Here is a 101,295-nt window from a genome sequence, read left to right as displayed (position 1 = left end):
ACAAACCGAAATTTGGAAAAGACAAAGAATCTTGTGAGTAGAAATAATGGACAGATTGGGATTTTGGTGGAAAGGAAAGAAAGAAGGGGGGAAAATGTGATTTAAATCGATAAACCCGAAGAGAACTGCTTGCTTTAAACAATTTAGAGATAGAAATGAGAATTGTCTAACCCATTGAAATATAAGCTTTGAATTAGGATCTGAAAAGATTGTGTCTTTAAAAGAGATTAACTGACAATTGGGACTCTCACGGGCAAAGAAGGAGCTTGGAACAGAAGTTAAACTAAGGAGACTTGCTTTATTCTAGCTTGTTCTAATTTACACATCTTAAGCAACCCTAATCAATGAGAGGTGGAAAATAACAAGAGGAAAAACCAAGAAAAAGTGGTCCTTGTCCTTAATTTTATCTTTCCTGGATTTAAAACTATTAAGCTGTATTGCTGAAAATCATCGAGTTGGAAGAATATGGATCCATTTGCCAGAGGGAAGAACAAAGAAAGCGAAGTGTTTAAAGAGAGTTTGAATTAGCACAGACTGATTGATCTGGCTGAGGAAGAAAAGAATAATGTTTCTCCCCCCCCCCTTTCCCCCCTTCATTTTAACTGAACTGGAATATTGGAGCTAGATCAGAATTGGGAAATAAGAAGAAACTGTGGAACTTAAATTATAATTAACTGTAACTTTTGAACTGGACACTATGGAAAGTTGGGAATCTGAAGAGATACATGAGATTATAAAAAATATGCATGAATCATTAAAATTAAATAGAATTTTGAAGTTAGAAATTAAGGAGAAACAAGAAATGAGGGAAGAAGGGAAAGGTAGTGAAACTACAGAAAAAGCAATAGAAAATAAAAAAAACCAGACAAAATATTTCACTGGGTTTGACAGTGGCGCAGGAAAATTTGAAAAGATGGGATATGTCCCAACAAAGAAAGGAAAGGAAACAGCCAGACAGGCATAGAGAAGAAAGAGAAGAAAGGAGTAATAAGAGAAAAGAGGAAGAGAAGACATGGAAAAGGATAAGTTGAATGATGCAGCAGTGGCAAAGCCAGGGAAGGAAGAAAAGCCAGAGAAGGAAGAATATATACTTAGTAGGAAGAAAAAACAGGAGCTTAGAGTTTGGGATAAAATGCTCATTAGGAAGAAATGGAAAGGATAAGGCAAAAAAAAAGTGAAGGTTGACAGGAGAGAGGAAGAAGGGAAGCATATGCATACATACATACATACATACATACATACATACATACATACATACATACCTGTTCTGACCCCCCTTCTCTGCTCGTTAACAGACGACAGTCAGACAGACTTAAAAGGAAAGAACTTTATCAGCCTCGGCTCACGCTGGCTGCGAGCCCAAAAATAAACATAAATAAAGTCTCTGGCAAGAAGATAACAGAATGCAAAAACAAAGATCTCTTACGGCCAAACCAGGTGTACAGAAAGAAAGCAGATCACTTCTCCAAGTGCCTCTCACAAACAAACCACGACCGATGAACAATGAACCATGAACGAACGACGAACGTTGACTTCTGCAACCAGGGCGTGGCACCATTAGTCCTTTTATCTCCAGAAGACCACACTAACGAGCCCCAGCTGCATTGTTATTCCTGCATCCCGACTCAACTCACAGCAAACTTCTGCTGAGTCACAACACATACCAGTGGTGGGTTTCTACTGGTCCGCACCAGTTCGTGCGAACCAGTTGGTCCGGTGGACCCGGAAGTAACTTCCGGGAACACCGGCACTGGCCCTGTCGCTCGATATCGCCCTTGCTGTCCCGTCGCAGCTCGCTCGCTCCCCCGCCCATCCGCACTAAACTAGGCTAGCCCAGCCCGACGCTCACTGATTGGCTGGAAACTGGAGTCCAGCCAATGAGTGAGCGGGCTGGAGGAGACCTGTTTAAAAGTGAGGCGCCAACAGCCAACATTCCTCTCTCTCATTCCCAAGCTGATCTGTCCTCCCTTCACTTTGCCTTCCAGGAACTTGCTGCTTTCCTCAGGTAAGCAACTAAGCGCAAGGGGGGCATCGGGACTCGGGAGGGAGGCTAGCTTACACCAGCTTGTATTGCTTTGCTTCTTTTCTCTAGGGCTGGTTTCAGATGGTGTTGTTATGGGAGTGGGAGGTTTAGCCCATAGCCCTTGCTTTGCTGAGGTAAAGTTATACAGTAGTGCAAGCTGAGGAATTATTAGTATGCTGATGATACTCAGGTTTATATCTCTTCCTAGCCAATCAAATAATGCTATGGAGGCTCTGTTTTAGTATTGTGTTTCCCATAAAATCAGACCTGGTCTTATAAGCACTAGAGCTTATTTTGGGGGAACACGATTTCAGAATTATCAGCCCAGCTAGGCACCCCACCCTCCCGGCATGGGTGCAAAAGGCAGTGAGCAGGGGTGGGCATTGTCCGGCAGGAGCTGCAGCCCTTGGTTGGTGCACGCTGGGGATCTGCAGCTCACACAGAGGTGGGTTGATTACCTGTTCAAGCAGCAGGCAGCGGCAGAGGCACACAGGGAGACACAAGATCTGGATATGCTGCATGGCTGTGGGAAAGGTAAGAGATGGTGGGATGGAGCAGGAGGCCAGCCATGGGAGGCTCATCTTCACATTTTTCAGCTTGCCTGTGGCCTGCACAGAGCATCAGGATCGCCTGACTTCCCTCGTGTCTCAGCACCTGTCTGCTGCCCTGTGCCACCGCATGAAGACCAGCCTCCCATGGCCGGCTGCCTGCTCCAGCCCACTGTCTCTCAGTTTTCCTGCGCCATATGCAGCGCATCTGGATTGTGTGCCTCCCCTCATCTCTGCCTGCTGCTTAGACAGGTAAACAACTCACCTGCACTGCACAGACTGTGGCTGCTGCCAGACATAGATGGCCCCCGCATGCTCATTGCCTCCTGTGCTGGTCACCACCCACCCTTCATTAGGGCTTATTTTATATTAGGTGCATAAGTAAAAAACTGGGCTAGGTCTTATTTTTGGGGTAGGTCTTATTTTCAGGGAAACACGGTATGTAGTGTCTTGGATATATTTGATGGGGAAAGAGGCTTTGGTTCAACCTTTGCAAACTAAGCAGCTTCCTGGTTCTAGGAACTTATAACTCTTGTTTGCCCTTGATTCTCTTATTCCAAACCAAACCAGGGCATAATATGGGTGTCTCCTGGGATTTACAGCTCCTGTATGAGGAATAAATAGCAGCAGTGGAGAGAGGGCTTTTGCACGACTTCATGTTGAGTGTCAATTGCATCCTTTCCTGAACTAGGCTTTTTTTCTTTTACAGTCATCCATGCCTTCATTACCTTCTGAGTAAACTGTCCTATTGTCCCCATAACAAACTCACAATCCCAAGCACACTGCCAACTAATAGATCCCAAGTCCACCAAGATAACCAGGCAAGACTGTCCCTCAGAGCAATGTTTTTCAACCTTGGCAACTTGAAGATGTCTGGACTTCAACTCCCAGAATTCCCCAGCCAGCGAATGCTGGCTGGGGAATTCTGGGAGTTGAAGTCCAGACATCTTCAAATTGCCAAGGTTGAAAAACACTGCCTCAGAGCCTCCATAGGATCTGTATAGTTAAAATCCAACTGAGTCACCCTGAACAAGCTACCAGCTGGCTAACTGTGAACTCAATGAGCCCTACCCCCACCTCACCCCACCTTTTACACTAAGTTTTGCTGTTCTTATCACCATAAGATAAGCTTAAGAAAGGCAACCTGTATTTGGTTGGATTCCTGCTTTGTTTTTGCTCCAGCAACACTCCAAGTATCTCTTTAGCTGCTCCTTCATCTGGAATTTCTCTGAATATCTAATTTTTCTGATTTAATCTAATAAATTATAGGTTTTTTTCCAACCACAATGTCTTTTATTCTTAATAAAATATTAAACTCAGTGTTGACAACCAAGGAAGAGAAAGTTTGTTTCTCCTATCTGAGGTTGCCTCATAAGATAAAAAAAGAAGGAAGAAGAGAAAAGCAGCATGTGTTAGCTTTTTCATTTGTTGAATAATTTTGTTGTTTAGCCTTAGTTATAAAATGGAAGTATAAAAGATCATATGTAAAGATAAATGCAGAAGAGAGAGAGAGAGAACAAGGTATGCATACATATTCAAAAATCCTTAGGCAGCTTACCTTTTCTTGCCAACTTGTGATCAATAGACAAAATTTAAAATATGAATTAGCTTGGCTTTTAATCTCTAGAACTTGTTATTTGATCAACAGTTGTAATTCATAAACCTTACAACTATATAGAAACAAAATCTATCATACAGGATGTAAGTTAAAATATTCGTCTACATTGTTCAATTACATTATTTATCTGGTTTACATACACATTCTTTGGATGATGTGAATTTTTACTGAAGATAATGAACTTTCCCAAATTCATTCCCAGAGAGAATTGCATTCGCCTCTGTACTGCTTAGTTGCAGAACAATTTTAGGATTACCATCACATTATTGAAACAATTGGAGCATCTTTAGGTCATTTTCATTGAAATTCTATTCTAAATAATTTCTTGGAAAATTTCCATGAAACTGATTTATGTTACTGCTTCAGTTGTAGTAAATATAATTTTAAAAACCCACATTTTTTCTCTTCTATTGCATAACATATTTTTCTAAACATCTTTGTATCTGAAATGTGGCTTACCCAGTTCTCCTAGAACAAATGTGTGTGTGTGTGTGTGTGTGTGTGTGTTTGTGTGTGTGTATACATATATATATATGAATAGGTGGACATATATTCAAGTTGCTACAAATTCATGACATTCATACTTATAATCACTATAATTTATCTTATACCAATATATACACTGAGAAGTACACATGTATATTTTTAATGTGAACACAGTTCCAGGATCAAGAAGACACCAGAAATTTTTAAGTTATTGAACAATGTTAACATTAGGCAGTCCATATGAGTGAACAATCAATGAAAAGCAAAATAAAAGCATGTAAGCTGGTACAATCTCTTCTTAGAGATGTAAACAGGCATTCATAATTATCTTATAAACTAAAGATGCCTCTATTCCAAAATTGTGCCAAATTCAATTATGTAACATAATGTGATGGGGCTATTCTCTTTATTCTTCCAAATAATGTTAGACAGCTCTTATTATTTCTGTTAGCTATATTGGCTGAGAATGATGGAGCTGAATCCAACAACATCTGGAAAATCAGTCTATTCATTTGATTTAGTTCACATCATTTGTGCAACTACACATACTTGTGGTTACTCATAGTATCTTAAAGTAAAATCCTTAGTTTTCTCTGAACCCTTTTTAAATTACACACTCTAAAATGGATAATTTAGAAGATGAAGTTTGATCAACCACAATGCTTTTTTTCTTTGTTCATGTTACAATGAATTTTTCAAAGTAGTTGTAATTACTCTATTACCTCTTTTTAAATTGTACATCTTGCCTAAATAAAAATACAAATGCAACCACAAATTCTGAACAGGTACATTGCCTTGCCATGTTTAATTCAGCACATTTCAGCCCCTAGGAGTTGCAGTTACAACTACTGGAGATAATGCTTTATATCCAGAAAAAAAACAAGGCATTTATTGAAAGCAGAGTATGTGGAGTAAAAATAGCGAGAAAATAAAATGTCTTGCCATGGTATGAAGATGAATAAATCACCAACAGAATAAAGTCTACGAAACCTTTCTACATAAGCTAAGAATAAAGGCATCAGTTATAACAATGGGAGTAAATGTTGACTGATGCAGCGGGTGTAGAAAGTGAATGTTTAATGTTCCTGTTGTAAGCAGGTACCTTTGAGTTTGCTGGCTTTCAATTCCAACGATTACTTATGGCTAGGAGTTAGGGTAGTCTCATATATGTTATAAAATTCTAGTTTAATATACAGAAGGACATTATAGAAAATGTTGCTTTTGCTTCAAACACACACACACACACAAACACAAAGATAAATTCAGCACCACTCCTCTGCAGTGAGGCAAGGGATTAAACAACATACCAACTAACAATAGGGGAGAATATTTGTAGTTCAGGTTGAAATGAGGGGTCCTTGGTGCTCTCTGAACTTGCTTGTTTTCTTGCAGACAATTCACTACCCAAATGTGCTGCACTGATGATTTTACCTAGCTTGGGTAATGAACCGTCTGCAAGAAAACAAGCAAGTTTAGAGAGCACCAAGGACTCCTCACGCCAACTAACAGCTGATCCTAGATGTAAATCAAAGAGAAGAAAAAAGCTCTGGGGAGAGAAAGCTCACGTGGCAGCGGCATCTCTCTGATTTCCAGCTACTCTTCCCTTATTGAAACTTTTTTGGGGAGGGATCTTTTTTTGTCCTAGCGCCAACTGAACCACTCTGCCCTTTCTGGCACCCCAGAGTTTGTTCTCATCCATGACCTTCCATGACAAACTAACGCGGGCAGAATCCAGGGCAAGTTAAGGCACGCACCTCCATCACTGGACGGTCTTTTTAAACAAATATATGCAGGAGTCTTGTGGTTTGGAGAAAGGATCGACAAGCAATAGTGATTATCCCGGCGATCAGTTGCCAGGCGGGAAAGTCTGGCTTGGCGAATGCCATTTTTCTCGCTGTTCTAATGTGGTTTATTCTGAAAGTGTACGCGATTAGATATTTTATTCGAAAACTGAAACGACCAACGCTCACGCCACGCCACTTCTAAGGAGTTTCCAGACATCTAGATTCCTCCTCCCGCCCGCAGTCCCTCCTCCTGGTGGTTGCCGCATCAAAGCGGTAGGCTGCCTTCCCCGCGCAGCCGACCCTGAGCGGGGGTGTCGCAGTTCGAGACAGAGAGGTCGGCCGGGTGTGTAGCCAAGGCTGGAAGGGATCGGGGCTGGGGAGCGGACCGTGGCCGCCCCCAGAAAAGAAGGGAGCGAAAGGGACAGAGAAGGAAGATCCTGGTCGCGAGTCTGGGCACTACATCGGGCTTCGCCGCCGGCCTGAGCGAGGTGAGCCGGGAAATGTTCGGTACCTGGGGTCCTTGGGGCGAAAGGGTAGGGGAAGCATGCCGGGCAAGCGGGAGAAAGTTGCTCCTGAGTTCCATTTTGCTGCTGTAGGGGAGGGACCGTTTATTCTTAAAAAGTTCTTGGGACTGCCTTTGAAGATCTCCGATTGGGTTGGAGCAGGACAGGTTCTTTCCGCCTTTCCAAGACGCCGGGACTCCTTAATGGGGTCCTTCCATCCACCAGATGTAGATCTCGAGCAAAGAGAGAGGAGAAAGGCGAGTGGAGAAAGTATTGACTTTTCACTTGAAAGCGACAGCAATAACTCTCGCTAGGGTTTCTCCCTCACTCGCTTTAAGTAATTAGAAGTAAATACCTTTCTTCTCCCACCCACACCCAGGAAACAGGATATACAACAGGTGTAAGGACTGTTCTGCACTATGGTGAAAAACGTCACAGCCACAACTCTGCAGACATGAAGAACAATTTGAAAGGAAGGGATAATCACTTTCAAAAACTACAAATTCAGCCTTTGCCTTTTTCAGGTAGAAGGGAGTTCATAAACTTGTTTGTTGTTTGGACATTGCTGAAAGTGTGGACTGGTCAGGAAAATCTGAGCAGTCTGCGAGCTATAACCCGAATGAAACTATTGATAATAGCCCTATAGTATGCTTGGGGAGAAAAAAGTCTCTTTAGCTCTGTAGAAGCCAACTTGATTGTATAAATATAAAGTGTGCTATAGTGTAACTGAAGCATTGTAGAAGTGTTTTCTTTGTGGACTTAATAAGTCACTTTTTGCCCATTATTTATACATATGGCCACAGTGAGTCCATTTTAGTGGAACAGAATTAAAAATGCTGAACTTGCGATCATAATACCTTTTATTAGAAAACCAGTTTTATGGAATCCATTACCGGAGTCTACTTTTTACATCATGATCATATTCAACAAGGGCTTAGCTTTGTCATGTATGAATCCTAAAAATGTTATCCAAACAAGCTGAACCATGTTCATGTCACCGCTTTTTCTTGGCAATTGAGACCAAACTAATCTCTACTGGATGTGACATATAGTCCATTCTGTAGCTGTTTTAGAGAAGAATATGACTCCATGTTGCATACAGGTTTTATGACCAGTCATGGTTGCTGTTGTACTGACATGAGTCAGCTGAAGGAGAGGGCAGAATGGGAGAAGCAATTCAGGTATAGCCTTAGAGTCATTCCTGAAACATGGACCTGAAGTCCAGAGGGACATACCTAAAACATATCCAGCTATGTAAAAGAATCCACAGTTACACTGTGAGATTCCTCATTCATTGATCTGGCTAGTTATTGGGGGAGGGTTGGGGGGAATGCAATAATATGTTAAACATTCAGGATCCATCCTGGAATAGTCAAGTGTGGCTTAATCATTTTCTGAAATCCAGAACTATCAACTCATTGCCTGATTTGGTATAATGGTTTCCCATAAGCTTATGCGATGGCAGTCTTTTGCATGTTTAACTTGAGATAGATATTTGTTTCTCATTCTCAATAAGATGAGTTTAGTACTAAAACTGGAAAATTGAAAAAGGAAGATATCTGATTTGAAAGGACTGAAATATATTTGTTTCCTTTGTAGTTTGAACATCTATTCCTATGTTGCTCTTTTTTTTAGTTATCTCACAATGGGTTGTTTCAGGTTTCCATGTGGGGGAAAGTAAAAAAGAAGAATCTAATGCTTTTTTCCCCTGAAGAAGATAACATATTTTTCGGTTTCCTTCTATCATTTTAGGTTAATGAATACAAATAAGTAGTGACTAATACAGATAGCATGTCTAGCTAAACAGGTTTTTCAGTATGTTTAAGGGTAAGATGAAAGGATGTATTGGTAATAAGATGTAATACAACTTCAATCCTTTATGAAAGAGAAAGAAATTATTCATTACCACAAAAAAGGTGAGTGAAATGTATTTTGAAGTCCGATTAATTTCAGATTAGTTGCCACTAAACTAGGTGGAATATAAAATCTGAAGTGAAATATAAAAACACTCAAGTGAAATACAAAACAATCAAGCAGTAAACAATGCCCTAATCAAGCAATTATCGAGGAGAAAGCCATGCCCTACAAACCAGAGTTGCTCTGGATAGTGAAATGAGTGGCATATAAATTTAATAAATAAAAAAATAAACACTGGCAGGAGAAGCAACTGTATATAATCAGGGAGCAAACCCCATACTCACTAGTACTGATAATGTTATCTAATTAGGCAAGGTCATCTCTTCAAGCGAACAACCAAGCTCAGAGAGCATCAAGGATTTCAAAAGTATAAAATTGCTTATCTTTGATTAGAGTATATGTTATACAGTATATGTATGTCTAATATATACATACAAATTGACTATACTAATTATTAAAAGGATATTTACCAATGAGCAAGAAGGTTTTATTAGAAGTCATGTAGTCTGTTGAAGCCAAGAGGAATTAGTGTTCATCGTTATCACATAGAAGGAGGTCTAAAATACTTCCTTGCATCTGAGCTTTTATAATCCCTTTTTGTAAGTAATTTCTCACATTGTTAAGAAATTTAGCCTGCAATTACCAAAACAATAAATAGATACAGACTGCCCCATTTCCACAAAATAGACAGCATGGTGTCATTTGCACCAAAAAGTATGAAAAACAGACTAAAATATTGTCGTTTTAGATTGCTTATGCATAGGTTTCTCATTTGTAATAATATTTTATTTTATTTAATATGTTATTACTTTTATGGTAAGGTTTGAATTACCATAGTTTTCATTGATGAGATATTTGCTTCATATATATAGAATATTATATATAGTTTAAAAAATAACACAAAAGGCCAATTGGTTCTATTCTTTATCAGCTTTAGGTGTGTCTTTGCATTCATTCATTGCTGAACATCAATGTCATGGAATGGTCTAAAATGAAAATATTATTGGTTTTTTTAATATAAAAGGGTGAACTGAAAGCATTTTTTATTTGCCCCTTTCCACCATAGCATTAATCCCCAAATGTAGACTTTGGAAATTTGGTTAAATGGGTAATGCTACTTTTCTCCTTATTTTAATTTGATATCTAGTATTTTATGTAGATTAGTAAGAGTACCATTAGGTTTTTTCTATCATTCTGTTAATATCTTCTGTAGTTTGAGCATTAATACTTAATATTAAAGTACATCTGTATTTTAGGGATTGATTGGAGAATCTGTTAGCTTTCAGATTCTTGACTTAAATTTCCACCAGCATAATTACTCCTTCCTGCATCAGGATAGAGGAATTACTGGACTTTTGCTAAACCATAATGGTAAAATTATTTGGAGGACAAATAAATTGGCATGATGCAGGTATCTTGGAAGACTAAGTAAAAGAAAAAGAATGGATTTGTTTGAGAAAACACAAACTAGACAACAAGGATGAAGCTGGACGAGCAAAGGTCTTTATCAAGGCTATATTACAATATGAGCATAGAGAGATAAGGACTTAGAAGTGTGCTGCATTTGAGAATTGGCAGAAAATCAGTGTAAATAATTAAGAATAACATTTTTTTCACAAGATACTTCTGAAAAGAAGTGTGGGTTGCTGAGCTGTGACAGAGGAAGAAAGGTTATAGTAATGTAGACTCAAGGAAGTAAGGTTGTAGTAATATAGATAGTAAAGCAACATTCATCAATTACTCCCCCCCCCCAATTTGAGACATACCGGTAATTTCCAGATTTCCCAGCCAAGTATTAAAGAAAAGAAGTTCTACTGAAAGCAACAGAAATATCATATGTATACAGTTAGAGCACAGAATTTAACTGTCATTGATATTTGTAAATGAGTAGAGAGGATTTGAAGAGATCAGAAGTAAGCAATATTTAGCAACCCAGACTTAAAAATAACTGAAAGGAAAATTGGACAATTAATGAAAAGGGGTGTGTCTAATGAATTATTTTTTCAGACTAGTGGATAGTATTGTGTATGATGATGATAATAAATTAAAGGAGAAGTGGAGAGAAAACAGATTCTATTTTTAAGATTTATTATTAAGAAAGGAAAAAAATCTTGAGAATAATAAAGAGTGAGAAGGATATTGGACATAAAATTATTTCATGAATTTCTTTAATAGTGCTGTTTAATCAAGTGGATGGCATGAATCTATAATAGGCAAAAGGAAACATCAATTTTGTCACCAGAAGATTTTAGATCAATAAATGAAAATAATTAAAAATAAAGAAACTTATTATTAGGGAATAAACATCTAAATTGTTCTGTATCATGTAAGAAGAGATATACTTACAGATCACCAAACAAAATCTAATATAAAAACTTAGCCCAGGAACTTTAATATCCACAACGATATTAATTTATTTAATATATTACAAGACTAAAGAGTTTTAGACTTTGGAAAAAGTTCAGAGAAGAGCAACTAAATGATTAAAGACCTGGAGATTAAAACACATGAAGAATGGCAGCAGGATTTGGGTTTGGCTAGTCTAAACAAAAGAAGAACTAGGGATGACATGATAGCAGTATTCCAGTATTTGAGGAACTGCCACAAAGTAGAAGGGGTCAACTTATTCTCCAAAACACCAGAGGGCAGGACAAAAAACAATGGCTGAAAACTAATCAAAGAGAGAAGCAACCTGGAATTAAGGAGAAACTTCCTAATAGTGTAGATAATTAACCAGTGGAACTGCTTGCCTTCAGATATCATGGGCGCTCCATCACTGGAGGTTTTCAAGGAACTAGATCAGTGATGGCTAACCTTTTTGTCCTCACATGCCAAAAGCATGTGCATGATAGCATGCGCACACTTGACCACACCCATAATACAATGTATGCGCAACCCTTCTGTGTGCCCCGCCCCTGCGCATATGCACATAAACACCCCCCGCAGCCCATTTTGGGCCTAGCAGGTCTCCCTGAAGACCAAAAACAGGGCGCAGGGAGGATGCACCCCGTGCTCCCCCCCATGCATGCCTACGCTCTTACAGGTGTTAGGTCAGCCTTGTATGCAGCTTTATTCCTCTCTAGAATTCATCTCCATTGTTCAGTGATGTATTTCCTGCCTCTCTAGGATTTGTCTTTATATGCTCTTGAGGGGCACTTCCTGTTCCTGTTGGATGTATATAGTTATATTCTCGATGGCTTTTATAGTGTTTTGCAGAGACCCCAAAATTAGCTGGCTGGCGAGAGGCACGTGAATGCTTGGTGGAGCTCAGCTAGGGTGATGGCTCGCATGCTGGCAGAGAGGCCTCGGTGTGCCACCTGTGCCACGCGTGCCATAGGTTCGCCATCACGGGACTAGACAGTCACTTATCTGAAATGGTATAAGTTCTCCTGCTTGAGCCGGCGGCTGGTACTAGAAGACCTCCAAAGTCTCTTCCAGCTCATTCTATTCTATTCTATTAAGACAAAAACCAACATAAATGGAAACAATAAATGTAATCAAAGAAGAGAGGACAAACAATAAAGACTAGGGGAAAAAATCCACTGGTTCGATGGACTGCAAAACACAGAAAGAGGATGAAAGAGGAAAGGGTTTGGAACATAGACTGGTGAGGGATCTGAACAATTGCCCACAAGAAGAATGACAGATAAATACTAGTTTAGGAGATTATCAAAGACAGTATATGACAATACTGTTCAAAGTGGGTAACTAATGGAGAACACGAGAGATGCATAAGAGGAGATATTAAAGTTGAAATTATTGGATGATTTCCTTTTATTTGACTCTTCCATTTGTACACATTTTTGTCACAGTTAATGTATTTTTGTATTCTATGCTTTATAGAATACATAAGAAAAGAAAAATAGCCTAATAGTAGCAGTGGTTGGATTCAAATAATTTAACAGCTGGTTCTCTGCCCTAATGATTTCTTCCAACAACCAGTTCACCAAACTGCTCAGAAACTTAACAACCAGTTTTCCCAAAGTGGTGCAAACTGGCTGAATCCCATCACTGAATAGTAGTCTAAGAGAATTTTTATATACAAAGGCCCAATTCATCACAGAAGCAATGTTTGCTACCATTGCTAACTATCATTGAATGTCTTAGAGCAGTGTTTCTCAACTTTGGCAACTGAAGATGGGGGACTTCAACTCCCAGAATTCCCCCATATTCCAGTTGCCAAGGTTGAGAAATCCTGTCTTTTAGGTATATATTGTTATAAAAGTGCAGGTAAAGATATCCTTCCATGAGCAATGTGACATGTTTTGAAGTCAAATTTCTCTCAGCTGCTCTAAGTTCTATACAATTAGCTCTACATCCATAATTTTAGGGATGAGTCTAAGCACCATATTTTGCTTTTACAGTTGATAGAAATCTATATAACCTTTTATTATGTGGATCTGGGAATAGTAAACTTACAGTCATTTCAGTAAGAAGTAGCTTCCTTTATTAGCATATCTTGGAAAAAACAAATCCTTGAACATTTTATAAAAGAAGTTGCTGCATTTTGAATGTGTTGTTGTTAGTTGTGAAGTCGTGTCTGACCCATCGCGACCCCATGGACAATGTTTCTCCAGGCCTTCCTGTCATCTACCATCCTCTGGAGTCCACTTAAGCTCACGCCTACTGCTTCGGTGACTCCATCCAGCCACCTCATTCTCTGTCGTCCCCTTCTTCTTTTGCATTTTAAATTAACAGTGCAAAATTTTAAAGTGACATAAACTTTTCCAGGGTTGTACTTTCCCATGATAACTTCTTTCTTTTAACAAACTTTAAAAAAATAAGTAGAAGCTGAGGCATTTGTCTGCCAGACTAGAAATATAGAAGCTCTTTCATGGCTAAGCATAGAAAGTATTGAGATCATAAGAGAAAGAATTGGCATGGAACCCAATCTTAAACTACACATAAAAACAGCAACTAAAGTGGTTTGCTTACCTGGAGAGGATGTCTTGGGATTTCATAGCATACAAGGCATGTATAAAAAGAGGAGAAAATCAAAGAACAAAAGGCAGACCCAGAAGAAGATGGAGAGACAATTACAAAGACACACAACAATATCATCAATTAACATTGTTTGAGAGTGCCAGAAGAGCAAGAGCGGGTCTATGACAAAGTTCTGGCTCTTGCCAGAATGGGACAACTCACCACAGCCAACTTGCCATGGCCAACTCGCTACAGCCAACTCACTGCAGCCAACTTGCTACAGGACAACTCACCATGGGAGAAGAGATACACTATTATTGAAGAAATAGTGGAATAGAATCAGTAAAGAAAGAATGCCAATGGATGGAAAAAATGAAAATGTGAATGACAATTACAATATTTTTAAAATTATTTTAAATGATTAAATTGAATTGTTCAATTGTGCAACAGCACGTTGTCCTGTGGTAAGTTGGCTGTGTGGGTTGTCCCATTCCAGCAAGAGCCAGAACTTTTGTATCTCCCACAACACTGAAAGCGGTAAAAGAGGAAGAAGAGAAGAGAAGAAGAAAATTTACTGCTAAGCATAGAAAGCATTGAGGACAACTAGGAGGATGCACATTAATTGTTGGGTGAAATTTTATGGATTCTGTTTGAATTTGAAAGAGAAATTAGCATACATTGTGGGTAAGGAGTATTGCTGTCCTCTGCGTGAAAAGAAGCTGATGTCAGCTTATTAGTTTAACCGTGAACAGGCCTCCTGCTATACAGTATCTGGAAAATATTTTGAATAATTTTTAGTTTAGTACTAGGCAAAGTGTCTGCTTTGTTTACGTAATTTAGATTATGGTACTGCCAGGTGGGTTTCAAAATTTTTGTACCACCTATTCTGTGGGTGTGGCATATTTTGTGGGTGTGGCTTGGTCATGTGACTGGGTGGGAGTAGCTTGGCAGTCATGTGACTGGGTGGGCGTGACTAGGTGGGTGGGGGTGGGCATGGCCAACTCGATGTCACTCACATGGAGGGGCACCTCGCCTGGCTTCTCCTTGCCCCTCCACTCCCAGCCAGTCCTTGCCTCGTCTTGCATGTTATGGTGGGAGACGAAGCATTTTCAAAATCATCTTCCCCTTGATATTAGCCAATAAGATGAGATTTTGCTGTCAGAAGACTGCCTGATGTTCATTTCCAAATATTATTTATCGCCATTCTCTTGGTAAGATCGAGTGGAGAGATTTATAAAGAATAACAGAGTTGGAAGGGATCTTGGAGGTTTTCTAGTTCAACCCCTGCTGAAGCATGAGACGAGACCTTATACTATTATGGATAAATTTCTTCTTAAAAACCTCCAGTAATGGTATACCCACAATTTCTGAAGGCATCCCATTTCTCTAATTGTTCTGTCAAGAAATTTCTCATTTTTAGGTTGGATATGTTTGATAAGTTTCCATCTCACAGATCCGTCTCACAGTTACTTCCAATTGAGCCAGGCACCATCTATTCCATACACTTTTTTCTTGCCTGTGTAAAATCTTACTTTACTCTCAATTAAATTGCATTTTTGGTGAGAAATGATGTTCTACAGTGGTATTCAGTTTATAATGATTTTTACAAACTGCATTAAAGCTTGAAGAATACACCTCTACTTATACTGATAAAGATTATTCTTTCTGAACATTAAAGGATACAGTCAATCAAATATTTCCAATCCTACAATTGAAAACACATTAGAAAGGCATTTTCAAAGCAGTTAGTAGATGTTTTACCATTCTTTCTCTTCTCCTTTAATTAAATCTTTCTGCTTTATTTTTTTTCCTCTTGGCCCTTATTGCAATATTTCAATATTCTCACAGATCCTTCACAAAGAACCAGTTCTAATTTAACTGGAATACAAAACAATCTTTCTGATCTGGAATTCCCTGACTCACACACAGACACCCCTCAGCTCCTCAACACTTCTCAATGTTTTCCTTTCCTTTCCTTTCTGTTATGTACAGAAATGTGCTTCTCTTTCATTGTTCATTTTCAAATTAACCCTCCCCTGATGCCTACATCTGAATTTCATTCAGGTGAACCCAAAAGACAATACTTCTTTCCTAAATTGTCAAAATGGAAAGTGCTCCAAAGGGCATTACTCAGGATGGCAAAATTAGTAATTCATAAACAATTATGAATTATGGGGACTTAACAAACGAATGAAGAATGAGTTTGAGACCAACAGTGACACAAGCCTTGTATTGTTGTGAGTCAGTCTTGTTAGGAAAGGCTGTGTAATAAAAGCGTACCCAGGTCTTCTCTTATTTTAAAATCAACCTGGACAGCGGCGGAACTACCTCCCTCTTTTGGTAAAGCCAAACCTTGCCCAACTTCCAGCCAGGTTTGCCCTGCAGCCTCACCCAACCCTACCGGCAGCTCTTGCCAGAGCAAAGTTTGGCTTTACCTTCCTCCCATGGCTGGTGGCGGAAGGGAAGGCCACCCCCTTCAGCTCCAGCAATGCCCTGTGTGCCAAGTCCCAATCCAGAGCTCTCCATACCTGTGGGTGGTGTCAGTGGTGGGGGGCACAGTCTAGTTGTTTTCATAGGTTAGAGGGGCTGTAGAGCTGGTGGTAGGGAGTTTTAGCGTGATGCTTGGGCATGCTGGTGGCGGTGGGGGAGGCACCCGGAATTCCCGCAGAATTTTAACGCACAGCTTGGGCATGTTGGCGGCAGTGGTGGGGCATCCATGAAGACCCCTCCAGCCTCAGCTCCTCTGATGAAGCCCCAAACCCACTTCCTTCTCTTTGAGAAGTGGCTTGCAAAGTCCCCATTTTGCAAGCCGCTTCTCAAAAAGAAGGAAGCTGGCACGGGGCTTTTTCAGAGGAGCCAAGGCCAGAGCAGCATTGAAGCCCGTTCCAACTCGGCTCCTTAGAAGGAGCCCTATGCCCGCTTCCTCTTGAAACAAGCGCTTCTAAAAGAGAAGGAAGTGGGCACTGGACTTCTTCAGGGGAGCCGAGGTCAGAGCTGCGTTGAGCATCCAATCTCAGACGCACCTGGCAGCAGCAGTGGTGGCAGTGGTGAGGGGTAGAGCTTGCCTGGGCTCTCTGCCATCCCGGAACTGTGCCATGCTAGGGAGTTCACCTGCGTGGACATGCCTGACTGCAGCAGCTGCAGCAGCAGAGCACACCCTGCCTTCGGGGGCCATTTCCCCAGCTGAATTAACTGTGGCAGCACCAACAGACAGCGGGATATTCTTTCTTTCGCAGGTGGGAGAAGGAACAAAGTGCTCCAGGAGAGGAGGGCAGGTGCCAGGCCGTGACCATACCAGTACGGGGTGTGGCCAGGCCGCCGCTGCTACCGGTATGCAAACATATGGCCGATTTCTGCTACCGGTACACCCATACGGGGGGCACCCCCCCCCCCCGGTTACTGTACATATTTTACTTATTAACATGATCCACTTGTCAGCTCTGAACCCATTCAGGGACTGACTGGCTAGCACAGATTAGGACAACATAGGTATATTATTGTTGAAACCTTCTTCTATTTTAAAATAATTTGTAGTGCAGTGTGGTTGATGGGTAGGACAAGCTAAAAATGCCTTTTGAGGAAGAAAAGCCCAAATGCTTTTGGGTATCCTGAACTAGATCTATGTTTGTTTAGATTACTCACTTATTTATCTATTTATATTTCATGTTTCTAAACCACTCATCTCCCTCAAAGAAGGGTTCTGGACAGTGTACAATATAATTAACACATTAAAATAATGTATAAAATTAATATTAAAATTAATTTAAGTTTTTTTAAAATTATGAGGCAATATTATTATGATAGTATATAATTTCGGAAAGACAAAAAAATAGTTAATACAAGTGGGGGAGGCTCTCAGCGAGCCCATGGTTGTATGGTCTTCTGTGCCCCCTCATGCAAGAGTTCAGAGCAAAATTTTGACCCCCTTTATGGAAAACCAGGAGGGTGGGGGCCCGCCTCACCTCTGTGTGCAGGATGTTCCATAATGCAGTGGCAGTGGCAGAGAAAGCTATATTTCTAGACCCCACTAGTGAAGCTTGTCAATATTCTTTGACTCATGGACCCTGCAACATACCTTCCCTGCCTGATCAAGTGGGGTGGGCTGATGTGATGGGTCAAGCTGGTATTGTAAGTAGCCTGGTGCCGTGCCAAGTAGGGCTCCATAGATGATAACCAACACCTTCAATTGAACCTGGAAGCAAACTGGCACCTGAGGCAGTCTGCAGAGCAAGGGTATTATTTGTGTTCTTCTTTGGGCACCCAATATGTCTTATGAGCTGCATTCTGAAACTAAAGCTTCTGTATACTTTTCAAGGGTAGCCCCATGTAGAGCCTATTGCAATTGACTAGTTGGGAGAGGATTAAAACATGGGTGACCAAGCAGAGAGCCTCCCTGTCCAGAAAGGGAAATAACTACCATGTAAAATCGAATTGGGCAAAAGTCTCTTGACTACAGCTGCTACCTGCTTTTTGAGCAGGAGCCATGAGTCCAAGAGGAACCCCAAGTTATTCACTGGGACCGTCTGGGGTAGTGCAATCCCATTCAAGCCTTAAGAACTCCTGGATACAGAGGGCCCCACCCACAGCCACTCCATCTTATGAGGGTTCAGTTGAAATCTGTTGATCCCCATGCAGACCTCCAGAGACTCCAAACACCATGAATGGACATCCACCATATCACTCATTTCACCTGGGATGGAGATATATAGCTGGCTATCATCGACGTATTGGTGACACATCATCCTATGGTAATGTATGATGTCATCCAACGGTTTCATGTAGATGTTAAAAAGGAGCAGAGAGAGAGTACTGAACCCTGTGGCACCTCACAAAGAAGGCTGGAGAGCTGGACTTCTTGCTCCTTATTAACACCAATTGAGATTGACCTCGGAGAAATGAAATGAACCAGCACAAAACTGTGCTGCCCATTCCCAGCTCCCTCAGTTGCCTCATAAGGATACCATAGGTGATGGTATTGAAGCCACTGAGAAGTCAAGGAAAGAAAGGATGGGTATACCACCTCTACCTCCACCATTGCCCCACTTGGTGGACTGCCATGAATTGAAGGTTTAAAACAATTTCCTACAAATGATCTATATGTGCATGCTTCTTCAGTAAAAATATTATTCTTTGGTAAGAAATCAATAATGCAAATTTTACTTAAAATAATTAGGTTAGAATCAATACTTTGTATAAAGGTCATGTTCTGTTCAAAAAAGATGCAGGCTGAAAAAAAGAAGAACTGACTCATAACTATAACACCATTTCCTACAATATCCTACTAGAACATAGAAATGAGCCATGCTGTCTGTGTTTTTAGACAGCAGCCTAAAGATGAAGAACTCTTATGGCTGCTGGAAAGTATTAACTTACTGGTTATGGAAAGGACTCACTTCGTTTCTCTTAAGAGTGATATGAAATGTACACTCCTCCGTTACCTCTTCTGCTACTCTCCACTATTGATCATACTGCATGATGTCCTGGCGCTGAAATTTAACAGCTTTTCCCTGATGCCTTAAGTGGCTCTGAGTTTTAGGAAATTCTAGAATGTTCTGTGCTATAAAGTGACCAGGTATCTGACAGATGTGGTTTTGAAGTGGAAATATGAACTGCTTTTATGTATAATATACTGAAATCAGTTACTTCTTGGAGAAAGAAAAAGCTCTCTGGTGCATTGATGAAGCTTTTATATACAGCATTAATTGTGAGCTAAAGATAAAATGGATGGATATTAAATATCAGGTTGCTTTAAGATTGATTAGGTAGTACTTCTATCTCCAAGTTTGAGGATTGAAATGAATTGTGCTGGTTGGGCAGAATAAATATAGAAATAAAAATTATCTAAGATAAGGGTGCATGAATTTTTTTCAGGCAAAGTTTGCTTTCTTTTGAATTAAATCACAAATGGTTTTTGTGAGTTTTATCCAAAAAAATGAAACGTGGTCTGAGGCCATGGGTAGTAGCCTCTGTTTAAGTGGGGATATTGGAAGAGTACTTATAAAGATCAGGCTCATACAAGCCCTGGAATTCCATGTGATACATAAGGGAAGCAAAAGTTAGACTTTGAAAAAGCAAGATAGGAACAGTATCAGGTGGGTTTCAGCCGGTACGCACCGGTACCTGTGTACCCGTCCGTCAAATTTAGTGTGCCTTTCAGTACCCGTTCGTCCAGTGGCACTGTACCGGAATGCTTCCTCCCCTGACCTGCCCCCCCTCGCTTGCTCCCCCCGCCTGCCTGCCCATCTGGTCACCGCTTGATCTCTCTCTCTCCCCCCCCTCCCGTCTGTCGACACCACGCTTGCAAAGCTTGACACGAGGGGCAGAAGCCCCCAAACACAGCAAGGAGCCTAAGCAAAGGAGGAGGTGGAGACCTGGGCAGAGGAAGGGGGAAACACTAGTGAGGGCTACCTGCCGCCAACTCGACTCCACACAGAGCGGGCTGCAGAGGGTGCCATAAGGTAGGTTGATCAGGGCAGCGTGCTGCTGCAAGAAGCCACACTGCTACTGCTGGAGTTGGGGGTGTCTGCCCCTCGTGCCGCACTTTGCAGCCACCAGAGCCCTGCACAGACCTCTTTGGGGTGCTGGGAAACCTGGTTATGGGGATTCCCCCTCCAAAAAATACCGACTGCCCATTTCTCCAAATCTTGTGGCTTTCTCGGGATTTTCTTTAAAAAAAAAAAACGCCTCTCCAGATGATCTTGAAAACCTGCGAGGTTGCTTTGGGAGGGGTCAGATGGGCAGCATTTCCCCCACATCCCTGGTCGCCTGCAGCCTCAGAGCCAGCGGGGAGTCTAAGCAAAGGAGGAGGCAGAGAGCTGGGAGGAGAAAGGGGGAAACCCTAGTGAGGGCTGCTGGAGCTGTGTTGTCCTGCTGGGTTCGGGGACTTCTGCCCCTCTTTGCCGTGCTTTGCAGCTGCTGGAGCCCTGCATGGACCTCTTTAGGGTGCTGGGCAACCTTCTGGGCAACCTGGTTCTGGGAATCCCTCCCACCAAGAACCAGATTGCCCAGCACCTCAAAGAGGTCCGTGCAGGGCTCCAGAAGCTGCAAAGCGCAGCACGAGAGGCAGAAATCCCTGAATCCAGCAGGGCAATGCAGCTCCAGCAGTAGCAATAGTTTCCCCCTTCCTCCGCCCTGCTCTTCGCCTCCTCCTTTGCTTAGGTTCCCCGCTTGGTTCAGGGGCTTCTGCTCCTCGTGCCACGCTTTGAGTCACAGGAGCCCCGCACAGATCTCTTCAGATTGCTGGGCAACCTGGTTCTGGGGATTCCCCCCCCCCCCCCCAAGAAAAGACCGGCCGGCCGTCTCTCCAGATCTTGCGGCTTTTGCGAGGTTTTCTTTTTATAAAACGCCTCTTCAGACGATATTGAAAACCGAGGTTGCTTTGGGAGGGGGCAGATGGGCAGCATCCCCCCCCCCCTATCCCTGGGCACCTGCAGCCTCTGAGCCTCCAGCCTTAAAGCAAGCCTTTGCACAATAAAGAAAATCTTCTCGTGAATGTGAGAAGTTCTTAGTTGCCTTTACTGTGCAAGTTGGTGCAGGGTCTGAGGCTGCAGGCGTCCAGGGACGGAGTGGAGGGAATGCTGCCCGTCTGCCCCCAGTTGTGTTTGCCCAACCCAGAACCCTTTTAAGAGAAAAGAATGAGTTGGGAATGACTAACACATACGTGCGGGGGGAACCTTTATGTCTCAAAGGTGCTTTTTCCAAAAGGCAACTGGATTGTTTTTTCCTTGAGGAAGAAGAACAACAAAATGTTTCACTTCTCATCCAAGAAGCTTCATTAGTTGTGATGGCAATGTGTGTGTGTGTGTGAGAGAGAGAGGGTGGTGGCTGGTTGAGGCTGGATGGTAGGGGAAAGATTCTGACCAGATTTTTTTGGGGGGGACGGGTAGTGGTGGAAGGATTGTATTTTTTTGCAGTTATCTGGTTGTTCACTATCTCTCTCTGACAGCTGTTGAAGCCACTTGGGGGTTGATTTGTGCCCTCAGGAACTCCTGAATCAAATTGTGGAATCTTCTTGGAACTGCTACAAGAGGTACATTGTAGACTAGACATAGGTGGTGTCTTATTCCTCCCCCTCTGTTGAGAGAGGGCTGGAGAGACCTGGTCCCGAACTTTTTAAGCTGGTGGGCGGGCTCTGGACAAACAGCTGAGTTTGATGCTGACCTAGAGGTTTTTATTAGAATCTTGGTTTAAGTTTTGGAGAAAGACTTAATTCACCCTAAACTTGTGACTGCTTTCATCAAACCTTGGAGTGATTTAGAAAGAGAGAGAGGGAGGGAGGGAGGGAGGGAAGGAAGGAAGGAAGGAGGGAAGGGAGAAAGAAAGTGGGAGAGATACACACCTTAAAGGAAGGAAGGAAGGAAGGAAGGAAGGAAGGAATGGAGGGAGAGAGAGAAAAAATAGAGTGAGACAAAGATAGAAAGAGAAAGAAAAAGAGAAAGAAAGAAAGAGAAAGAAAGAACTTATGACCACAATTGAGCCCAAAATTTTGGTTGCTAAGCAAGAGCGTCGTTAAGTGAGTTTCACCACATTTTCCAAGTTGACCACTCCCTGAGGCATAATTTCAGCCTCTGCTACATACTCTTGGAAACTATCACATGTATGTCTGGGGAAAGACTCCTGATGTCAAAATGTTTTTGGCTAATGTATAGAAGTTGGGGCATTTCCATCAATCTAACAAGACAATGCCAAAAATATACCATTTTCCATTCCATTTTAATAGTAGATAGAATTCTGGAACTAATGCTGTTCTCCTTATAATAAATGATCAAGGGGCACTAATTTCTCTCTTCAACATTTAGAAAGATTTGAATTTGAAGGCAGACTCAGAAAGTGATGTTTGAAGTCCCAATTGAGTGGCTACAGCGTTATCACAACAATGTACTAAAGATATTGCAGTTTACTGTAGAAACTTATCACCCATCCTTCCTAGAAGAATGAAATATTTTAGGAAATATTAAAAAGGCAGAATATTATATTTCCCCCCCAAAAAAGAAATAGAAATTTTAAGGGAGACAGAAACTCAGAGCTTCAGCTCCCTGCTCCCAGCAGATATTTGGTGCCAATTGAGAAGGACTGGGACAGCCTACCTACAAGGAAAAAGACCTTCAGGCTCAATGTGATGGGATTAGCCCTCACTCAAGATCCAAACCAAAGCAAAGCCATTAAGACACAATAGAAATTGCCCAACACCTTTTCAGAACACAAGCCTCTTCATTGCACCACCCAGTAAGCTTCAACCAAGCTTGACTCAGAAAACCTACAAGGTTAGCTATGATCCCTACAGCAGCCAATAGCTTGCACAGGAACAGGAAGCTCAAGGGCAAGGCCCAAGAAAGAGTATTAATAACCCTCACTCTCCACTCCATGTGTCCTGCACCAGGACTATGTGCTGGATGGTTCTGCTCCATTGAATCATCCTTCTAATCAGCCTCCATGTTTCCAGTGTTTTTCTCCCCACTTGGAACTGAACCAGATGGATATTTCTTCCAACAATTCTAATTTTCAAAACAAACTTCTCCATGAATCTAAACTTACCATGGAGGAAAGAATGAAATATATAATGAGTCTCTTGGAAGACATTGAATGATTCATTTCTGAATCTTTGCAAAGAAGTTAAATGTATTGCTGAAGTACTCATGAATGAATTCAAGAAAATGGTCAGAAGAATCCAAAGAAAGAAAAATTTTCACGACAAGTTGTCATGATATTTTATTCCCTTGAGGACAAATTTAGGAGTGACGTTTTTATCACAGATATAGGCTCATGGAGAAATTCTCAGATTTGTTCTTGCCTATCTGCTAGCAAAGGAAATAGTTGCAAAATTTATGAAGTCTTTACCCTTCCTATAGGTTTGTGTTGTGGCCCAGCAGGTTCCGTTGGGGCCCTCTGAGTCGGCTCTGGAGGATGTGGAGGACCCTGGACAGGGTTCCGACTCCGAGCATGGCGCAGAGAGGCTGGTGGCCACCAGGAGGCACCTGAGCCTTGGACCAGTGGGGAGGAGACAAGGGATAGTGAGCCGGAGGCCAGTAGTGAGTTATTCCTGGATGCACGCCATCGAAGAGCTACTAGGCGTCAGGAACAATTATGCAATTACAGGAGGTGATTGTACTCAGCTGGTGGTCATTAGGCTCCTCTCCAGACTATAAAAAGCTACTTGTGCACACAGCCCTCTTTGCAGAAGTCAACACAGGATTGAATGTCGGAGGACGGTACTGTGAGCTTGGCAGGCTGGATTGCTGCCAAGCCTTATCTGTGTTTATTGCTGCCTGAGTTTGTCTGAGTTGCTGCCAAGGTCCTTATCTGTTTGTTTTGCTTTCAGCCACCGAGGTTTTGGTGTCTTACTATTAAAGTACATTCCAGTTAAGCTTGTCTCGACATTTGTTACTGGACAGAGGAGGGTGTCAGAACAGATTGACTTCTGCCCAAGACGAAACTCCATTCAGGTACAATGGAGCAACTCCCTGCTGAGAATGCCCACTTGGCTCAACAGATTGCTTTGCTGGCTGGTCAAGTCTCTCAGCTTCAGGGGCCTGCTAACCCCCCCCCAAAGCCACAGAGGAAGTGCCCAGTGGCTACACCAGACAAGTTTGATGGCAAACAAGCTATGTTTGCAGCGTTCCTGGCACAATGCCAGCTGTTTATCAGCTTGAGAGGAGAGGACTTTCCCACCGACTGGACAAAGGTGGGATTTATCATCAGCTTGCTCTCAGGCACAGCTGCCCATTGGGCTACGCCGTTGCTATCTCAGCCTAGCCCTCTGCTGGATGATTTCCAGGGCTTTTGTAATCATCTCTGGCTGATGTTTGAGGATCCCATTAAGGGGGAAACAGCAACCAGACTACTCAAGTCGCTGCAGCAGGGTCATGGCTACTTGCAGGATTATGTCAGCGAATTCCGGCTGCTTCATCAGGACTCGGCTTGGAATGAGCCAGCCCTCATGGACACTTTTCAGGATGGGCTGTCTGATGCCTTACAGGATGAGGTGGTGAGGGTGGACAGGCCACCGACATTCAACGCATTGGTCCACTTGTGCCTCCGGATAGACGCCCGGCTGCAGAGCGTCCCAGGAGACCACTAGGGTGCCGGTCCCTCAGGAGACTGCAGTTGCACGGGAGGAGCCCATGGAGTTGGGTGCCGCCAAACCCCGAGTGTCATGCACGGAGCTGAACAGATGACGTGCAGGGGGGTTGTGTTTTTACTGTGGGGATCCTGGACACCTGGCTGAGGGTTGCCCCAAAAAGAATAGGGGGGCTGCGCGGCCTGTGGCCTCCCCTCAGTGACAGACCACTGTGTCGGGAAACGGGTGGGGCCCGATCTGAGGGAAACTTTAGGTTGGGTGCAGGCTGAAACTGAGGTGGACAGGCCTCCACGGCACATGGTTTTAGCAGCACACATCCTCTTGTCGGGTGTTCTGCAGGGAATTCCGGTCCATGCCTTGGTCGATTCTGGGGCTACCACGAACTTTATGGATGCGGCGTTTGCTACAGCGTATGATGTCCCTCTGTGTCCGGTGGACCCACCAATGCGGGTCGAGACTATTGACGGCCGGTTGCTTTTGTCTGGGCCTATCAAGGCCGCCACGCAACCTTTGCGCCTGATCCTTGGGGAGCACGAAGAGGCCATCTAATTTTACATGGCTTCTGGCCTGCGTTTTCCTGTGGTCTTGGGCTTGGCTTAGCTGCGGACACACGACCCTCAGATCTACTGGTCGCAAAATCTGATCACATTCCCGTCCCTGCAATGCGTCGACCACACCCGGCAGATTTGTGCGGCCCAGGTACCCAGCTCGCCCAAGGTGGACGTGCCACCAGGTTTAGCGGATTTCGCTGATGTCTTCAGCGAGCAGGAGACGGATCAACTGCCACCACATCGGCCTTATGACTGTCCCTCAACCTGGTACCTGATGCGAAGCTCCCTATGGGTCATCTGTATTCCATGTCTGAGCCAGAGTTGGCCGCATTGCAGGACTTTCTTGACAAGAACCTCGCCCAGGGGTTTATCCGGCCTTGGTCCTCGCCCTTGTCTGCCCTGGTTTTGTTCATAAAAAAGAAGACCGGGGATCTGAGACTTTGTTGCGATTACCGGCACCTGAATGCCATCACAGTATGTAACCGCTACCCACTGCCCCTGATTACTGAGTTGTTGGAGCGGCTCCGGGAGGCCACGGTGTTCACGAAATTGGACTTGAGTGGGGCCTACAACCTGGTTCGAGTCAGGGCAGGGGATGAATGGAAGGCAGCCTTTGGCACCTGGTATGGACATTTCGAGTACACGGTCATGCCGTTCAGGATGACCAATGTGCCGGCAGTCTTCCAACATTTTATGAATAATATCTTCCGGGACCTGTTGGATCAGTTTGTCGTCATTTACCTGGACGACATCTTGATCTACTCGAAGTCCTGGAAGGATCATCAACATCACTTGTGTCTGGTCTTGCAGCGACTTCGAGAGCATTGTTTGTTCGCAAAGCTGGAGAAGAGTCAGTTTTGGCAGACTACCATCGAGTTCCTGGGCCACCGTATCTCCCCTGAAGGAATTGCGATGGAGCCAGGCAAGGTGGAGGCGTTGCGTAGTTGGCAACCTCCTCGACATATGAAGGATGTGCAGAGACTCCTTGGGTTTGCCAACTACTACTGGACCTTTATCCCCAGCTTTGCTTTCTTGACCGCGCCCCTCGGCTCCTGCAAAAGAAAGTGCCGTTTTGCTGGGGGCCCATGGAGCAGCAGGCATTCGTGGCCCTGAAGCACGCTTTTACAAGAGAGCCGATCCTGAAGCACCCTGATCCCCATTGTCCATTTGTAGTGGAGGCGGACGCGTCTGACATTGTGGTGGGTGCGGTGTTACTGCAGGCTCACACCCCTTTTCCCTTGCACTTACTACTCTCGGAAACTCAATTCTTCTCAGTGCAATTACACCATATGAGAGAAGGAGTTGTTGGCTATCCAGGTGGCGTTCGAGGCCTGGAGGCATAACCTGGAGGGGGGCAGGCATCAGGTCAAGGTCCGGATGGACCATTGGAATTTAGAGTTTTTGACCACGGCACATAAGCTGAACCAACGCCAGATCCGGTGGTCTCTGTTCTTTGCCCGGTTCAATTTTAAAGTGACATACATCCCTAGTGCACTGAATCAAAGGGCGGATGCCCTGTCTAGGAAACTGGAGTATTCAGACCCTGCAGACTCGCTTCCACTCTGGACAGTTTTACCCGTCAAATCCTTCACTGCAGTTCATGAACCCGTGGACTTACGGTCTCTGATACAGGATGCGCAGTAGGGTGACGAGTGGGTGGAGCAATGGAAGGCAGAGGTAGGGCCGGCTTCCCCATGGACCTTTGACAATGACCTTTTGAGATATCGGGACTGACTCTATGTGCCCGCAGGGCCCCTCCGTGGACTGGTTCTCTCCCAGTGTCATGACACTCCAGCAGCGGGACATTTTGGCCTTTTCAAGACATTGCACCTGGTCTCCCATACTTTCTGGTGGCCCTGCTTACAAGATGACGTGCAGAAGTACATCACTTCGTGCGTACAGTGTCGACAGGCCAAGCCAGCGACGAGAGCTCCTCCAGGTTTATTGCAGCCTTTGCCGATCCTGGACAGACCCTGCGGAGCTGTGTCCATGGACTTCTTGACAGAACTGCCTCTGTCGGCAGGGTTTACCACGGTCCTCGTTGTGGTGGACATGCTCACCAAGATGACGCATTTCATCCCCTGTTGGAGATTGCCGACAGCTCGCACCACGGCCCGCATGTTCATCCAGCACGTGCACAGCCTACCTGATCGGATCGTCTCGGACCGTGGGACGCAATTCACAGCCCAGTTTTGGAAAGGGCTGATGGCAGCTCTAGATGTCCAGGTGTGTTTATCCTCGGCGCACCATCCCAAAACCAATGGGGGTACAGAGAAGGTGATTGGGATCCTAGAACAGTACCTATGCTGCTTTGTGAATCAGCAGCAGAAAAGTGGGCGGAGTACCTGGCCATGGTGGAGTTTGCATTTAACAACTCAGCACACCTCCACATGGGCGACGCCCTTCATGGCTAACATCAGGTACCACCCTCGTTTTTTCCCTCTCACCCCGGTGGACTCCCCCAGTCCCCGCGGCACAGGACTTCCTCTCCAAACTCCAGGCGGTCCACCAAGTGGTGTGCCGCTATCTGAATCAGGCGAAGGAAGACTACAAAAGGATGGCAGATAAGTCTTGGCGTGCGGTGCCAGAGTTGGCTGTGGGAGATCACGTGTGGCTGTCCATGCGGCATCTTCCGTCCCACCGGCCGACTAAGAAGTTGGACCACCGGTATCTTGGGCTGTTCCCTGTGGAGACCATCATCAACCCGGTGGCCTGTCGCCTGATCCTCCCACGCTCGATGCGAGTGCACCTGGTGTTCTATCGCTCACTCCTGATCCCTGAGCGATCGGCTTGTCCTCTCCGCCAACGCTCTTCCCCCCAGCCGTCATCGCGTGAGATGGACATGCAGCCACCGCACGAAGCAGCCCGGATCCATGACTCGAGATGGCTCAAAGGACGGTTCCAGTATTTGGTAGACTGGACAGACGAGGGGTCAGATGGGGGGACCTGGACCGATGCGACAGACGTGCATGTCCCTGCCCTGGTGCGAGCCTATCATGCGCAATATCCCTTGAGGCCACAACCCGAGCGTCAGACCCAGGGGAAGGGCCCTACGGTGAGGGATAGTGTTGTGGCCCAGCAGGTGCTGTTGGAGCTGCCACCAGACTCCGACAACGAGGAGCCCTCTGAGTCGCTTCTGGAGGATTTGGAGGACCCTGGACGGGCTTCCGACTCCGAGCAGGGCACAGAGAGGCTCGTTGGCCACCAGGAGGCACCTGAGCCTTGGACCAGTGGGGAGGAGACAAGGGAGAGTGAGCCGGAGGCCAGTAGTGAGTTGTTCCTGGATCCACACCATCGAAGAGCTACTAGGCGTCAGGAACAATTACGCAATTACAGGAGGAGATTGTATTCAGCTGGTGGTCATTAGGCTCCTCTCCAGCCTATAAATGCTACTTGTGTACATGCCCTCTTTGCAGAAGTCAACGCAAGATTGAATGTCGGAGGACAGTACTGTGAGCTTGGCAGGCTGGAGATTGAATGTCGGAGGACAGTACTGTGAGCTTGGCAGGCTGGATTGCTGCCAAGCCTTATCTGTGTTTATTGCTGCCTGAGTTTGTCTGAGTTGCTGCCAAGGTCCTTATCTGTTTGTTTTGCTTGGCTTTCAGCCACCGAGGTTTTGGTGTCTTACTATTAAAGTACATTCCACTTTTTTATAATAGCAATCATCAATCGATACCACTCACCTTATATTATTTCCCCTTCTATTGTATTCCATTTGGATTTCACCATTCTTAACCCTCTTATTTTACTCATAACTATTATTTTTGAGTTTTGTTATATTTTTTCATTGATTTTTGTTTCTTTTCTCCATCCACCTATACCATTTATCCCATATCTGGTAGAATTCTGATTCTTCCTTTCCCTGGATTTCTTTAGTTAGTTTACCCATTTCGGCACAGTCCATAATCTTTCTTATTATTTCATCTTCGCTTGGGATTAATTTATTTTTCCATTTCTGGGCAAAGGCAATCCTTGCCGCCATAATTATATGTAGTATTAAATACTGGATTTCCTTTTTGTATTTCATAGACATAATTCCTAATAAAAAAAAAACTTCAGATTTCCATTTTATTTTAACCTCTGTTATTGCCTCCAGCCAATTTTTGATCCTTTTCCAAAAAAATTTTGCCTTCTCACAGGTCCACCATAAATGATAATATGTTCCGTGTATTGATTTGCATTTCCAGCATTTTGGGGAAGTATTTGTTAAAATTTTAGCTAACCTTGTTGGTGCCAGGTGCCATCTGTAAAACATTTTGTACTGGTTTTCCTTGTATGCAACTAATAGTGTCATTTTTAAATTTATTCCCCCAAATTTTTCCCATTTGTCTAATTCAGTATTATAGCCAAAGTTCTGTGCCCATTTTATCATTTGTTCTTTCACAATTTCCTCTTCCATTTTATACTTCAGGAGGAATTTACATATTCTCCCTATCATCTTTCTATCTGGGCTTTGAATAATTTTATCCAATTCGTGTGGTTCTGTTTCGATGTCATGTAATTTGGTATCTTTATTGTATTTAGTTTTGATTTGGAGGTAAGCTAGCCAGTCAACTTTCATGTTCTGATCTGCCAATTCTTCAATTGTTTTTAAATTTCCCTGTCTATCAATTAAGTCTCTGTATTTTAGGATTTTGTTCCAATCTGTAAAATTTGGGTGAGTCGTCCTTTCTGTCGGTGATAGCCAATTTGGGATTTTCACATAGTGGATTTTTTTTTATTTTGAGCCATTTTTGCAATAACGCTCTTCTGATTAAATGATTTTGAAAGTATTTGTGCGTTTTATTTTTATCATCCCATAGGAATGTATCCCAGCCTGCCTGCAGGTCATGGCCTTCTAAGGTCAAGATTCTTTTATTCTTTAGCTCTATCCAGTCCTTCACCAATGTTATTGTTACTGCTGATTCATATAAATCCCAATTTGGTAATGCTAAGCCTCCCCTCTTCTTGCTATCTTGCATTGACTTTAGTTTAATCCTCGGTTTTCGTCCCTACCAAATGAACCTAGCAGTTATTTTATTTAATTCTTGAAAGAATTTTTTACCTGGATTAATAGGTGCGGCTTGCAACAGGAATAGGATTCTTGGTAAGATATTCATTTTAATTGTTGCTATACATCCCATGAGTGATAACTGAATATTTTTCCAATTTTCCAAATCTTTCTTTATTTGTATCACTAATTTATTATGATTATCATCTTTAATTGTGGAACATTTTGCTGACACCCAGATCCCCAAGTATTTCACTTTCTTAGTTATTTGCAATCTGGTTGCTACTTCCAGTTCCTCTTCTTGCTTTTTTGTCATGTTCTTGGTTATCATTTTTATCATTTTTGTTTTATCTTTATTGATCTTTAGTCCTGCCCCTTCGCCATGTTCTTCTAATTTTTGAATTAATTTCAAGCTGGATTCTAATAGGTCCTCTAGAACAAATACTAAGTCATCGGCATAGGCTTGGGCCTTATATTCTTCATTTTTGATTCTTAAACCTTTTATTCCCTGGTCTGTTCGAATTTCATTTAGTAAAAAGTCAATATAAACAGCAAAGGAGAGGGGGGGCATCCCTGTCTGACTCCTTTTTTTTATTTCAATCTTTTCTGTTAGATCTCCATTCATCAGAACTTTGGCTGTCTGAGTGTTATAAAATCCTTCTATCATTTTTATAAATTTTTCTCCGAATTTCATCTCATCCAATAGTGTTGTTATAAATTTCCAGATTACGTTGTCAAATGCTTTTTGTGCATCAAGGAAAACCAGTACCATTTGCTTTTCTGGATGCGCCTCGTAATACTCTACTATGTCTAGGATGACTCTCGTATTATTTTTAATGTGTCTGTGGGGTAAAAATTCGTTTTGGTCCGGATGTATTCGTTCATTTAAAACCTGTTTAATTCTTCCTGCCATAATTGCTGCAAATATTTTATAATTGGAGTTTAATAATGAAATTGGCCTGTAATTTTGAATTTCTTGTAGATTGGTTTCTTCTTTTGGGATTAGCGATATTATTGCTTTTGTCCATGATTCAGGTATATTGGCTTTTCCTAAAACTTCATTAAACATTTCCACTCCTAGCTCTTCCAATATTATTTTGTTATATTTGTATAGCTCCACCGGTATTCCGTCTGGTCCTGGGGTTTTATTATTTTTCTGATTTTTCAGGACTAATTCCACTTCGGCTAACGTTATTGGCCTGTTTATCACCTCCCTTTGTTCTTTTGAGATTGGTGTTATCTTTTCTGTGTTTAAATATTGTTTTATTTTGATTTCCTCCATACTATCTTGTGCGTATAGTTTTGTGAAGTATTTATGAATGATATGCTTCTTTTCTTCCGCTTTGTAGTGAATTCTTCCCTTATCATCTTTTAATTGATATATCATCCTTTTTTCTCTTTCGTTCTTCAGTCTGTATGCCAGCCATCGTCCTGGTTTGTTGGCTTGTTCAAAGTAATTCTGTCTGACTGCTTTAATTTTCTGTGCTTTCTTCTCCTTTTGAGTTATTGTTGATCTTATGTTTTATCACCTCTATTTTTTCCTTTTTAGTTCTATTCTTTGGATCTTTCTGTAGTTCTTCTTCGGCTTCCCTAAGTTCTTTTTGCATGCCTTCTTGTTGCTCTTTTTGTTTTCTAGTTTTTCTCACCATGTAGGCAATCGTAAGGCCTCTTGTATATGCTTTCATAGTATCCCAGAGATTTTGAATTGAGGTGTCTTCTTTTTTATTTATTCTAAAAAATAATTTTAATTCTTTCTCCAGCATTTGAGTGTATTCTATTTCATTTACAATATTTGAATTCATCATCCATCTTTTTCTTCTTCTTTGACCTTTCCATCTTAATTTTATTGGATTATGATCTGCCCACTCATTTGCTTCTATTTCAATTTCGTCTAATTGACTACATAGCCCAGATGAGATCCAAGCCATGTCAATTCTTGATAGAGACTGATGGGGGTTCGAATAAAAGGTATATTGCGTTCTTGTTTTGTGCCTTTCTCTCCAAATATCATGTAGTTTATATTCCATTGCCAACTCAAAAAAGGATTTGGGTAATGTATTTTTTTTGTTTTGTTTTTCTTTTTGCTTTCCTAGTCCATTTTTTAATCCACTATTGCATTATAATCCCCAATTAAGCAAATGTTTTCATATTCTAATTCATTTATTTTGTTGTGTAATTTCCTATAAAATTCCTCTTGTTTCTGATTTGGTGCATATATGACTATTAATAATATCGGTTTTTCTGTTGTCTCTAATTCAGTCATTAGCATTCTACCTTCTTCATCTGAGTAGACTTTTTGGAGTTTATTTTTTCCTTTATATAGGTTGTTATCCCTCTTTTTTTTAATCTGCCAATGCTGTATATAATTTCCCTGGTTTTTTGTTTTCCAGTAAGTTCCTATGTTCCCTTTTAATATGCACTTCCTGTATACAGGTTATACCTACCTTCAATTTCTTAAGTTTATTAAACATCTGCACTCTTTTTTTGGTGCATTCAGTCCATTCAAGTTTATCAAAATAATTGTTATTTCCTGGTCCATCTTTAGATGGGGTGTTTTTTTTTTACTTATAGTTTGTATCTGACTTTTCCCTCTCGCGCCTTCCTTTTCTGCTCTCTCTCTTTCTTGCCTCTGTTTTTCTCTCCTGTTTCTTTCCTTGTCTCCTAATGTTTCTTCCTCTTGACTTCTACTTTCTAGTTCCTCTTTACTTCCTTGTTTTTCTCCTTTGCAGTATTCTTCATAGAATTTCTGCGCTTCTTCTATATTCTCTATCTTATGTCTTTTTCCTTGCCAAGATACCAGTACCCCTTCTGGTACCAACCATCTGTACATTATTCTGTTTTTATTTAACTGATTTATTAAAAATTGGTATTGCCTATGTTGTTCCCGAATTCTCTGTGGAATCTGTTTAAGTGTGATCAACTCTTTTCCCTGTAATGTAATTGTCCCTTCTCTGGTTTTTTTGTACACTTCATCTCTCGTTGCTTTTTTTTAGCAAATCTTACGTGCACTTCTCTCGGGAGTCTGTGTCTTCTGGCATAATTAGTATGCACAGGGTAAGCTTCATCGATGTCTCCTCTCAACTCTTGTTCTTTTCTTTGTAAAATTTCAGTGAAGATTTCAATCATTTTTCCTTTCAGGTCTTCCTCCTCTTCCGGTATGTTTTGGAATCTTAGGTAGAATGCTCTTTCATTTTCAAGTCGGATTATTGATAGCTCTAATTCTTTATTAACTTGTTTATATTCGAGCTCCATTTTTTCCATCTTCTGATCTGTTTGTTCTATTTTTACTTCAAGACTCTGGATTTTCTGTTCGTTGATTGCTAAGGCATTCTGTATCCTTTCAATTTTGTCATCCACATTTTTGATAGTTCCTTTCAATTCTCCCATTTCATTTTTCATTTCTTCATGATTCCTCCTTGTCTCTTAATGATTTGTAGTTGTCACTTCTTGGCTTTTCGTCAATGTCTCTTGTACCATCTGGAGCATCAATTGCATACTCTGCATTGTTGGTGCTGGTCCCGTTGTTCCTGCCATCGTTCCACCTTTCTCCAGCCTCAATGCACTCTCATTTGATCTTTGATTTGAGGAGGGGGGGTGTTACTGAAATCACATTGGGTGTAGTTTTTTTCACTAATTTTACTGAAGTTTCCATTTTTATCCCCCTATTTATCCTTGCCCACAATTGCATATAAATTCTACTTTACTTCTACTTTATCAGTAATATCACTGGTATAAATAATTGTATATTTCAATATTTAACAATAATTAACCTTCCTTAATAAGTTTCAATATCTAAACATTCCTATGTAGTATTCTATTCTGTTTTTGATCCTTAATTAATATATATCATAGATTTATATATCACACTGTTATCTTATACAAATAGATGTCTCTCAATTTTATTAGTTTCTCTCTATGTATGTATTATGTATGTATGTGCATATATATATGTATATATATATGTATATATATATGTATATATATATATATATGCATGTATATGTATGTATGTATGTATGTGTATATATATGTATATATGTATATATGCATATATGCATATATGCATATATGCATATATGTATAAATATGTATATGTATATATATTTAAAGTCACAACCCCTGGTATGCCCCAATTATGGGAGGAAGCTAACTGCTTCCATTCTCTGTCAATCGGCTCGTCACAAGAGTCCATCACGACAGAAACCCAATATTTTTACTGTTGCCTTTTGTTACATTTGTGTTGTATTTGTGCTGATAAATAAATAAAGGGAGACTAGTATAGATCTATTTCAAGCTATTTAGCTCTCATCAGCTAGCCATACCCTTACTGGGATTCGAACCTGGGCTATATTACATATTAGGCAGACGTCTTAGCCATTAGGCCACAGGCTCTGATCCGTTATCAGCTGAGCCAGGGAGAAAGGTATATATTTAAAGTCACAACCCCTGGTATGCCCCAATTATGGGAGGAAGTTAACTGCTTCCATTCTCTGTCAATCGGCTCGTCACAAGAGTCCATCACGACAGAAACCCAATATTTTTACTGTTGCCTTTGTTATATTATATAACAAAGGCAACAAAGTTATATTAATATAAATTAATTGTGTTCCTTTCTTTCATCAAAGCAGTCAATTTAGCCATCTCTGCTAATTCCATGAACTTTTGCAGCCATTTGTCAATGGTGGGAATCAAAGGATGCTTCCAGTTTTGTGCATAAAGTAGTCTTGTTGCCATCAACATACATAACATCAAAGTTCCAAAATTTTTTTCAAATTCTTTAACCATTAAACCTAAAATGAATGTCTCCGGTTTTACCTTTATAGTCACTTTAACAATCTTCTGTATTAAGATGTGAATCCTACTCCAATAATTCTTTGCTTTGTCACATGTCCACCATAAATGATAAAAAAAATATTTTTTACATTTACATTTCCAATATTCATTTCAAAAGCCTTTATACATTCTTGTCAGCTGTGGTCGATCGCACTTGGGGTGGAGAGTAGGTCACACGTCTCTTCAAGCACCCAAGGTGCTTGCAACACCAAGCACCTGCAAGACCCAGCAAGAGATGAGGTGCCAGAGAATCAGCTCTGGCCACTTCTTTCTTCTGCAGTGCTTCCCAGATGCAGTTTATAGCTCTGAGACCGAAACATCAGGGGGCAAGGGGCTGCCTTGCGTGCAAATGTACCGCAATGAAGGCGGAATACTGTTGCCGTGCAAAGGAAAGTACAGAGGCACTTCTCTCCCACTCTGGAATATGGAACAAGTCTCCATCCCCCACCACAACCTTAACTTCTCAGGCCAGGGAAAGGGACAGCCAGTGGTGGGATCAGCTGACAGGGAGCTGCAGCAGAGGGTAGAAAGAGCTGCATGCTGTTCCAGAGTCACATGCTGCTCCAGAGCCACAGGCTGCCAATCCCTGTTCTAGCTGTTCATAACAGGGAGCAGGATAATGAAACATAGGCGGTTTTCCAGGGAACCATAATCACTATTAACGGATACAAACATAATCTGAAAAGATGGGTACAAGTAGTTCTTGACTTATATCCACAATTGAGCCCAACATTTCCATTGCTAAGCAAGATGTTAAGTGAGTTTTGCCCCATCTTATGACTTTTCTTGCCACAATTGTTAAGTGAATTCCTGCAGTTGTTAAGTTAGTATCACAGTTGTTAAGTGAATCTGGTTTCTCCATTGACTTTGTCAGAAAGTCACATAAGATCACATGACCCTGGGGCATTGCAACTGTCATAAATACACGCCAGTTGCCAAGCATCCAAATTTTAATCATATGACCTTGAGGATGCTGCAATGGTCTTAAATGTAGAAATGGTCGTAGTCACTTTTTTCAGTGCCATTGTAACTTTGAATAATCATTAAACAAATGGTTGTAAGTCAAGGATTGCCTGTATAACTGTTTCCTATTTGTAAACTGAATATAATTTATACGTGTACCTAATTGTTTTTCTTTTACTTTCTAGGATGGCAGCCTGTACAATGAACCATATATCCACAGAGAAAGTATGGGAATGCTTACTAAAATTAAAGATTTCTCTTGGTCTCCTGTTCCTTCATTTGATTTTGGCTTCTGGGAGAGGTAAGGTTTTTCTTTCTCTGCTCTTCTAATCATTGTCCCTTTAAATGTGTGGTTAGAGGATGTGGATAAGTTAAGTAACATAGCAGATAGAAAGGGAAATGGGTGCTGAGATAGGAACTATACAGAAGATAATAACAAGTATATTTGTGTATATTTTATAATGCATTTAAAAGTCTAATACTTGTTTATAGTTATTTTCATCAATTCTATGGAATAAGTCAGTTGGTATTGGATTTTGTTCAAGATCATGGTTCAGATTATGAACTTCATGGTTCATGTAATGAGGAAAACAGCCAAATTTATCTTAGATTTTAAAACTCACTTTAATTAAAATACGTGTTTGAAGACATGGAATTCTATGATTTCCAATTCATGGTAATCAGCATTTATAGAATTGAGAGATTTTTCTGAAGTTATTCTTAAAGGAATACAAGTGAGCAGACAGACATAAAACGGGTGAAATCAAATTGGACATTGGGCCTGGGTCGCCGAACTTGTAGGGACCACTGGCTGGCCATGCCCCAAACTGGTTTCCTGGTCACACCTCATTCATCCCGCCCTGTCTCTGCTTTCCACTGTCCCAGCCTGCCTCCCCTACTCCCCCTCAGGCTGCAGCCCTTCCACATGGCCTTCCTGGTGTCCCCATGGCCAGCTTACAAAGGCAGGCAAGCAGAAGACCGTGTGGGAGGCAGGCAAGCATGTCGGGGCCTAGCAGCCTACTCCCTTCCCCGCAGTCCTGTCATGCTTCTCTGCCTTCCACATGGCCTTCCTGGTGGTCCCCCATGCCCACTTGCCTTCTGAAGTCGGCATCCAGCCCAGCCCAGCCAGTGGGTGGTTGGGCGGCCCTTGGTGGAGACGCAGCCACTGCTCTGGGACTGAGAGGGGCAGCAGCGGTGGCAGGAGTGCTCCAGGAGGGCAGGTGCCAGGTGGATGTCCCGGGGCTGCTGCACATGTGCACCGCCTTCCAGAGTACCATTGCTGCCACTGCCCCTCTCAGCCCCGGAGCAACGGCTGTGTCTCCACCAAGGGCCGCCCGCCATCAGCCTTACCAATGTGCTGGGTCGTGCGGCTCTTTGACCCCTCTCTTGCGACTCCCTGCTGACCCATTCACGCAATCTGCTGTCTGCCACGAGAAGATATGAGCCTCTCTGCAGAGCTGCACAGCTGAAGCGCCCCTATCATTTTCTCTGCACTGCCTGGGACCGGCTGCTTTTTGCGATTCTGCATCCTTCGCAGGCAGCTCAGTGCCAGCCGCGGTCGCCTTCATGTTCAGGAAGGAGAGGCCCAGGAAGGAGGGGAACGGGGAGCAGGAACAGCTGCCATCACTGGATGCAGGGAGGAAAACTCCAGTTCTCCTGTGCTGCCAGGGCTCTCCTTGTGCAGAACTCTCCTGCACTGCACAGGAGAGCTGGAGCTCTCCTCCCTGCATCCGGTGATGGTGGCTACTGCTGCTGTTCCCCATTCCCCTCCTTCCTGAGCCAACATGAAGGGGATTGTGGCAGCCCTGCTCCTGTGCAGCAGGGCTCTTCCATGCTGCACAGCCAGCTACCCACCTCACTGCACAGTGGCGGCAGCGGGAGGAGGAGTCGCCATCCCCACCACCGGGATCCCAGCCCAGGAGGGTATTTTCCTGGCACGCAAACGCGAATGAGATGAGAGCAAGAAAGGGGGAGAAAAAGAGAGAAAGATAGAGAAATGAGAAAATGGAGAGAATGAGAGAGATAGAAAAGAGAGGGAAACATCAGAGAGAGAGAGAGAAGGGGGAGAGAAAGGGGGAAATGAAAGAGAGTTGGAAAGAATGAGAGAGAAGGGAAAAGAGGGGGAAACAAATCAGAGAGAGAGGGGCAGAGAGAGAGAAATGAAAGAGAGCTGGAGGGAGAGAATGAGAGAGAAAAAAGAGAGGGAAATAGATCAAAGAGAGAGAAGGACAGAGAAAGGAAGAGAAAGAAAGAAAGGGAGAGAGAGAAAAAAGATGAGACAAGAAAGAAAGGGAAAGAAAGAGAAAAAGAGAGAAAGAAGTAAAGAGAAAGAGAGAAAGAGAGAGAAAGAAAGAGAGAGAGAAAGAAAGAAGGAAAGAAAAGAGAAAGGGAAAGAAAGAGGGAAAGAAAGAGAAAGAAAGAGAGGAAGGCAGAGAGAGACAGAGAGAAAAGAAAAGAGAGAAAAAGAAAGAAAGAAAGAAAGAAAGAAAGAAAGAAAGAAAGAAAGAAGAAAGAAAATTTATGACCACAATTGAAACCCAAATTTTGGTTACTAAGCAAGAGTATTATTAAATGAGTTTCATCACATTTTACAAAGTTGGCCATGTCCACCCGGTCACATGACCACCAAGCCACAGAACCAGTAGGGAAATTCTTTGGATTTCACCACTGTATAACACTGATCTTTTATTCACTAGTAACTGAATCATTTGATCCTTTTCATATTCTTTATATTCATAAAATTAAAATAAATCCACCAAAAATAACAACAGGGGAATATTATAGCATGTTTTGTTGAAACAACAAAAAAATACAGTTGTCAACACCAAAGGGTCATATAAAAATCATGGAACTGGGGAAAAATTTAGTTAGAATTTAGATTAGACCCCATTCAAAGATCAATGAGTCCAATTCAGCTGGTTCTAAGGTAGCTTTGCAATCCCAATAAGCAGATTGTCAACTTGCAAAGCATCCCTAGCCTGCTGTCGTGTTGCCATAGGCAAGGGAGTTATGAAACTGACGAAGCAGCATGGCAGCCACAAACAGAAGCCTATCTTCTTCAAGGCTGTCTCCCAGGTTACCCACAGCAGACGGAGGAGAAATGATCTCTATAGCCCGTGAAAATGCTCCCTTGGAGAATGTGATTTATGACATATCTTGAGGGAGGGGGAAATGGTCATAATTGGGTCATAAACTATATGGGGTCAGAATTGGCTTCACTTACGTACGTGCCGACATGTCTCTCAAAACTAATCAAAATTAGTGGGACTCCTGAGCCTCGGGCTCTCCAGTTTCTCCCTGACCCCTGGGGTACATGGTGAGAAACTCAGGCGACCATGGCAGAGGGAGGAGTATCCAAAGAGAGCCTGCTCCAGGTGATCAAGAGAGAGGCAGAACTTGCCTCCAACTAGGGAGTTCCAGGATCCAGCAGCTTAATCACAACCGGAATGCAGCCCTCCCTGATCATCAAACACCCACCCTGGCAACCAAAGCAAAAGGAGATGAGTATTGGTGGTAAAGAATCCCTAAAGCAGCTGAAGTTGTCCCTCCACCCCAATGCCCAGAAGGAGGGGAGGGTCCCTGAGCAAGTTGGGAAGAGTGGATAGAGCAGATGGAGGAATTTGACCGGGCCACCCTTTGTGATGAGGGGCTGTCATGCCACCCAAAAGAGAGGGAAGTTGCAGTGAGCCTTTGAAGTGAGGAGATGCAGACGGGAACGCAGCTCTCCTTCTCCACCCACCAGAAGGAGAAAGAGCCCAAGGCTGCAGCCAATGCCTCTGCCACACAACAGGCAAGTCACCCAGGGTAGACAGCATCCCCCCTCTCAATGAACTAGAGTCAAGGAAGGCGGCCAGCCACATCAAGCGCAGGCTTACAGGGGCCGACATGAGGAGGGAGGAGCAGTGCTGAATGAACCGCCCTGCTTCAGGTGGAAATTTGATGGGGACTCAGATCAACTGGCTCTATTCCTTGACTCAGCTGAGATCCACCTAGAGCGCTATGGGGACCTCTACCCATCCCACAGAGCTATGGTGAATACCATTGCCAAGGGACTAGAGGGAGAATCAAGGGAATGGTTGGCAGCCCTCTACAAGAGGAGAGCCCCCCCAAATGCAAGACGTAGATAACTTCCTATGACAGCTAGAGGCCAGATTTGAGGAGGTGGAGGAGGATCTGTATGCGGAAGATGAGCTCAGAAACCTAAAGCAGAGGGGGCGACCCATTAAGGAACACATCTGTGAGTTCAGGAGAGTCATGGGGAACCTACCCCTTCTGCCAGAGCAACTGTTAGTTCATTTTTTCAGAACAAACCTGGACAAGCAAATTGCCCAGGTAACTGCCTATTGGGACATCCCAAATCGACTCTGTGCACCAATGACTTGAGAAAGTAACCAGACACCAAAGAGAGAGATCAACCAGACCAGAGACCAGCCAGCCAGTGGGGAGCCACAGCACCACAGCCAGCCCCAAAACCAACTCTCCCACGGAGTCAACTGAAATGCTATAGATGCGGGGGGATAAACCACATGGCATCAGCATGTGTGACCTCAGCTCTGAAACCAAAGCCAGAGCCACCACCCAGGCACGACTGGAATGAGGCCCCCGGCGTGCCACGAATACATCCTGAAAAGCTCTCCAGACTGCAGAAGGGGGGGGGAATCCATCCAACGATGACCAGTCACTGGATTCCTATGACAGTGAGTGAACGACCAATGGTGAGTGGTCCTCCATTTTGTTTTCCCAATAGGCCTCACAGCCCCCAAAACAGGGGACTTTGCAAGCCCTAGAAGACTCAGATTGTACCAGATGCTTGATCAACCTAACCACAGCCCTAAAAGTGGGGATTAGAGCGAAAAGGCTGGCCCACCCAATCAGGTTCGAACAGGTCGATGGGTACCTATTGGAGGGAGCCTATGCCACCCACCTGACCAAACCAGTGAAGATAGAGCTAGCGGATCACTGGGAAGCAATTCGATTTGTAATAGCTCCCATAATGACAGACTGAGTCATACTGGAACTCTCCTGGCTAGACAAGTGGGGCCTGACCATCAGGTGGCAAGGGGGCAGCTGAAGGCTGAGGATAGCAAGGGGACCCTAACCCCCTCCAAACCAGCAAATAGAAACACCATCCACGCAGGGAACCCTCCCAAAGGGCCCACAAGAACAACTGGCAACCACCACCGGCAAAAAACCAGAGGCCAAACATATACCAAGAGAATATCAGGACCTCATGGAAGTATTCAGCAAGGCCAAGTGCAATGTCCTATCTCCCCACCGGGAGACAGACTGTACCATCGAAATAATCCCTGGGGCAAAACTACCCAAATCCAACCTGTATGCCATGACGCCCCGAGAAATACAAGAAACGTGCAAATATATAGACAAAAACCTAGCAAGGTGGTTCATTGAGCCAGCCAAGCTATGGGTCACAGCCCCAGTCCTATTCAAAGGGGAAGAAAGATGTAACTATGAGATTGTGCCTGGATTTTAGAGGAATAAATTGTGTGTGTGTGTGTGTGTGTGTGTGTGTGTGTGTATGCAAACACACCCCCTCCCTCTCATGAAGGACATGCTATCTCATCTAGCCAAGGGAAAAGTCTTTACTAAATTAGACCTCAGAGAAGCATACTACTGAGTATGCATCAGGGAGGGAAATGAATGGAAAATATCATTCAACTGCAACCTAGGGAGTTTCCAATTCAAAGTGATGCCTTTCGGACTGCAGAGCCCCACAGCGGTGTTCATGCAGTTAATAAACAAGGTGCTGCACAAGCACCTCTATAAGGGGTCCTTGTCTACCTAAATGACATCCTCATCTACACTGAGACCATGAACAACTACATACCCCTAGTGTGCCAGGTACTGCAAAACTTCTGGCAGCAAACCTGTACATCAAGCTATCAAAATGCAAATTTCACCATGCATGGCTAGACTACCTGGGCTACCAAGTGTCAAATGAGGGCATAGAGATGGACCCAGCCAAAGTACTTGCTGTCCTAGACTGGCAACCCCCTTGCACCTGCAGACAGGTACAAAGCTTCCTAGGATTTGCAAACCTCTACAGGCAATTCATCCCCTCCTTTGCAAAGATCGCCAAACCCATGATGGACCTCCTATAGACAGGGGGCCCAAGGACGAAACCCCACCTGGAACAACCCCTACAGTGGGACCTAACCTGCCAAAAGGCATTTGAAATACTAAGGGAACTACATATTAGAATGCAACACAGAAAAGTTTTGGAACAGGCAAAATTAGGAAATTTATATATGACTCAGATCATAATCCAATAACAATGACTTGAAAGGAACAGAGGAAAAAGGGGAGATGGACTTTAAATTCAAGAAAATTGAAAAAAAAAGTTTCCAGCAATATATGGAAAAAGAATTGACATATTTCTTCCAGGAAAATAGAAAGGAAGACACATCATTACAGAATGTATGGGACACTTGTAAAGCATATACCAGAGGCCTTGCAATGACATACTTAGGGAAAAAGAATAGACAGAACAGACAAACTCAAGTACAAAAGTTTGGAGACGGAGCTGCAGAAAAACCCACAAAATAAAAAAGTAAAAAATCCATCATATGCAAAAACATAAATTGAATCTGATAGAAAATGAGGACTTGGCAAATAAAATAAAATTGGCAAAACAAAACTTTTTTGAAAATGCAAATAAACCAAGACATTGCCTGGCTTACAAGATGAAAAAGGGAAGAGAAAAAAAGGCTGATAAGTCAATTGGTGGATGGAGAAGGGAATATACAACATTTAAATGAAAAAAAGAGAAAAATAATTGAGAATTTCTACAATAAATTGTATCAACATGAGAGGGTTTCAGAAGGGAAAATAAGACAATATTTAGAGAAAACTAGAATAACCAAAATCCCAGAAAAATATAAGAAGGCACTAGAAGAAAGAATTACAACGATAGAGGTAACAGAAGGCATCAAATGGCAAAAGAAGGGGAAAACACCAGGACCAGGTGGATTACTGGCAGAACTGTACCAAACACTACAAGAAGTATTAAGCAAGGTAATGTTGGAACTATTCAATGTCTTATTAAGGAAGGCAAAAATGCCAGAAACATGGACAGAGGCATATATAACGCTTATACTAAAAGAAGAGTCAGATCCACAATAAGTAAAGACCTATAGACCTATTTCACTATTAAATGTGGATTATAATTTTTTTGCATCAATAATGGCAGAATGAATGAAGAGACTTTTAACTCAATTTATACACATAGACCAAAATGGATTTCTCCCCAAGAGACAGATCAGAGACAATATGCAAATTGTATTGAACATGCTAGAGTACTATGAAGCCCACCCAGAAAAGCAAATGGCATTGTTGTTTCTGGACGTTCAAAAGGCCTTTGATAATGTGAACTGGCATTTCATGATAATGCAACTTCAAATGATGGGACTTGGTGAGGGATTATTAAATATGATTAAAATTATATATAATAACCAATGGCAAAGGTAATGGTAAATGGTGATATGATAGGAAAGATAGCGATCACAAAGGGAACTAGACAAGGATGTCCACTATCGCCATTATTATTTATACTGACATTAGAGATTTTGAATAGAGAAATATGACAAAATAAAGAGGTAAAAGATATGAGGGACAAGAAAGAAGAGTATAAATTACAAGCGTTTGCAGATGATTTTGGTTTATTATGGAGGATCCAATAGAAACAGAGCCAAAATTAGTTAAAATAATGGAAGAATATGGAGAAGTAGCGGGCTTAAAGATTAATAAAGATAAAACAAAAATTATGGTGAAAAATATGACAGAAAACGGAAAACAGAGTTGATGGGAAAACTAGATATATAGGTGATGAAAAAAGTAACATATTTGGGTATTCAATTGACATCAAGGTGTGTAACACTAAAGGAGGATAACTATTAGAAGGTGAGAAAACAAATAGAAATAGATTTGGAAAGATGGAAAAACCTACAATTATCATTGATGGGAAGAATAGCAGTAGTAACGATGAATATATTACCAAGATTGCTATGCTTATTCCAAACAAAACTGATAAAACTAGAGAGAAAAATTATTTGAAAGTATGAATAAAATAGTGGGGAAATATATATGGCAAGGGAAAAAAGCAAGAATTAATATAAAAATGTTGCAAGATGCAAGGATTCAAGGTGGATTTGGATTACCAAACTGGGAATTGTACTATCAAACAGCGGGACTAGCTTGAATGGAAGAATGGATTTTATTGAGAAATACAAGATTATGGACATTGGAAGGTCATCATTTGCAACTGGGTTGGCATGCTTTTTTGTGGTATGATAAAAGTAGGGCACATGGCTATTTTCAAAGACATGTAAGGAATGGATTATTAACAATATGGGAAAGAGTGAAAGGGAAACATTATTTAGAAATACCAATGTGGCTTTCAACAATGGAAGCATTGACACATCCAAATATTAGTAGTATGAAAAATATTATTAGATACAAAGATATCTTAACAGAAAGGGAGGAACTAAAACAAAAACAAGAATTAGAAAAACAAGGGATTGATATAGGTTGGTTTTCACAACTGCAAAAACGATCAAGATATGAAAAAGATAAAAGGGAGTATGGTTTTAACTTAGGAAATTCGGAGTTGGATAAGATACTTATGGGAACAGAAGAAAGAATAATCAAGGAACTATATAGCTACCTATTAAGAACTATACTAGAAGAAGTAGTTGACATAGGTCAATGCCTTGCGTGCCCTCAGATATGGCTCCGCCTGCCACCTGTAGCATGTGTGCCATAGGCTCACCATCATGGCTATTGAGGAAGCAAACTAAATTCATCTTTAACTGTTCCACTTTTAGTGTTCTCTCCATCTTCTTTCAACACAAATCTTGCAATATGAAATAATTGCAAAGCCTTGTTGACAATATTGACGATGATATGCTCAGGTACCAAAGTTTACTCAGATTTAATTGGTTGATTTAAGTAATTGGGCATTGAGCCCTGGATCAGCATTGTGGTTGTGCTCGGGGGGGGGGGGACCTGGCAAGCTGGTTGTGGCGAACTAGGCGCAGCCAGTTTGATGTCGCTCACATGGAGGGGCACATGAGCTCTTGTCTTATTTATCCTTGTTTCTCTAACACTAAACTACAATTTAATATTCTGTTTGAACAGAGCCAATGTACTTTGCTCTTTAAAAGTTTTATTCACTGTCATTCTGCTGTTACATAGAGTTTGGTAAGAAGCAGAAATTTTAATATAACTAGTTATATCAAGATTTTATACAATTTATTCTATGCTTTCTGCCCATGAAAAAGTAATTAATAGGAAAAAACTATTTTCTGATTTATTACTTCAGAATTATTACACATTTCTTTGCAGCTGTAATAATTTTAAATAATTTTGCATTGTCCTCTTGTGGTGGGCAGGGAATATAAATATTGTTGTACAATTTTTAAATGTAATGCTTTTAATTTTAATCTAGGAATATATTATATTTTACAGCCAGTGATACAAGTATCTCGTCAAACCTTAGAAACTTTTCTGTAAGCACAACAAGTAAGAAACTTAAATACAATATTCTTTATCTTACTTTTATTTTCTTACATTCAATTGTTTTTGCATCTTGGAAACTACCTGATCAGTCCTTGCAGTTTTCTTAGTAAGGTTTTTCAGAAGTAGTTTACTACTGCCTCCTTTCTAGGGCTTAGAGAAAGTGACTGGACTAAGTAATCCGGCTGGCTTTGTGCCCAAGGCAAGACTGTAGCTCACAGTCTCCAATTTTTAAATCTGGTGCCTTAACCTTTATACCACACTGGCTCTCTTATCTCTTACTTAATTTTATTTAAATAAAACATACCTTCAAACTCTTTAAAGCCAGCAAAGCTTTTCAGAATGATAACTCATATTGTGTGCAGCCTTCTGAGTTAGGAAGCAGCAGATGTATAGATATTTGCAGAAATCAGGCTATTCAGTACATTTGGTATTCTGAAGTTCCCATTTTTCAATTAGTGAAAAATGCATAGCTTGGCTGGTAAACAAGTGTGCCCTGGAACCATTTCCCCCCTTGTCACTTTAGGGCTGCCACAGCAAAGAAAGTCAAGCTGTGGGAACAGGAGGGGGGAGGAAGAGATAACTAGGGGATTGTAGCCATAATAAAATTCTTTCTCCTGAGAACGAAGAGTTTTCCCACCAGGTGCAAGGAGGTGGGGTCTGGGACTGAGTGACACTTGGATGGTGACCTGATTGGACCATTGATGGACTGCATAGGCAGGGGAGGGAAAACTTTACTTTTAATTAGGGGAAAACCAGAGAGGGGCTCAGTTGGGTTTCCCCAGATTTACCAATATGACGTGCCTAATAAATCTATACTTTGAGAAACGTGCCTGCCTTAGAGTTTTGATTCCATTGCATTTGTTTCTTGGAACCCTGACAAGGTGTTTATAACTCCTACTATATCAGGATGGTCAAACTCCCGCCCCGCAGGCCAAATGCGTCATGTGCTGGCCATGACCACTCCTGGTTTAGCGAAGGGGAAAAAATCTTGATACATCATGTGATGCCGCCATGACAATGCAAGTTTGACACTCCTGTACTATATGATCTATATATGAAAGACATAGACAGTGATGGGGTTCAAATAATTTAACAACCGGTTCTCTGCCCTAATGATTTCTTCAAACGATCAGTTCACTAAACTGCTCAGAAAGTTAACAACCGGTTCTCCCGAAGTGGTGCTGAATCGCACCACTGGACATAGACCATTTGACAAAAGTGGGTTTTTCCTTTAAGTATTTAAATTAAATCATTTAGGTCCTCAAGGAAAATTTCCACTTTAAATAGATGCCTTTATAACTTCTTATTTCATTCTAAACTTGTTTAGATAGGATCTGCAGAATAGGGCCTTCTGAATATCCCAGCTCTCAGATAATCACCTGCCTGATATGCTGAAGGGAGCCTTTTTTTTTCAGTAGTTCAGTGTATGGAATATATTTCCTCTGGAGTTTCAATTGAACCTCTCTCTGCATTTAAAAAAGCAGTCATTAAACATATTTTACCAGACATTTAGAGTTACAGATAGTTCTCAACTTATAATTGGTCACTCATCAACCATTCAAAATTATAATCGACCCCTTCCCCCAAAGATGTGTCCCAGTTCTGAATGTGTTCCAATGGCCAGGCCAGCCTCCTGATGACATGACTATATTTCAAGTGCTCAGCAACCACTCTGCATTTACAGCCATTGGCAGAATCCCATGGTCATATGACTGTGATTTATGATGGTTTTGCTGAAAACCAGTGTTTACTTCCAGTTTTTGGAAAAAATGCCCCATAGCAAACATTGGGTTCACTTAATGACTGTGATATTCTGTTAATGAGTATAGAATTACTTATTAACCATCGTGATTCACTTATCAACCACTGCCAAAAAAAAGGTTGTAAAATTGGGTTGTCACCCACTTTACGACTGTCACAACTTATGACAATAATGCACAGTCTCAATTATGAGGACTACCTGTGCAATCTAGATTTCTGAATGCAACTATTAGCCACAGTAAATATTTGAATAGAAAGGAAAAATACCGATTGAAAATAAAGAATCAGGAAAAATAAAAACAGGATTTGCATCTCTCACTGAATTTATTCATCTGTTTTTAATCTTTAGAATTTTTCTCTAAATACAAGTTTAAAATTATAAATAATGCTGGAAGCCCTTTTGAGATCTGATGCCCTACACCAGTGATGGTTAACCTTTTTCTAAAGGTATGCCAAAATTGTGCGCGCATGAGCTATCACACGCACACACATGCCCACCCACCTGTGCATGCGTGCATGCCCCCCTCACGTGGGGGGATGTTTCCACCCTCCCCAGGCTTCAGGAAAGCCTCTGGAGCTTGGGGAGGGCGAAAAATGGCCCTCCGCAGGGAATGAAGCTCCAGTTTGCCCATTAGGACTGTTTTTCACCCTCCCCAGGATCTGGAAGCTTACTTGAAGCCTGGGGAAGGCAAAAAATGGACCCTACAGGCAAACTGGAAGTTCGGGAACGAACTTCTGGTTGGTCCATTGGGTCTGTTTTTTGCCCTCCCAGGCTTCGGAGACTTTCCTGAAGCCTGGGAAGGGTGAAAACGGCCTCCCCTGGCCTTCCAGAAGGCCGAAAATCAGCTGGCTGGCATGTGCACTGGAGCTGAGGGCTGCCATGACAGCAAATATGGCTCCGCGTACTACACGTGGCACACGTGCCAAGGGTTTGCTATCATGGCCCTATACCAAGCTATATTTCATAGACACCTACATTTGGTTTTGTTTATTGCTGAAGACTGAAATGAGTAAATAAAGCAATGACGCGCAGAGTGTGGACATCACATTAATTGTCTTAGTGACAATGTGAAATGGGCTAAGCCAAATTATGTAAAAGAAAGAAGCTGTGATTTTCAACCCACCCCCAACCATTGCTCCAGGAATTGGAAATTAAAATACTGTTGTGAACTTATTGTAAAATAATTTCAATATCATCCCTGCCTAAATATGGCGGAATATTGCCACTGTATTTTAGGAGCATGACAAGAGAAGATCACGAAATATCATTTTAGGATTGAATAGCATTCACAGGCTGTAAGTTTGCCATCCTTTCCCACTAGGCATTCTATAAATAACTAGAGAGAAATCTGAAAAATAAAACATGTCTCGGTGTGCCTAGAAGACAATTTTCCCCTATATATAATCAATCATATTTGACAAATATGCTTCAATTTTATAAAATTCATTAATATTAGATATTGGAGAGCCTTTAATTTAGCTCCTTGATAAGCATAAGATCTACACTGCAACTAAATACAAGTAATCCTCAATTTATGACCATAATTGAAACTAAAGTTTCTGTTGCTAAATCAGACAGTTGTTAAGTGAGTTTTGCCCCATTTTATGACTTTTCTTGTCACAGTTATTACGTGAATCACTGCAACTTTTAAGTTAATAAAATGGTTAATTGCATCTGGCTTCTAGTGGTGGGTTCTGGATCCCACTGCAACCAGTACGGTTGCAATGGGGCCCAGCGTCCTCCACATGAATGTGCGCAGCGTGTGCGCACATGTGCAGGGCACGCAAGCATCTTATCATCCAGCGATGCCTCCACAAGTCTTCGTGATGCTCCAGCTGCGTGGAAGCGCCGAAAAGTTTAAAGACAAGTAAGGAATGCAAGCGGGCGGGCGGATCCTCCGGAGCACCGTACCGGAACGGTACTTGCTTCTCTGGTACGCCTGTACTGGGGCGTACCAACTGCCACCCACCACTGCTGGCTTCCACATTAACTTTGCTTGTCAGAAAGTTGCAAAAGGTGATCAGATGACCTCAGAACATGGCAACTGTCATAAATATGAGTCAGTTACCAAGCATCTGAATTTGATCACCCGACCATGGGGATGTTGCAACAGTTGTGTGAAAAATGGTCGTAAGTATTTTTTTTTCAGTGCTGCTGTAAGTTTGAACATTCACTAAACAAACTGTTTTAAGCCAAGGACTATCTGTAGTCTTGTAAGCTTTGCTTTAGTGAAAAAGAGATGAGCATCTTCTAGGACAGTCAAAATTCAGTTGTTAAAAGATTCTCCTAAAATAGGGAAGCAACTTGTTCCGCCACTGAAATTATACAATTTTGTTTTTCAAAAATAAGAATGGAAATACAAGGCCTCTGGGAGAAAAATAGTTTCCCTTTTCACCTTTAATATCTTCTCACAGACTGGTTTCCATATAGCCTCAAATCAATTCTCATTGCCAACATTTGGTCATTTTGTGAGTTAATTTTTTCCATAGATCATGGCATTTGAAGGGTTTGTTAAAGACATAGAAAAAACAATTCACTTCCCAGGTTTTCTGTTTTTATTTGCATATTTTCAAAGTTTGGAAAATTCACATTTCATCTTATATAAGATTATGGTTGTTTTTATTCATATGCTTTTTAAATAAATAAACTGTTTCTTTATTTACAGCAGATTCATCCATTGTCAGTTTTGTCACCTTTCCTAACAGTGCTACAGGCAAGATTTTCCTTAAAAAAATTGACATAGAGTAGCTTTAGTGTTCATTATTTTTCTTCTCTTTTCACTATTGTATTAACTTTTGTGTTTTGGTATTCTTAGATTTGTCTTCATTTGGAACTCTGGATACTGCAGGTAAGAGTGGGTTGCTTATAATATTTATGTAGAAAACATCTTGTACCACTTTTAATTTCAGTAAAAATAGACTAAAAATTGTTTGGCTGCACTAATATGGTATCACAGAATACTGATGGAAGCCACCCCTCCTAGAATAATGAAATTTTTGAGAAATATTTAAAAAGCCAGAATATTAAATTTTCCTAAAGGAGAAACATGATTTTAAAGACAGAAAGCAGCCCCCAAGTCTTTTTTAATAGCTCCAGCAAGACTTGGTCAACCTATCTACAAGACAAAAGACCTTCAGCTCTAGGGTGATAGTATTAAAACATGACCCTCCAGGACATAATAGGATTAACCCAACTAGCAGCAGAGCTTACTACATTGCACAATCTCCTAAGGACATTGCATCAGCCAAACTTAACCAAACTTGGCTCAGACAAACTTTGTACATGGCACCATGGGAGTCTGACAACAGTCAATAGAATACATGTTCTTGCACAGGAATAGGAAGCCCAAGTTCAAAGCCCAAGAGAAGGTATAAATACCTCCCACTCTCAACTCCATGTGGTCAGCTGCATCAGAGAACCAAGTGCTTGGTAGTTTTACTTTATCATTAAACCATCTTTCCAATCAGCCTCTATGTTTCCAGTGTCTTTCTCCCGGATTGGAACTGAATCAGATGGATATTTCTCCCAACAATACCAAATTAAACAAAATACCAAATCATACTGTAAACTGTCCTTTCAGGAAGAGAAATATTCAGGGTGCTTCAGTGCAAACCTTTTTCTGGACGAACCATTATCAGTATGATTTTAACAATCCTCAAAGGGATAGGCTAGTATTTAACTATAATAAAGTAGACCCAACTATATACAAGTATAACTGACGTTGTTTAATATAACAGGGGATTCCTGCTTTAAGGAACAAAGGAGATGAAATTATCGAATTATTACTGTAAAGCAGCAATTCAGTCAATAAATTTGGATCTCCTTAAATGAGAGAAAAAAACAAAGGTATTACAAAGTTAATGGCACCGTCCTGCAATATTTTGAAGAAGAAGAAATAAGAAAATTGCAGTGGAATTTAGAGAAAGAGAAGTGATATTTAAAAACAGAAAATAAAATATAATCACACTTATTTTTTGGGAATTGAGCAAAGACAAAGAAAGTCTGAAAGATCTTACTAATTAAATTGCAGATCTTTAAAATGCTAATAGAGCTATTTTCTTCCTAAGGGTAAATTTCTGTTTGGCATATTCTTCAGGCAAAACAGCCAAAGCCAAAGGAAAATATAAAATGGTGATAGAACATTTCTATAATAGCAAGGAAACTCTGCTTATTGTGTTTTGCAGGATGACCAATTATCTCAATCTAATATACAGTAAAGTTGTGATGGTACACCATAATTATTTGAAAAAGCTACAAGTCTCTTGGTAGAATGTTATTTTTCTTTAATGTGTTATTCTTTCAATATAAAGAATAGAAAAAAGGGGGTAAACAGAAACATATACTGCATCCAAAAAGGAAAAAGGGAACAACAAAAATATATTAAATAAATGAAATATATGAAACAATTCTTCAGCTCAGTAATTTAAACACACCATTAAAGAGCCGAGGTGGCACAGTAATTAGGGTGCAGTACTGCAGGCCACTTCAGCTGACTGTTATCTGCAGTTCAGCGGTTCAAATCTCACCGGCTCAAGGTTGACTCAGCCTTCCATCTTTCCGAGGTGGGTGAAATGAGGACCCAGACTGTGGGGGCAATTTGCTAAAAATCTGTAAACCACTTAGAGAGGGCTGAAATCCCTATGAAGCAGTATATAAGTCTAATTAATAAATAGTAAATAAATAAATTAAACCTTAATGGATAGTGATAAATTTGACTAGATTCAATAAAGTGCCAGTTTAAAAGCACAAAGTGAACACATAGTTCAAGACTATAAATTCAGAGTCATGTTCTCTTCCCAGTATTGAAAAGTAATATTTCTTAACGATGAGTCCCACTTATTAAATCCATAATTCTTGATATAATTGTGTCCCACATTTTGTATATCTAATAGTTGACTTTTCCATAGAAAATTCCTTAATATCCTGTCAGTCTGTTTAAACAACTTAATTCCTACATTTATTATTGTTAACATCATTAAAATTATATATATAATTATATATATACAATTACATATATACAAATATATATATCTATTAGATTTTTACAACCCCTGGTAAGCCCCAATTATGGGAGGAAGCTAACTGCTTCCATCATCTGTCAATCGGCTCGTCACAAGAGTCCATCACGACCAAAAAAAAAAAAAAAAAGCACAAATAAAAAAAATAAAAAAACACAAATATATATATATGTGTGTGTGTGTGTGTGTATAGACAGACAGACAGACACACACACACACACACACACACACACACACACACACACACACACACACACACACACACACACACACATATATATATATATATATATATATATATATATATATATATATATATATATATATATGTAGATTTTCACAGGTGTAGGTATGCTGGTCTTGTTGTATTCGGGTCTTTTCCCGTGTAAGATTGATGTTCTTGTTAACGTTTCAGCGAGGTCTCACTCGCCATCTTCAGGCTGGTGCCTTTGACTTCGTGCTGATACTTTCAATCTTACACAGGGAAAAGACCCGAATATGCCAAGACCTGCATGCCTATACCCGTGAAAATCTACGAACATATATATTTGTATATATAACTTGGTTCCTCAAAGCTAAAAGACGTATTGAGAGCATTTTAAAATGTTAGAATTAAAGTCTCAAATTTCTCTTTACAAACATTGCTCAATTATTGGATTTATAATTTTAAAATAATTTAAATTGGAACTGTTAACAATATCGCAGAGAGGTTGAAGCAGACAGAAGCAAGAGTGCCATCTGCTGACGAAAAGGGAAATATGCAAGCTTGGAAATAACTATTCAAAAAGACTGGAAATATCTGTTAGACACAGACCTACTCTAAACCCACTAGAGATTTGATTATTAGCTAAGGACTTCAGTTAAGAGCCCCTGAACATCATTGAAAATATTGAACATATAAAGTAATTTAAAGAGGCATGAATAACCTCCTGATGAATTTAAATTGTTTGGACTGACTATTGATGATACATTTAAAATTGTGACTTGGAAGTTTGGCTTTTTGAATTAATAAACTCTGGACAGTGGATTAAAAAAGAGATTGACTAAACACAGATGCAACGGAAGTGAGGAGAACCTAAACAGAATGAAGCTTTTTCAAAACATTGAGAAAATATTTGATCGTATAGACCAAAAATTTAATACAAAGAATAACGGACAATGATCAGGACAAGGAAGAAAGAATGGAGCTACCAGAAGAAATAGAGGGGAAAGCGGAGAGAAATCAGCAAGAAGAAGATAACAAAGAGGAGATGTTGCCAAAATGAATAGTGATTAAGGAACTAAAAAAGGAGGGAAATATATAATGTAAAAGACCCAAAAAGGGAACGGGAGAAACAGGAAGAGAACTGGGGAAAAGAGACAGAAGGTGGATTGGATAGTTTTAGAATTAGACAGTGGGAAAGGGTGGAGTTGGGAGGAAAAGTTAGACTGCATAGTCAAATAGAGGGAATAAAAGACTTATGGGACAAATATGGGAGGAAAAATAAAAATAAAATAAGACTAAAGGTTCAGATGTGGGTAAGAGATGAAGGATAAGGGAAAATAGAGTAAAAGAATATTTTTATGAATATATTTCAATAATGTCTTAATATCAGAACTATACAGGTTGTATTATTATTTTAGCAGTGTGATAGATATCAGGATAATATTTTAATATAAATAGATATGAAGAACTGGAAAAATAGATTTTGAATGACTGTACTACTAAATATGTATAAAAATATGAACGTGGAAGGTTGGAACTTAACAATGGGTGTTTAGGGAAATATCTATAAATATATATTAATCTAAACGTGTATTAATAGTAGAATTATATGGATTGAAGAACTGGAAAGAATATAAATAGAAATACCCTAAATGTATAAATGATCATGATTGATACTAAAACTGTATAAGGAGATATTGAATAATGGAAGAATGAAGGATGGAACTTTGATTTAACTATGGAAATATGAACAAAATAGATGGAAAACACATCTTTGAATATTATAGCGATATGAGAAGGGGGCAAAGTTAAAATAGAGTTAGAAAATAGTGGGGGGAAATAATAACTATATATTAATATGTTAAGATATACAAAAGAACAGAAAAAATGGTTTAGAACTGGAAGGTGATAATAAAAGGCATGTATAAATAATATGAAATAACGGAAATGAAATGTAATATTTAGGAATAATAAGTATGTTTATGTGTAGTGAAATGTATGCTACCCAAGTACCACACCATTCACGCGTTGATAAGTATAAAGAATATAAAAAATAAAAATGTGATTGAAAAAAAATTGTTGAATTAATAAATGAGTATCTCAGGGCAGAGGCAATGCCACAACAAGGAATGAGGTAAACCATATTTAAAAGCATATTAATTACAAACCGAAAAGCATTTAATTCTTTGACACAAGGTACTTCAATGTCTGAAAATCCTGTTTAGAAAAAAGAAAAGGTAATGCATCAGTTTAGGTTACTTGCTCATTGCATGGTGACAAGGATGGCATAACAAATAAAATTCATGACATTCTGCTATAAAGGAAAGCTACAAAAAGTCAGGAGGAATTTTTTTAAATACTCCAAATGCTCAGTTGGTTGCTTCTCATGACAGAGGAATCATTTTCTTATATATAATTTTCCTAATTCAAAACCACTTTCATTTCATTATTCCACCAAGCATCTTTTTGTACTTTCCTTTAATGTGCTTTGGACTAAACAAATAAATTTGCTTGCTCTACTTTATTTAATACAAATATACTTAACATTAATATACTTCAATGGGCTTTTTATAAAACAATTATTTTCATTTTTTTCCAAGGAACTTCTATTTAATCTTTCCTTAATTTCATTTTCATTTTTTTTCTCTTGAAGGATTCTTCTGTCTTCTAATACTGTTATATATGGATTTTCTCTTTCTGCAATAATTCTATATATTATTCTACTTTTATTTCATGCCCATTTTCTTCCCAGATCCACTCTTCATGCTACCAAATGAGTCTGTTCTATATTCAGAACTTCTCATAACTCTTGCAGCATTTATTAAATCCTTTGATCTTTCATTGTAAACAGTTAAATCAGCCATGAGGTTAAATTAATTCCTTTGCATCAATAAGCTGAAATCATGATCAAAGCAAACAACTCATTCCTTGTAATGCTTATTTTATTCCTGTTATTTGGAATTAATCATATAGTCACTTTCTATACTATACATGTAGTTATCAGTTCTGCTCTATAAAAACAAGACAACCATTCAGTTCTATTTAATTTGTCTTCCATCTCTTAGTTTCAGAAAAAATATTCTACCTCTGTGTCTGTCTAAATTTCATTTCATTTTCATCTCATGTCATTAATTCATTAGGTTTACCATGTGTTCCTGTTGCAATCTAAATTGCGATCATTCATATGATATTAGCAGATAACAAATATCTGCCAATAAATATTGATTTCCTATATCCATAAAGGCTTCTGCTAACTGAATCTAATGTTTAAAAAAGTCAGGTAGGTTATTAGTTTCAGTTATCCCATGCTACATGAAGCATTCCCTGCTAAGACTCCATTTTAACATATTTTGGCCAGAATTTATAAGCGTTAACTAAAGCCCAGTTTTATCCCCAGCATGCTTCTGTTATTCTGTATAAATAAAGAATCATCAATCCAAAGACAACTTTGTAAGCTAAGATACCATGATTTCCTCCTTTGACTTCTGTAAACAATTTCATTCTTTTGAGTTTAAAGGCTTACTGGAATTAATATCAGTACCTGGCTTTATAATATTGAACCTAACTCATTTTAAAAAATAATAAATGCAATATTCATATTTTGGTTCCATGCTAGGAGTTATATTGTTAGGAAAAGTGTACCAATTATATTAAAATGCAAAGTCCTCTTTTTACTTGTGTTTTGTAGGAGCAAAGAAAGTGTGTAAATTATCGGATATATGTAAAGACTCAGGTTAGTGATTCTTAATTTTTTTACTTGATATCAAATATGTTTAATAGACTGTTGTTTGGATTCAGTTCTGTTTTAGATTTAAAGGTCCTTGCCTCCCGGCACAGAGAATGTAGAAAGGAGGATATGTGACCATGCAAGCTGGTTCTTATAATAATAGACTATAGTTTGTCATATAACTAAACCAGGCCAAATATTATAAAGAAATGTTTATTCTCTAACTTTCTTTCTATGTGAAGGACAGAATATCAGTGTATAATCACACAAGGAAGCTAAAGAATAAAAGAGAAAATATATGCTTTCTTATTTTTCTAAAATATATGCTTTAATTTCTAAACCAAATTATTCCTAATGCAATTTTTTCCTCCCTTCTTTTCCAGTTTTCTACATGGGCAGTATGAAATTTCAAATTCGTGAAAACAATTCAAATACTTCATATAACCTAACAGTAGTAAGAGTCATTATTGTTATTTTGTGATCAAACATACATTTACTATTAGGGTTATTAACCATTGCCACAATCCTAATGTTGCATAATTAAAAGAGTCACAGTTGACATTAACTGTCTAGGCATAAAGTAAATGATAAATTGTAGAAAAAGTAAATTTACCTCAGCTTGGTCTTCTGGAATTGAATAATTTTATTATACTTTACTCATTCTGTAATTAAAATTTTGTTAGGTTTTAGTCACAATACATTCTTTGCTATGAATAGTAATGAATAATCTGTGCCCTATTAGGCCATATTACGCTGCTATGCCCATTATAATCTCTGGAGGCAGACACTATACAAAAGTATAATGTATTCATGGATTCTTTATTGTTTTTAGAAATATCCTGGCAACAACACTAATTTATACCAGTTAAAAGTTTCTTCAACCCAACTACCAGAAATAAAGTGAGTACTTTAAAAATATAGCTCTTTCTTCCTTGCCACTGCTGCATGCAAGTCATATTTAAAATATTTTTGTATTTTAATACATTTGGAAGGAAAAAAACCTCTTTTAAATTTATCACTTCTGGGTTGCTACAATCTTTATATACTGCCAAATTAATTTTCATAGCAAACACTTTCATGTATCTTCAGCACAAGTCCTTTCTACCATGAATATAAGATTAATATCCACGCACATTTAATGATGCTTCTTTTCTATGTGTCTGCATGTTTTCTTCCAGTGGGAGCCTATTAAATCAATTGCTTAGCACCAGTGGGGCTGCATCAGAGTGTGTTGGATTGGACAGGGGTTTTATACTAGGTTTGTGTTTTTTTTCTATGAGTGACATGTTTCCATTTGTCTTCTTCTTCCTCTAAGGCAGGAGTGTCAATCTGGATTTTTTGAGGGCCGCATCAGGGTTGTGTTTGACCTTGGAGGGCCAGGGCATTCCCGGGGGGGGCATGGTGTGTGTGGCACAGAACTCATGTCAGGGGGGCACCTGTAGTGTCCAAGTGCTAAGGTAGGACTTCCTTGAGACCCTCACTCACTCTCATTATACAGGTAATCCTTGAGTTATGAATGTAATAGAGACTGCCAATTACATTTGTAACTCAAGGATTCATTTGATTGAATCAAGTTAAATGAATGTGATCACTCCCTGCTTTCCCCAATGAATTTGTTAATCAAATACACAGGTCATTAAATGCACATGATATATCTCAAGAGTGGGGAAGAGCATGCAGGGGCCTAGTGCTGGAGCAGGCCATCCAACTCCTCCCCCAATCCACTGAGATACCTCATGCCCCCCTGGGGCCCCACAATTGCTTTCCACCCCCATCCTGCCCTGCTGGGTCCCCACAGACTTGGTTCTCATGAGACTGTTTCTTGTTATTGTCTGGAATGCACATTCCAATCTTTTCTTCCCTTCCCCCTGGTCAGTTGGCAAGCTGCGGGGCAATGAAAACGAAAGCGGTTTAAATACTTAGAAGCTTGATAACTGCATGCTCAGATAAATTGGTGGAACTTAATTGGTTTCCGCCCTGTTTCCTAGTGAAAATTAAACTTGTAACTTTTAATTTAAACAACTAAAAATGTCTTTTAGTATTTCAGATTTCAATAAAACACTTCAACGGCTAAGTCAGGTAAGTAATCTATAACATAATATTATAATTATATGTACAGATGTAAATATCTTTTTGGTTACAGTTACTCCTCAACTTACAATCAGAAGTGACTCCAAAATTTCTGTTGCCAAGAGAGTCAGTTGTTAAGTAAACTTTGCCCCATTTTATGACCTTTCTTACCACAGTTAAATGAATCACTGAATCTGGCTTCCCATTGACTTTGCTTGTTAGGGCACAAAATGTGATCACATGATCCTGGGACACTGCAACTGTTGAGTCCTGATCTGGGACTCACCATACCAGGAGTGAGGCACGGAGCTACTACAACTGGGGCCGGCTACGGAACTGCTACATGGCTGCGGAGATTGTAGCGGTGGCAACAGCAGCAAAACACTTCAGAACAGAGCCAGCCTGTCGCCCATCTAAAGCCCGTTCCTCTTTTCATGATAGGTGCCAGCAGGCAACAGGGTGCATGGCTGGTGCAAAGAAGGGGCAGCATCAGGACTTCTGGCGGCAGAGCAACACAGCCGCCCATCAGTTGTTCGCCCCTGCAGCCGCACATGCATCTCCAGTCATGCAGCCCAGGACTTTGCACCAGGCCAATGGCCTGGCCACGCCACTGTGACTGGATGCTAGCCACAGCTGGCTAGATGCTGGGTGGCCAGCAGGTGTGGTAGGCTGGTCAGTAGGCATGGTTTTGGACTATAAAGTGCACTGGGAGGTGGGAGTTGACTTTGCATGGAACTATGTTATACAGGAGAATGAAACAGTTGGCTGAGAGCCAGCAGGGCCCAGAGGCCAGTAATGCACCGTGGCCATCAGGGGAGTGGTGGTTTGGGGCTAAGGGTGTCTACCCCCTTTATTCTGGGGCCCATTTGATTCAATGGTGGGAGACATCCTAACCCCACACCACCCTACGGATTGTGGAACTGAACTGATACCAGGAGTCAAACTGCCAAAGCTGAAAATATACTCGATGACGCCGAGGGAGATGGGGAAACTCCGATGGTACATTGACAAGAACTTGGCTAGAGGTTTTATTCAACCAGCACAGTTGTGGGTAGCCGCACCAGTGCTGTTTAGAGAAAAGAAAGACGGGACCCTATGCTTAAACATTGCCAAAGCTGAAAATGTACTCGATGAGGCTGAGTGACATGGGGGAACTCCGATGGTACATTGACAAGAACTTGGCTAGGGGTTTTATCAAACCAGCACAGTGGTGGGTAGCCGCACCAGTGCTGTTTAGGGAAAAGGAAGACGGGACCCTATGCTTAATCATTGACTTCCGCGACATCAATAGTGTGTGTGTGGACCATATGTACCCCTTGCCACTCATGAAGGAAATGCTCACCCATTTGGCGAAGGGGCATTTTTCTACTAAGTTGGATCTGTGAGAGTCTTATTATCGAATACTCATTAAACCAGGGGACAAGTGGAAGACCGTGTTAGGGGCCCCAACTGTATTCATGCAGCTCATTAACAATGTATTATACGAATACCTGTACCCAGGGGTCCTTGTGTATCTTGACGACATACTCAATTACACCACCACTATGGAGGAACATGCAAGGCTGGTGAGCCAAGTGCTAAAGAAATTGCTTGCGTCGCAATTATATGTGAAACTATCCAAGTGTGAGTTTCACCACCTGTCTGGACTATCTGGACTACTGCACATCCAGCACCGGATCCCCATAAAGTTGAAGCCGTGTTGGAGTGGCAGGCACAAAAAACGCACAGACACCTGCAAAGTTTCCTTGGCTTTGCCAATTTTTATCGGCACTTTATTCCATCATTTGTCAAAGTGGCATTACCATTGACTGATTTACTCTGCATTAAGCATATGCTAACAAAGCCTCGCCTAGGATAACCACTCTAGTGGACGATGGATTGCCTTTGAAGCACTAAAAACATTTCTTGCTGAAACACCCCAACCCTGTGCAACCATTTATCATTCAGGCTGATGACAGTGATGTGACTGTGAGAGCCGTCCTGTTACAAAGAAACAGGCAAGGCCAGCTGCAGCCATTTGGATATACATCACGGAAGCTTGTGGCTGGACAATTTGGGAGAAGGAGGCCTTTGTGCTGCTCTGAGTGTTGATGACATGGCAGCATCTTTTGGAGGGGGCCATGGATCCATTTGAGGTCTGGACAGACCACAAAAACCTTGACACACTTCAGATGCTACAGCAGTTGTCCCCAAAGCAGATCTGGTGGGCACAGTACTTCCAATGATTCAGTTTTAAACTGAAGTATATCCCAGCAGGTAAGAACTTCCTGGTGGATGCACTGTCATGAATGCTGCAATATAACAATCGCAGAGTGGAAGTAATCATACCTCCCTCCCAACAAGCAGCCCAGGTGACTGTCAGAGCCCCGATGGATGACTTGACAGATGAGTTATGGACTGCACTGTTAATAGACACATGGCTTCAGGAGAACCAACAACTAGTCACCCAAAGAGACAGTGTTGCATAGGAAGGCAGCAAAATGTATGTGCCACTTGCTATGAATGTCAGCAGTGTCATGACACCAAATAAGCCAGCCATTTTGGTTTCCTAAAAACCCTACACCTTACCAGGCGACAGTTCTGGTGGCCACAAATGAAGGCAGAAATAGAGAGCTACATCAAAAGCTGCCTGGTCTGTGCAGCTACAAAACAGTGGCCAGGAAAACTACTTGGCCTCTTACAGGCCATGGCTGACCCTTCCCAGCCATGGGAGATTGGCATGGACTTCATTGTTAACCTGGCAGAGAGTAATGGACACACATTGATATGGGCAATCATTGACCTCTTTTCCAAGCAAGCCCATTTCGGGCCATGTTCTGGGTTGCCCTCAGCACAAAAGCTGTCAAAGCTGTTTATTGAACATGTGTACCATCTTCATGGGGTTCCACAACGCATCATATTGAACACGGGGGTGCAGTTTACTGCTTGGTTCTGGCAAGACTTCATCTGCTTGATTGGGTCCTCCCAAGGCCTCAGCATAGTATTCCACCCCAGCACAAACGGGGCATTCAAACGAACAAATGCCATGGGGGAGAAACATCTGCGGTGCTATGTCACCTACCATCAGAAGAACTGGGCGGACCTCCTTCCTTTGCGGAGGTAGACTACAACAATGCACTGCACAGCAGTACTGGATTCACCCTGTATCGGGTTGTTCATGGGATGGAGTTTGTATCCATTCCTGAGTGGCCCCAAGACCCTCCATTCCCTAGTCACCTGAGCAAGTGGGCGGATAAGGTACCGGAAGTGTGGGAGGATGTAAAGATGGCACCGCGGAAGGCGTCCGAAATCCATAAGGCCTAAGCTGACAAAAAATGGACATCAAATAATCTGTTCCAGGTGGGGGACCAGGTGTACCGCTCCACTAAATACCTCAGATTAAAAGTGCTGTGCAAGAAACTAGGCCCAAAGTATCTAGGTCTTTCCCGATTATGCGGGTGATCAACCCTGTCATCGTGGAACTGAATCTTTCACCTTTTCTTGTGAAGGTTCACCAGGTGTTTCATAGCAGCTTCCTGAAACCCATAGAGGAGGGTGACATCCAGGCCCTTCCCCAGCTGTCGGGCCCTGTAGGGGAGGACAGATATGAAATAGACCAGGTCCTAGACTCATGACCATAGGAGAAAACTTCAGTACCTTGTACAGTGGAAGGGGTATTTAGCCACTAACGCCGCATGGATGGCTGAGCGGGATGTGCAAGCCCTGTGCCTGCTTGCCAGGTTCCACAGGCACTATCCTGACAAGCTGGGGGGTGGGAATGCATGTCAAAGTGCTGTGCCTAACCCATCTGTCTCCTTTCTTCCAGGTGCGGTCCTGGTAGAGGGGAGCCGCCTGTCGAGTCCCGATCCAGGACTCGCCATACCTGGGGTGGGGGGTGGGGAGCAGAGCTGCTACAAGCGGAACCAGCTATGGAACTGCTACACAGCTGTGAAGATTGCGGCAGCGGTGACAGAATGCATCAGAACAGAGCCAGCCTGCTGCCTGTCAGCAGCCCATTCCTCTTTTCGCGATTGGCGCCGGCAGGCAACAGGATGCACAGCTGGCACAAAGAACAGGGCGGCAGCTGAACTTCTGTCGGTGGAGCAACATAGCTGCCCATCAGCTATTCATCCCTGTGGCTGCCCATGCATCTCCAGTCATGCAGCCCAGGATTCTGCACCAGGCCCGACCATGCCGCTGCAACCAGATGCTAGCCACAGTCAGCCAGATGCTGGGTGGCCAGCAGGCATGGTAGGCTGGTCAACGGGCGTGGCCTTGGACTATAAAGTGCATTGGGAGGCAGGAGCTCCCAGTGCTGACTTTGCATGGAACTGTGTGTTATACTCAATGTGTACCAATTCCTTTGATGGGGAAGTAAAACTTGGATTCCTGAGTTCCTTGGTTTCCTGAGTGTTTGCTTGACTCCTCCCCTCCCTGGTCCAGGCCTGGTCCTTAGAGAGGTCTCTTGTTTAGTGAATCTGGCTTCCCTGTTGACTTTGCTTGTCAGGTCACAAAAGGTGATCACATGATTCTGGGACACTGCAACCATATGTGTAATTTGCCAAGTATTTGTTCATGTGATCACAGGGAGGCTACAATGGTTTTGTGAAAAAGACCATTGGTTCTTACCTGAAGGGTCCTTCTCTGCACACTGCGGGAGAGTCCAAGAATGGGTATTATCACAGTCTGCTTGCCCTGGACTGAGAAGTCTTTTCCCTGGCCCCGCCTCCTGCGTGGCCATGTCTCTCCAGAAAAAATGGAAGTAGTCAAGTCCGTGAGGATGTCGCAATAAGGTAGAGTACAAGTCCGTGAAGGTGTCCTGCTAAGAGACACGATCAAGTCCAGAGGACACATAAGTCACAATTCAGAGTCACTAGAAGATGGCACTATCACCCCCGGGACAGCCGGGTGGGTTGGACTCTCCCGCAGTGTGCAGAGAAGGACCCTTCAGGTAAGAACCAATGGTCTTTCTCCTGCACACTGCTTAGAGAGTCCAAGAATGGGACATACCCAAGTTACTGTCCATCAGGGCGGGTAAAAGAACTGTCCCGGGTCTCATCCGTCTGAACCACCGCCTGTAACACCCTCCTGCCAAAGGCCACCTCAGCAGAGGCGAAGGCATCCAGCTTGTAGTGCCTGACGAACGGGGAAGGTGAAGACCATGCTGCCAGCCGACAGATCTCTTTGATTGAGGCCTGGGCAGCCCAGGCTGCGGAGGTGGCGGCACTTCTTGTTGAGTGGGCCATGATGTTTCGAGGGACCGTCTTGGCCAGACTTTCATAAGCGGAGGCTATGCATGCCCTGAGCCAGCGCCCCACGGTGGAAGAGGAGATCTTCTTGCCCAGAGAGCCAGGCTGAAAGGAGATGAACAAGGCCTCGGACTGCCGAAACTCTGACGTTCGATGAAGGTAGGCCTTCAGGGCTCGCCTAATGTCCAAGGTATGCCACGAGCGCTCCCGAGGATGGGAAGGACAGGGACAGAAGCTAGGGAGAATGACCTCCTGTGTTCTATGAAATAGTGAATTGACCTTCGGAATGAAGGAGGGATCAAGTCGCAAGACGACCCTGTCGGGATGGACTATGCAGAGGTCCTGACGCATCGACAGGGCCGCCAGCTCGGAGATGCGACGTGCCGATGTGATAGCAATCAAAAAGGCTGTCTTCAGCATCAGATGGCGAAGAGAAATAGAGCTGATAGGCTCAAAGGGTGGTGCGGTGAGTGCCTGGAGTACTACGGACAGCTGCCATGAAGGATAATGGTGGACGGTGGGTGGGTGTAGATTCGAGGCGCCTTTCAAAAAGATGTGCACCTTGGGAACCTTGCCTAGGGTTAGCGAAGAATCCCCAGCCCAAACCGTAGCCAAGGCAGCAACCTGGCGATGTAGAGTGTTGGGGGGCAAACCTCTGTCCAGGCCCCCCTGCAGAAAGTACAAAACGTGCTTCACGGGCGCAGTGACGGGGTTCAAAAGTTGTTCCTCTCACCACTTGGCAAGGAGACCCACGTGGCGTCATAAATTCTCGTTGTGGAGGGACGCCGAGCAGCTTGAATGGTACGTATTATCTCATCCGAAAAACCTTTGCTCCTTAACAGGTCCCTTTCAAGTGCCAGGCGGCCAACTGTAACCACTGGGGGTCGGGATGTATGACTGCCCCCTAGCGAAGGGAGACCAGATCCGGAGGAAAGCGCCACAGAGGAGACACCGACAGGCTGACCAGGCTGGCAAACCACGATCTCCGGGGCCAAAGAGGAGCCACGAGGATCACCTCCGCTTCCTCCTCCATGATCTTGGAGATGACTTGTGGTAGAAGTGGAAGCGGAGGAAAGGCATATAGCAGGCCCCGGGCCAGTGGCACCGCAAGCGTCCATCCCCTCTGCCCCCTGAGTCTGGAAACGGGAGAGAAACCTTGACAGCTGAGCGTTCTCCTTGGAGGCAAACAGGACCAACAGGGGCAGGCCGAACTTGGCAGTCAGACGGCGGAAGAGGATGGGGTTGAGTTGCCATTTGGCAGAGTCGATGGTTTTCCTGCTGAGCCAGTCCGCACGGGTGTTCTCTACGCCTGAGATGTGGGCTGAGTGGATGGACTCCAGATGACGCTCCGCCCAGCGGCCTAGGGCTTCCGCTTCCATCATCAGGCATTTGGACCTGGTGCCACCCTGGCGGTTGATGTGCGCCTTGGTGGCCACGTTGTCCGTCATCAGCAGGACGTGCCGTCGACGAACCTCTCGGTGGAAGTGACGGAGGACCAACTTCGCTGCTCTCAGCTCCAGTAGATTGATGCTGCAGCGAGATTCCGATGTGGACCACTTCCCTGAACCACGAGGTGGCCTAGGTGTGCTCCCCAGCCGAGATACTGGCATCGATGGTAACGAGCACCCTGTCGGGTTCCTTGAAGAGGTGGCCTTTGCGTATCGCCGGTGACGTCCACCATCGGAGAGACCTCTTCACAGGCGGAGGGACGGTGATCAACATGCCCGAGTTGCTCCTGTTGGCCCTCTGGTGGGGCAGAAGTAGCCACTGCAGAGTTCCTGAGTGCAGCCTGGCCCAAGGAACAATCAACAGGCAGGAGATCATCTTCCCCAGTAACTGAGACAGGAGAGTCACCTGAGACTGCCTTGCACGGATCACCTGGTGTGATAAAGAACGGAGGGCCTCTACTCCGTCTGGGGAGAGGAAGACCCTGTAACAGGAGGAATCTATCACCACCCCGAGGTGGTTGATTCTGGTGGAAGGACGGCACCTTTCCAGATTTAGGGAGAACCCGTTGTTTCCTGAGGGTTCTCATGCTTATACGCAGGTCCCGTATGGCCTGCGGCCTGGACAACGATTGGATGAGGATCGTCCAGGTAGCCTTGGAGCCGTAGGGGTCTGCGCCGGAGGTGCACAGCCACTACCGCCAGAACCTTCGTGAAGGTCCTGGGGGCCGACGACAGGCCGAATGGAAGGGCCCGGTATTGGAATGTCGGCCGGCATAAAAGAAGCGCAGGAACCTCCTGTGCTGAGGGTGGATGGGGATATGGAGATACGCCTCCTTCAGGTCTATTGAGGTCAGGTAGTCCCCCTGGCGGATCCCTGCCAGGATGGATTGGAGGGACTGCATCTTGAACCTCCGGTAGGCGATGAACCGATTGAGGTTCTTGAGGTCCAAGATGGCCCTCCACCCCCCTGAGCTCTTGGGGACGAGAAAGAGAATGGAGTAATAACCCCTCCCCTCCTGCCCGGGGGGCACCTGCTCTATGGCATTTATTTCCAGAAGGTGAAGGACCTCCTGATCCATCCGCTCCCTCTTTACGGGGCAGGAAGGGGTAGGGCACCTGATGAAATTCCTGGGAGGGGGGGAAAGAAATTCCAGAGAGAGCCCCTCCCGGATGGTCTGAAGTACCCAGGCATCCTCCGCTGTCCGAGCCCAATGAGAAGCAAACAGCTGGAGGCGCCCCCCTATGGGAGATGTCATCGGGGAGTCACTTGACTTGCGAAAGGGCCCGTTGGAGGATCCGCCGCAGTTAAACTTGCGGGACCCGAACTGCTGCCCCCCTCTGTCGTGAAACGAGGACCTCTCTTGCGCCCTCTCCCCTGATTGACCCGAGGACCGGTTGCGGGGTTGAAGGCGGTGGAGGTGGAAGGCTCAGAGGCACGAAAGGGCTGCCTCCTGCGAAAGGGCTTTCGGTCCTGCTTCTTAGCAGTAGAGGGTAAGACCTTCCTCTTATCCTTGGATTCACTAAGAAATTTGACTAGTACTTCTCCAAATAATTTGGCACCCTTGAAGGGCGCTGCGGCCAGCTTCCACTTATGTTTTTGGTCCGCCTGCCAATGGCGGAGCCAAATAAGTCTACGGGATGTTACGTTCGCCGCCAGGGCCCTGGACGCAAACTTGGTTGCGTTAAGAGAGGCCTCCGCGGCATACTGGGCGGTCACAATGGTCTTGGAGACGTCCTGGTGAAGACGACTGTCCTCAAGAGGAAGCTTACGCAGGAGTTCCCTCAGCCATATTACTACTGCCCTGTTGAAGAAAGAAGCAGATGAAGCCGCTCTAATGGCCCAGGCCGTCGCTAGGTGAATCTTGCGACAGGCCTTTTCCGCTTATTAATCTTCCGCCTTGAGACCCTCAAGGAGGTCTGCAGGAAGGGGCGTGTTGGAAGTTAGGGCCGTGATGGGGGGGTCTACCTCCGGGAGAACCAGAAGGTTCTCCAGAGCCGGCTCCATGGTATACAACTGTTTATCCACCCCACTGGGGGAGGAAGAAGTGGTAGGCTGACCCCACTGGCGCTGAATTAATTCAAGGAATAGTTCAGGAATCGGAACCAGCTGTTGGTGAGAAGGAGGAAGTTTAAACATTGCCGCATTGGGGTTCGCCGGGGCGGCCCCAGCGGCAGGAGGAGCTGGGGTGGGTTTTATTCCCTCACCAGTGGCCACTTTCACCTTCTGCAGAATAGATTTAAAGAGAGAAGGCTTGAAGAGCCCCGAGAAGGATGGGGTGTCAGATGTGAGATCGTCCTCGTCATCTGATAATTGAAAGAGATCCTGGATCGGATCCTCAGGAGCCGAGGTCTCACTGGCCACAGAGGATTCAAGAGAGGGATGTCGCACCCGCTTTGGCGGAGGCGGCTCGGTAAGGGTGAATTTAGGGAGACCTGACACCGGGCGTTCACAGCCCTAGCAATGGCCCTATCCATCATCCTCTGCATGCTAGGAGAAAGCTCCGCCTCAGAGTCAGAATCCGAACCCATGTCCGGATCTGCTTGATCCCCTTGAATAGGAAGGGAAATATCCTGAGGGATGGTAATAGGATGAACCGGCGATTCCTGCTCTTGGTCATAGGACCAGGAAGGAGAAGGTGAGGGAGGGGCCAAGGATCTGCCGGGGGATAAATCCTGTGACTCAACCTCCTCAGCCAACAGAGCTGCGGGATCCCCTCTGGGGGGAGGAGCCAAGGGAACCCCAGGGGTAGAGGAGAGAGAGTCTCTCTCTGCCAGGCGCCTGGCTTTCTCTTGTTTGTCAAGGGCCCTCTGGCGCCTCTCAGCGTCCCTGGCCTCGGCCATAGAGTGAGTCTTGGGGTTTTTACCCTGACTGACCACCCGTGCCCTGCCTGAACCATCCTCCATAGCCTGGGGAGAACCCACGCTCGGAACCTGCAGGGGACCCTGTCTACCAGCAAGGGAACCTGAGACAGAAGAATCTATGGGGAAACACACAGGTTGATCAGGCAATTGGCAGAAAGGGAACAGGCAACTCTGACAAACTGCTCTGCAATAGAAAAGAATGAGAGAATTCATGAGTGAAACACATCACAATGCAGATGAATGCACAATGATAAGAGAGTAATGCATCAGCAGAGCAGATAGTGAGGAGGATACAGAATGTATAACCTAATAAGTTAACATTCAACTAGGCTCGAGCAGGGGCCACCCACAGCCAGCAATGAGGAGGGAAAAAAAGCCTCTCCTACTTTTTAAAAAAGATTGCCAATCTGCAGGCCAGGGGCCTACCTGCGCTGAGGCTCAGGCCTGGAGCCCAGGAGCCAGGGCCGCTAGAGCAACGAAGAGGATGGTCTGGGAGCAGTTGAGGGATGGGAAGAGCCCCCGCTGACCCCACAACCATCCAGCGGCAGCCTAGTGAGACGGGGCTGAAGCGGAGGCTAAGGCCTTAAAAGGGCGCGAAACTCCCAGCCTTAAAAAGGCCACCACAACAGCGTGAGGGGAAAGAGGAGAACGATCGTGAGCACGTGCGTCTGCTCCGCAGGCCCCGATCGTCTCCGCGGCAGCCTTCCAAGTTTTCTAGGGCCAAGGGCGAAAAAACCTCGAGAAAACAATAAAGGTGACCAAACGCAGCCCTGCTGCGTTCCCTGAAGGCTTTTGCCACCCGCTGTGCTCTTTAAATAACAATCAGCGTGTCTCCGAAGCCGGCTGCAGGCCCGCGGCTTGGAAGCACCCCCCCACCAGCTGTCTGCCTCCCAGCCTCGCACGAGGCTTTAAAGCAGCAATCCAGGCTGCTACTATAAGAGAAATGAAAGGAGAGGAAAAAAAGAGAAGAATTAAGGGGAAAAGACAGTTAGAGAGTCCAAGTTAGGTAAAAAATAATTCAAAAAAACCTGGAGCTCACAGAGAAACAATCCGATCGGGCTGGACTGAGAATTTTTTCTGGAGAGATGTGGCCACGCAGGAGGTGGGGCCAGGGAAAAGACTTCTCAGTCCAGGGCAAGCAGACTGTGATAATACCCATTCTTGGACTCTCTAAGCAGTGTGCAGGAGAAACACTCATAAGTCACTTTTTTCAGTGATGTTGTACCTTTGAATGATCACTAAATGAACTGTTGTAAGTTGAGAACTATCTGTACAGAATGCCTATTTCAGTGGGGCCAAATAATTTATTTTTTATTTTATTTTGTTCTTTTATAGTCATCTCTCATGCGGTGTAATGAAATAAACCAGAGGTTTGTATTATTATATTTCTCAAATATTATTTGTATTAAGAAAACTGAAACTTTTAATCAGAAGCAGTATACTACCGTAATAGCTTCTATGCTATCCTAAGCTTTTTTTCTTGTCTTTGCAGTGTAGTCAACTGTATTTTTATAATAGAACTGGAGAAAGGAATGAATATAAGCAACATAGTATCAGAGTTAGAAGAAAAAGCAGAACTGAATCTAATCGGTAAGAAAATTAAGAATAGAATTTTGCTCTAGAGCTACTTGGTAACAATGTGCTTGCTTTATCTGTCCCAAACTTTGAAACTAAGATGATGGAAAAAGCTACCAGAAGTCTCCCATGGCAGAATTTTTATTCCAAGATTGCATATTCTATGACATAATTTTTGAGTTCTTTTAGGTATGAATATCATTTTAAAATATAAAAGCCATTGTTTCCTTGTATGTCAAATTGTACAGATATTTGTGGTGCTGTTTAGTAGTTCTGTGAAACTAGTTCAGCAAAGCATAATAGTAGTGGCAAAGTTACCCAGCTGTTTGAAGGAGTTTTGGAGCAGCTGGGCCAAGACTTCAAATGACAGTAAATCTTTCATGCCTGCAAAGGGTGAATCCAAACAGGTGCTTTGTTTGTTGATTGATTTGCACAGGCCTACTCTTTAGTGAGAAATTTGTTTTATTCAAACATGACACCAATTGAAATATTCCCTCTTTGAACTCCCCTGGAAACAGAGATAACCCCATTGTCCATTGACACCATTTGAATAGTGTCATATTCTGAAGACTCCAGTGGGTTCAGTACAGATGACAGCAGAATAAAGGTCTTCATATGTATGTACTGCAGTACACATAAGGTATAAGAGCCCTGAGTGAAATGGAAGACAGCCCACTAATTGCTGAGGCTTTGCTCTTCAAATCTATCCATTAAACATGTGGATTGGATTACTATATGAATCATTTGATTCATCTGTGAAGACTAATTTTATTATGAGTACTGGTGTAACAGTGGACACAGTAAATAACAGTGATGTTAATTGCATACTATAGATATCACAAGCTAATGTACAGTGAGGGCTAATCTTATCAGTAGTTATTAAATATTACAGCTAATTAGTTCTAAAGGAGGAATTTCACTGTGAAGTTTCATGAAATGGTGATTGCATAATGATTCTATGTAAGACTAATACTTTGTACGACAAACAGAAGTTAGTCCATCAAATAATTTAATAGCCTTTACAATATATTAATTAATATTAATACATAAGTGCATATAATTCTTTGTTGTTTACAGAATCATGCTGCTGTTCCATGCAGCCTTTTTCTTGTCCAAATGCCCAAGAGTTGCACCATTTTCAGTGGTAAGTGTAACCTGCTTAATTTAGAAAATTTGGAGTTTACTTGTCATGTTTCTTATTTGGTGCACCATAATTCTCAGCATTGAGAGGGGGGAAAAATAGAAAAAAGAACATACCATAAAGTCTTATAAACATGATGGAACAAAGATGAGATAATTTCTTATCCAATAGACCAGAGATGGCAAACCTTTTTTGGCTCGTGTGCCAAAAGCGGGGGGAGCGCAGAGGGGTCGTGCACAGATGTGCCACACTCTTAATGCTATGTGCATGACCACAGCGTGCATGCACGCATGACCAGCGCTCCCCCCATTTTTGGTGTGCTTTCGCCCTCCCCAGGCTCCAGAGGCTTTATAGGAACCTGGGGAGGAGGAAAGCAACCTCCCCCATTCACCCTGGAGGAATGGACTTCCGGGTTGCTCGTAAGGCCGGTTTTAGCCCTCCGGAGCCTTCAGGAGCCATCTGGGTATTGATTGCGCAGCGAGGAAATGTTCTAGTCTTGTTGTTTCCTATAAATGCCACTCAAAAGAGATGATAGAAAAGCAAAAGCCTGATGAGCTGATGGTGTACAAAGGGAAAGAGATACAAACCCTGAAACAAATTCCGCAAAGAGTGAGGAAGCAATGGAGAGACTATCAATTTCTGGCGACACAACTGATTAAATGAGATATACCTGAAGAGATGCTGGTGACTTGGCAAGAGAAAAGGATTAAAGTTGACAATCTGAGAAGGCACAAGATTTAGATGAGCAACTAGTAGGCCTGGAAGAGGAACAGAGCAGTAAGGAGGAGTTGGAATATAGAAGCCAGGAAGAACAACAACAGAGAACAACGGAAGGAGAACAAGGAGAAAGTAGTAGGGAGGAGAAAGAGCAAGAGAGAGAGAGGAGGAAATGAGACCAAAAACAAGGAGCTGAAAAAGAAACTAGAGTTAATAAAAAATAAAGACAGACAAAGAATTAGGACGATGGAAGAAGAAATTCAATTATTGTCAGTAAATATTAATGGTTTAAATTTGCCAACAAAAAGAAAGCATATCTGGGCAAAATTAACAAAACAAAAGGCAGATATAATATGCTTACAGGAAACACACATTAAAAAACAAGTTATAAAATACCTGGAATGTCCTACATTAGGAAAATTATATGCAGCATCAGCAGAAGAGAAAAGGGATAGTGATATATGTTAAAGATGGGATAAGGACAAATTTAATTTGTGCAGACCCAAAGGGAAGAATATTAATGATAGAGATAGGGATAAACCAAAAATCAGTACTACTGGTAGCAATATATGCCCCAAACGAAAGGAGGACTTTTATAAAAAAAAACTACATGAAAAAATTAGAGAAATTGGATTGAGGAATATTTATATAATAGGAGATTATAATGCCATAGTGGACAGTAAAAAAATTATGTGACAAAAAAACTAAAAATGAAAAAAAATATTATCAACAACTTGCTTTGAGTTGATGGAGGAACTAAATTTAATGGATATTTGGAGAAAAATGACCAGACCAGGAAGAAATGGTAAATGGCCTAAAACTAACAAAACAAAACTTCTTTGAGCAAGCAAATAAACCGGGGAGGTGGTTGTCATACAGATTGAGAAAAGAGAGAGAAAAAAGATTAATATATCAACTTCAAGAGGAAACTGGTGAATTACAACATACAATGGAAGGGAAGAAAAAGATTGCATACAGGTACTTTGAGAATCTGACTAAGGGGAACAAGCAGATGAAAAACAAATAAAAGAATATCTGAACGGAGAAGAAACACCGTCAATAACAGAAGACATGAAAGAAATGTTGTCAAAAAAATTAACGAAACTAGAATTGAAACAGGCGATCCAAAAACAGAAAAATAATAAAACGCCAGCCCAGATGGATTTCCAGCAGAATGGTATAAAATAATAGATGAATTGAACAAATTGATAGAACCCTTGATGTTGGAGATGTATAATGAGGCACTGATGAAAGCAAAAATACCGGATTCATGGAGGGAAGCACATATTACATTAATATTTAAAGAAGGTGCAGATAAAAAACAGATTCAAAACTATACACCAATCTCATTGTTAAATGCCGACTATAAAATATTCACAACAATAATAGCGGAGAGATTGAAAAAACTATTAAATGACTATGTACATCCAGACCTAAATGGATTTCTCCCAACAAGACAAATTAGGAACAATACTAGAATAGTAGCAAATATCTTAGAGTACTATGAGGCACATCCAGAGAAACAAGTGGCACTTGTTTTTCTGGATGCACAGAAGGCCTTTGACAATTTAAATTGGGAATTCATGATGCAACAAATTAAGAATATGAAATTAGGGGACCAATTTGAAAGATTAATAGAAACGATATACTCTACCCAAAGGGCAAATATATTATTAAATGGGGAAAGTACAGAGACCTTTAAAATAATGAAAAAAGTAAAGCAGCGTTGCCCACTATCACCCCTGCTCTTTATCCTGACGCTTGAAAATCTGCTAATAAGAATTAGACAAAATTCGGAGATAAGAGGAACTAAAATTAAAAGAGAGGAGTATAAAATTCAGGCCTTTGCAGATAATTTAGTATTCATTATAGAAGTTCTGCTAGAAACAGGAAATAGTTTAATGCGAGAATTAGAAAAATATGGAGTTGTAGCAGGGTTAAAGATTAATAGAGAAAAGACTAAAATGATAACTAAAATTTGAAGGAAGAACAAAATAAAGAATTAGAAAGATTAATAGGACTGCAAGTGACAAAGAAAGTTAAATATCTTGGAATATGGCTAACTGCAAAGTGCTCAACTATAAAAGAAAATAATTATACAAAATTAGTGCAACAAATAAAAAAAGATCTAGAATTGTGGGGGAAACTACAACTATCATTATTATGGAAAATATCAGCGATAAAAACGAATGTTTTACCGAGACTATTATACTTATTTCAAACAATTCCCATAAAATTAGGAAAAAAATTTTTTTATTGAATTGAACAAGATTATATTAAAATTTATATGGCAAGGGAAGAAAGCTAGGATAAAGTTGAAAGCTCTACAGGATGACAGAAGCAGAGGTGATATGGGACTCCCTGACTGGGAGCTTTATTACAAAGTAACAGCATTAACATGGATTAGGAATTGGATAAATTTAAAAAATAAAAGAATACTAACATTAGAGGGCCACAATTTGCAAACGGGATTGCACTTTTTCCTATGGGAAGAGGGTAAAAAGAAACAAAAATACTTTCATAGAAACTATATTAGAGATGCACTGATACAGGTCTGGAATAAAATTAGAGAAAAATACTACATGAAAATACCAATATGGCTTTGCATTATGGAAGCCATGATACATCCCAATGCACTAGATCTATCGAAAATGGTTAGATATAGTGAAATTTTAGACATCCAAGGAAATTTGAAAACAAATCAGGAATTAAAGGAGCAAAATATAAATATAGACTGGTGGCCATACCTTCAACTACAATCGAGATACAAAAAAGATGTAAAAGAATATGGAATAAAAAGTTAAAGGTTGCATGATAGCGTGGGCCAAAAACTTTGGACACAATACAGATCTAGTGGATGGGAAAGAATTTGGAACACAAATTATAAACTAACACGATCAGTAGCACTCAAAGAAAATATGTATAAAATGTTTTATCATTGGCATTTACCACCAACGAGGGGGGAACCCACCCCTGCATGCAGAAATAGGCTTTTAGATTATTTACATAATAAAAGTATTATTAATTTTAGAAGGCTATCCAACTCTATAACACTATGCAGTATTCATGAAAAATCATAAAAGCATAAAATAGAAATATAATAATAATCAAATTAATTATTCTTTGAAGAGATGGGGCAGATAAATATTTGGATTTTTCTTTATCCTTTTAAAAGTATAAGCTGCAACTAAACCAATGCTGATATTGTTTTTCTTATAGTGATATTCATGAACCAGTTGCCTGTAGTGGTCATAATACTCCTGACTCTCCAGTTTCACCTGTAGGTCCTTCCTCTTTTACAATGCATTATGAAGACTTTTCCTCTGAATTGTCCTCTGAATCAACAACTGTTTTGTCACCTCCTTTCACTGACCCTGCAACAATAAATGTTGCTACTATAAATGCTACTTCTAATCCTTTCACTGAGCTTTCTTCTGGATTTCCTACAAAGTCAACCAATATATTTGTTCCTTCAACCTTGGTTGAAACAATTAATTCAAATTTTACAAACCATTCTATCCAACCTATTAGTACTTTTCCAGAAGTATATCCCACTACACCTACAATATCAAATGCTCAGCATACAACATCCATTTCTTCAGACTTCATGTCCACGTCTTCTTCCATGATCTACACTAATAATATTGGAGGACCACATAAAAAAAGCACAGGTAACATTGATTTAAATGCATCTTCTGTCGTGACCCTGATATATGCATGTAGTTTTATGAGTATGTGGAAGTACTAGGATTGTGCATGCTTCAGAAATGAAAGTGCTTTTGATGTCACACAACCACAGTTCTCTACTATTTAGAAAAACAGAGGCTTCCTGAAAAAATTTAGATAGTGGCACCTTTTTTTAAAAGGCTCATGTCAAGTTGTTTTAATGAATGCTGGAGATGTTCTGCTTGTATAAGGTCAGAAATACTTCCAAGTTATTTTCAAAGAATGAGCCACTCTTACTGATATGCAGACTACTTCCACATAAATATCTAAAATCATAACACTTATCATAACTGATGATATTTGCTTGATAAAATTGATCTCTATTGTCTACTGGAATTCCTAATTTTATTTCTATCAAAAGAAATGGGGCAGTGTAGGTTATTAGCTATATGCTCACTTTAGCAAAAGCATTAATTGCTGATTTCAGCAGGAAAAGTACTTCATTGAACTATCCTAATTTCTGTTTGAAGAAGCTTCCAAAATGGATGTTATGTTTTTTCCTCTGTTTCTATCCTCCATCCAGTGGTGATTTATTCAGTGAGCTGGTTTTGGCCTCCACTGCATTCATGCCATAAAAGATATACTGTATGTGCATCAAATTCTACTTTGAATCAAGGGACATGTGTTCAAAGGACTGCATAAATAAACAAAACTTCTATAATGCTTTGAAGCTTTTTAATGGTATTTTGTCCATGCCATTCTATTCAAATAAGGAATAAAAAAAACCCAAATATGGAGTACTTCATTTTCCCGATTTTCGGTTTTGTTTAAAAGTGCTGTTTCCCTCCCCCTATTTTTTGTAGAGCAAATCTCTCATAATAATTCAAGCATTACAAATAGTATTGATGCCTCCAATGTCAACAGCATTGTTTCGGAGCTTGAAGGCTACTTAACTGCAGAAACAATAGCACCATCTCTTGGACAGTCAATGCTGGAAAGAGTTAGCTTCCTTCTAAGCATGCCTCAATCACAAATATATCCAATGTCTAAAAGGTATGTGTCTATAATGTAAGAAACATATTTCTATATAAAATATTTTTCTTGAAATGAATTGTGTTTACAGATGTGCTATTATTCTTTTTAAAGTCTTTGAAATGTAATTTTTCATTGTTTTCCAAATATATTTCACATCATCCTCTTGAGATGGTCTAGATGAAAAACTATATTTTTCTCAAGAAATTTAACTTTTTATAAATATCTATCAACATGTTTGTACTTGAATGTAATTCAACTGAGTTTTCATGAAAATATTGTACTTTTAAAAATTGATAACAATAAAAATAACACAAGTAAATTATCTGTATTACTCTCTCGTTAGAATAATAAAAATAGTGGATATGATTGGATTAAAACTGAAATTATCAACAACATCCATTAATCTTACCACTCCTACTTTGGCTCTGGCTGTCCTGAAAGTCAACAGCAGCTCTTTTAGCAAAGTTTCTTTTGCTGTTCAACATTCCTCAGATCTTGAGGTAAGCCATATTTTTTTCATTTTTAAAATTTCTTTTGGATTTTAAGTAACACTCTTTAAAATATAAGTTTGAGTATAGTATTTGTTAGTAAATCCAAAGTCTCCAAAGCTAAAGATATATCAGAAGAGCAGATAAATGCAATTCTGGTTTACATTTTTGCCCATTTTTAATTAGGCATGTATTTTATGCAAGTCTCCTCAAAAACAAACCACTTCAAATTAAATTGACTATTAAATAATTAAAAATTAAAAATATAGGATCTGCACATTGTATGACCTGATCAGAGATGGGTTCCTACCAGTTCGGACTTGTTTGGCTGAATAGGTAGTATCTTTGGCAGCCTGATCGCTTCCAGTTCCAGCGACCCAGGCCTGCCATGCCACCTAAGTAGCTTCTGGGTCACTGGCCCTGCCCACCCACCCCACCCAGTCAGTCCTCACCTCCCAGGCAGCGTCTCTGCCTAAGTTGCCACATGGTGCCTGCCCTGCGCCCCAACTGAGCTGCCTTCTCCTGCCTACAGGTAAGTCTCGCTACCCCCCACCCCACCCCAGAGCTTGCTGCATCCCCCCACTGGGATTGCAACCTTACTTCGCCCACCCCTTCCAGGATCCCCCTGAACCCATTTTGGCTCCCAGGGGGCTTCAGAAGGCCTGCTAGGCCAAAATAGGGCATGGGGTGTACCTAGCAAACATCCTTGCAGCTCCCTGGGAGCAAAAATGGGCTGGGGGGGTGGCTTCAAGGGAGAAAGAAATCCTCACCGTTTGGGAATTCCGAAGTGCATGGAGCAGAGGTCTTCAAACTTGGCAACTTTAAGACTTGTGGACTTCAATTCCCAGAATTCAGCTCTGCTGGCGGGAGAATTCTGGGAGTTGAAGTCCACAAGTCTTAAAGTTGCCAAGTTTGAAGACCTCGGGCATGGAGAATGAGTTGAGAGCTTATTGAAAGTGCAGCTAGCTATCCTTGCTCAAGCTAAGCTAATCAATAGCGGAGCTCTTAAGAATGCCAGATGATCAATGGGCATGTTCTCAGTTTCAAAACGTCTGGCTTTTCTTCCTCCTACCAAAAACCTTCTGGGGTTCTTCACAGGAAGGGAGGGAGGGAGAGAAAGGAGGAAATAAGAAAGGGAGGAAAGGAAGGAAGGAAGAAAGAAAGAAGGAAGGAAGGAAGGAAGGAGGAAGGAAGGAAGGAAGGAAGGAAGGAAGGAAGGAAGAAAGAAAGAAAGAAAGAGGGAGGGAAGGGAGAAAGAAAGATAGAAAGAAAGAAAGAGGGAAGGGAGAAAGAAAGAAAGGGAGGGAGGAAAGGGGGAAAGAAAGAAGAGGGAAGGGAGAAAGAGGTAAGGAAAGGAAAAGTGACTGAGATATGGATGGATGGATGAATGGATGGATAGAGGGAGGGAGGGAAGGAGAGAGAGAAAAAGGAGAGGAAGGAAGAACAACAAACCTGGCACTAGACCCAGCTTCAGAGGATGTTTTGAAACAGCACAGCAATCCAGGGCTGGAAGCGACCTCAGAGGTATCTAGTCGAACCCTCTGCTCCAGCAGGAGACCTATATCATCTTGGTTATTTTGGTGCCTCTAACACAGAGGAGAAATTCCCAGAAATCTCCAGGCATTGCCAACCTCTCCCGCCAGCAAAAAAAAAACCTAGAGCAAAACTTCATGCAGTATTAAAAAGAATAGAAAAGGGGGTTACTGTGTATTGTTTAATGGACTGCTAAATTGGCAAAACGGATGGCTAAATTGGCCACTCCCACCCAGTTATATGACCACCAAACCACTCCCACCCGGTCACATGACCAAACCACTCCCACCCAGTCACATGTCTGCCAAGCCACACCCACAGAACCGGTAGTAAAAATTATTGAAACCCACTACTGGACCTGATGCAGGCAGGTGTATGGTATACCTTATTGTGAATACATCCTGGAATACAATATGTCTATTTAACTAGCCCCAGCTGGGTTTTTGTTTTCAAAGAATATAATTCAGGTAGCCCTCAACGTATGAATATAATTAAGACCAGAATTTCAGTTATAACTTGTGCTGGTCTTCAAGTGGATCATCAGACGACCATGCCTGACTACAACCTTATTTGCAGTGGTTAAGCAAATGTGATAGTCATCAAATTAATGCAATGGTCATTCAGCAAAATTTTTGCCATTAAATGAAAGCAAATACCAGTTTCTAGCAAAAAAAAAACACATTGTAAATCACAGTCATGTGACTGAGAGACACTGCAGATAGTTCTAAATGCAGATCACTTGATGAGTGCTAAAAATTCAGTCACATAATGGGGGAGGGTGTGGTCATTGAAATTTCAAACTTGGAACATAAGTACCTTTTTGGAGGTTAATTGTAACTTTGAATGGTTGCTATATATAATGGTGCACTTTTTTCTTCTGTGAAAAGTAGCAAAAAGTATAACACATAAACGTTTAAATCTAAAAAACCTATGAAATGTTTAATTGCTGCTAGAAAGGAAGTGGAGCAGTGGTGGGATTCACAATTTTTTACTACTGGTTCTGTGGGTGTGGCTTGGTGGGCGTTATGTAGCTTGGTGGGCATGGCAGGGGAAGGATACTGCAAAATCCCCATTCTCTCCCCACTCCTGGGGGAAGCTTACTGCAAAATCCCTATTCCCTCCCCACCCCACTAATCTTTCCAGCTCCATTCTCCTGTTCAGGGCAACAAAAGAAGATCAGTTCTAATAATTGAGGAAAGAAAGAAAAACTGGGCTGTGAATGACTGTCACCGTGGGGGGGGGAGGGGGGGTTGTATGTCTAAAACGGTATCTGTATCTGTATGTTTTACTTTATATTGCTATGTATGATTTGTCTTGTTTATGTCGTTGTATTTATGTCGCTGTATTGTGTTTTTCTGTTTTTTAAAGGTAATGTTTAATAAAAACTATATTTAAAAAAAAAAAAAAAAAAGAAGATCAGTGGGGGCAGGGCCAGCCTATTTGCCGGTTCTCCAAACTACTCAAAATTTCCGCTACCAGTTCTGCAGAACCTGTCAGAACTGGCTTCATACCACCTCTGAAGTGGAGAAAGAAGCATAGTTAATCACTTTGCAAAGGAAACAAATTTTCATGAGCCATCTCAGTCTAGTAGTTAATACATCAGGCCAAAACCCATGAGCTCTAGTCTGCCTCAGACATGAAAAGTGATTTTCTCTCACTTTTTCTTAGCTCCCCCTCCTCACAGGCTTGTAATGGGGAAATATGAGGAAGAAAGAATATTATGTATGCTCCTCACCTTGAGTTTTTTATAAAAAATAATAAAAATTGAATAAAAATAAGTACAATTATGTGCCTGCTTTTCATGCTTCAAGAACGGATGCTTGTCTCTTGCATTGTTAATCTATTTTAATAGCACAAAGCACAAAGTTTCATTATCTATTTTTTGGGGGGGGGATGTCTTTTTTTTTAAAGGCTACCCTTGGAATTGAAGTGCCATCAAAGATTATTGGAGCCATTACACTTCCATCATCAATAATGGCAGAATTGTCACTTCAAGAGAAGATTCTAGCTTCTAGAATTACATTTAACTTTTTTAAAAAAACAACTCTATTCCAGGTATTTTTATAGTTTCAAAGCATGCTTGAAATTTTTAAATATAATCTATTTGTCCCTGACACTATTGTTTCTACCATGTTTCCCCAAAAATATGACATGTCCTGAAAATAAGGCCATGTCTTTTTTTTCAGGTGGGCAAAAATATAACCCCTCTCCTGAAAATAAGCCAACAACACACACCCCCCCGGCCAGGCAGAGTGCCACTCACCAACTTAGCGGTATCCCGAAGGGGCCAAGCCGCGGGAACCAGGGGGGGCAAAGGTGTTCGCGTTGCTTGGCGCCTTCAGGATACCGCTAGGTCGGTGACTGGTGCTGTGCCCAGCTGGAGAGGGGGGTTGCCGGGTGGCTTCTCTCTTGTGAGCGGGCTCCTGAAGAGCATGGCACAGGGGTGAATGGCTATGTTGTGCTGTTGCAGCAGTGCAACACAGCAGCCATGCGGTGACCACGCTCATGAGCAGCAGCCTGACAAGCCCCTCTCCAGCTGGGCACAGCGTCATTCACTGACCTAGAGATATTCCAAAGGCACTAAGCTGCATGAGTGCCTGTTTCCCGCCCCCTGGCTCCCGTGGCTTGGCACCGTTGGAATACCTCTAGGTCAGTGAATGGCGCTTTGCACGGTTAGAGGGGGGTTGTGCGAGCGGCTGTTCTGTTCCCCACTCGCACGCCTCCCAGACTCACCATGCCCTGGCCCAACTCTCCCCGCAAGGCCAGGGCACCGCTGCTGCCGCCATCCCAACATGGCTTCTTCTGTGGCTTCCAAACCCCGGAGTTCGGCTGCCAAGTCTTCCAGCAGTGGCTGCTCTAGGAGTACGCTCCATGGTTGTGGGGGGGCAGCCGGATATGGTGCTGTGCCCGGCTGGAAAGGGGTTTTGCTGGGTGGCTGCTCATGAGCACGGTCACCTCATGGCTGGCATGTTGCGCTGCTGCAACAGCGCAACACAGCCGTTTTCCCCGAGGCTGTGCCAGGCTTTGCAAGAGAGCAGCAGCCCAGCAACCCCAAAACAATAAGCCCTCCCCCGATAATAAGGTCCAAGCCATATTTTGTGGGTCAAAAGAAAATAAGACCCTGTCTTATTTTGGGGGAAACTCTGTAGCAATCAACATTATTATACTTAATTAATAAGAATATACATGGTTGCATTTCACAGGATTCTACGCTGAAAAATCTGTCATTGTTCAGTTATGTTATATCATCAAGTATTGCTAACCTTTCAGTCAACAACCTGAAGACAAATGTGACGGTCACGCTACAAAATATCAGGCCTAATAAGGTACCAATTTGCACACTATTTTTAATTTTCTTATGCTTCATTTCAGCAGTTAATCATTTTAGCTATCTGAATATGTAGATATTTTTATGAATGTAGCTGAATAATATTGTACAATTTATCTCCTAATTACCATATGTTGTCATTCTGACATACAGGTAGAATATCGTGCAAAAGTTCATTTATTTCAGTAATGCAACTTAAAAGGTGAAACTAATATATGGGATGGATTCATTACATGCAAGGCAAGATAGTTCAAGCCGTGATTTGTCATAATTGTGATGATTATGGCTTACAGCTCATGAAAACCCCAAATCCACAATTTCAGAAAATTAGAATATTGTGAAAAGGTGCAATATTCTAGGCCCAAAGTGTCCCACTCTAATCAGCTAATTAAGCCATAACACCTGCAAAGGGTTCCTGAGCCTCAGTCTGATTCAGTAGGAATCACAATCATGGGAAAGACTGCTGACCTGACAGTTGTGCAGACAACCATCATTGACACCCTCCATAAGGAGGGAAAGCCTCAAAAGGTAATTGCAAAAGAAGTTGGATGTTCCCAAAGTGCTTTATCAAAGCACATTAATAGAAAGTTATGTGGAAGGGAAAAGTGTGGAAGAAAAAGGTGCACAAGCAGCAGGGATGACTGCAGCCTGGAGAGGATTGTCAGGAAAAGGCCATTCAACTTGCACAAGGAGTGGACTGAGGCTGGGGTCAATGCATCAAGAGCCACCACACACAGACGGATCCTGGACATGGGCTTCAAATGCCGTATTTCTCCTGTTAAGCCGCTCCTGAACAACAAAACATCAGAAGCGTCTTACCTGGGCTAAAGAAAAACAGACCTGTTGCTCAGTGGTCCAAAGTCCTCTTTTCTGATGACAGCAACTTTTGCATCTCATTTGGAAACCAAGGACCCAGAGTATGGAGGAAGAATGGAGAGGCACACACTGCAAGATGCTTGAAGTCCAGTGTAAGTTTCCACAGTCTGTGTTGATTTGGGGAGCCATGTCATCTGCTGGTGTTGGTCCATTGTGCTTCATTAAGTCCAGGGTCAACGCAGCCGTCTACCAGGAGATTTTGGAGCACTTCACGCTTCCTTCCACAGACGAGCTTTATGGGGATGCTGACTTCATTTTCCAGCTGCCCACACTGCCAAAAGCACCAAAACCTGGTTCAATGACTGTGGGATTACTGTGCTTGATTGGCCAGCAAACTCGCCTGACCTGAACCCCATATAGAATCTATGGGGCATTGCCAAGAGAAAGATGAGAGACATGAGACCGAACAATGCAGAAGAGCTGAAGGCCGCTATTGAAGCATCCTGGTCTTCCATAACACCTCAGCAGTGCTACAGGCTGATAGCTTCCATGCCACGTCACATTGAGACAGTAATTGCTGCAAAAGGGGCCCAGACAAGTACTGAGTACATATGCATGCTTATACTTTTCATACATATGCATGCTTATACTTTCTGATATTGTTTTATGTACAATCCTTGTTTTATTGATTGCATGTAATATTCTAATTTTCTGAGATTACAGAGTTGGGGTTTTCATGAGCTGTAAGCCATAATCATCACAATTATGGCAAATCACGGCTTGAACTATCTTGCTTTGCATGTAATGAGTCTATCTCATATGTTATTTTCACCTTTTAAGTTGCATTACTGAAATAAATGAACTTTTGCATGATATTCTAATTTTTTGAGTTTCATCGGTAATGTAGGTAGATATGTCCTTTTGAACTGAGGCTGCATATTCATATTTATACTACTAATAAAAAAGGTCAATTTCCACTATGTTTTTTTGCATTACTAAGTAGAGATTTTATAAGCCTTCTTGTATAAGATTCAAAAGCTGCTTGATGCTTTGCATATTTTGACAAGTGTCCAGAACACACTTACACACTCAGTTCCTCATGATTTATTCTTGGTACTTTCTATTAGTAAAAACAGGAATAAATTTGGGTTCTGATTCAGAGAATTCACCTGAGCAAACTCTGTAGGGAGTTTTTGTAGTGTTTTAGAATTCCTTATAGCCTTATGGGAACAGTCTGAAGTGATAGATGTACCTACATCCAAGCAAACAAGTGCTGCTTCTTTTTAATATATAGATTGTGTGGTATGTAGCTAAGCTTTTTTTCTTCTTCCAATCAGGATAATTTTCCTTTAAGATGTGCCTTCTGGGATTTCAGTAAAAATGGTATGTTTCACAATCATGTGACTTCATTTATGTTACTTAAGCTAGTTAAAAACTGTATTGCTTACAATTTGATAATAGAAGTATTTTAATATTTGGCAGGTGGCCAAGGCAGTTGGAATTCTGAAGGTTGTGTGGTAAAAGAAAGAACAATGAATGAAACCATCTGTAACTGCAATCACCTGACAAGTTTTGGCATATTACTGGTAATGCTTGTTGTGGCCCGTTGGCTGCCAGCAGAGCTAGCAGCAGAGTCAGATGAGGAGGTGGTTGAGGTAGAGCTTGGGCCAGCTTCGGAGACTTTGGAAGGCTCTGATAAGGAAACAGCATCAGAGACAGAGACAGAGCTGGGGCCTTCAATCCTCCCCCAGGTGGAGAGGCAGCTGTCTTCGGTCCTGAGCTGAGTGACAGGGAGGAACAGATGGGGCCCATCCCAGATGCACGTATGCGCACAGAGAAAAAGAGGAGAGCAAAGGAAAGCAGTAAGCTGGTTCTTGAGGAGAGGCAGATGCAGACGATAGCCAACCCCTCCCTGGCTGGGAAATAAATAGAAGGGGTTTGGGAGTGACCAGTTGTCACAGACAACCGTTCATTTTCTAGCATACAGCAAGCAATCCAGATTTTTTGTATATACCCAGGTTTGTTGGGATTAATTACATTTGATTTTTTGCTTATCCCTGTGAATAAAAGACTGTTAGTGCCCTATTATAAAAAGGGGTTGCTTTACTTGCGAATAAACATCACTACTTGCGAAGGCTATTTCAGAACAATGCTTATATTATCTAAGCAAAAGCTGCACAGATGCTTAGTGCGTCCCATTACAGTGGCTGTAATATGGGATGGAAAGGGAGAAAAGGCAACTTACTTCAAATTCACTAGCTGCTGGTTACAATACAGATTAAAAATATGAAGCTTCTGGATGCAGGAAAGGTGGGCAGGCAGAGGAAATGGGTCAAATTAATACTTACACTAAATACAGGTTGATTCACAACCACAATTGAGCCCAAAATTTCTGTTGCTAAGTGAAACATTTGTTAAGTGCGCTTTGCCCATTTTACAACTTTTCTTGTTACAGTGGTTAAGTGAATCACTGCAGTTGTTAAGTTAGTAACATGATTGTTAAGTGAATCTGATTTGCCTATTGACTTTTGTTTGTAAGAATGTCACAAAAGATCACATACCCTGAGACACTGAAACTATCCTAAATATGAGAAAGTTGCCAAGGTCTGAATCAGTGGTGGGTTCCAGACCCCGGCGCAGCCAGTACGCTGCACATGAGGCCAGGTGTCCTAGACAAGGCATGCACACTGCGTGCGCATGCGCACACCATCGCCCTGCAACACCCAGCTGGCTGGCAGAGGTAGCGCAGGTGCTGCATGTTGTGCACGCGTGCACAATGGGCCGGTCGCGTTATTAAATGGCCATGGAATGCGGGCGGGTGAGTGGGCCAAACGAGCCACTGTACCAGTATGGTGGCGGTTCTCCTGGCTACTACCGGTACGGCCATACCAGGCCGTACCTCCCAGAATCCACCACTGGTCTGAATGCTGATCATGTGATCGTAGGGATGCTGCAATGACATTATTGTTGACCCATGACAGTTGTGCTTACCACAACCATACTGTGAAATATGCAGACAATATAACAGTAGTGGCAGTGGTGGGATTCAAATTATTAAACTACCGGTTCTGTGGGGATGGCTTGTTGAGCATGGCAGGGGAAGGATACTGTAAAATCTCCATTCACTCCCCACTTCAGGGGAAGGTTACTGCAAAATCCCCATTTCTTCCCGATCAGCTGGGACACGGGAGACAGAGAATAGATGGGAGTGGGGCCAGTCAGAGGTGGTATTTACCAGTTCTCTAAACTACTCAAAATTTCCCCTACCGGTTCTCCAGAACCTGCTGAATACCACCTCTGAGTAATGGGCTTATTCAAGATGACAATGAGTGTGCTTACTGCAAGCAGGTTTGGGGGGGTTAATGAATGGTGTAACAAAATCAGCCTCATTTTAAATGTAAGAAAAACTAAATAGATAATTATTGATTTCACAAAAGGCAGGCATACCCATCCACCTCTGTATATTAATGATTCACCTGTGGAGGTGGTTAGCAGCATTATGTTTCTGGGTGTGCAACTAATAGGGTAGGCTATTTTAGTCACTCAACAATGAGACACTGGTGAAGTGGGCTCAGCAGTGCCTGCATTCTCTGTGTCGCATGAGAAAAGTTCACCTTCCTTCCCCTGTCCTTATTACTTTCTATAGAGGGACGAGCAAGAGCATCCTATCATATTGCATTACTATTTGGTTTGGAAGTATTACTGTTTCAGACAGGAAGGTGGTGCAAAGTGTGGTGAGGATGGCAGAAAATATCAATAATAGTTCACTTCCTTCTATCCGGGACATAGCACCATGATGGCAAATCTATGGCATGCGCAGGGCATGCAGAGCCATCGCCCATTGCTCTTCCAGTTTCCGGCATGCCAGCCAGCTGGTTTTCACCCCGCAGGAGCACTGAAAACCAGAAGAGCAGCTGCCTGGCACGCATGTGCGTGCCAGGAAGACGATATTCCAGTTTCCGGCATGCATGCGCACATGAAGACCAGCTGCTGCCGTGCCATACCCAAAAGAGCAACGGGCGACGGTTCTGCGTGCCCAAAGATGCAGAGAGAGGATTCTGGCAGTCGCTTCCCAGGGGGATCAGAGCTGTCAGCCAGGATGGGCAGGCCAGAGCTTCCCTCCCTGCCCAAGTGGGTTCCTTGCATGGCCCCAGTCCTCCAGCCCACGGCACTGACGTGCGTCCATGATCTGGAGCGCCTGGCCAGCTTGGGCACCCCAGAAGAGCAGTGGCAGTATGCACAGGGTGACCAGCCAGCCCCCACAATCGCTTCCCCGTCAACAAGCCAGGCCCTCAGCAGTGTCTCCATGCATGAGGAGCTACGCTCTCCTCCAGCCCTTCTGGGGGAGCTCGCCTCCCCAACGGAGACTCCTCCAGCATCCTGGCTGGAAGTGGCAGTGCAAGAACTGCCACCACCCTCTCGCCCCAGGATGTTGAAGGAGGAGCTGCCATCAGGGAGGCGAGTTTCCCCCAGTGTCAGGCCTACAGCCATATTCCTTTTGGATCTTTGGCCTGCCGCACTTTCTATTAGTCTACTATGCCATTTCTATTGTGGGAAAATGGGAGGGGGGATGGTACGGAGTTAAATTCCTTTCTAGAATCCAAGGTCAAAATAAATTTCCTTTCTAGAATCCAAGTTCATTCTTTGTCTCTACACCTCTGCACCTGATTGGAATTGGATGGGTGGAACTGCCAGCATGGCAGTGGAAGATTGGAGCATATGATGGACGTGGGTGTGGGGGCAAGATCATGAACTTTTAACTGGGTGGGGAAAACCAGGAAGCTTTCAGATCCCAGATTTGCCAACATGGCTCTCTTAATAAATTGGAACTTTGAGCAATACTTTGTCTTGGACTCTGATTTAATTTTGGATGCTATTTGGAACCCTGACACCCAGAGGGCTGGAGGAGAGCTCAGCTCCTCACTCATGGAGATGCCACCGAGGGCCTGGCTTGCCATCAGGGGAGCGGCTGTGGGGGTCGGCTGGTTGTTCCTTCTCCTTGTCAGTGCTGTGGGCTGAAGGGCTGGGATTGTACAAGAAGCCCGCTCTTCTGGGGCTGCGGGGCTGCACAAGAGGAACGTCTGTCTGGTTGTGCTCACTTGCCAGAAGTGGCAGGAGGGGGGGCTGCACTGGCTTGTTCTTGGTGGCGGGCTGGGGAGGTGCTTCATTGACAATTCATTTCTCGCACGCGCATATGCACTGGCCAGTTGGTCTTCGCATGGGCATGCGCACCAGAAACTGGAAGACCAGGTGGCCGGCACTTGCTGCTCTTCTGGTTTCTGGCACATGGGTGTGCATGCAACCTCGCATGCTCCCATTTCAGCACTTGGTGCCGAAAAGGTTCACCAACACTGACATAGCATATAAGCAATGCTTGAGCAGGGTCCGCAGGATTGTCTGGGATGCTACACATCATCTTCACAACTTGTTTTCCTTGTTACCTTCTGGGAGGAGGCTTTGTGGTATTCGAAACAGAACATCTAGATTTAGCCAGTTTTGTTCTATATAGCATGGAACAGTATAAAAATTCTATACATTTTTATATATAAAAATGACAATAAAGTTATCTTATTCCTATTATTCTTATTTGTCTGTGTGTTTATATAATTTATATCTCACATTTGTAACTAAGCAACCGAATGATTAATGGATATACTATACATGTAAACACACACAAATATAAATGTAGCTGTTTATATTGACAAACTCTGCTAAAATGTTAAAAATTAGAGTTTTTTTTTAAAAAAGGTTAACAATATTTCTGGTTCTTTTTTAGGATTTATCAAGAAACCCCACTATATCTCCAGTTCAAGTGCTAATTCTAACTTTCATCACCTACATAGGTTGTGGACTTTCAGCTATTTTTCTTTCTGTGACTCTTGTTACCTATATTGCATTTGAGTAAGTACTTGGCTATGCTAAATTATATGGTAGCAATTTGTTGTAGCTTGAATAATGGAAACAGAATAGCATGTTTATGACATTATAAGGGTTAGGGTTATTAGCATGGGAAAGAATTTGGCCTGGGAAAGAATTTTTATAAATAATAGCTGAAAAGTAAACAATGTCTAGATCACAACCATTTTATTTGGATAGGAAGTCAAGTGTAAAAATGGAGAAATTATATGTCAGATAAGACAAACCGATTTTCTCAGTTCATTTCATAATAAAAATATATCAACATATTCTAGAATTTTTGATTCTAGAGTTAGTGATTCAAATGAGTGGCTTGCACAGATTTTTCTTTCATGTGGGTCTAGTCAACGTTTTCCTCATCCTTGTTTTTTTATTCTTTGGTTTCTATATACATTTCACTAGCAAAATATTATATTTTGTTTCTGCAGTTTTCAAGTAATAATTTTGGTGCTTAAGCAATTATAGTTTATAATTTAGTAACTTGACATTATTAGAAAAACATATTTACAGTTTGTCATGCAAGTAAAAAAAAACCATGTAATGTAAAAAAGGTGTGAGCTTACATATTTAATTTATTTGGGTTTTATAGGAAAATCCGAAGAGACTACCCATCTAAAATTCTTATCCAGCTCTGCATTGCGCTGCTTCTTCTAAACCTCATTTTCCTGATGGATTCCTGGATTGCTCTGTATGAGATCCAGGGTCTATGCATTTCAGTTGCTGCCTTTCTTCATTATTTTCTTTTGGTTTCTTTCACCTGGATGGGCCTTGAAGCCTTTCACATGTATCTTGCCCTTGTGAAAGTATTCAATACATACGTTAGGAAATATATTCTGAAGTTCTGCATTATTGGCTGGGGTAAGTATATATGTTTTTCCCCCTGAATTTATATTTTTAAAGAATACTGTGTACTTTTATTTATTCCAGTGGGCAAGGACTATCAATATGGAGAAGTTATGGGCAGTTAAGTTTCATGAAGACTAGATTCAACCTCATGAATTTCATTGGGTCTGTTTTATGCATTACTATATTATATACTGTTGGTTTGAACAGATTCATGAAAACATTTTGTTTTGAGACACATTATTAACCTTTGCAAGTCCCTTTCCCTCCCAGTTTATTTTATCACTCAGTACAAGGATAAGAAAATACATATATATCATATTTAATATTTAACAGCTTATAATACTAACATTGTTACCTTATATCTGTGATGGCGAACCTATGGTACGCGTGCCACAGGTGGCACGTGGAGCCATTTGTTAGGGCACGCAAGGCTTTGCCCTGTCAGCTCACTTTGCCCTTCTTTTGAGGCAGTTTTTCACCCTCCAGAGGCTTCCTTGAAGCCTCTGGAGCACGAAAAACTGGCCCTACGGACAAACCGGAAGTTCAGGAATGGATTTCTGGTTTGTCTGTATGCCCATTTTTTGCCCTCCGGAGGTCGAAAAATGGCCCTATGGACAAACCGGAAGTCTCCAGAGGGCCTCTGGGAGGGAGTAGGGGGGGCTGTTTTTGCCCTCCCCAGGCTCCTAGAAAGCCTCTGGAGCCTGAGGAGGACGGAAAAAAAAACACAAAATCGGGGGGGATGGCGCTGGTTGTGCACGTATGTGCTCACAGGGGGGTCACCGACACATGTGCGCTGGGTCACACGCATAGCATTGTGTGTGGCATGTGCGCACAACACCCCTGTGCTCCCTCCACTTTTGGCACAGGAGCCAAAAAAGGTTAGCGATCACTGCCTTATATAGTAACTCTTATGGCATTTCTTATGCTTCCTACTTGGAAAAAGCTAAATTTATGTCATTTATTTTAGGTAAAATACGTGAACATTCATATTAGCCTCCCATCACGTTTTTAAGTTTTCAAATTTTATCTGCTGCAATTTGTGCTTGTCTGTAACATTTATGAGTATTACATCTATGCAGCTAATCCCCAGGTTAGGAGCATTCATTTAGTGCCCGTTCGAAGTAATGAGATAAGCGCCCCCTAGTGTTTATGAGCAAGTCCCAAAATTACAAATGTTGCAGCACAACGGCAGTTGTTCATCCTTACAAATAACTGCAGAGGTCTGCAACGTTCACCTATTCATGAATGTATAGATTAATGTTGAAGCTCACAAAAGAAATGCCACAGAAATCTGACCTGGAGCGATGGCATGCGCACCAGCAGAGAGCGCTCTGTGTGCCACCTCTGGCACACGTGCCATAGGTTCGCCATTATGGCCCTACACCATTTCTGACAAATGGCAGTCCAATCTCTGGATAGATTGAGATAGTAAAATGAAAAGTTCTGAACTTTTGAAATCCAATGGGAAAAATCTCTGTTTCTTGAAAATTCCACTGGCAACTCTTAAATAGTTTATACTTGGTTATTTGTTCAAATTTATTATTCAAGGTATTGTTTGATCTTTCAGGGTTACCAGCTATAGTAGTAACTATTGTACTAGTAGTGTCTCCATATAACTATGGGCTCGGATCATATGGAAAATTTCCCAATGGCTCATCTGATGAATTGTAAGTAAAATTTAGGCAATAATCTAAAACATCTAAAAGAAATCTGTTTTTTTTCTTATAAAACACAAATCTTTTAAATTTCTGTACAACACATATTATGAACATTTTTATATAGCAACTTAAAATGTATTGCTTTCAACTGCTAGAATTCCCTAACAAGCTTGCTGCTATATAACCACTCTCCATAGTCATTTTAGAAATATTTCCGAAACTTTCAGACTTGGTCTGGGAACACTGTATTATTTTGTAGCTATAGCTTTTGCAAAAAGAATGAACAGAGACAGCAAGCAATCTTCCAATGAGCAATGAGGGCTAAACTCAAGCTCAGAATCCCTGCGGTTCCCTTCCTTGATTTTCACTGTATTTATTTTTTGCAGTGAAGACATGAAACAATAGTACATGCCATTAGCTACAAAACTACTTGGAAGCATGCCATGGGGACATTATGATCAGTGGTGGGTTGCCAATTTTTAAACTACTAGTTTGGGTGCGCGCGCGCAACACTTCTGCATATGCGCAGAAGTGGGTGGGCGGAGCCTCCCGTCGCCACTGCTACTGGTTTGCCCGATCCAGGCCGAACCGGGAGCAACCCACCTCTGATTATGAAACTAGGAAAAGATTAGGGAAGCAGAGACTGATGGAAGATTCCCTCAATGGAAAAATGGCTCCTCCTCAAGGCAACCAAAGTTCCAGTATCACAAATTGCAAAGTGAGGGTTTTATTGTACCCCAACTGACAAAAATGATCAGCTGTCCAACAGCAACTATGGCTTCTTGCTAAGTTACCAATCCAGGACAAAACCAAAGGCGACAAAGTTCCCTTTGTGGTATTAGTTATCAACAATAAACAAAAAATGCAATATAGTAACAACTCCTCTATCACATATGTGTATAAAAATAAAAAGATGAAATTTAAATAATGCTTACCTTGATTATTTAAAAAGGGTTTACTGTAGATTAATGACACAATAATAAATCAAATTGAACATTAATCAGGTAACAGTCTGATTAAGCTAGATATTATACTGCTGAATCTAATCTTGGTTTTCAAACTATGTATATGTAATTGATGCATACCTTATTCTTTGTATTTTAGCTGCTGGATTAAGAATGACATTGTGTTTTACATCACAGTTGTGGGATACTTCTGTACAATATTCTTGCTGAACATCAGTATGTTCATAGTAGTACTGATTCAGCTTTGTAGAATCAAAAAGAAGAAGCAGCTTGGTACCCAGAGGAAAACTAGTATACAAGATCTCAGGAGTGTTGCCGGCCTTACATTCTTATTGGGAATTACTTGGGGATTTGCCTTTTTTGCATGGGGTCCTATAAATCTTATTTTTATGTACCTCTTTGCAGTTTTTAATACTTTGCAAGGTATGTGATTTAAGAATCTCACAATAGACTGGCATTCTTTAACTGTACAAAAATGAATTATTTTATCCTAGTTTACTATTTTGCTTTATCATTCTATAAAATAGAGTTTCCCAGAGTCGGGAATGACTAGCACATACGTGCAAGGGGAACCTTTACCTTTAGCTTTTTATACTTTTAAAAATGAAAAGGGGTCCAGAGAGAAAAAGCTTTAAGAAACACTGACCTTAAGGAATGTTATAAAAGGAATTGAAAGGTGACTTCCATTTTCTCTAGTAACAGGCAAAATCAGACACAAAGTCCTCAATTAGTGACCAGAACTGCAACTGGAACTCAATTATTAAGTAAAGCAATCATTAAATGAAACCAGTTGTGTTTATGATGCTAGTTCAGCTTTCCTTTGCAAAGCCGCTAGTACAGGGGTTGGCAATCTTAAACACTCAAAGAGCCACAACGGTCCTAACAGGAAGCCCCCCAGTTCAATTCTGAAGCTGACCGGAAGTCCGGTTCCTCCATCATAGAGTCTCCTCCTAGCACAGCATCCTTTTTTCTCTACCGGCCCTAACCGAAAGCCCTATCAATTGTGGAGCCAACTGGCAACAGGGAGCCGCAGCAGAGGGATGAAAGAACTATGTACGGCTCCAGATTGCTGACTCCTGCCCTAGTATATGAAATAGGTCACAAAGTTACTTTTTCATCACTATTATAACTATGAACAGTCACTAGAAACAGTCACTAAATGAAGACTATATGCATTCCTTCTGTCCTATTAACTGCAGAGAATATGAATGTTACCTGCATTTTGATTTTTTGGCATGCACATACAGGCATGTAAATTGGTCCCATAACACTTTTGCAACATTGCATGCATGGTAGCAACATTTTCTCTGACAGCTGTGTTATGCAAATTTGCCCTCACATAGCAGATTTTTAAAAGGTAAAATAAATTCTGATAAAATGAGGTTGCAATTGTATCTATTTACTTAAAGTGAAATGTCATAACTTCCTTTAAACATTATTTTGCAGGGTTTTTCATTTTTGTTTTTTACTGTATTGCAAAGGAGAATGTTCGCAAACAGTGGAGAAGGTATTTATGTTGTGGCAAATACCGGCTGGCTGAAAATTCAGGTAAATATTAAAAGGCTATTGTTTCAGAGGTAGTATTCAGCTGGTTCGGACCAGTTTGGGCAGAAATTTTAACTAATTCGGAGAACCACCAAATACCATCTCTGGTTGGCCCCACCCCTGCCCACCGATCGCCGCTTGTCTTGCCCAGTCACTCATCTCTCCCACCATTGCTAGCCTGCCTTCCTCCGTGGCCCTGATCTCCTTGGGTGAGTGAGCCTGCAAGCAGGCCCCGGTCAAGTTGACTCCCTGCTTGCCTCTGAATTCTGGCAGCTGCATGGCTGCGCTGGCCGGGAGGACACTTACACCATGTGAGCTGTGTGTATGTTAAGGCCGAGAAGGAGGATACAACATGGCTGAACTTTGGAAGAACTTTTCCCAAGACATCTTGTGTATTCAGGGGCTATACCTCTCCCAATGATGAGTTTGGTGGCGATCTAACGAAATGTCTTCCAGTTCTTCAAGATCGACTTTAAGAGTGCCCCCATGAAAGAAGCCAAGAAGCCGAGAGCAAAAATAGTGGCAGCGGGGGCAACAGGGGTGTGAGGTGTCCCTGCACGGTCCCCTCCCAGGTGACAGCCAGGGCTTCGATGCCTTCTATTTTCCTCAGAGGTGCAGTGTCTGCCTCTCTACACACTCCTTGCGGAGGGACACACCCGTCGCCCCTACTTTTGCTCTCAGCTTATTCCATGGAAGTGTTTTTTTAAATCGCCACCAAACTCATCATTGGGAGAAGTGTAACAAACAGACAGTCACACACACCTCAGATGCCGGCTTAGGACCTTCTGCGAGAAGACGGTGCGTGGGCATATCTCTCTCTCTCTTTCTTTCTCCGTCTCTTTTTCATCTCTTTCTCTTCTCTCTCCCTCTCTCTCTCCACGTCGTAATGGGCTCCAAGGGGAGGAGGGGACGCCGTCTCCCCTATTGTGAAGCGTGCTAAGTTTAAGTGTGCTGCACGAGGCGCTGCAAGAGCAGTGAGCAGCCATGGAGGAGAGGAATATGGGGAGCCAAGCAACTTTCTCTCCACTTGAGACACTAGCTGGTCCAGCTGCAGCTGATGCCTCTCCTTTCACTGCCCCCATGGCTGCTCACTGCTCTTGCAGCGCCTCGCCAGCACACTTCAACTTAGCACCCTCCACAATGGGGGAAGACGACGTCCGGTCATCCTGGAGCCCATTACGATGCAGAGAGGGAGGGAGAGATGAGAGATAGAGATGAGAAAGAGAAGGAAAGAAAGAAAAGAAAGAGAAATTAGAGCGAAATTAGATAGGGAGAAAGAAAAAGAGATGAGTGGGAGATGAGAGAGAGAAAGAGATGAGTGGGAGATGAGAGAGAGAAAAATGAGAGGGAGAAAGAGATGAGAGAGATAGGGAGAAAGATGAGAGAAAGAAAGAGGGAGAAAGAAAGATGAGATAGGAAGAAAGAAAGAGGGAGAAATGAGAAAGTTAGAAAGAAAGATGAGAGAGAAAGAGGGAGAAACTTGAGAGAGAGATGAGAAAGATAGGGAGAAAGAGAGATGAGAATGGGAGAAAGAGAGAGATGAGAGCGAGAGAGAGACCGAAACGGAGTGACAGAGAGAGAGAGAGAGAGATCTGTTTAAAAGAAAATACCAGGAGCCACAAAATCTGAGTAGGCGTGGCTGGGTGTGTGTGTTAATGTGCCTGGGTGGGAGTGAGTGATGTCGAATTTTCCATGCCCACCCAATCACATGACCACCCTGCCACATCCATCCAGTCACACATACACACACACACACAGCCACACCTACCCAGTGACATGACCTTCAAGCCATGCCTACCAAACTACACTCACAGAACTGGTAGTAAAAAATTTTTGAATCCCATCACTGTAATTGTTTGTATTTAGATATGCAGTATACAGGCATAGTGATTTGAAGTTTGGCTTAGAATAGAATAACAGAGTTGAAAGAGACCTTGGAGAAGTGGTGGGATACGACTGGTACATCCCGGTAGGGGGGTACCGGTGCCTGCTGGGAGCACTAGGTACCATTCCAGTACAGTGCTCCGGAGGGCCCACCCGCCCACCCACTCTCCTTTCCGCTATTTGAGCTGATCGGAGCTTTTGCACACGCGCACAGAGTGTACGCACCTGCTCCGCCGCGCAGCTGGAGCGTCGTGGACGGTAAGTATGGATGCGCATGCTGCGCGCATTCACATGGTGGCCGGGCCCCGTTGCAGTGTACCGGTTGCAACGGGATCCAGAACCCACCACTGCCTTGGAAGTCCCTCTGCTCAGGCAGAAAACCCTACACCACTTCAGACAAATGTTTATCCAACATCTTCTTAAAAACTTTCAGTATTGAAGCATTTACAACTTCTGGAGGCAAGTTGTTCCAGTGATTAATTGTTCTGTCAGGAAATTTCTCCTTAGCTCTAAGTTGCTTCTCTCCTTTACCAGGTTCCACCCATTGCTTCTTGTCCTACCCTCAGGTGCTTTAGAGAATAGCTTGACTCCCTCCTCTTTGTGGCAACCCCTGAGATATTGGAACACTGCTATCATGTCTCCCGTGGTCCTTCTTTTCATTAAATTAGACGCACCCTGTTCCTGCAACCATACTTCATATGTTTTTGCCTCCAGTTCCCTAATAATCTTTGTTGCTCTTCTCTACACGCTTTCCAGAGTTTCAACATCTTTTTTACATTGTGGCGACCAAAACTGAATGCAGTATTCCAAGTGTGGCCTTATCAAATTCCAACTATTGCTTATTTATTATTGAATTTACGCACCACATTCTTCATCAATTCCCAGAAGCAATGCTAAAGAAAGTGGCACGTAAATTCAATAATAAATAAGCGATTGTTGCAATTTGGCAGTTCATAAGAACAGTATGGACATATGGCTTGGGAACCATATGATACCCACTTTAGGCTTGGAAACCTAGGATAAACTGTCCAATTGTCAGCTTGGGAACTAGACAGATACCCACACAAGGCTTTGGAACCTCAAGGAAGAAGCCAAATTACAGTCTTGGGCTCCTGAACCAAGAAACCCACTCGTGGCTGGTATTGTACAGTTATCAGGTGTGCCCCCTATGGTGATGGGGTTGCTGGGTCAAGTGCCTGAACTCATAGTGACAATGTCACCATGGACCAACATAATATAATAGTAGTAATGATGTCTATATAAAACAAACAAGACGAAACAATAATAGAATGCATGTGATGCTGCCACACAACGTCCTCCACTTTGTTCCTATTTTTAGGGCTTTAGACATCAGCGATGAAATACCAACTCTACTTTTTTAGGTTTGAAAGATGCTCTTTCTAATGGGAATGATTTAACAGTTTCCAGAAGGTCTTTTATTGTAAAAGCGTGCTGAAAATACCTTATTACAAAGCCATCAAATTTACACTCAATTTGTGAACTATTGGAAAGCAGGAGAATGAAATTTTATATTCGAAAACTTTTGTGTTGCTACGTTATTACGCACAAAGTCTCACGTTTCTAATACCTCTCCTTCCAGAGATATAAGAAGCCAAACTTTAGTCTTTTTCACGCTACAGTCATTTTTGGCCAACTGTGCTCCAAATTATCTAGATGGAGATCGCTCATGAGAATGTTTTTATAATTTTGTTTAATAGAGCACAAGAAGTTGTACAAGATGGCCAAGTTTTCTTTCTCTCAATAAAATATTGCCCAAGATATTCTATTTCAAAGTTGCTGAAATCTCATTGCGGTATGGGGTCAAACAAATGACTATATCTCCGCAAGTATTGCATCAGCAAACATAACACTTATCCAAAGTTCATTGGGGATGCGTGTGCATGTTCACACCAAATTTCATCAAAATTCATGATGGTCAACCTGGGAGCCTCAGACCATTTGACATGGAATGGCCCTGATATATTGTGTTCAGAAATTTATGCATTTCAGATATCACAATCCCCAAAAAAGCTAGCTTCCAAAACTGGGAGGGAAACAGAGCTAATCTGATAATTCCTGAACACAGATGTCAGGGGAAGTAAGCATAAAAGTGATGAATTGTGTCATGATACAAAAAAAGCATAAATATTTGAATCAGATGGGGTACAGTTTGTGCCATGACATTACTACATGCATATTATCATTTTGATGCAGTTGTGGTTTGCTGGGATGCTTATTCTGGAAAGGGGGAACAAGAGGGTCAGGACTGATTAAAGATGCCACCCTTTTTCTGTATAACATATATTATGCCACACACAAAAGGGGAGAGTTTGTGCCATGATAGGACAACCCTGCTTTTGTCATTCTGACAAAAGTAGGATAATCCTGCGGACCCTACTATGATTTTTTTAAATTAGATACAATTTTCAATTTATTACTAGGACTTTAATATATAACACTCTATGTTCTGTAATTCTTTTACTATAGACTGGAGTAGAACTGCTACTAATGGTTTAAGGATGCAAAATATTAATCAAGCTGTATCCAATTCTTCACATTCTTTACAATCCAACAGTAACTCTACTAATTCCACATCGATGCTAATGAGCAATGATTATTCTGTGCAATCAAATGGTAATGGTATGTATGTTAAAAGTATTCTTTATGAGCAATAATGTTTAATGTAGGCAGTACAAAATAAGAGAGATTGAAGAATGAATCAATTGTTATGTGATAGGACTAGATTAAAATCCTTGTAAGGCCAAACCATTTTTATATTATAGAATGCATTTTTGTAAGGGTATTAAATTTTATGGGTATTTTTTTAAAATACAAAACATCTATATTATTGTGATATGTTCACCAAAATGCATTATGGTATGTTGGCTACTACTATGTGCTGCCACAATATTTAGCATGGTTAATATAGTAGGACAGTATTTTGAGTTTGAAAGCAACAAGACTGCTTGAAGCATGCAGGGGTGTAATACCTGCCTACAACCCCTTAATCCAAATGCATGCTTCCTAGAAATAGGCAGTGGGAAAGAGGGAATTGCTTTAAGGGGTTGTAGAAAAGTACATGTATGCCTCCATGACCTCTAGAGTGCCTTTGCCACATTTGACTTTGAAACGTTGTTCAGCCCTAATTAACATTTATTACAGGGAAAAATATGGCCTTTTTCATAGGCTGTTTAGTTTTAGTAATCAATAGACAAGGAGTTTTTTATTGGACAACTGTTCAGAGTCATTGTGAGTCAGGGACAAAAATTTAATAAATATAAATAAATAAAAATCCGGAAAGTGAGATTAGCATCCTAACAAGTACTTAGGGAGTTATGGGAAAGGCCTCTCCAGGAGTTAATTGAGGGTACCTATGACATCACAGGAAAACAGAACTGAGGCCCAGTGCTGCATCATAATAAACTTTTTTCTTTTAATTTTATATTTCAGAAAATATATCTCGGGGGAAAAATGGTGTTTCTTTCCATGTAAAGAATAGTGATGTGCAGCTTCCTGAGTTTTTAGTAAAACAGCAAGTCTTTCATGAAAATGATATATCCCACAAAAAGTCTTGCATTTCACTGAGAAGGACTTCCCAAAAAAAGACCCTGCAATTTATGGAACCATTATGACTTTTAAAATATTTTCCATTATTTTACCAAGTAATATACAGGTTTATTTTAACTGTTACACATAATGTGAGAAAAAGAAAGTCATTAATGAACAGGAGCAAAACTTCAACTATTTCCCCTTTTAATACAATTGATAGATATTAAAAATAGCTTTATGGATGCAAAACATGAACAACTGCTTATTTGCTCCTTCCCTACTCCAAAATTTGAGTTGCAAAAGTTTTTTATATACTTGACTGAGTTACAAATAGCTCAAACTACAATGCAATAATGCTATGTTAAAACAGATACAAATAAGCTAAAGTCTGAAAAGGATGCAAATACTGACTTTCTGAATAATGTGCATGGCATTATAACTTCCTTTTATCAGGATGTGATCACAGACATTATATTTTTATATAGAGAAAGCTATCTGTCTTTTGGTTATCCAATAAATTTATATTTATTTCCAATTAACTGTTAATATTATTTTGTATAAAAATAAGCCTGTCCTTTTCAAGTTTTACTGTAATTATTGTACAAACATGAATTGCTTTATTATTCTTGCATACAACCATTTGTAGCTGTATCTGTAAATAACTTTAAAATGGTGAAGTTAAATAAACAATCTAACTGTAAATATGAGTTATGCAACAATGAAAACTGTTTGCTTTATTGTTTTGTCAGTATTACAACTTCCTTATGAAAAGCTTGACGGGGAGGGGGGACAGAGAACTATGGTTTTTAAGAAGATAAATGGAAAATGTACAAAGTATTTCGGTACAGAATACTGTCACATTATTAAAATGAAACCAATCTGGGTTGAAGATTGAAACAAATACTTCAGGTAATGCCACACCTACAAGTATATCATTACATTTTCCAAAGGGAGAAAACAAGGAGAAATTGGTTTCTTAATGATCATTTGAGAAGGACTGAGATTTATAGTTTGGATTTTGGATTTGGATTTAACTTTATTTGTATGCCGCCCTTTTCCCTGAGGGGACTCAGGGCGGCTCACAATTCAGGGGGAGGGAAGGACAAAACAAGTTATACACATGAAGACAATACATCGTTAAAAAGTACAACAGTCATACTATTCGGGTGGGGTTGAAGTCTTTAGCCCCAGGCCTGTCGGGACAGCCAGGTTTTAAGGGCTACGCGGAAGGTCTGAAGGGTGGTGAGAGTACGAATCTCCACGGGGAGTTTGCTCCATAGGGTCGGAGCAGCCACCGAGAAGGCTCTCCTCCGGGTAGTTGCCAGTCGACATTGACCGGGTGATGGAATTCGGAGGAGGCCTAATCTATGGGATCTTATTGGCCTAGTGGAGGTAATTGGCAGTAGGCGGTCTCTCAAGTACCCAGATCCAATACCATGAAGGGCTTTGTAGGTGACAACTAGCACCTTGAAGCGCACCCAGAGAACAACAGGCAGCCAGTGCAGCTCGCGGAGGATAGGTGTTATGTGGGTGAAACGAGGTGCACCCACGATCGCTCGCGCGGCTGCATTCTGGACCAGCTGAAGTCGCCGAATACTCTTCAAGGGCAGCCCCATGTAGAGCACATTGCAGTACTCCAGCCTAGAGGTCCCAAGGGCACGAGTGACTGTTGTGAGAGCCTCCCGGTTCAGGTAGGGACGCAACTGGTGCACCAGGCGAACGTGGGCAAATGCCCCCCTGGTCACAGCTGTTTCCAAAGAGGTGGTTATGGAAATACATCCATACAGATCCTTCAGCAAACACAATTCACTATTTATGGGCAGCACAGTTGGGTTTTCAATCCATCTGCCAGAGATACTTTTTAACAGGAAAAAGGAATAGAGACAAGATAGTTAGAGAAATTGATTGTATTTTCACATGACTTGACTTCTGTTGGAAATTTCTTCCTGAATTCTTGTTATTTAAAAACTACCTAAAATATGACTCCTTGCATGCAGATTTACAATCTACTGTAAAAGATACAAAGATAAAAGATGTAAATATTTGGAAGAGAAATATATGAAAGATCTGATCTTTTTTCTTAAACATAAAAAAGTGTGATAGCAAACTGAATACTGTCCCAGGTGAAATTGCTTTAATTTCTATTTATTAAAAAAAATGAAAACAGCATGTCCTTAATTACATATTAAGATTTATTTTGATTTATTAATAGATTTCAATAATATTTTAAAGTGTTATTTACTTGTCTATTTAGAAAATTATGCAGTATATTTAAAATCTTTACAGTTAGAATACATACATACATACATACATACATACATACATACATACATACATACATATTTAGTGTCACAACCTCTGGTATGCCCCAATTATGGGAGGAAGCTAACTGCTTCCATTCTCTGTCCATCGGCTCGTCACAAGGGACCATCCAGAAACCCAATATTTTTACAAATACAACACACACAGAGACAGACACACACACACACACCACATATAGAGTTTGAACCTTTATTCAACAATGCTTTACTAAAAATTGTTTTGGATATCTAGTCTGCTTCAC

The 101,295-nt window shown here is 41.9% G+C and overlaps 1 protein-coding gene across 2 annotated transcripts; it reads left to right on the top strand.

Annotated features, from left to right (window-relative positions):
• The first annotated feature begins 6,562 nt into the window (after nt 1-6,562).
• ADGRG2 (adhesion G protein-coupled receptor G2) lies at nt 6,563-99,445 on the top strand. 2 transcript variants are annotated; one of them, XM_087726373.1, is made up of 26 exons: nt 6,563-6,947; nt 36,402-36,517; nt 45,700-45,753; nt 50,178-50,225; nt 50,328-50,360; nt 56,424-56,468; nt 56,846-56,916; nt 57,295-57,362; nt 58,502-58,541; nt 69,406-69,440; nt 69,563-69,660; nt 70,723-70,789; nt 74,723-75,174; nt 76,033-76,222; nt 76,548-76,704; nt 80,137-80,280; nt 81,429-81,551; nt 83,707-83,752; nt 83,852-83,955; nt 88,146-88,270; nt 88,875-89,143; nt 90,699-90,798; nt 91,894-92,177; nt 93,201-93,302; nt 97,671-97,823; nt 98,634-99,445. In XM_087726373.1, exons 2-26 carry the CDS (start codon nt 36,403-36,405, stop codon nt 98,813-98,815), a joined length of 3,105 nt encoding a protein of 1,034 aa, XP_087582499.1. In that variant the 5' UTR covers nt 6,563-6,947; nt 36,402; the 3' UTR covers nt 98,816-99,445. The 2 variants fall into 2 exon arrangements, with proteins under 2 accessions (XP_087582499.1, XP_087582500.1); XM_087726374.1 differs by lacking the exon at nt 50,178-50,225 and having other exon boundaries at nt 6,565-6,947.
• The last annotated feature ends 1,850 nt before the right edge of the window (nt 99,446-101,295 follow it).

This window comes from Thamnophis sirtalis, unplaced genomic scaffold (genome assembly GCF_051295495.1).
Source record: "Thamnophis sirtalis isolate CommonGarterSnake01/CBP01778 unplaced genomic scaffold, rThaSir2_p1.2 scaffold_12, whole genome shotgun sequence".
Taxonomy (NCBI): Eukaryota; Metazoa; Chordata; class Lepidosauria; order Squamata; family Natricidae; genus Thamnophis; species Thamnophis sirtalis.
This window is presented reverse-complemented; position numbering and strand designations above follow the sequence as displayed.

Coding starts and splice junctions, on each gene's coding strand:
- ADGRG2 (XM_087726373.1), top strand. CDS start 36,403: ATGGCAGCCTGTACAATGAACCATATATCCACAGAGAAAGTATGGGAA. Junction 90,799..91,893: donor AATGGCTCATCTGATGAATT/GTAAGTAAAATT, acceptor TTTGTATTTTAG/CTGCTGGATTAAGAATGACA. Junction 97,824..98,633: donor TGTGCAATCAAATGGTAATG/GTATGTATGTTA, acceptor TTTATATTTCAG/AAAATATATCTCGGGGGAAA.